This window comes from Amphiura filiformis, chromosome 12, assembly GCF_039555335.1.
Source record: "Amphiura filiformis chromosome 12, Afil_fr2py, whole genome shotgun sequence".
Lineage (NCBI taxonomy): Eukaryota > Metazoa > Echinodermata > Ophiuroidea > Amphilepidida > Amphiuridae > Amphiura > Amphiura filiformis.
In genome coordinates, this window is record NC_092639.1 from 19,487,980 (window position 1) to 19,632,158 (window position 144,179).

General features: G+C 37.0%; 3 protein-coding genes and 1 long non-coding RNA gene across 5 annotated transcripts; all 4 read right to left on the reverse strand.

Annotated features, from left to right (window-relative positions):
• Positions 1-16,638: 16,638 nt before the first annotated feature.
• LOC140165906 (alcohol dehydrogenase [acceptor]-like) lies at positions 16,639-42,764 on the reverse strand. 2 transcript variants are annotated; one of them, XM_072189251.1, is made up of 15 exons: positions 42,369-42,762; positions 41,557-41,622; positions 37,644-37,789; positions 37,136-37,230; positions 33,077-33,123; positions 32,451-32,579; positions 27,388-27,504; positions 26,773-26,865; positions 25,830-25,895; positions 24,724-24,780; positions 24,352-24,449; positions 22,125-22,317; positions 21,140-21,192; positions 19,886-20,053; positions 16,639-19,259 (listed from the first exon to the last, which is right to left on the reverse strand). In XM_072189251.1, the coding sequence occupies exons 1-15, from the start codon at positions 42,573-42,575 to the stop codon at positions 19,127-19,129; spliced, it is 1,668 nt and encodes a 555-aa protein (XP_072045352.1). In that variant the 5' UTR covers positions 42,576-42,762; the 3' UTR covers positions 16,639-19,126. The 2 variants fall into 2 exon arrangements, with proteins under 2 accessions (XP_072045352.1, XP_072045353.1); XM_072189252.1 differs by lacking the exons at positions 22,125-22,317; positions 24,352-24,449 and having other exon boundaries at positions 42,369-42,764.
• Positions 42,765-49,069: 6,305 nt separating this feature from the next.
• On the reverse strand, positions 49,070-94,314 carry LOC140166690 (uncharacterized). The gene is made up of 24 exons (XM_072190188.1): positions 93,933-94,314; positions 90,822-90,887; positions 89,024-89,169; positions 88,194-88,288; positions 85,989-86,035; positions 85,038-85,166; positions 83,940-84,056; positions 81,568-81,660; positions 80,729-80,794; positions 80,415-80,471; positions 78,674-78,771; positions 75,085-75,277; positions 63,349-63,535; positions 62,700-62,746; positions 62,387-62,515; positions 56,640-56,756; positions 55,310-55,402; positions 54,053-54,118; positions 53,763-53,819; positions 53,006-53,103; positions 51,815-52,007; positions 51,266-51,318; positions 50,841-51,008; positions 49,070-50,112 (listed from the first exon to the last, which is right to left on the reverse strand). The coding sequence occupies exons 1-24, from the start codon at positions 94,137-94,139 to the stop codon at positions 49,962-49,964; spliced, it is 2,673 nt and encodes an 890-aa protein (XP_072046289.1). The 5' UTR covers positions 94,140-94,314; the 3' UTR covers positions 49,070-49,961.
• On the reverse strand, positions 63,347-66,848 carry LOC140165907 (glucose dehydrogenase [FAD, quinone]-like). The gene is made up of 4 exons (XM_072189253.1): positions 66,479-66,848; positions 65,540-65,605; positions 64,822-64,966; positions 63,347-63,443 (listed from the first exon to the last, which is right to left on the reverse strand). The coding sequence occupies exons 1-3, from the start codon at positions 66,683-66,685 to the stop codon at positions 64,865-64,867; spliced, it is 375 nt and encodes a 124-aa protein (XP_072045354.1). The 5' UTR covers positions 66,686-66,848; the 3' UTR covers positions 63,347-63,443; positions 64,822-64,864.
• Positions 72,627-74,198, reverse strand: LOC140165908 (uncharacterized). The gene is made up of 3 exons (XR_011860783.1): positions 74,146-74,198; positions 73,452-73,619; positions 72,627-73,120 (listed from the first exon to the last, which is right to left on the reverse strand). It is a non-coding gene; the product is annotated as an uncharacterized lncRNA (long non-coding RNA).
• Positions 94,315-144,179: the final 49,865 nt, after the last annotated feature.

Sequence of the window (144,179 nt, forward strand, 5' to 3'; positions counted from 1 at the left end):
GTATGCATTGACGGTAGTTTCGCTACCATGTAAACGAACGTAGAATTGCCGATGAATCCAACAATAAATGTGACAAATACGACGCTGGCATAGATGATAATATCTAATTGGTTGTGGTACCAATTCGATGCTATATCATGGCTCGAGAAAATTAAAGTATTATACGTTGTGCAAATGAAATCTTCGCTTGATTCGCCAAAACTGCTGTTACCCGCCATTTATGGTTAGTGAGCTGCGAGCACACTAACAATGTCCTGAATCTATATTGTATGAACCGAACTTTTAATATGGAGTCTCCTTTAGCCAATATAAAGTATCTATTTACGCTAAAATAAGAGTATTGTATGGCGAGCATATGAAATCCGTTCCCGCTTCGTTAAAACTGCTGTTCCTTGCGATGGTTTCACAAACGACTTTTTACAGTCAACCTGTATTTTGTCACAAGATGAACCACACTAAACACTGCCACACTAAACACTGCAGGCTACGACTCGGACTTATATGTATCTTCAGTAGGCAAATAATAATTGCCCAAATCACTTCCAATAAGGTTTTCGTGCAAGAATTGTTGATTAACTTATCGATAATGAAATTGATAACAGCAAATTGCAGAATTCAATCATCCACTGTTGAGCTTTTCAAAAGCAATGCGCATGCATTTGATTGGCTTAATCAGATTAACAATTAAATTATACAGAACGGTATTCCGGCCGGTGGTACAAAACAAAACAACTATCAAATATTTTCTGTGACTGGTATTGTTGTATCCCTTAGTAAGATGTAGTGTTATTAACCTTTATCAAAAATTATACTAAATTTAAAAAAAATCATTTTCCCCCTTTAAAATGAAGAAGCAAGAACCAATTAAGGATAAATGAAATATTGACGATTGTTGACATTGCCCTCCATCTTCCCTGTAGTCAACGTTCCCGGTTATGCGCAGAAATCAGACAAAACGTCCGCGTTCATTGGTCCAGTGCAGAGTTCCCGGATGTCGGCGAATACATGTTAGGGTTAGGAGAGAGGTGGGGATGAGGGTGTGCGTTTGTAAATGCCTCCAAACGAGGACCTACATATGGATACACACCATAAAACGAGGACACACCTCCAAACGAGGACGTCCTCGGTTTGAAACTATGACCAGGATGACGTAAATGATGCAAATATGCATATAAGATAGGTCGGCCTTCGATTACATGGAGGGTACAGGACGTACAGAAGGTACAAGCCGGGTCACAGTTGGATAGTAATTTGTCTGGTGTGTTTGTGTGAGGTCCACGGTGTGTCGATTAAAAACGGGTGTGTAATTCCTCCTAAAGTCGAGGTCCTCGTTTGAACGTATTTACAAACAGGTGAGGGTGTGTGGGGTGGGCGTGGGGGGTGGGGGAGTGGTGGGGTGGGGGTGTGTGTGTGTTGATTAAGTTACGTCAAGCAACACCTAAAATGTTTGGGTTTTTTTATCCATTGTGCAATACACATTTAGATATCAATTTTGCATAAACGTGGAAATAGTACACAACTACTCATGCTTTTGTTCCCGCTGTATGGATACGCGTAATTGACCATTAGCAATAATAACAATGTTCTCGTCAGTTAAAACATACATGAACAATAAGACGCTTTGCTTCCCGTGCTTCTCGTGTAGCACATCAATGAAAACATGGTTGTACTTCTAGCTCTAACGTAAGCTCTCCATTTTCTTTTTAAAACTTTTTGGTCCACTCTCTTTTAATATTATTATGTATCAAATTCTTAGTGCACGGCATATACTTTAAAAGAAAAGAAATCCACCCAGAAAAGGGAAGCGATATTCCGTCAAAAGCTTATATTTATTAATTTAACTGTTATTTGTTATGCAAAAATTTGGCTTTGCCAACTCTCACTCACAAAATCCTGGGTACGCTACTGTCTAATACCATGATAACGCGTATTATTACATTATCCTTTATCCATGCTTTACCTTTACCTATATATTTTCCTTGGCGTAATTATGAAGATATTTCGTTTTTCACATTATTGAGATGCTTTACACATCAGAGGGCGCTGTATGCATACATTATTTTGAGATGACTGCTACATCAAAATGCAGCAAAGGTTCCGCTAAATTTGTAATTAAATATGGTCATATCAAGAGAATCAAATGTTGCTTTTGGAAGAAGCAGCTAGGGGTTTCAATAGCCATACAAACTGATGAGTACCAAACATTTTGATATAGCTTGTATCTACCAAAACACGTTTCAAAACGTAAAAAGGGGCCAAGTTTAAAAAATCTTTCCTATGTGGCTTTTCACCCTTTTTTAAACTTGGTCCCATTCAGTAAAGTGGTACCGTAATAACATGAAGAATGAGTCCTAATTTCTACATGCAACAATTAGGTTTAAGACTGTTCGAAAGCGGTGCAATATGACGTAGGCTACGTATTATCAAAAACATTTGAAGGTTTATGTTTCATTATATTGCGTGTTCATAAAGAGTAGTAGAGTATTATATATACTTAGCAAATTGACTGTCTGTCAACCTGTTACATATTATAGGCCCTACATCTGTACATAAGGCGCAGGATCGCACAAGACGATGAAGAATTTAACAAAGTGAGTATTTGCTACTTTTGCTTAAATCAAAATACATATAACGTCTTTACGGAAAAACTTCAATCAAGCACGAACATTAATTAATTTACTGTACAAAATGAACACTGACAACTAAGAAAACAAACAAGTAGCCTAAAGATGACTTCGTATGGGTCTTTAGAAACTTTCATAAATGGGACCAAGTTTAAAAAAGGGTGAAAAGCCACACAGGAAAGATTTTGGCCCCTTTTGGCCCCTTTTTACGTTTTGAAAACGTGTTTTGGTAGATATTAATTCTTTTTTTGAGGTAAAAATATATTGCGCGGTTAGTGGTTCTTTGTAGCCATGCGAGGCGAAGTAGTTGGATATTCATATTTCGCGGTTAATGGTCCTTTGTAGCCCTGCGGGGCAAAGTAGTTGGATATCCATATTTCGCGATGAGTGGTTTTTTGAAGCTTCGAGGGGCAAACTAGTTGGATATCCATATTTCGCGGTTAGCAGTTCTTTGTAGCCCTGCGGGGCAAACTTGTTGGATATCCATATTTCGCGGTTTGTGGTTCTTTGTAGCCCTGCGGGGCAAACTAGTTGGATATCCATATTTCGCGATAAGTGGTTTTTTGACAGCTTCGAGGGGCACACTAGTTGGATATCCATATTTCGCGGTTAGCAGTTTTTTAGCCCTGCGGGGGCCTATGTTCGATATCCTCATTTCGCGGTTAGTGGTTTTTAAACGACCCGTAACCACCCCAATCAGCTGCATGGGGTAAAAGAATTATTTAAAAAAATACTAGCTGAACCCTATAGTTCAGCCAGGGGCTGGAAACGACATGACATATTGATGACTATATATAGAGTGTATTCAATAAACCCAAGCGGATCGAGAGCTGCTAAGTACCCGCTATCCGAACCATAAACACATGCATTATCAGACAACGAGTGTTCCATTTCCTCATAGCTTCTCACGTTGTACACACGTCAGTCGAATTTGGCGGTGTTGGTTTGTTAGCCCTCCAAGTTATAACATCGTTCACTTTGAGCCTGTTTATAGTGAGCCAGATTATCCGGTATTTAGGGTATAAGCAAGGGGGTGACACTAAATTCACGGTTGTTCTATTAGCAACGCAAAATCTATGACAAATTCAGCTGGTTTACTAGCTAGAAAGTGAGGCCAGTTATCGATCCGTTATAGCTCGTTATGAATAATTCATGTTCGACCCCTTGGATCATGTTAATTGAGTTTGGCAAATAACAACGTTGTTAGTTTTGCGAACTTTGCCTGTTCAATGAGAGTATAGCACGCCCCAATACATCTGGGCACAAACCAGGCGAAAACGATCCAGTTTAATGAAATGGCGGACGGGTATTCCCATCAGGCACCAGTGATATGTTTTTTCAAAGAAAGTCTACTAATTTGATATGAAATGACATTTTGCAGTAGCAAAGTCAAAATTAGGACTTGCTGTCAATAATATGAAGGAAATATGTGACAGAGGCAAGGTGGGAAATACAAGTAGTATTTAAGTTATAATAACCTTTGATACCCGACCTGACCTTCCATCTTGGCGCCATGATTCGTTTTATGTATTTCTATTATGCTCTCAAGTAAAATAAAATACCAATCTGCGCTGAGCAGACAATGTTACTTGGCTCCCAGCATGAATTATTGATTTTATACGGAGGTAAAGAAATACACAGTTGCCTGCAAGCCGTGCACCATACTCCAAATACTTCGGTAAATCTGAATAATGGTCACATGTAGACATATCATGTGTTCGGGAAATCACGTGGCAACATTTTAAAGATTTTAGACTTGTTTACTAGTTAAATTGTCATTTGTACTGTTGATTATTTATCTTTGTTAATTAATATATCTTTTAAATGCTGATAAATCGTGGTTGGCTGCCCATATTATATGTTAAATTCAATGTTTTATGAATATAATTCTACCACGCAGATGGGGTCACACAGCATAATTTCACACTACACGATTTAGCTAGATTTGGAGCTCTGCACTTCAAATTCACGTCAATTTCAAAGTTTATACACTTAATATATTTAATATAATACTTATTTTTTTGTTATAACAAACTGGAACACGAAATGTACTAGCTTATTACCTAGTATGCCTACAGAAAGGGGATTTATACACATTCACTCAGCAATTTGACATGCCTGGCGCATCAAGACATTCTCTGTCTGGATAACATGACTGTCGCCCTCAATACGTCTGGGCGCAAATTTAAATAACAATACGCTATTTACATATGAATGCGGCTTCATGCTAATTTCTAGTGCCGCTTCCAGGCCTATTCCGTGGTATAAGTACATCTCCATCACCATATACGGTATTGGTCGCCACTATAAACAGACCAATAGCGCTATTTGCCGCACATATTATACGGAATTTATATCCTTCGATATCGATGGATATTGCAGTATATTCATTCCGTATACAGCCACTATAAACAGGCAGGGATTAACGATACCGTTATTCAAGGAAGTGGAGCAGGGTAATATAACTCTCCGAGCTCAAATTTGTCACTGCAATAACACATCACCTAAAAATATAGTACGGTACTGTCGCAATAATGTTTTAAAAATGGCCGGTATGGTTTCGACGGTAAACTATTTGAAACTGGCTCCATATTTGTGTCTCCCACATTGCATTGCGGTGACCTCGAACACGCTGAGTTCAATCACCTCGGATTCAGAATAGCGCTATTGATTGCCACTATAAACAGCCGAGATAACGGATAAGTCACATTCTATCCTAATCCCATATGCGTATAAGGATACCGTATAAATACCGTACACCACTATAAACACGCTCCAAGTGTTGAACATTTTATGTGGGCCGCACTGTAATAACATAACGATCATTCTGATCAGTGTGATGATATCATTTCAAGAGGTCACTTCCCGATTAACATGATTAAGCTAAACAGCCTATGTGGAAGAATTTTATGCATGAGCAACCACATCAATGATGTAGTAATGAATACCCTCTATTGTTATCGGATTAATTTTTACGACCTTCGATTACATGGGAGTAGCAACTAGGACACGGTGTTTGATTTCACTCACATAATAGATCAATATTGACCTTCATCCAGCAAGGATCAGCCAAGCACTACAGTGGCCAAGCAAGAAAGGTTTCTTGTTATCTCTTCAAGTATTTTTACCTTAGGTCTATAATCATAATGCAGGCCTAAATCCCGGCCCGGGCCTAAATTAAGTGTACTGTTCGAGTAGGAGGATTTGTTTGATATTATTCTTAATTTTGAATAATATTATAGTACCTGTTTGTTTCCATATATCGGTTATTAAAATTACAATTCACCACAAACACATTCCAGTTTGCGAGAGGTTTATAATGAATAAATGAATAGGTGTTATTATTTCGAATTATAATTATTTAGGGAGAGTGTTTTAGGATTTTGTTAGAAAAGGGATGATTGTTGATCATGTTTATTTTATTGTTGTATGTATTTTCCTGTCATTTCCTGCAAACCTAATAAAGATATTTTGATAATTGAAAATAGTCTGTATCATAAATCGTAGAGGTTGAAAGAGTCAACAAGCGTCAGAAATTACAATTTGCCATGGAACTTCGGTCATATTTTATTTGAAATATAACTGGATGTTAGGGTCTGCATGCATGGTATGCATAGTATGATGATATACAGACACTGACCTTTCCCTAAAACTATTAAGCAGCAAGTTGTGTATCACACCCATCATGGGTTCGAACCCCTTTATTGTATTTTATTGTTAAACCTGAATAGCGTGATTACTTTTGAATGAGCGGCAGCACACATATTTTGTTTGAGAATAGCTGGATGTATCTCCTTTTCCTCATATCTTCTCTATAGTACAAAGCTGTCTTTTTATCTAGTGTTTAGACAATGTTTACTCAACCATTGCTATCAATGGATGTTGCCATTTTTGACGACTTCTAACTTTTGAAATGCCCAAAATGAATCAATAAAACCGTGTATAAGATATTTGCGGGGATATTTGGGCGCGATTACAAAAAATTAGAAAATAAATGGGCACTTCTGGGTTGAGTATCTATTCGCTACTTGCACGGTTCCGCCATTATGCACTATGTGCGGGAGAGCCTCGAACTGGCAGCATACATGAATGGGAATTGAACTAGTCATAACGTTCTGTGTAAGGTTACATAATTCTTCCTTTCATGTATGCTGCCAGTTCGAGGCTCTCCCCGCACATAGTGCATAATGGCGGAACCGTGCAAGTAGCGAATAGAGGCCCTGCATGAAATTATTGATGGGCTCCAAACAAAGAATTTGAACCGGTGTCCTTCACCGTAGAGCGTGTTTATAGTGAGACAATCTTTCCGTTATTTAGCTAAACTACCGCGTAGTCTAGATTTGCAATGGTTAGTAAAACATAAACAAATATAGACTGCTAAATACCGCATAATCTGGCTCACTATAAACACGCTCATAGTTATGGCGGAGTACAGTCCATTCAATCAAATGTTGTCATCAACCTATTTGATCGTAGTGCAGGGTTATGTGTGTGAGACGAACTGTCACGGTAGATTGCAATCATGCTTTTGTTGAATGCATTTGAGTAGTCTGCCATATTTACGGGATGATACGTCACATGCAATGCCTCTATAGATTCTATAGAATTTAAGTATGATATATTTTCGATGGTAATATATTTTCACTTTCAAAGTTTGTTGTTTTAATAATTGCAATTTCTGAATATTATATAAAAAGCGGGAATAAGTCTATAAATGTAAGAGTATCGGATCATTTTGAATGTTAATAAATACGAAACGCCGGCGGTAGACACCAGCGATATCAGGGATTGCCGCGATTCTTGCAGTAGCTTTTATGAATAGAATAGAATACAATACAATAGTGGATACAATAGCGGATACAATAGCGGAACAATAGAGCTCTCTTACGGGTAAATAAACCTCGTCGCGTTTTGCTAAATTTCACTTCTTCTTTTTCATGAACTAACCGTTATTTCATTAAGTAACCGTTATTTTTAAAACTTGGCAAAACCTCGACGCGAGGTTTTTAATAACAATAAAAAGAACGTTTAATCTGCACATCTAAGTGTTTTCACTTACGTTTCAAGGTCGTACTTAAATGATATGGATACAGCCGGTATACATGCTTCTACATAAATGATTCCTATCTGTTCATCATATTTTGTGAAATCTCGTTCAAGGTTGATAAAGGTTTCAATATAATACTCAAATGAAATTGCAAATAATAGTATCCGTAGTATAAGTCACATTTGGAAACTAATCAGTTTCAGATATTGTGCTACGTTGCCATATTGTGTACATAGTTTCCGATTGATCCCAATTAGTTTCATTTGATCACATCAGTATTATATGCTGAATATTCACTCTTAATAGAATTTTTTGGAATCTCTACTTCATTGGTTATCTAACATACTAGTATTCAGATGTGAATCTAGGAACGCCCTTGCATTTTCGCCTTTTATTTACCACGAAAAATAGCTACACAAAACATACACAACCCACCCACTGGATCAATGCTGACGTGACACATCCTCCTTGGCACTAACCAATAATTGACAACCGAGATGATAAATTTACGGGTCTGCGACAGACCCGGGTCTATTATACAGTCCGGGTACATTTACAGGTTAGGAAATGTGTCAAATCTTGCAACACATTACCTAATCAGGAAAAAGTATCTCACAATGTATTGCTCATAGGCTTACTCAATTCTACCATAAATTTGACCTTTTAAGGATTTTTTTTTATTATTATGATATTTTTTACAGAAAATAACCAGGAATGATGAAACAATAATTTGATAGCAAAAGCAATGAATGGTGAATTTTTTTAATTAAACTTTAGAAAACTAATGAACTAATTAATTAGTTAATTGTTATTATTAATATACAAACCTCTCAGCAATTAATTAAAAACCCACAGCAGAGCCCCAAACAAATATCCAAAACAAGGTTCATGATCAAAGATTTTAAAAAAATGTGTTCATCAAAGAAAAATGCCACACCCAGGAACCCATATTCTGATCACTTTATGTATCATCAGAAAATTTGCCCTACTGTTCTAGCAGACCTGATTCTATCACGTACCCGCATATTTCTCGTGACAATATGCATAAAGGATACACATATTTTAGCCCAGATCTGTTTAAGGCTTGCAAAATCTATAATTGCAAAAGTACTCACTGTGTTTGATATTTATTTCATTGAGCTTATAAACTTGACTTGCTTCAGGAATAAAGAAAATAGACAACACTAGGTGCGCGAAAGTGAAAGCGTGATGCCACGGGACCCAATCGCCGGTACTGAATGTCGTCATATTGCTTTTATTGAATTTCATATTTCATACCACCTTTGTAATAAAGCATTTTTACCCCTATCACTACCAGGTACCACAAAATACTATATACTTGATATATGCACTGTTATTGCGTGCATCCCACGTGGTGTGATGCCACAATCGCAAGTGATATATAGGCACGCTTTCGTTGGCCATACCTGCAGAATATCCTAGTGCTTGGCATGCGAGGGGTTTCGGGCTCGAATCCCACCCAGAGCAAACAACTTCTTTCTGTGGAGCATGAACAAGATCGTCGCATTGCCATGTTGGACACTTTGATCCACAGGAACGAGGACGGTAGTTTATCGTTTAGTGTCTATCGCAAGAGTACCCACACTGATCAATACCTCCATTTTGACAGTAATCAACCTCTTCAACATAAGCTTGGGGTCATACGCACCTTAAAACATCGCGCCCACACCATCTCTTCTGACAACGAGATTCTGGAGAAAGAACTTAGTCACATTCAACAGTCCCTCTCTGTGTGTGGATATACTAAGCAGGTATGGGACTCGCTCGCGAGTAACAAGATTACTCCCAAACCGAGGAGACCTGACTACACCGCCCCGGTAGGCAGTATAACCCTCCCCTACATACAGGGTGTCACTGAAGGCCTCAGTCGCAAAATACGCAAAGCGGGTGTGCAAGTACATGTTAAGCCCACCAACACTATCAGAAGCATGTTGGTAGCTCCGAAGGACAAACCCAAGAAATGCGACCGTTCTTGTGTTATCTACGGCATCTCATGTAACAACTGTTCTTCCCAGTATGTGGGTGAAACCGAAAGACCCTTGCGAAAGCGACTCACAGAACACAAAAGGCCGTCTTCCCCTGTGGGGGCGCACTTGAACTCAGGGCATGAATTCAGTTCGGATAATGTCAAAGTTTTGGACTCAGACTCGCGATGGCTTCAATGAGGCATCAAGGAAGCCTACTATATAGCCGCTTTGGACCCCGATCTCAACCAGGACATAGGGAGACACGTGCTACCCAGCGTCATGTGACCCCGGGTTACCCCGTGGGTCACATGACTAGGTGTTTACCGCTCCACCTCATTTCTGATGAAATCCCATGGATGTGGGATGAAATATCAAGTAAGTCAAAATATTTGTTGAGAGAACTGTTTAAAATCTGTTTATCAACTTCATGTTTTCTCTCTTTATTCCTTTCTTCTTTCCCTTCCTGTCGCCAAAAGCCCCTGGTGCATTAGTGTTAGCTGGATTCCAGGACGGAACGTGTCAACTACTCTCCTATTATATTTACAGACTTACAGTTGTTAAGGAGCAGGTCTTGTAAATCTAATGTTATAAGCGATTTAAAAAAAAATAGCATATGTATATGATTTATATATCTTTCTAAGATTATTACTTGTGGTATCTTAGCTTGGCCATGATTTTAGACAGTCCGTACGTGACCACGTGATGTCAATTTTGGATAGATGTCTCACCATATGCTAATTAGGGTTATTGGTTAGAGGTTAGGTTTAGGGTGATGTTGGGGTTAGGGGATAGGAGTTAAGTTTAGGGGTCACTTGTCTTAAATGCTTTATTACAAAGGTGGTATGAAATATGAAATTCAATCAAAGCAATATGCTCAATCAGGACGTATGTGTGGTCTAGTGGCTAACGTAGGTCTTTTATGGTTCCGAGTTCATATTTATCAATTTCTCTGTTTATGATATACTACATTTGCGAAACTATGATTTTAGTTATTAAACAATTTTTAACGTTTCTTGCAAATATAGTGTCAGTTGTATCCGAGTCCAGTTGCATTCATTGTAAATATTAAAAATAAAATGTATATTTTTCAAGGGTTATGTTTCCTTGGAAAGCTAACAATTTTAATTTATTATCACTTATATCATATTCCAATGGGACCTGGGCTTATTTTTAAACATTATAATTATGTACACTGTACACAAATGCTGACACACTATATTGTCAACTACTTAGTCATATAAAGTCATATAATGCTGTAAGTTCATTACTATATCACAAATAAGTGACTCTTTAATTTGCTTCAGTATCGTCAATTACATTGTCAAGAATGCTCCGTTTCATCTAAATGCGCCCGCATTGTAGATGATCGTTTCTTGATATTTGGGTGAAGATGTTTCAACATTTCATAGCAAATAGCCGCGGAATGAAAGCGATAAAGCGACAACATCGGATATATGATGAGGATAATTGTACTACCAATAGTCGCACTTTGACCTCGTCGAGACCCACAGTCAAAGTAGTCAAATCCAAGAGATACGATTGAGACAAAGTCATTGTCCACTGCCCATTCATGAATTAAACTTGTCACCAGCCAATTACCTGCATTAGCTAACGTCAGAAAAATTAAGCTCGCCCGAATGTAGTCTTGTGCTTCAGCGTTATCGACGCACTTTCTATGTATCGTAATGAGAAACTTTGTCTGGAGACAAGTCTGTGCTGAGAAAATGCACGACACACCTATCCCAGCTATTGCGATCTTGATGTAAGTTCCACACCGCAACATCTCGATAATTGCAACAATTTGGAGTAAGTCGTAGAGCAGTCCCCATGCTGAGGCAAACATGAGCAAATAATCGTTGCCATTCAATGGTAGAAACTCCGGAGAGACATGAGTGAGGCGACGAAGACAGAAGATGATGAGCAATGTCGCCGGGACAAATATGCTAGCCAATATAATCATTTTGATAATTTGTGCCAATTCGTCCTTATCGTCACTCCAGACGTCAAAATGACTGCAGATTACCATGGAAAGGTACGTAATAACTAAAGTTATAGATATCAAAAATACGCACGGGTGTTTCTTGACGGTTTCCACAAGGTGCTTCCTGCAATTGTTGGAACGCTGAGCTGCATTACCTGATAATAATTCTACTGATTCATTATCATTCTCGCAATGTCCATCACCTGGATTGTCGCAATCATGCCATGCGTTTTGTGCTATCAGCAAGTCAGGCGTCACATAATGTCGACTTGCTCCGAAATAAACCATGGTTGTCCAATGACAGTACAAGACGCTTATCGCCATGATGGCGTATTCTGGAAATAATATGCTGAGATAACGCTGAATTTTGTAAAGAATCCACATTGATTGTGTTTCGTTTCCATTACATGACAGCGGATCATTTTGAAGTTGCTCTCCTACAATGTGTTGCCACAGTGGCGATGTGAACGTCATCCCCAACCATCCCCATGTGTTACTGGCAATTCCTAACGCCATTACAAAGTGAAATATACGCCTGCTTTGGCTCGAGAACACTGCTCCGTCGTAGGTGTAAAAGAACATAAGTTGCGCAACTGATAGCAAAAAGAAAATAACGAAATTCAAGTCACTCAGTACCAAGCTCGCCGTTACATTTTCTCCCTGGCTATGTTTGTACACCATACATTGCAATGTTGTGACAAAAGAGAGAAACAGGAATATTACACAGCCGATACCAAGAAATAGGACTGCACCGGTAAGTGAGCTGTCATGATATTGTTGCGTGTTTACATACATTCTTCCACTTCGACTCTCTTCAGGGTTATTTATCATACTACCAGATGGCCACCAGACAGAGCCTTCCTGAACAAACTTTGTCTTATTCTTTACGGACCAGAAAAACATCCCAGCAACAAAACAGCTAAATATGCTTCGCATGACTTTGATTATCACGTATCTATACTCTAGGTCCAATGGATCAAAAGAATTCGAGGAATTAGATATAGAAGATGGGTCAATCTCTTCAGCAGCATACACCGTCAGCAATGGTACTACCGCAAGTGCAATGCCGACGCTGATCAGAAAGTACAGTAAAATAACTGCAGAGTATAAACTGTCTCGCGTCTCCAGTGGTAGTTTGTCTCGAGAAGCTGTATGGTTTTCCGTTTCTTCACCCTCCGATAAGATGCTGGCGTACCCCGATATAGCCTGTATCCCTGCCATTGTTTTCTTTATATTTCACCAGACAATTTCTTATAGGTTTAAAACGACTCTTTCTTACCAAACGCGTCGTCGCTTCAAACCATTAAAATGTATGCACATTTTAGCTAGTGCCTATGACAATGTTTGGAAACTTAAGAAATAGTCTGAATGATAAAACTGCAGTTTGAACTTTTATATAGGCAGAATGTGCGTGACTAATTTGAAACCAAAAGAAAATAATATTTTCAGTTTTGCGAATCCAATGTCCAATAATAATAGTGATAATGAAACCAACACAAGTCTACTTCCTTTCATTTTCTATCTTTTCATATCATTATATCTGCCTTTATCTGATCTTCTTGCCTTAAAACCTTTCATAAACGTCATTGAAATATATAAAAAATCTGTTTTCAGTTTGGCAAATCCAACTGAAATGTAGGTCCAAATAATTAGCAATTAGTCTTTTCTTGCTAAGCAAAGGGGGCTATGAACGAAAGCTGATTACAAGGCGACATGATATGTAGATGCTTTTATTCCATATTAGGAAAGTTTTAATTCTTATTTTATGCTTTATGTTGTCTAAAAGACATATGATAAATGGTAAGGTTACCTTCAACAGTAACCGGTTTTCGCCTGCGCGATAAAGCCAAGCTCATCAGCCTTAAAGTTATACTGTATAATGTGATGAATTATATTAAAAGAATATACAATTCACAACCCTCCCCGACGACACAGAGATAAAACAAAGGTCATAATCATAGTTAGACAAAATAAGGCAATAATAATAAAAAGAATACCAGCCGCTTTTGATGCCTGAAAGAAAACAAAATTATGAAAATTCATTCATCAGAGTAATATCTGTGATTCACCAAATTATATTTATTTGTATGTAAAGGTTAGGTAAACCACCAACGTCCGAATTGGGTAGATGATCAGTCAGCAAACATTGAACTACCACCCGCTGATGACGGGAGAAGGGTTTCTACGAAATATACGGAACACAAAATTGAGTGTTGAAGTCTCGTTTTAAACCTTTACATGTCTATCACCGACACATAGAATCATAATGGTTCATGCTATAGTTTTTTGCCTGAGGTTTTGCAAATCCCAAATGATAATATCTTATACCGCAGAATTACAAATTCTTAAAGAAGCTAACTTAGCCAAAAGTAATTGTTGTGCCCCGTTGTTGTTGGTGGTGGTGGTCAGGAGGTTGTCTTAGACAGTGTCGATGTCTAACCCTTTGCCACTTTGTCTAACCCTTAGTTCACGCCACAACATATTCTTGTTTGACGCCATCTATATCTGTGACGTCATGGGGGGTATCTTAACAACATCACTAGCAACAAATCTTCGGAGCAATAACATCCACTGAAGACATAAGTTGACCTGGAAGCGTTCCAGTGAGTGTAACAAAATTGAGTAGCGTAGTTTAATTTTGCTTTCATTTACGTTTAGCGCTACGTATGAATATGCATCATTATGCTTAAATATATATGGTTTCCAACTATTTTAACATCGCTTTTTGACCTCGTGCACGGCTTTAAGTATATTTCATTTTATGCGTTGCATCATAAAACGACCCATGAATTTAAACAGTTAGAAAAGTACTATCTTATCAATATCAAGCCACATTAATATCTATCTACAGGGAAAGAAGAATTACGCATCGCACACTAGCACAATTAAACGTGAATTTACAAATGGAAACATAACATGCATAGGCAGATATACCAGAGAAAAACTCCGGGAATACCTGCCTGTGCGGGGACTTGAACCCCAGACCTCTCGCTTGTCGGGCGAACGCTCTACCACTGAGCTATACATACTGTCCCTGATAAACAGGACTCAAGTCTGGTGCTTATGGATATGAGCAGTCATGCGCGTAAACAATACAAACAACACATTACATACCAGTGTACGAGATCAATTAATGATGCTTACCCACCAGCCTAATATAATCATACAAACAAGGGAAGAGGCTTACGCATCATGCACTGGACATTTTTGGAATTTCAAATTGTATTCAATTCTACATGAACATTCACCATTTAAACCTAATTTGTATAATATATTTAATAAGCTTTACTTCATTCGCGTCAGAAAAGGGAGTACTTGTAACCCCTTCAGATTTTCAATAACAGATGTCCGATACCTATGATTTCTTTTGGAACTAACTACCTTTACACAAGACTGTACCAATTGATGTGAAAACTTATAATGCATTTTGCCCTCACATCCTCATTATATTGGCATTTTAATGTTTTAATTGCTTGCTTGCTTGCTTGCTTGCTTGCTTGCTTGATTGATTGATTGATTGATTGGTTGATTGATAGATCGATCGATCGATCGATCGATCGATTGATTGATTGATTGATTGATTGATTGATTGATTGATTGATTGACATAATATAACGTATGTATGTAATCGTTATCGTTTATATACTATACCGACGTTATCATGGCATTCAGTATGACGTACACAAATATTCATCTCAGATCAAGTTTCTGAAAAAGCTGGTAGACAAAAAGATGGCAGACAATATCGTAGAATACGCGCGCATAATAATTCCTTTACATTTTGCTCTCATCAAAACTACCCGGGTTTGTAGAACGACTAGTGCCCTTTCCTTGTTTAGTTTTCCAGAAACCGAACACCTGCACAAATCCTTTCCTATAGAGTGCGCTACTCGCTACATACACTATACTATTCGTAGCAGAATTCACCAAAATCAAAAGTCGCCCTATGAACAAAAATGTTTGATAAAGTGTTCCAGACTTCTTATCGCTTCCTGTCAAGTTTCTAATAAATGTCGCGACAGACACAGATCTTAGAGGGAGTTGTAGAACGAAAAATAACGTACCAAGAATGACTAAGGTGCGAGTAACCTGATTCCGGACTTGTGTTTGGTTAGATGTGACGTTGCTATTAGAACCAGTAACACCCCGATTCTTGACGCTTAATGCCGCAATTATTTTTGCGTACATAAAAAATATAGCTATCATCGGCAAGAAAAATGCAGTAATGAATAGGATTGGTGTAAATAAATCGAAAACTGGTTTCTTGATGTAGGGCATGCAAAAGTTAACTGTACGTGGCATTGTTTTGTAAATATCTTCATCTGGCCAAGTGATGCACAGTTTAGTATTGCTGCTATATTGTATCGTTGTACATGCCGCCGGTCCGATAGCAAGAAGCCAAACAGCAGTAAGTATCTTGACAGTGCGCTTCTTACCCTTAAGATATCGATGTCGTAAAGGGTAACAAACAGCAAGAAACCGATCAAGCGACATAACGGTGACTACCCCTAAAGAAGCATAGTAGCAAACATTTACTAGGCCAAAAATAAAAAGACAGCTTAATGATCCTTTAAAGGGGATGTTTTCTTTCACAGGAGAATGTAGAAATACGGCAATGTAGTAAAGTGTCCCGAGAGTCAGAAACACAAGATCTGAAATCGCTAAATTGACCAGATAATAGTTCACAGAAGTATGCATTGACGGTAGTTTCGCTACCATGTAAACGAACGTAGAATTGCCGACGAATCCGACAATAAATGTGACAAAAACGACGCTGACGTAGACGATAATATCTAATTGGTTGTGGTACCACTTCGAAGCTATTTCATGGCTCGAGAAAATTAAAGTATTATACGTTGTGCATATGAAATCCCCGCCTGATTCGCTAAAACTGTTGTTACCCGCCACTGATTCCTAGCTAGTGAGTAGTGAACACACTAATGATGAATAATCACACTATATGCTGAAATCTACATTGTATGAACCGAACTTTTAATATTGCATCTTCTTTAGCCAAAGGATATTCCTTATAAAGCATCCATTTGCTTGTTAAATATGAGAGCAATATCCTCTTGGTATCATAGGTTACTATTGGTTGTCGCTCTATCATTAATTTGAATAAGTTAATTAAAGAGGTATACACTAGGATCCACAACATGCTCATCTATCAGGGCACAGTTCCTTAACCCCAATACATTTGTACATTAATTGAATGACCTTTAAAAAATTGGGTATCAAAACTCATACTCTGCAACTTAAGGTCAAATTTTGCCCTATGATTGTTTAATTGAGGTTAATGAACTATGCCATTGGGATGAGGCAATTGTGGTCCATAATTTTAGCAAATAACAGTTTGATAGCCACCTCTAGAATTTTAGATCCTGCAAGCGTAAAATACGCTTTTCTTTAATAAAGATTAAAACTATTCAGTATTCATATTTAGATGTGTACGTAAAAGAGACAGCAAAAGTATAATTGCTGTTGTAATTAAATTTAAGAAAAAACTTCAGCTTTGTACCTAAATCTCATTTGACAAGTTCAATTAGTTAGCAAGAAAATATACATAAAAAAAAGGTTTTATTTCAAACTGTAATGGTGACCCGCAGGTCAAATTGCTAGAATTTACATCAATCACACCTAAACATCCAATTTAACACATAAAAAACATTAAGGAAAAAAGTGCCCATTACTTCCTTTCGTCATGGTAGGGCAGAATACAGTAAGCCAAAAAATTAAGGTACCAGTTACGTTCACCCCTGTATATCCTAAACAAAGGCAGATATGTCATAATTGGAACCAACAGCCAATAGCTGCATCTTTTAGCTCAAATTTAAGACCTCATTCGTTGACATTGTTCAAGAAATAAAGACACGACGATCCAAACCCCCAAGGAAGATGTAAGTGAAAAAGTTGCAGTTTGCCACATTGCATGCCCTATTGATTTGTACACAAAGCGTTCGCGAACAAGATAACTAGCGCTGTGCTTTCATTGATTAGCACGAAAAACTAGCGTCGTGCTTTCATTGATTAGAACACAAAAGTGCAACGTTTTATTTCGTATCTTCATCAGGTTTTGGACTACCATTTCCTTAATTCTCAACCAATGTCAACAGATAAGGTCTTAAATTAGAGCTAAAGAGTACAGGCATCGGCTGCTTGTTTTAATTTTGACACATTTGTCTTTATTTAGGATATACAGCGGTGAACACAACTGCTGCCTTAATTCCTTTGCTTACTGTATTTTGCGTTGTTGTATATGACAATTGAGGCAAATTGAATCAAAATCCAGTTTGATATCCTGCACATTAAGTAATGTATTGAGTGTGTCGTGTTTATGATTGAACCACTTTGAGAAACTTCATCGTCACCAGCCATTTGAGTAATTGAGGCTATTTGCTATTCTGATAGTAAAACTGCATTTCAGTTGCTTTGATACCAGAAACATCCATACAACTATTCATTGTCAATATTCTATTCAACTTCATTTGAGATTAAGTTTAAAATGGAAAAAGTTCGATTTCCTAAATTTGAATCTAAATAAAATTTGTTTAGCATAAACTACATATTATACGAACTAAGCATAGTCAAATTAACACTGTTTTTAACCCCGAATAATTCTGTTCACCTCCTTTTCCTTGCATCTTTTCTGGTCTGTAGAACTAAGTATGGATTTGTATATGGTTCATCAAATGGCAGTATTCACCTACGCAAATTTGCTTTGAAAATTGGATCTTATAATGGTAATTGAAGATCTATGCATCACATGAAAGGCATAATGACAATGCAAAGAACAACTGCAACAATTTTCAATGTCAATCAACATGATAGGTTTTAAATTACTAGGCGAGCACGTTTTCCATTTCGTGGACAAACTTGATGTTGACTCATTTTGCCTTAAAGTGCCATGTCTCGTCAACGCAAGATCATAAAGGGATTAGAAGTCCATCGCTCTAACCACTGCGCCACCGGGACGCGATAGATCAGCGTGTGAAAGCGGAAGTATATATTATTATGAATGTATACTGTGGTCAGATAGAAAAATAAGAGAATTGTAAAAACGTTGATTTTTTTTTGGCGAATGGGCTATGAAATACCGTATGAAATGAAATAAGAGTGTTTGTTTGTTATCAAACATAACAATGATTGACTGTAGGATTGGTGTCACGTTGGTGAATTGATGAGTTGTTAAAATATTACATTTGGGACAGTAAATAAGATTTAACATGGTTTTAGATATAGTCTGTACCTAGCGAATAATAGCATAGAACAATATACCTTTAGTGTTAGTCTCGCGAAGCATCTGTTTAGTCTTCTTTATCGGTCGTTTAAAAAACTTCTGTCACTATTTACTAGATTGAAATGAGACTTGCAAGTCTGGAAAGCAGTCATACGAGTCCAACAACTAAAACAGAAACACTACTTTAGGCTACCGTATGTAGCTCATATTTTGGAGGTTGACGACTAACAAGTTAGAGTTTGGATGAGTTTACATATAAATCCTTTTAATCATATCAGCACCTTTCTCTCCTATCATAATGGTTGGTGCAACGGTGTTCCCTGAAGTCAAATGTGGCATAATTGACGCGTCAACAACTCTCAGGTTACGAAGTCCACGTACCCTGGAAGAGAGGAAACAAAAACCTTAAAGCAATCGTATTTAGAATTGACGATATTTTGTATGATGAAACTTTTATGAATTTTGTTACTTTCTCGACATGTCACATGTGATTATACCCTTCCATTATAATTAATGAGATTAAAATAACAACATTTTCCAGGAAGTTGTTGGGTAATATAGGCGAGCGATAGCAGTAAAGGAAGTCCTCATGAGAAAGTCTTATGAGAAATAACAGAGCGTTCGCCATTCCATAAGAAAAGAATACTAGTTTGTATCCTTGCCGATCACCATCAACGGACCAAGCCGCCATACGTCATGTTTCTGCGTAGTCCGATATAGGTCACCATGGTCATTCGGGTAAGTTTTTAACATCCGGGTTATATGCCGTTGACAACAAACAAAACGTAAATGCCGATGTTGTGCTGTTGTTTGGGTTTGGTGCCGCGCTGTGCTTTGTTTTCAACGGCTCCTGACCGGAAGTGACGTAGCTCCGGGGCCACCTATAGACTTAGTGAAAGGGTTGCAACGTAACCATGGTAACTGACAATCATTGGCGAGTCCAGAACATTGACAACATTTTAATTTTGATGGATGAACATTCATAGGGTTAATTACTGAGATCGTTACCTGAGATCTGGGCTAACAACGGCTGTTCTATCATTGCAACCTCCCATTTTACATGTACCAATAGGGTGAAAGATTGTCCAGGCAAAATGACGAACGACGTCAGCCAGGTTTTCGTCAGACCATTCACTATGGATATTGCCAGGCATGTTTAAGTCGACAAATTTCATTCTGAAAAGGAAGTCGTATAAATAGTATATATTTTCTTTATGAGCACAACATGTATGAATATTTAATATATTTGTGATCCAACAAGGGAAAATGAGACTAACATTTAAGTAGGTATTGTGGGGCTCTATAGGACCCATAATATTTTTTTGATTGTGCGGGGTTTTTTTTTTTTAGCTCATCCATTACGTTTCACTACCTGGAGAGAAATTATCAAAAATTGAATTCCCTCCTGAGGTTGGTATCTGTCAATGAGTTGACCAGATCACAAGGATGTCATTATAGCTAGAGGCAGTATAACACGAATGGTCAATGAGTTACATAAAATGACCTTGTGTGGTATTTGGTTCCCAGGAAGTGAGTTTTGCCTGAGGCAATTTGTGGTTAAGTGTTGATCCCTCACTACAAGAGTTATTACCGTCGATTTGGTTGAAAAAGGAGGTGAGACATGATCAAATCTCTCCAGGTAACAAAGCGTAATCTAAAATGTACGAATCGCTTTTTCGCAGAGTACACGTCGATTGAAAATAATATTAATAATTTTGATCCAAATGTCAAATGTAATTTATCCAATTTATTTGTATTATTGAAATATTGTCTCTATGACCCTTCATACTGAATGTGGTGTCAATTTCGTTAACACAAGCCTATACTGCAGGAAGGTGGTTCAGAAACTCTAGGTCACATAGGGTGCAAAACCCCTCTCCTCTCTAAGGTATACTAACGAGTAGTACTCGGGTATCCAAACACATATTTATGTAAATTACGAATATACTTTTATCGCCATTACTAAGGCTCCTAGCCAGTATGTTTAGCGAAGCAGGCTGAATTTCCAAAATAAATTTCTTTACATGCAAAAAGAGGACATATCCCCCTAAAAATTGACTTTTTTCGGATACTTTGAACAGTTTACATGAAAATGTGTTGTTTTGTTTATATTTCTTTCTACATTTTTGTATACATTTTTTAATTTTGGATTTGGGAAGGTGCGGCGATGCCCCGGCACCAAACGGGGCCACGGGCATGCATTTACTCTTCATAAACATAGAACTACATACACACGTTGAATTACAAAAAGAAGATTCTTACTCAAAGGGCCTCATTGCTTCCGTCTCTGCAATCTTCCTCGCAAGTCGAATACCCTGCAGATGAAATATTAGGCCTTAATGATATAACACGATAATCAACATCAATGAATATTTGCATTAGGGAACGTTCAAAAATTCAAGGATGTGCGCGTGTAGCGCGCAAACATTTTGTATTTTACTCTATTTATGCATATGATCGAGATGAAAAGGGCTTTATCGTGACGTAGCGCGCACACATTTTGTATTTAACTTTTTAGACCACCCCTTTATGGGTGTCAAAACTTTCTGGACCCCCCCTTTTGCATGTCAAAAACTTTTTTGACCCCCTACAAATTTTCCAGCCCCCACCAAGGTATTTATGAACGTTCCCTTACCTTTTCAGGTGATACAAAGCCTACAAGTAGATTGTATGATTGCTGAGTATTTTGCACATCGATTTCCAATAATAGTTTACTACTTCTAATGGGGCATATCCCCTTTCAGATACCCCCATTTGACACAATACGCTCATCTTACTATAATTTGCCTTATGTTGTGGGTATGTGGGTATGTGTAAAAAGGCTCCGTCAGTTTTGATCCGAGCCTCGCCAAATTCGCACAGGGGATGCAGAAAAATACGGGAAGTGTCGTAAGCTACCTTCGGTCGAAATCGGAGGTCGAAGGTCAAAGGTCAAATTTTAAACTTGGTCCGATTGGGCTGTAACTCGGTGGGTGGAATCATCGATGCGAGGGGAATGCGGAGGTCACATTCGGTTGAGATCGGTAAAGAATTGGAAATAAATAAATAAATAAATATTCCCGACGAGTGGACAAGCATTTTTCAAGACATTCTGATTTCCCTCGGTTGGATAGCCCAATTTCTAAATAAATTTATATATGGTTGGCAAATCATTCTTTACTCCGTAAATAAATTTCACATTGTTTACGGTATTTATAATTATGAGTTATATATTATGGTCGTACACATCCCGGGTTCATACACTTACTTCAACCATTACATCAACGTCTCTTTTGTCCTCTAAGTACCTAGGATCGATAATCGGGTAAGACATTGGATCAGCATCCTTCAATAGAATTTCACCAGTACTTCTTGGATGAAGTCCAATAACTTGATAAGTGTAGCCCTCACGACCAACAACATCGCCAATTGCCCGATCAAATCCCATGAAGGGGCGAAATCTGCAATACATGTTTTGTGAGATTAACGTTCACAAACGGTAGCAAAGTATCCATCATGTTCTTTCATGCGTTTGTATTCTTATTTCCCTTATCTAAGCACACAATATCAATAAATTCAAAGAGTAGTGGATGCATCACGATATGATTTTAGTTAGGTCTATTTTTGGGTGATACAAATTTAACATCCAAAACAATGCAAACTATTCTTATTATGATATAGTTTTGCCAAAGGAATAATGTGACACCACTTTGCTAAAATCAGAGCATTTTCTATTGTAGACACCGTGGAGCACAGAGTTTAACCTTTGACCTTTTTGCTAAGAATTGTGCTTTTTTCTGGATGTGAATATGTTGTTTTTAAATCTAGATTTGACCAACTTTGAAGATTCCTCTTGCATAAGCGGCTATTTTGAATTTATCTATACTAGGCGGTTACCCGTATTTCGCGGTTTTCGGCTATCATGGTTATTGGCTTTTACAGATCTCAAAATCAGGGTGTTTCCTTTTTGCTGGGATCACTTTCCTCACAGCTGAGTTCAATTACAGCTTTTTGCAATTTGACCTCACTTGCGCCATAAATTTGAAATTTGACCTGACCTTTGACCACGGATGACCTAACAAATGCAAACATGAGCTTCCTTGGCCAAAGTTACACCCACCCACAAAGTTTGAGCTCCATTATATGAGCAGTTTGATATTTTTATGTTTTTGACCTTTGACCTTTTAACCGTAGGTCTGACAAAAGGTCACCATGTAAACCTTTGTTTGTTAGTCCAAGGTCCACTCACCCACCAAGTTTGAGCTCCATAGAGGCAATGTGAAATTTCTACCTTTTTTGACCTATGACCTCTTAACCGTAGGTCTGACAAAAAGGTCACTGTGGAAACTTTTGTTTGTGAGTCCAAGATCCACCCACTCACCAAGTTTGAGCTCCATAGGGGCATTTTGAAATTTCTACCTTTTTTGACCTATGACCTCTTAACCGTAGGTGTGACAAAAGGTCACCGTGGAAACTTTTGTTTGTTAGTCCAAGATCCACCCACCCACCACATTTGAGCTCCATAGAGGCAATTTGAAATTTCTACCTTTTTGACCTATGACCTCTTAACCGTAGGTCTGACAAAAAGGTCACCGTGGAAACTTTTATTTGTTAGTCCAAGGTCCACTCACCCACCAAGTTTGAGCTCCATAGTGGCAATTTGAAATATCTACCTTTTTTTCTATGACCTCTTAACCGTAGGTCTGACAAAAAGGTCACCGTGGAATCTTTTGTTTGTTAGTCCAAGATCCACCCACCCACCACGTTTGAGCTCCATAGAGGCAATTTGAAATTTCTACCTTTTTTGACCTATGACCTCTTAACCATTGGTCTGACAAAAAGGTCACCGTGGAAACTTTTATTTATTAGTCCAAGGTCAACACACCCACCAAGTTTGAGCTCCATAGAAACAATTTGAAATTAGAATTCAATTGGGCTTGACCCGGTCGTTGACCTTTGACCTTAAAACATATAAACTGGTTCTTTCTCATATCAAACTGCACCCACCCACCAAGTTTGAGGAATGTGCGACCCTATTCTCCGAGAAAAGCTGCGGACAAACACAGACAGACAGACAGACAGACAGAGATCCGGTGAATCTTTTATAGTAAGATTAGGGCAGATTGGATGTATGTGAAACGGTTTCTGTTGCATATACATTAGAGAATGAATTTGGAGAAAACCTTCTGATAATTACAAACACTCGCTGAGCAGCAAGACCTTCCCTCTAAGCTTTTAATCCGATAAGCTGATTATCTATTTGTTTTCATGAATTGGAAGACATTCTTTGATGTATTACTGAGTTCAATCATCTGAAATTACTGGAGCGTGAGCCACCCAGGCTGGTGGCTCAGCATAGTATTTTATTAACAGAAGGTTTTCTCCAAATTCGTTTCCTAATGATTAGTGGTTCATTGCTAGGTTGACCTGAATCAGCAAATGTGTCTGATGCATAATAACTTTCTGTAGTTGACTTTAGATTGTTTTCAACATACCTTGGATCCCTTATTGGAAATAACTTTGGTGCCATTAAACCGAATAGATAAAACATTGGCCTGGCAGTAATTTGATAATCTGGCCATTCATTCGTTATCTGTAAGATAGTTAAAGATAATTTTACGATTGCCTGTTGGTGGGTGTGTGTGTGTGTGGATGTCAGGGGTGAGTGGGGATGCGTATTTTGGACGGATTTTGGTTGGTGTGTGGAGGGGGGGGGTTGTGTGGGATTATGCAAGTGGATAGGGCATTTGTGTGTGGTGTTTCGATAGTACCTTGTCTCACATGCTTAATAATTACCAGTACTGGTATTAACTTTTGTTTAGTGTTTCAATTCCTTATTTGTGCAATTTATTTTTCGATTAACTTACCTCAAGCGGTGATCTTATGAATGCTGTAACCTCGGACGTATTGGTGTCTGTCTTTATCTGAAGAGCGATGAAAACATTTCATGTTTTAATATAACCAGATTTCATGGCTTGAATTAAACAACATGCAGACTCACCCGATTTTAGTAAAATTATTATAACCATTCATTAATGCATTGAGATTAAATATGTAATGTAATTACCAATGTTTTTGATTTTTTTTAAATACAGTGATTAGAGAAATAATCTTATTTAGTATTATATTAACTTAACATTGTCAGGGGCAAATGTTTTCACGTAATAGGGTTTATTTTATTTATCCAAAGTCCCTCTTTCTATAAGATCAAAACTTTTTGGTTTAAAAACCCTTTATATATAATCGTTAATTGTATACTAGTAACGTTCATTATCCTGTGTTATTAATAAGTAAATTTGAACATTGATGGCGCTATTTGTTTTAAATATTGCTTGCACATTAACAAGAGGTAGGAACTTGTATACAACAACAATCCCTCATTTCAAAGTTTTGGTTTCTCTTTTGTTCAGAAATCAAAAATCAAATATTTAAAAAGTGGAGATGAACTGGTCTGCAATCATAACACTATTGTGCTGAGAGGACACGGTAGGGTATATAACTATATGTAAATAATGGCCTATTGTGCTAAGCATAATTATTATCAGATATCTATCACCGCGGGCGGTAGTTGATGCTTAGATCTTTTGTATGCTTAGATCAGGTAATTTTAAACCAAGTGATTATCTTCTTCACACGATTATATAACAAAGTAAAATGAAAAAACGAATATCCTTGCTACAAATGTTACGTTTCTAACAAAGGGTAGAAGCAAAGATATCGATAATCATGTCAGTCAAGAGCTCAGGCAGGATAATAGGAAACTACGTGACCAAAGCCGAAACTAAAACTCACTATTTGAAATGAGGGATCGTATAACAAGAAGCATGGACAAAAACTTTAGATTATGAAATATTATGTGGGTGGATTAAATTAACTATCATTTTTTGGAAAAGAACTGTAAATCTATATATTTCTTATGGAAATGTTACAATATGGATTTAGATGAAAGCCTCCATCAAAGCTTGTCCTGTACCTTTTCACAAGTGTATACGTCACTTCCGGGCTTCACGTCAGCTTTGAGCTGTAACTGTAAATGATCCTGCAAGGAAATATTTTCACAATCATAAACTTTACCAATTGAAAACACAAATCGTACAAAATGAAAATCAACACTAGTTTTAGTAGCCATATTTTCTAAAGTGATTAATTGATTAAGGTACATAATGGAGATGATAAAAGGAGAATAAATTCTCGTTTGTTAGCTGAAGTTATTTTCATACCTCCCTGTTAGGCGACGAAAAAATAAAACCCTTTGCTACGGGCCCGACCAACCCAGATTTTGAACAATTTGAGGAAACAATTTCCTGTACAAATGAATCTCGAAAATTTCAGCAACAAAATTTTTTTTGGTATTTTCCCAAATCGCAAAATATTTACAGATTTTGGTGTTTTTTGGGGTCATTTCTAAAAAACTTGAAAGGTCCATCCACCCGTAGAACAGGGTGTTTTTTTCATCCAGTTATAAATAAATTTCCCAAAATATCTTACAGTAAAATTTCAGATTTGGTTTCCGTCAGAATTTGACAACAATACTTTGTGTGGGGAGGGTGCTTTACTGCTTTAAGCTAAAAAGGTGTGATACCACCTATGGTTTCAGAATTCTGCCCGCACATTCCCACCCTAACCAAAATCAAGATACGCTTGTCCACCTTTCCTTGGGGAAATGGAATACCATGATCCGGCTATGATCCTACATTTATAACTTCATGTTTCAAAGTCCATCACAGCCTCCGGGTGTTTAAGTATATAGGTGTTAGATGAAAATGAATATAAAATAATATTGAAATAAAATTTTCCCCACCAAAGTGGTCCATCAAAAAAGGAAATTAATATAATTATGATACCCCAAAACACACACCCTCACACATCCACCCCCACACCATTCCGACTCACTCCACGGTGGTAACCATCTTTACCTGCAAGTTTTTACCAACAGGTAGGTCCGCGATACATTCTATGCCGATATCCTCTAAGTGTTCTTTTGGTCCTACACCAGATAACATCAAAAGCTGAAAAGAAACAGTTGGTGGAAAATTCTGCATGACATGCATATTGATAACGTTGATTTCGTTCGTTAGTTTGGCTAATTATTTGTATTATTTTAATTAAAAAGTGTGTAACAAACAAACTTATTAATTCATAAATCAATTCAAATCAAATTAATAAATAACCTGTAATGATCCTAAAAGATACCCTAGCAAACACATTGACTTTAGTTAAAATTGACGTTTTATCCTAAATGGGCAGCTTTACCCTTGTCTTACACTTTTGTATGTTTGGTTACACGCGCGCTTTAATACCAAATAAGTTGTACCAACTCTCCCCTTGGATTTCTATACTAATGAAGTAAAGTAATGGGTCTATCCAGTGATACCGTAATAAGTACTAAGAATCTCAACATGACGTCATCATGTAAGTGTGCCTTGGCAAAATTGGGAAACTGTGGGATTTTCAAAACATACGCCAACATTGATAGTTGGCTAAAATATATCGGCATATATTTGTTATGACTGTGATGTATCGCCGTATACCTGTGGGGTGTTGACGGCACCTCCACAAAGAATGACTTCTTTCCTTGCAGTGTAAACCCTTTGTTCACCACTTTGCCGAACAACTACACCTGTAGCTGCATTACTTTCAAATGTTATCTACATGGATATAAAAATATATGTTTAAAAATTGTTTATAAACTAAAGCCATATTATAACATTTTCATACAAAATAGCATTTCTTTGCCATAAAATGTTAGTTTTACTATTAGATATATCCCCTTTTTATTTTTGAGCCAAACAACTAAGGCAAAGCAAAGAAAATTGGAATTTACTACTAGCGCCGATGTCGCCAATACCTTCGGTGGTGTTATGGTACGATGCTTTGTTGTGTAGATCACCGTCCCGTACGCCATGTACGTACTGTGTTATGAACAATTAATAATTTCATCGTAATAATAAATCGACGGTTCCTGCATTTTACTCAAAATCTCGGATTTTGACAAAACTACAGCACCTAGAGTCTTGATTTTTGCAGGGTATTTTGGCTTGATAAAGTACAATATAATCGTGTACATGTTTTTAAAATATTGAGGGCGTCCTCTTCAGCAAATGTTATAATATGGATTTAAAGTTAGCTAGTTTTATATTCACCAAGATTAAAATATAATTTTAATAATTTGGGAAGATATACAGTAGCTGGCAGATATAACGGCACTCCTTTGCACTGGTCGATGCAGTCCCTGTTAATCAGCAACACAGACAGGACTTTTGGGATATTTTCAGCACATGTTTTTAATTCTCATTGCACAGATTCCTTTCTCACTGCACGAACGTAACAGGAAGCACGTTAAAATAGCTCCTGGTAGACAATGGTAGAAGTAGGGTAAACATTTGACAACCCGAGTAGGAAGTATATGGAGTTTTAGAGGTTCCCTTCCGATTATTCCGTATTGAACAAAAGGGGCGTTATTCCGAACTTTACCCCCATACCAATACCTTAACCGACCTTTACGCATCCCCTTCGAGCGCCGAACGAGACATTGATCTGCTTTGCCCTGTATTCAGCCAATCAGATTATACGTTGTTATTTGTCTGTTATTATGATTGTGGAACAAATTTGATTAAAAAGTAGGGACCCGACTTCGGTGTTTAAGTCATGTATACCAGGCGGATATGAGTTCATAAGGGCAATGTCGGGGATTATAGGTCACAATCGATGGGGAGAGATAAGGTCCGACCGAGTCTCCTACACAGGTTACGCTCCCTGTGGAGGGGCGGAACCAAACTGGCTGATGTGGAGACTAAGGCAGTTTGCGTCGGTCTGATACTCGTCTATCCTCGTCTTTGACCATGCGCAGATCTGGCTGGTCAGGAAGATATTTAATATCCCGATTTATAATATGCCTACCAGTTCCATCGTATAACCGATTTGCTAGAGAATATTTGTTACCATGTTTAATAAATTCGTATTTATCGTATGATAAAATGTGGTCAAATGTATATTTGTGTATATAGTGTGTGGATCCACTCTTCTACGGACTTGGCTACTAAGCATGTCGGGAAGGATATGGCGGTATGCTGACCTGGGTCAATATGTTCTGGGCAGATGAGGTCCGACCGATTGCCTACGACCTTGTGTGCGATCATGTGTGACAGGCAATTCCCGATAATAATAGAAGTTCCCTGTGTATACGCACCATGGGCAAAATAGTGCCATTATTCTCTACTAGATATTATAATTAGGACCCAGTGCAGAATCTGGCTGACAAAATCAACGTCGTCTCGGAGCATTTCGATGGCACTGCTGCGGCTTGCATTTTTAAGACGCAGCGCGCCGATCACTGGTTGCGTCGTCGCGAGCAATTATGGGCATCGAGTTCGCCACATCTTTCCATCACCTTGCTCTGTTGTTTGTCATTCGTTGTCCGAAACCTTTATACTAATGTTTATTGTAGTACTTACTTGAATTTAACTACCATGACGTCACCCTCATAACAAAACTGCCTAAGTCATCATTACATGTTTCTTATTTGCAATTCTGATTTTCTGAGTAATAAACCCATAATTAATCAATGGGTTTATTACTCAGAAAATCAAAATTGCAAATGAGAAACATGTTTGAATGACTTAGGCAGTTTTGTTATGAGGGTCACGATGAGTAATTTGTGGATCTGTCGATATAATCCTGCAAAGAATGTTAGAGACCGTTCACAAACACTTGTTAGGGGTGGCTGATGCAAAATGGGGGAGGGGGCTGAAAAGTTTTGACCCTCCTGGGGGGCCTGAAAAAATTGACCAAAAATTTCCCCGGTAAAATTGAATTTATATTTATTATATTTATATAAAAAATGCGAAAAATGTTCGTGATGATTTTTTTTTTTTTTTTTCCCCCCAACGAGTGTTTGTGAACGGTCCCTTATCAAGTGTTATAAGCTGGTTGCTTAACTCACACATAGTGCACTTACGTCCACGGCGAATTCACCGTGACCTTTCCAGCCGTAAACCCGCTTATTGAAGATTAAACCGATACCGTATATGCAGTACTAAACCATTATATAGTAATCTATTGTCCAATGCAAATTTATTACCACCTGATAATATTGATCCAATGAGCGACCGAATTGTCCGCTACGGACGACTAATCCAATCGATAATGACTCTATTGACATGTACGAACGGAGCCCCACTGACCGAATTTTGGGATATTTTTCACTGGTTTGCAGCTGTTTGCTGTCATTTACTCATCAAGGCGGACCACCGTTATTATAAGGACTATGCCAATTATTTAAAGATTGACATGTAGAGAATAAGCCATAATTGATTGACAGAAAGTACTAAATTTGTACATATGACGGTTTTATGACACCAATCTTCAAAATACGATAAAAAAATGGCTGCCCGGTGAAGTAAAATGTGCATTGGAATAACACGGCGAGTTTGGATAGATGGTAGGATTTCTTTTTAATAAAAATGTATGTTTCCCCGTTATTAAAGCTTGTACCGGGTTGAAGATTCAGATATTTGGAAAAGAATAAGTAATTGAAACATAGAGAAAGTACTAAAATCATAGCTTTTATACTTTTTGATATATGATACTAATTCATCCCCAATAGCTACGATACAGCGCTACCAGTAGGGTTCAATTGCCTATTGTGAGTGCCCCTGTGTTGTGTGCATACATAACTGTATGATGAAAGGATTCCACGATTTATTTTTCAGCATAGTTACATCGTCTTGAATTCCAGGCACGCCGACGACTTTAGTCGGCGACATTTTGCACCGGGTCCTTAGTAAATAAAAAAAAAGGGGTAGGTGTTCAGGGCAACGCATTGCACTAACTATGCCTATCGTTTTAAAAACAAGGTGAGTTCCTCTTGCGGTTTTCTATCTGTCACCGTGGGGACCACAAAATAGGTTGTAATATATAGTCAAGAGGCTGTAAAGGGTGGGTCCATGAGCTACATACGATAATATGTGTAATCATGCACGTATTTCGAAATGACCTCGCCTGAGGCATGTGGGTGTCAAATTTTTACGCTATTGGTACCAGGAGCCATTTTAACGTGTCTCGTACAGTGAGAATAAAATCCGTGCAATGAGAATTATAAACCCGTCCTTCGAAGTTTAAACCCGATAAATGACCAGGAAATTAAAGAACTCTTTTACAAAGTAAGACTGATCGAATATGCCTATGCTAAAATGGTTATAGTTTGTGGCAATCAGCGAAACGTGCATTTCGCGACTTCAAGCAAATATCGCCTTACGACAATGTATAGTTAAACACTTTGATCACTGAGCGTCCTTGGGTACAGAAACTCATACTCCACACTTTGAGTTTGCATTTTAAGCACTTACTGTTTTATGATGCCAGTGAACTATGCCGTTGGAAATGAGGCTGGTTTGCTTCCAAAGACTTGAAACAAGTCTAACACTTATCGAAGAAAACAAGTCTACCACCATGATTTTGGAAGTATAGGCATAAAAATGTAATGCAACTCCTCAATCTTGGGAGCTCTCATAATTTTTACTCTTTTAGCCTGAGAATCTTTGGCATTTTGGTATGCATGATTATGCAGTTTTATGCACATTTTTGTTATGCGAAATAAACTTGCCGCCCTTGACAACGCCTTTTCTCCCCAATTTTTCGGTCACTCGTGAGGATAAGCCTCGGGACGAGCAGATCAGTAATTTTAATGATTTGTGCACCATTATATTGTAAGGAAGACACTTCGTGGTTTTTGAATCTTTAAGAACATTTTAATCTTTACTGCCGATATTTCAAGTTAAGCCCCCAATCCACATGATTTTTATTTAGACATCTTGCTGATAAACACTAAATGATAAACTCATCAAATAATTTGGGTATTAAACATTTGTTTGTATTGCATAGGAACCTAACACCATGTTTATGAACTGGACGTCTTAGTGTTTTAAAGTTAAGCACTATTTGGACATTTAGTTAACAAATAGTGTTTTTTATATTTTGTAATAATACGTGTATGCAGCTAAGACAAATTTTATACCATTTTCAGATATTTTGTAGGCACCTTTGCGTCACTAAAGTGTCAAAAATTACGGAAACCGTTTTTTTAGTTTTTAACATTTTTTAAACATAATATCGTTAACTTGACATTAGTGAGCCAGGTGTGTACTTTCATCGAGCTGTAGCTAAGTCAAATAAATGGATTTATATTTAATTTAAATGAAAACCTACCCTTCAAATAACTCCAACTAATATCTTTTCTGATTAATCGTGTGACCAGGCCCGTGCGCAGGATATCATTTGGGGGTGCTGATTTTGAAAAAGGGGCATTTTTTTTTAAGGGGGGGCGATTTTGTGAAAAGTGGACTTTCTTCCCAACATTTGGACCTTTTTTGTCCAAAAAAGCGTAAAAAACCTGATTTTTTTGATCGCTACGCTCGCAAATTCTGAAATTTTGGGACTTTTTGTATACTTTTCCAAATTTGGGTGGGGGCGTCGCTTTTCCCTAAAATAGCCCCACTGGCACTGTTTAACTTCATGAGTTATTAGTTTACTACCCGTCAATTGGTTGAAAAAGATGTAAAATATGTAAAAGCACAATTACTAAATTATTCCATACCTTTGTGACATGGACTTCGGTGAGTACCTTTAGATTGTGCCTACCAATTACTTTATGCAGGTAACCAGTTGCCGTACTGCTGCGTTCACCGTTAAAATCAATGGCTGCTGGAAACGCCCCAAATCCAATCTGTAAGACAAATCATTCAAGTATTGTCATAGAATTTCTGCGGTATTGGGCTATTCCAGAAAATAGATGCGAAAAAGCAATCAAGGGTTTTGTACGAAACTATAGATTTTGGGTTTTACTACCCGTCAATTGGTTGAAATAGCCTACCAGATGGAGTAAACTATAGATTTTGGGTTTTGTACAAAACCCAGGTAACAGAGCAAAACGTTTGTTCAATAATATATAAACTCGAAGGTTTTAGATGTCACAAAACCTTGTGTTTTGTACGTAAGATTCGAAACCCAAAATTCTGCCGTTATTTAAACAATTCTCAAAACCCAGGATTTTGTCACAAAACCCTGAGTTTTGCAAGTACAACCTTGCCAGTGGGTTTTGCGGGTAAACTCGGGGTTTCGTAAGGTTTTGTGATTGAATACCATGGATTTTGGGAATTCTCTCAATTAATTCGTTCAAGTGTGAATGAGGTTTGCAATACACTAATAATGTATTATACTTGCATTTTGTCCACTATTAATGTCTACTTCGGCATGTCCAAGTTCAACACCTATTAATTGAAACACATCAATTAATTGAAATATTAGTAATTATCATTTCACGTAGTAGATGAACGTTATCATTTACCACTTATTTTATAACCAAAATAATGATTTTTAAAAAAAGCGCAGTGATTTATAGTGCGCTTCGCACAGGCACAACGCCAAGACGTTGATCCATATTTACAGGTTGTCGCTGCCCACTATGGCCCCACATCATTCCATAAACCATTTAACGACAATTCAGGGACTTTGCTGCTTCAAGAGCGCACACCCTAGACATTCCACAAATAACCTTCGTAACCAGGATCAGCTCCCCGAGTTTCGTACGGGTTACAACGAGACAATTAGCAGAAAGTTCCTTGTCCAGGAGAATTTCAAGCTAACTCAATTTTTCAACGAGAGCGTACTAGGGTTCGAACCCGCAACCTCTCTCGCACCAAAGTCGAACGCCTTATCGATTGAGCTAACTTGACTTCCTGTGGAAGTTACATGTATATTGTTAAATATCCACCACCAGTTTGTTGTTAAAATAATCGAAGAACAATAATTCTCGCTATTCGCAATAAGGGCGCCGCCAGCGGTTTGCGATGTAATCGTGATGTATCATGGGAAAAGGTCGACATCCAAGTCCGCGCAATACGAATATTACCATGCTATTACATAGGAACACGTGACAATATTTTTTAAGTTTGTCAAAATAAAGGTGTTACACGCGAATCGATACTCAATAATACTTAATAATGTGATTTGAAATGTGCACAATTAATTTTTTCTCTATCGATTTGCGTGTAATACCGTTATATTGACAAACTAAAAATATTGTCACGTGTTCCTATGTAATAGCATGGTACTTTTCGGATTGCGCGGACTTTGTCGACCTATTCCCCTGATACATCACGATTTTCCCAGGATACATCACGATTACATCGCAAACCGCTGGCGGCGCCCTTATTGCGAATAGCGAGAATTAGTTGTGGCTTCAAGAATGGGGTATGTCTTCATTACTCGTTGAATGCCGATAAAACGCCCAATAAAGACTTAGTCACCGGACCGCGCCGGCCAGTTAAAGTACATGCCCTATCACACCACTCCACACCATACATAAATTCTCCCAGTCACATTTCCCAAATATGAAATTAAAAAATTCAAATTTTAATTTACTTCTTTTAAAGTTTGGCAGAGGCGGGGTTCGAACTCACGGCGCAACGCTTAGTACTCTATGAGCCTAGCGCCTTAGACCACTAGGCCACTTGTCTTCTTGTTATTCAGCTGAAACTTATTTTAAAATATAATCGCAACTTCAACATAGGCCTACCACGTGACAAGCAAAGGCAGAAAACGTATTATATTTTGGAATTTTATCTGCTTAAAACATTAATGTGTATTATAATAGAGCTACCATTATTTATATTGTTGAATTCTCAAGCGCATAGAGACAATTAATACGAGCGTCCTATGATACATACACAATACATAAAATCGATTTTGATCTTCGGCATTACTCGGTGACCTCCGATAAAACGCCCAATAACGCCGGTCAGTTAAAAAAAATGCTTAAGTACATGCCCTATTGAGATAAGCAATCCTTTTGTGATATGTCCATTCATCCATATAATAATAGCAATCAGATTTTTGGATGGATGTTTTACACAGTGATTGGAGAAGAAGCTATGTAAATAATCAAAAGTACATGTCTACAAATTGACAAGGACAACTCCTTTTGTCAAAATTGTTTTCACCTATTGCTCAGTATGTTAATTAATCCGATTAATTACGTAATTTCGCCAGCGTATGATATCAGTACTAATATGTAGGCCCAAGGAGGTTAGATATAGAAAGAAGAGGAAATAGATTACGTATCGCATATTGGTCCTTTGTGCCTATTAGAGTTTCCGCCAAGGGAGGAAGAAAAAGGAAGGGGGGGGGGGAGAGAGGAGAGGAGGGAGACCGATGGAGTCACAGGGCTCTAAATTACATAGGCGTAGATCGGGGGGGGATAAATACCACAATATTTTGCCAGGGGATGGTCAATATAATCACCCCCAATATTGACGCCTGTGTATTGGTTTGTGTCGAAATTAACCTCATATTTGGCCATTTTATAGCCACAAAATGCCATTTTAGCGCTTTGCGCGAATTTATTCCACTTTTGTCCCATATTTCACCAGTTTAGTTTCAATAGGCCTATGCTAAAAACTTTAACCCTTAGATTGGAGCTCTACTAGAAGTAAAAATATAGATAGTGAACGAATTTAGTATTTCTATATCTATGTGAGAATGATACAATAGAGGCCCTGCATGAAATTATTGATTGGCTCCAAACAAAGGTTTTCAACCGGTGTCCTTCACCGTAGTTATGGCGGAGTGCAGTCCATTCAATCAAATGTTGTCATCAACCTATTTGATCGTAGTGCAGGATTATGTGTGTGAGACGAACTGTCACGGTAGATTGCAATCATGCTTTTGTTGAATGCATTTGAGTAGTCCGCCATATTTACGGGATGATACGTCGCATGCAAGGCCTCTATATGACATGATGAACATAGTCATTGATGCATCAGTTTTAAAATAGACTAGGCGGTTACCCATATTTGGCGGTTCTCGGCTGGGCGCGATTACCAGGCTGATGGTGACATGCCCATATGACAATTTTTACTAATTTGACCTCAGATGACCCCAGGGTGACATTGGATGACCCCAAAATGACCTAAACTTATAACTCTAAATGTTGACTGTACCTACCAAGTTTCATGCCCATATATGAGCTTTTACTAATTTGACCTCAGATGACCTGTGGTGACCTTGGATGACCCCAAAATGACCTTCAAAAATGCTGCTTTAAATGTTGACTGTACCTACCAAGTTTCATGCCCATACGACACTTTTTAGTAATTTGACCTTAGATGACCCCTGGGAGGGGACCCCGTGGTCAGATGACTTAACGAACATAAACATCTTCTTGCCAGCACAGAACTATACCCACCCACCGAGTTTGAGCCCCGTACGACCTAGTTTCATGCCCATATGACAGTTTTTAGTCATTTGACCTCAAATGACCCCTGGGAGGGGGGGCCCCGTGGTCGGATGACTTAACGAACATAGACATCTTCTTGCCAGGACAGAACTACACCCACCCACCGAGTTTGAGCCCCGTAGGACCTAGTTTCATGCCCATATGACAGTTTTTAGTCATTTGACCTCAAATGACCCCTGGGAGGGAGCCCCGGGGTCGGACGACTTAACGAACATAAACATCTTCTTGCCAGGACAGAACTACACCCACCCACCGAGTTTGAGTCCCGTACGACCTAGTTTCATGCCCATATGACAGTTTTTAGTCATTTGACCTCAAATGACCCCTGGGAGGGGGCCCTGGGGTCGGATGACTTAACGAACATAAACATCTTCTTGCCAGGACAGAACGTCACCCACCCACCGAGTTTGAGTCCCGTACGACCTAGTTTCATGCCCATATGACAGTTTTTAGTCATTTGACCTCAAATGACCCCTGGGAGGGGGCCCCGGGGTCGGATGACTTAACGAACATAAACTTCTTCTTGCCAGGACAGAACTACACCCACCCACCGAGTTTGAGCCTCGTACGACCTAGTTTCATGCCCATATGACAGTCTTTAGTCATTTGACCTCAAATGACCCCTGGGAGGGGGGCCGGGGTCGGATGACTTAACGAACATAAACTTCTTCTTGCCAGGACAGAGCTACACCCACCCACCGAGTTTGAGCCCCGTACGACCTACGACGGCCTCACATTAGCAGTCACAGACAAAACCTAAATCTACAGAATATATCCATTACTCGTCGATACTCGAAAGAGCTCAAAATAAATAACTTAGAAAATTTTCTTGATGTCCTTTAACATGTTTTCATAGTTAACCATCGTTAGCCATGGAAATCTATCATGAGAACTGACCGGTGACTAAGTCCGATTTATTGGGACGTTTATCGGCAGTCAACGAGTAATGAATAAAATCTTGCAAAACTTTCGGTCATTAAAGTTACCAGCTTTGACGAACGCTTGTGACGATTCTGTCCTATGAAACGGATGTGTGGTGATGTCAATTGCACATCTGGTTGACGCCTTTATCGGTTTCTCACTGTAATAAGTAACATAAAACTTGTATAGCTTTTTATCAAATTTCGAAAAAGGATAATTGTTACAAGTTTTCTACTTTATTTGTCAGTAATAACAGCTTTCATATCAGTGTCATATACTTTTTACATTTTCAAAATTTAAATTTTCGTTATTGAAAGTAAAAAAAAAGAAAGAATTTGACAAAAATACGTCCTTTTCAACCCGTCCCACGAATTCGATTCAATTCAAATATCAATCTACGATCTGTATCTGGAACAACAGGAACTGAACATGAGGCGTCTTGTCATGAATGTTTAATATGTTTTTCGTTCTTTACATATACATGTGTATGTATTCCATTTACTTGATGCTATAAAATGGAAGACAATTTGTAATTGAGTTATACTGCTTCGCTACATTATGCATATTACTTACATCATGAAATTTTCAGACTTTTGAAAATAACCCTCCACACTTTCCCAATCCCAGCCGGTACAGCCTTGTTTCGCCCATGAGTCATAATCTGTGTAATGTCCTCGGACCCAAGACATTCCATTGATAGAACTGGATCCACCTAAAACCTAGACACCAAAGGTCATGTAAATTGCAGGATTAATTAGGTTATGCTCCCTCTTCAAGAATTTTCGACTATCATTTTCGACGCTCCGATTTATAACTGTACCATCAGAAACATTAATATTTGGCTATTTTAATTATCGAATCAAACATGACCGCATGTTAATATTTGCACAGTGGTACAGCTTTCATTTACTTTTTACATTTTACAGTTTCCTACTTAAAATAAGAATTTACGAACATCACCTCATTTTCAATCCGTTCAACGGATTCAAATATCAAATAATGATCTGTATCTGCGGCACCAAGTACCAAGCAATGAGGTGTCTTGTCATGAGTGTTCAATAATTAATATGTTTGACTCTTGGAATGGATTAAAAATTAAAAGTGATTGTCAAATTATTAGGTTTATAACGGTAATTATTAAAACATGTCAAAGGATGTCTCCGGCAATCACAACATAGAAAAATAGTTTAGAAACATTATTATCAAGCACAGTCACATGCTATTATTTAAAACAAACTCATACTAATCATAAAAACGAATAAAAACAGTCAGCTCTCAACACGCGATATTCAGAATTCCCGCGCCGAAATTGTCGAGTGCAAGGACGTCATGGTTATCTGTGCTCAATTGTTGTCGGCCTTCATTGTATTAAAGTAGGGGGGACAGTATTTTACAAACTTACACTTTTTATTTTTTTACCCTCCTCAAAATATGTACCAACCCTAATAGATAATTAATCAAGAAAAAAGAAAAAAAATTGAAACTGCTAACCCCCCTGTACATACCCTCTGAAAGTTTCAAATTAAGGTTGCCGAATTCGGCAGACTTGCATTGCTTTTAACACAGGGAATTACTTACTTACATACATGTATTGCTATAACATAGGTTATCACTGATAAAATGATAATTTTAGTGTCCACAATAATGTTAGTTCACATTTTAAGCAGTTTAGGTAATACAATATGTATTTTTTGTAGTGGGTGGGGCAATGGTTCAAGTTCCCCTGGAAATACGTAAATTCAACAATATATTGTTTTTCATGCAATCCAACCTATTTGTCGAGTAAGATATCTACTGCTACATTGAAATCATCAATGCTTACATGATGTAATGTTGTTCAAATAAAGTTGTTCAATTAATGTTGTTGGGGTGATTGTTGGCAGTTTTTGTTTCATAATCCTTCAGCAGTCTAAAAATATCACTTGTTTTTAGCATAATGCGGTATTAATGCAGTAGCATACCTTGGGTGTCATCTTCAATTTCAATGTTTTTAGGTACACTTGTTCAGGGTCCACCTATAGTTTTGAGTGCCAGTTGTAAATCCCTAATCCTCCTAATATCAACAGCAATATTTGAGATCTCTTCGGCGTCCATGCCATCCTTTTAAAGTCCTCGATCCTGTTTCATGTTCCAACTCCATTTTGTGGAATATCATGTTGTGCAATTATGCTGTACTCTTTAGAGCCATGATGGTCTGTTTTATATTAAGTCTGCTGACATTTTGTACATTTTAAACGTGAGCATGAAGCAGATTTGAGTTGATTAGCCCCTCTACACCCTAGTTCATAGTTTTAAATGATCCCAGCGCCTCTGCTGCTATATTTTATGGACTGGTGCACTAGGCCTATTCACACTTGAAGCGCATGATGACCACTATCTTATCCCTTGGTAAGCAAGTAGCATCAGGATCTCACATGACCATCTGAACAAAAACTAAATATTCTCATCAAATCAAGTATATAAGTACATGGTGTACAAATGTGCTGAATCCGCAGACCCAAAGAGAACAGCGAATTGCATAATGTAATAGGCCTATAAGATTTGGAACATGAAACAGCTACATTTTTTTGTAGGAGGACAAGGCATTTAGGAGAATTGAGGACTTGCAATCACTCAAAACTATGAATCTATAGACCCTTTACAAGTGTAGGTGGTGTAGACAAGTATCAAGAGAATAGAGAACAGTTAAATTGAAGATACTGAAAACAAGTGATATTTTTCCCTGGACTGATGAAGCATTTAAAAAAAACTGTCAGCAATCACTTATTCACCTTGAAACTTTATTTGAACAATGTCACATCAAAGGCTGATGATGAAACATGATGATTTCAATGCTGCTGTACATGTAGATCCTACTCGCCAAATAGGTTAGTTTAGAAAACAAATTTGAAACAAATTATTTTGCTGATAAACATGTTTCAAGCGCCACTGCCCCGGGCCACTGCCCCCCCCCCCCCAAGATTGACACCTCCCTATGCCACTGAAAAGTACATATTTTATTACCCATGAACTGCTCAAATATGTGAACTAACAATTGTGGACACTAAAATTATCATTTCTTCAGAGATGTTATAGCAATACAAGTCTGTAGGTCATAAGTTCCCTGTATTAAAAGCAGTGCAAGTCTGCCGAATTCCGCAACCTTAATTTCAAACTTTCAGAGGGTATGTACAGGGGGTTAGAACTTTAAAAAAAATTTGATTGTTGTTTTGATGTTTAGATAGGTCATCTACATATTTTAAGATGGGTAATAAAAAAAAAGTTGGTGCTAATGTCCCCCCCCCCCCCTAATTAAAGGGGGATAACCCTATTGGTTTTGGATATGGATTGTCTTTAAAATTACATAATAATATCAAATATCGCCCCCTTTATGCTGCTTTGTGAAAAAACGAGAGCATTTTCAGCGTAAATGTGAATAAATAGCCAAATTTGCAATCTAATACCTTGGTATACGTGAATTGCATTCTGGGCAGGCAAGCAACAACAACAAATCCCGTTCGTATGACGAATGCTGACATGCTGTACAATGCCCGGCCCGTATTGAACGGAAAATATTTGGGGGTTTTTTCGTACTGTTTCAGAAAAAAAGGAAACAAAATATATTTCCCCTTGCAATATGTACATTTCAAATGAATATAAAAAAGTTTGGGTTAAAATGGAGAGGAAAAAAAATCTTCCGATACCGGGTTTTGAACCGGGTATTTCATGGGTAAAGCATGATGCGCTAACCAATTGAGCTATTCGGCCCACTACGTCCGTCGTGGAAGTTTTATAAATAAATACGGCGCACCGTCTCCTCAGCAGTTAGTGTGGTTCGCTTTTTTCACAGAATGTGTATGACGCGAAACCAAAGTAACTGTTGAGGAGACTGGTGATTCGCAATTAATTCCCTGCCCAGAAATCCGAAGTAATGTTTAGTGTTTACAAACTGGTAGCCTGTAAAAACCGCGGTGTTTCATGATTTCTCCGGAAATACATCGACTTGGAGCGTCAAATTTCAGGATAGTAATGAGAAAAATAGTATCTATCACGTGATACCAAAACCTCATCAACAATGAAAAAAAAAATCGGGGGGATGATGCTGTCGATCGGGTTACGGACCTTTAATGGGACGTTATTGTACTGGACAATCTCGGCGCCCGGGTGTTTTGTATATCGTGTGTAGAGAGAAGGCTGTATTAATTCGTTTTCATGGTCAATATGAGTTCAAATAAAACCACGTAATTCGTGCGTCATAATTGATTTTCTAACATATAAGGCATAATGTTGTGGTTGCCGGAGATATCCTTTAAAGAGGAGGTGAACCAAACTTTCAGGGAGTGAAATGTCCTTGATCATGGTTAGAAAATGTTGCCAAACAAATGACCCTGGCGTGGTATAAACATAGGCATTAGCTAAGTCACTTGTCAAATATCACTGATTAATTTGATAACCAGGCAGGTTTGGTTCACCCCAGAAGAACTGCTTCGTGTTTAAACATACTTACCTTGCCGCGTGGCCACACACAGACGTTGTCTTTGTACCCTTTCAATGCATATTTCTGAGGCACAGTCTTGAAAAAGAAACAAAGGGATTTCAGACCGCTTCATTTATTAGCTTTGTTTTAAGCGGTGAACTCGAATACTAATTTCCGCATTCGTGGAAGCAATAAATCTTTTAACCGCGAAGGTGTTTACTTTCTGGGTCACTTGTATGACCCACTCCTAACAACAAGGGTGCTTCGGCTGTCAAGTTTCATTTTTTTGATTAAAATGGTTTGAAATTGTTATTTCTGTGATAGCAACTGCAATAAAGAATAGTTTGGACTACCTAGGTTACACAGCGATATAGGTCATCGCTATTGAGATCTTTTGATGACAAATCCCTGGACGGGTACCTACGTAACAAGTCTTAACAGATAGTTATAAAAAACAGGTGGTTAATTTTGAAAATGATAACATAATATTCACAAGGGTGACTTTGGCATGCAAGAGTGAATTCTATAAATAAATCTACCAGGAATTGATTTTCTTTTTAGGCTGCATGAACATTCTTTCTTTAAAAAATAACCCCCAGTTCTTACGGTATAATACAAGTAAAGATTTAATGATATTGACAGAAAAATGTATAAATTTAAACAAGAATTTTATATTTTGTGAATAATCTTAATTTTAAAAGAAATTTTACAAGTACGTGTTGCGTTCCTTTTTAAAGGGACTTTTTTTTATTTGTAAGCTGCCAATATCCTTGTTCCTTCACGTCAGCAAAGCTTCCATTAGAAGCACTTGAATTCATCTTCTTTCTTTACTCTTATTTTACCTTATAACTCCAGTCAATTTCAGACCCACGAGTATTTATAACATGACCAGGACTCCTCACTCTATAATCATTCACATTGTTTGAACCAGCTTCTAATAACAATACACTTATACTGGCATCTTCTGTAAGACGAGTAGCTACAATACAACCTGCAGTACCAGCTCCGACAACGATATAATCGTAGAATGTCTTTTCTTTGGAAGCCATTTTATATTAAATTTATCCTGCGGATTAAACAATGTTCCTATGAATGTTGATAACAAATAAACAACAGATAAAGGACAAGTTCATAAAGGTCAAGTTTGCTGAGTAACGACCCGCAATATCAAGGTTGAATTGAGTGCATGTATATACACTTAACGGTGAGTTGGTTCACTATATCTATCCACGTGAAAATTTATCTATGGGTAGATACCAGAGAAAATCTACCTAGTGGAGTTTATTACCCAGTTGTGACGACATTTGTCACGATTTCGTTTCCCGCCGTTTATTTGCTTCTGTCAACACTATCAGTGTTGTAGTCGAGTCATTCCCATTAGAGTCCGAGTCAGTGTTCAGAGTCCTCAATGTCCCCATCGACTCCGAGTCTTTGATTAAAATGTCATACATTCGTTTGCTCGGGAGTTTGCTACAGTACAAACCAACATGTATCGATGCAAATATTTGACTCGCGGGATTTGACTATAAAATAATATACAATTATCTAGCCCTAAATATTTTGTCCTACTAAATCACTTGCCACTGGTATTGCCAACAAGAGACCAAGAAACTTTCAAATTTCTCAAACCTAATTCCGATAGCAAGCCGTTTCGTTCTTCAATGTTTCGCTGCGCATGGAAATGTAAACATACGTACCCGGCTGATTGTGTGCTGCAGTACCTGATGCATCATGCATGCACTATTAACTTTCACCTCCGACCTTCTTCACCTGACCTCATCTAGACCATGGAAGAAAGAGATAAGAAGGAACCACAACGAACGCATTCACTTTGTACACTCCCTTTACCGACATTTAATTGACATTGTTATTCATGAGGATTTACTTTGATCAATACCCCGCGTTAAATAGGTGATTGGTATTGTACTCCATGTATTTGCATGTCTTCTGGAGCGTGTCTGAAGGATGATTTGAACTAATGACCTTCCGTGCAAGCACTCTATAGGATTTTCTCTGGTGACGTGATCATCGGTCATTGATGGCCTACATCTTTTTCTTCCATTTCGCCCAATTTTCCCGAACTTTGATGACTTTTTTCTCAGAGTTGGCAGTCTTTGGCACTGAAACGAGTTAGCTTGTTACGATTATACACATATAAACTATTAAATTAAACAGGTTTCATGTACCGGACTCAACCGGAACATTGTACATTATTTAAGAACATTTTGCATCTATTTTTCATCGAAAAAGTCACCAAAATCTTACCTTATTTGCTAAAGATGAAACTCAGCAAAAAAACGGCCGATTTTGATGACCTTTTCGATGTTTTAAAGGACATTTTCTACATAACACGATCAAGAAAACAGTTTGACTGTAGATCCCAAAACAAAGCTACTATTCAAGTTCAGAGCATCAGTGAAATTCCATAATCTTACTTCTGGGTAGCGTTTGTTTGTTCTTGGATGGGTTTGTTATAGTTTTTTTTTTTTAATTATTTCGCCAAGCATCGATCGCGGTAAATGGATCATACATGAAAGTAAGTACCATTGATAGCTTTTCTTTTCATGCGTCAATAGATATGCGGATTAAAACTTGGCCGATCGAAGTCGTTGTGGTTCCTTCTCATCTCTTTCTTCCATGTCTAGACTACTGCATTTGTCGATATAGGGATGGCAACATTGCGGCTGTTTTCTTGTTGATTTCGACTTATTTCATTACCACTATTGAAAATTATGTGAAAATAATTTTTTTAATATTTTGCTACATTTCTCTTTCGGAAACTGCACTTCTTGCTGTTATAGTCTGTATGCCTTCCTAGAGGCTGTAGGCCTAAAGTAGAATCAACTTGAATTGTGTGATTTTCTCACTGCTAATTCAAGGAATCAATGAAGCAATGAGACCCTTTGAGTGGGATAAGGGATTCAACTAGTAATGAGGATTCTTTCAAAGCGATGATAATTGGACAAAAGTAGGAGAAATGAAACATTCTCATTCAAATGAATGAATACTATAACATGTCAACCACCTGCCACATTTTTAAAATGAAAAAAATTAAAACTTAAAATCTAGATTAATGTAATAACATGCAAAATATCCAAATAAGCATAATTATACCTGATATCATTTGAAGTTAAGTCAGTCATATAGTTGGTCGAATCCAACCAAAAGTGTCCACGGGCCAAAAATAAAAGTCCGAAATACTGAAAATGTCTCCACAATTTTTCCTTTTGCCCATTGATTGATGACATATTGGCCTTATAGGAACCAAAAGTGCCATTACTAATCTTGAAAAATAAATCCAGGACGTGTGATAGTAAATGTGATATCAAAACCCAATGTTACCTACGAATACCACTAGGATGCTTTCACTATCGCAATACTAATCAACCTAAAACAAATGGAATATTCCCATTAACGCTTTTTTTCGTGTAATGTAGACCACAGGGTGTCAGGAAAATGCTAGCTCAACCAGAAAATATTTTTTTAATTTTTATAACGCGATCAATATGATCTTAGTCAATTTATGCTAGTATATTTTTGAAAATGAAGTTTAGGTCAGTTTCTGTATTTTATTTATCAAATGAGTATGAATCAATTTACACATTGTATAAGAACGAGTAGGATATATGTTTTCAAGAATATTAGGAATTATACGCATACACCTAACGCTTTATACAATGAAAAGGTGAAGAAACCCGGGTATTCGTAGGTAACATGAGCGATGTAACAATATCTATATTGAGTTTAGAGGTTTAAATTTGGCTATTATGGTAATGAATTAATAAAATGGTAGTTTTAGATCTCTTTCAGATGGTACGTCCAAATGAATAAATGCTATTACCTTAGATCAAAATTTTTTGATGCTTTTAGCAAGATTTTGACCACTTCATTTTGACATACAAGTAGTTAATCAGCAATTTTACATAATAAATAATTGTTTCATGAATCCGTATATGGGTAATAATAGTGTCCTGGGGTACCGCTTAAAGTTTTTGACAATTAATTTCCATTGGTAGGGACACTTCATTACACATGTCATGTATTATGCTGTATTCGTAAGTAACATTTCAGTATTTGTAGGTAAGAATTAGACGTTTGGTGGATATCGCAATCAAAACTTCATTTTATAAAGCACTTTGAATGTATTATTTTCTTTATGTGCGTTTATTGATACTTTAGACCCTATCATGTATTAATAATGTCGGTTCACAGCGGTTGAAAGAGGATTGAAGTAAGAAACAAAGGCACTAAAGTGACTTTAATTTGCTTAATTGCACACAAATCGCTTAAAACCGTTATTGCAGACTTGTGAAGTCCATCTTGGAGTCAGTTACGTCTTGTGGCCTTTCGTTTGAGGGCAACTACAATTAGCTTTATACCAGGGTCCATCACTGTGTTGTCTAGATCATGAGACAATGAGAACAGTCGTTTTTTCCATGGTATTCGTAGGTAACCTTAGCGAAAACGTCAAAAGTTACCTTCGAATAATGATCAATTTGGACACAAATTACTCAGAAACCAGAAGGTCGGTAAACATTTAAAATGAAGCACACATGACAGTTGAAAAATCCAAGTATTTATCCCCTTCTAATCTTCTTTGAACCTGATTTTTAGTAAATGAGCAGACCGTCGTCTATTTCAGTACATATTTTTCAACAATTAAGCCGTATTCACTTTTGCATGGTGGGCATGTATGTGAATTCGCAACTTTCATTGAGATATGATTTGATAGCAAACATACAGGCCTTCGTTATGTACTAATATGGGCATTGGCATGAATGGCGGTGTTTCACAATACTGTCATGATGTCAAATTGTATTCGTAGGTAACATTCGGTTACCGAAATTTACCTACGAATACTTGCTTTTATTGTTGACATCTCAGAAATGTTTAAACGCAGGCTATTGAAACTTAATAGAAATAAAGAGTGTATTACCCTGCACCTATTGCTTAACTATATTGTTTACTATTCTCTCACTTTGTGGAAATGACACAGCTTTTAACATGTATTCGGAGGTAATGCATATTTTTACCAAACCTACCTTTGTGCCATTTAGAATTTCTGGCAGCTAAACACAATAATAAAGATGTCCGAATACAATGCATGTCAGTATTGGACATATCAAAGCTTGTATCAATTGCGCATTTATTAGTGATTTCCATTTTTTGAAGATATATCTAGTGCTATGAAAAATTGTATTCGTAGGTAATGTAAAAAAATACCACTCAAAAAATTATCACCAAAAATTCATAATTATGTACAAATATGAGAAAAATTGAACAGGCAATCTTTGAATACACACCTTTCAGGAAATCAATTTAGATTCAATCCAATGACTTCTTTTCATAACTGATTTAGATGTTTTTAAAAATACTTTAAGAAATATTTTGAAATAATGGGTAAAAATAGCATGTTTTGGGGTCTCTGTGTCTAAGTTTTTCACAGAAGGGGGTCTTATTATATATGGCGCGAAGCGTATGATCAAGGCGAATAAACACAATACAAAAACGAATGCCAATTGATTAATACTTTTAAGTTATGGCCCTGAACATGCCGTGTACACTTTTCGTTGGATTCGACCAGTTACATGTAGTCATCGTGTGTAGGTTGTAGCAGAGTGGATGAATGATTTTGCTTAGTGTGGACTCAATTTCGATCTAAGAAACCATCGGAATTTGTTATAGGTTTGCGTTGCTAACAGAACAACCATGAAATTAGTAGCTATTAGGGGCTGTGCAATAATTATGAGCCCTGGGGGAGGGTAAAATTGGGCCCCCCCCCCCCCAATTTTACCCTCCCCCAGGGCTCAAGAAATTTTTGGCTAGCCAAAAGGGGCAAGCTATTTTTGGCAAGCCAAGAGGGGGGAGGGCAAGCGATTTTTGGCACACATTCATGGGGCGCCTTTTAAATAAATTAATAAATAATAGATTTATAGTACGCTACGCACAGGCACAACACCTAGACGTTGATCCACAAGCCTCAGTACACTTGACAGGTTGTCGCTGACGTCATTCCATAAACCATTTAACAACAAATCAGGGACTTTGCTGCTACAAGAGCGCACACCATAGACATTCCACAAATAACCATCGCAACCAGGATCAGCTCCCAGAGTTTCGTACGGGTTACAACGAGAAAATTAGCAGTAAATTCCTTGTCCATGGGAATTTCAAGCTAACTAAATTTTTCCACAAGAGCATACTAGGCACCGTCAGGTTCGAACCCGCAACCTCTCGCACCATTGTCGAACGTCTTAACCATTGAGCTAAGGGGCTGTGCAATAATTATGAGCCCTGGGGAGGATAAAATTGGAGAAATTTTTGGCGAGCCGGAAGGGAGGGGGTGGGGGCAAGCAATTTTTGGCAAGCCGAGAGGGGGGCAAGCGATTTTTGGCACACATTCATGGGGCGCCTTTTAATTAAATAAAACGCTCTAAAAAGGTTTAGGAAGTACGCACATCTTCCTGCTCGCTGCACTCGCAACATGTATTTAGACCATTTAAGGTTTGTAAATTGGGATCCCCAAAAATTGGCATGCGCAAGGGGGAGGGGCAAAGAACTTTTGGCAGGCCGAGAGGGGGGAAAGCGATTTTTGGCGGGCCGATGAGGGTGGGCAAGCGATTTTGGGCGAGCCGTTTGGAAATTTTACCTCCCCCGGGTCATAATTATTGCACAGCCTCTAACTTGACTGCCAAAGACAACAACATAGTGACAACTGACAAGACAACAACACAGTGACAAGTTTTTCTTCTTTATTATCAGTTACATTTTACACATCATCATTTGTAACAAATGTACATTCAATAATTTACCTTTTCATAGTTAAGCCGTAGCTAACACTGAATTACATTGCAAAATTGGATGAGATATTATTGTAATGAAATGAATATAATAAAATATAGTAACGAACGGTAGAAAATTTACTATGACAGAAAATTGCTATACAAATTTGCAACTCAGTTCATATCCGGTAGCATCGGCAGCAATTAACGTAGCATAAGGTTACAGTATGTATTTTCAATTAATTCAGTATTTCGTAACATTCTCTTTTTGTACCATGTATGGTATGTTTCAGTAGATATTCTCAAAAAATGTTATTTCCAAAACCTCAGTTGATTCCGATTTTGCGTTAGCGAGTTATACATAATTATGTGAATTACATACGCCTCCACAGCCCACTGTATTGTAAGTGTAATTAATATAAGTTCGTTCTGCTAACAGAAAATGAATACAAATTTGCCAAACGAATGAATCTGCAAGAAATATTTGGCACACAAACATTATGATATGCCAGAGGTTTCCGATGGTATACAAATCTCAACCTTTTCTTAGACAAAAAGTGAGCTATTAAAGGCTGTGAATCACAAAATGCCCCTTTAACCTGGGATTCAATTGTGTTACATGTGCATTCTCAATTACTTACATGTATAATTTCACAATGTATATATCTCAATAAAAATTCCTTAAAAAAGAATAGGCGAGCAACTGAGAAATATGCAAGAGACATGTTTGAACGGGAATGATCCTATAGGCTCTTACAACATACTAAATAGGTAAGAATGAACATCCATTAAGTGACATAATTGAGACAATAGGGAGTTTTCGATTTCCACGCCGGATGGCGTAAAATACTAAACGTTGTCGTCGTCGCCACGACGGTTGTCAAACTCTTCGCGTGTTGTAGAATGAGGAAAACGACGCATTACAAAATCGACGACGACAACGTTTGGTGTTTTACCGTCGCAGAACCATCCGTCGTGTAAATCGGAAACTCCCTAATGAGATCAAGTGGAATACATGTTGGTTTAATACCAGGTATATTAAGAAATTGTATAAGAAAAATATTAAATGAACAGCATACAGTTTAGGTTCTAATGAAAAATAGACAAAGTTAGAACAATACCGGTAGTATGTTTACTGCTAATGTTTGTGGTAAAATCAAGAAAACCTCATTTAACTGGTGCAATGCTGTTGCATAATAAAGGTGGATGATTGAGATTATGTGTATCCAAAGTACCATTTGTAGCCGAGGCTTTTTGATTGTGATCTCTTCAACTTTGCTAGATTTTGTCGTATAGACACTTCGTAAGTTTGCATTTCCATCAATCATAACTCTCAAAAGGTCCAAAGGTCCGAACTTCTCCGGGGTGTGCATCTAATTTCTGGAATAGCCAAACACTCACATATGACCAAATCAACTACCAATCAATAGTTTTATCGATAGATAATGACCGATCAATAGACAGAATGTGCAAAATATCATTCAAAAGTAAAAGAAAAACTCCAAAAGGTCATAATCTATATTTAAAGTCAGAAACAGTCACCATGATCATAGGGGACTATAAACAGGCAAAACAGAAACGCTCACACACACCGTCTCACAAGTAACTCATAATTATAATACTACTTTTTGAGGTCGATGCATGATTATCAACTTAGAGTTTTGATGAGTTTGCATATAAATCCCTTTTAATCATATCAGCACTTTTCTCTGCTATCATACCGACTGGTGCTACGGTGTTCCCTGAAGTCAAATGTGGCATAATCGACGCATCAACAACTCTGAGTTTACCAAGTCCACGTACCCTGAAAGAGAAACATAACATGACATGACGTTTAATTATGTTCTTGTAATTGTTTCTCTCTTTTCTCCTTTACTTAAAATGCATCGTGGTGTTAATGTTTCGGAATTAAACATCGTTTAAAGTTGGTATTAACCCTGGAATTATGGAAACTTTTGGAACTTACGGAACCTGCTAAATTGTTGGTCTAAAGTATATAAAATTATACATGTTTAGAATGGCAAACTTGATGAATCCATCTGTGAGGTAAAATTTGGGCGAAATGCTCAGTTTTAAAGAAAATCCCCCCTCCCCAAAACAAAGTTTTTTTCTTAACCCATTCAAAAATTTCGGAAAAACGTGACAAAAAATTTACTTTTATTTTCAACTATTTCTTGTGAAATTATCACAATTCAAAAAATTGAAAAAACGAGTCCTAGATATCTATATCTAGTTTTTTTTTTTAATTAATAAAAAAGAATTTCTACTCAAGAATTTTTTGTTACGTTTTCCGAAAAAATTTGGGTTAAAAAAACCGTTTTGGGGGATTTTCTCCAATACTTACCAAAACTGCCCAAATTTGATCTCACAGATGGATTTACCAAATCGTTGACATTCTAAATATGTATGCTTTTATATACTTTAGACCAACAGTTTATGAGGCCCAAAAGTTTCCTTTCCCGGGTTTAGACCTACCTTAATCATGTGATTATTATTATTCAAGTTTCCATTCTATTATTGTGAGATTATTACCTTAGTTCTGGGTCAACAACGGCTGTTCTATCTTTGCTACTTCCCATTTTACATGTACCAATGGGGTGATAGATTGTCCAGGCGAAATGACGAACGAAGTCTGCCAAGTTTTCGTCAGACCATTCATCATGGACATTGCCATGCATGTTTAGGTTGACGAATCTCATTCTAAAAAGGAAGCGTTAAAAACAGCATTTATAATGTAATATATAGATGTGAAGTAAACTGCATAATATTATTATATAACAACGAGAGTAAATAAGACTGGTAGCAGAATTAGAAACGTTGCACGTGAAACAAAATTCATCTAAAAACACTCTTTATCGGCAGTTTAATCAGCCGACATCTGTTATTTTGCACCGTTTTCTTAAATATAGAGCTACATGGAATTTTTTTTGACACTATATAGAAAGGAAGACTCTTACTCAAAGGGTCTCATTGCTTCAGTCTCTGCAATCTTCCTCGAAAGTCGAATACCCTGTAGATCAAACATTGTTTCAAATATAATTTGGTGGTATAAAATAATGACTGCTATTGTTGTCATCATCATTATGATATAAATTTCAATTTCATGTTGCTTCTTTTCTGCTAGTTACGCTTCCTCCACGTGTGGAGGGAGCATAACTAAACTGGTTTCGTTGAAGACTACGATTTGCGAGTCGTTCTGACATATTATCATAATCTGAAAAAAATATGAAAATAATTATGTCGGACTAGCAGAAAATCATCGCCTTTTTACTACAAATAGGGCAAATTTGACAGTTTGCTCATAGATTTAAGTTGGAACATGTGTAAGTATTACAATTATGCCAAAAAATCAGTTTTGAAAAAAAATAAAGGTATATTCTGAAAAAAGATCGTACATTAAGGCTTTAACATGTTATGTCCGATTCATAAAAAATGGCATCACGTGACATCGCGCGTTTTACGTGCCCAGTTCACGTTGGTTCTAGTGCTATCTTTTGCGTACTTACTTCAACCATGACGTCCACGTCTCTCTTGTCCTCTAGGTATCTAGGATCGATAATTGGGTGGGACAATGGATCGGCATCCTTCAATCGAATCTCACCAGTACTTCTTGGATGAAGTGAGATAACCTGGAATGTGAAGCCCTCACGACGAGTAACATCGCCAAGTGCCCGATCATATCCCACTTGAGGGAAAAATCTGCAATGTAGGTATGGTCAATTTAACGTTTTATGCGTTTCTATTCAAGTCATGTTCTAAATGTGTTCCGCTTATTTTATTAATCACGCTTTTCAAGTTCAACTGCCAAAATCGGTGTAAAAACAAACAAAGACTTACACTTCATTATACCTTTCTTTCCTAGTTTCCAAGATAAAACAAGAACTAGAACAACAATTATCGTTTGTCAAAATAACAATTTTCTTCAATAATGAACGCAACGAATGGTGTACCAGTGGCAAGTAAATAGTTATATTAGTATTGTAACGATATTGTAATTGAATACATGAATTCAAAACCCATCCAAGTCCATGGGAAGTGATTTTGAGAAAAAAACCTGTGTATCATTTCAATTCCTTCATTTAGATTTACCTGGTCAATATGGTAAGTTTTACGTGCAAATGAGTGGGTTAAACTGTATTAGGTATGGCGATTAGCATTTCAGGGACTTCGTGGGGGTTCATTTTAAATGGACTTGGGGTGTTTTTTTAACAAAGACAACAATGTTGGAATGAGATTACCACTAGTAAGATAATACAAAATAAAGCAAACAGGTATGTATAATGTTGCTAAGCATTCTGCCATGTAATATAAACCACACACTTTCCTTGATTAAACCCTTTTTTTTCACAAGTCAATCTCCAGCAATGAATGTGTTACAAGTGGACTTTTTATACATGCTGATTTCAATCAATGTGTTACAAGACTCAAATCCTGGACCTGGGTGGTTCTTTCATACATGCTATTTTTCACATGCTCAATAGAAACAGAGGATGAATTTGAGTTGTTCTTTCATACATATGACAGGCCTATGTATAGCAACAATTTGCCATGCTTAACTCAATTTGGCCAAAGTTGGACTTCGGTGGGCTTTGTATTCATGTATTCAATTCTTAGAGTAACCAACTACACTAACGCTGTCATTGTAAATATTTAATCAATAAATCAGAATGATTTGAATCTTGATAAACTGATAATACCTTGAATCTGTCACTGGAAATAACTTGGGTACCAATAGACCGAACTGATAAAACATAGGCTTCATCATTAATTGATAATCTGGCCATTCATGTGTTCTCTGTAAGATCAATTAATACGGTATCTAAAAGATAGTTAAGTATGTGGGTGTCGTAGTGAGGGGGGGTATAGGGGGTGTATAAGCAGCCTCCTCACTTCTAATACGAAATGCATATTTCCTCGGTCTTTATGCATGATTCTTTTTTATCCTCGCTTTGCAGTGTGTATAAGTACAGTGTATGTAAATCTCGCTTTGTAGGGGGGGGGGTAGGGGTGTGTGTGGATGGTATGTGTTGGGAGAGTAAATTAATGTCGGTGTCGGGTGAATGTGTACCTGGTTGCGCATGTTTTAGCAGCAGTTTCCTATTTTTGTTTATGTCAAGCATACCTAGGCATTAACATCTGAAATCTAGGAGTAGGAGATAACGCTGACGAAACTTCGGCTAGGCACAATTGGCTTGGTGACGGGGTCACCTCGATAGCTGGTTGGAGCATTTTTACAGGACAGATAAGTGTAGCCAACAAACGGGTTTATTAGCCTGATCGGAACCGACTGTAACGATGTCTTTTATTATAGGTCATCTGCCCCGCCTTTACCAGATGAACCACAGGGAGAGCGGATAATATTTTTGTTTGGTCCTGTGAGGAATTGAACCGGGACCTCGTGCACCTTTGTCGATCACTTCATTTCTTCACTGGTGCATCTTTCGATTAACTTACCTCAAGCGGTGATCTTATAAATGCTGTAACTTCTGATGTATTGGTCTTTGTTATTCTCTGAGGAGCAATAGGAAATGTATCACTTTTCAATATACAATGATTTTTTTTTACCTTAATTAAATAACATACTCTCGGTTTTATTCAAACAATTGTCATTATACACTAAATAATTATGGAATGAGGTATTCCTGTAAATGAATCAGAAAACCACACCAAGACCAGTTTCTATTTTAGTTGATCTTATTTTTAATATCGTGATTATAGAATGGGCTTAAAATCGCACCCTTTACCTTCTCAGCTGTATAGACGTCACTTCCGGGTTTCACGTCAGCCCTGAGATGTAGCTGTAAATGATCCTGTATGTAAGGAAAAGTTGTCAAACTTTCAAATCATTATCAAATGTTTCAGCAAGCCTTTTTATAAAAGCGAAACTTAATTACATTACAACGAGTGATTTTGCGTGTTTCGTATACGGCTCTCGCAGAAGACGGGACAACCGGGCATGATCATTCATTAAATGATTTAATTCATTATTTGAAATGTTAAAGTGCTCTGCAAAGTAGACGAGTGTTTGCTAAGAAAAGTGAGGGAAGCCATAAAAATCAAACAAAGAAACCAGCCCCAACCTAGGACGAAGGCCAAGACTTTCTCTTTCTAGAAACACCATCACAAAGGATTGAAGGACATTGTAAACATCTAGAAACACTAGAGAATCATTAGTCAGTGTACCAATAGCATTACACCCCGATTACACCGCTGATAACGGAGAATGGCTTCTCTGAAATATTCGGTGTCAAAAAGTGAGCGCTGCCCAGCAAACACAACAGCAAAAGGTTATAAAAGGTTGTCAGAAAACGTTTAAATGTCGGGTTATATAAAGGGTACATTAATGGTATAAAACGTTTTCATAACATTAAATAACATTTGTTGGTAATTTACTGCACAGCAAACACAAATGTTTTACAGAAAACATTTAAATGTCGGGTTATATAAAGGGTATAAAAACGTTTTAATAACATTCCAAAAACATTTTTGAAAACTTGGTACAAATCATTCTAAACAGAATGTTATTTTGGGGTTGAAAAATATTTTGCAAAAATGTTTGCCCAAAATATTTAAAATAACGTTTTTAAAATGTTTTCACGACCTTTATATAACCCGACATTTTTAAATGTTATTAAAACGTTTTGTAAAAAACATTTTAAGAACATTTCTGTGTTTGCTGGGTGCAAATATTTTAACATAATGTTATTTAAGTGTTGACAAAATATTTGGCCAAAAATGTTTGCAAAAATAGTTTACAATGACATTTCGAAAACATTTTTAAAATATTGTTGTATTGTGTTTTCATACAAAACGTTTTAAACGATTTCATGACCTTTATATAACCCGACATTTTAATGTTATTAAAACGTTTTTACCTAAACCAAAACCCAAAATATAACTTATTTAAAACGTTTTAAAAACGTTTTTGTGTTTGCTGGGTGTTGGCCAGTTTTAAAATCTGTGACCTTTGATTAAATTTTATGTTTTCTATCCATCTTTACCTGCAAGTTTTTACCAACAGGTAGGTCCGCAATACATTGTATGCCCATATCCGCTAAGTGTTCTTTAGGTCCTACACCAGATAACATCAAAAGCTGCAAATAGATAGTGTGGTAATTAATTTGTATTCTATATAGTTCATTTCTGCATACTGGCGAATAGCCAATTACCTTAACTTGTCCCTAATATATAACCCATAAAGAGCCTTACGCGAGTCGTCAAGCATTCAGTGGGTTTTTGACATATTATGCAATACTCTTATAAAACTTTTTTTCATTCTAGATCCGTTGGAGTCGTAGAGTTGACTGCACTCTAAAGTTCATGGACTGCTTTGTCCATTGTTTGTATGATTAAGTTCGTAACATTACACGGTATAACGAATAGGTAGGTATTGCCGCATTGAACAAGGACGTGAGGTAACGGGTCTTATGCCGTCGGGCGACAATGGTAAAATCAATGACGTCGCCCTCTATGGTTATTATAATACAAAGGGACGGGATTTATAATATTGAGATTCGTCAGTACGCAGTCATTACGACGAGTTTATGTTAATATTAACAATGATTTTCTTCTTTTGACTGCTTTAATTTTAATGAAAAAATATTGAAGAAATATTCCAAAAAAATACAGAATAGCTGATAAAATTAGCAAATATGAATTAATTCTATTGAGATTGATCATACAGGCTCAAAATAGTCACAATATAATTGCACTCGATTGTTTCATGCTGGATATAATCGCAATTAATCCAGCGACACTCTGTAAAGGTAAATAAACATCTCAAAAAAAGTAACTAACCCCCCTTAAATAATGGCCATTATTCAAAAGGGGCTATTGTATTACAAATCTGTAAAATGCGTTGGAAGCAGAATTTACTTCTGCGCATTTTGACACCTCATTTGATACGATAGCTCAGAAAACAATAAAACACCGGTCAATTTAGGTAGTGAGGTCCAGATTTGAAAGTTGCACTTACATACAAATGTTTACAATACAAAAACACTCAGATTTCATTACACAGATTTCTTTCCATTACACTGAATGCAAAATCAATAGAATTTACTGCAACTTTCAAATATTGGGCTACATTGATTTAAATGTACGCTGTGACGTCAATATTTAGTCAATTGCTACAAATGAGGTGTCACAATGTGCAGAAATAAATTCTGCTTCCAACACATTTTACAGGTTTGTAATATCACCCGTTAAGGGGGTTAGTTACTTTTTTTTGAGATGTTTATTAGGTAGATTCAGTATTGGTCTATTACTGTAGACTGATATTTTAGTAACGGAACCATGTATTTTCTCATGTTTTATCACATCGTCGCATACCTGTGGGGTGTTGATGGCACCTCCGCAAAGAATGACCTCTTTACTTGCAGTGTAAACTTTCTGTCCATCATCTTGCTGCACGACTACACCGGTTGCTATATTGCCTTCAAAAGTTATCTGCATGAATATGAAAAAATAGTCTGCCGATATTTGTATTTATATCTATAAGGTAATTTAAAGAAAGTAGGAAAGATAGATTAACTAGTTCTGTCTTGATGATAAAACTGAACTGGACCAAACTGAACTTCATGATGAGAGCGAGAGGCATGGCAGTAGAACGAACGGGACGCGTTATTTCTTTCTGCAACCATAATGGGCCGCAATGCGATAACACATACATACATACATACATACATACATACATACATAAAGGTGATTTAAGGCGCTTATGCAAAAAATTGATCTAAACGCACAAAACTACATTACCAACAACAAACAATAACCAGCCAGTGGAAAACAAGAAAAGTCAATGTAAAGACAAAATGAAAAATACTAAAAATTGTACAAGTGAGTTTTCAGCAGCTTTTTGAATTGTGTGAGAGAAGAAGCTTCCCGTACGTTCCGTGGCAGGCTGTTCCAGATGGACGGTCCAGCAGCTGTAAATGACTTATCACCACATGTTAACTTGCACATGGGAATGTTTAGGAGAGTTCTGTCCAGGGCAGATCTTGTAACAGGGCCACTGGACGGTGTTGGCTTAAGACTAATTGAATCGATGAGGTATCGCGGAGCAGAGTCAGTCAGGCACTTATAAATCAGAAGACAGAGTTTGAATTGGATGCGGTTGCTAATCGGAAGCCAATGAAGATTGTTCATGAGAGGTTTTGGATCAGTACGTCTAGGGACGGAGAAAATTAGCTTGGATGCTTTGTGTTGAAGGGATTGAAGGCGGCGAAGATCTTGAGACTTGAGTCCATAGAGAAGGCTGTTACCATAGTCCAAACGCGAAAGTATAAGGGCCCGGACAACATGATGTTTAGTGTCCGTATCCAAATGATGCTCTATTCTTCTGATGTTGCGAAGCTGGAGGTTGACAGAGGAAACGATGGAGTTCACCTGTTTTGTCATAGACATATGACTGTCAAAAATCACCCCGAGGTTACGCACATTTAGAGATGGTTTTATAATGCTTTGGCCAACTTTAAGTTCAAGATTCGGAAGCTTTTGAAGGCGATAATGGGATCCAGCAATGAAAAATTCTGTTTTGTCACTGTTCAGTTTGAGTTTATTTATATTCATCCAGTTTTGCAGTTCGTGGATACAGGCTTCAAGAGTTTGTAACGCCTTCTCAGCAGCGCCCGGGATGTTAGGACAAAAGGAAACATACAATTGAGTATCGTCTGCATATATATGAAATGAGACATTATGTTTACGAATTATGTCCCCCACAGGCAAGGTATAAATAACAAACATCATTGGCCCAATCACAGAACCCTGTGGAACACCAAATACAAGAGGGCTTGAATTGGAAACACAACCATCAATAAATACACGACTACTTCTACAATTAAGATATGTACGAACCCATTGCAATGCATTACCAGACAAACCAATTCTATCCTGTAAACGTTTGAGCATGATACCATGGTCGATGGTATCGAATGCCGCAGACAGATCTAAAAGTGCAAGAAGGACAACTTCCCCTCTGTCTACGGCATTCAACACATCACTTTTCACCTTTAAGAGAGCGGTTTCAGTACTTGTGTTGGCTTTGTAAGCCGATTGATAGATTTCACCTAAATTACAGTCATAGATATGATTTGTTATTTGCTGAGTTACAACCTTTTCAATGAGTTTGGATATAAAAGACACATTTGCTACCGGCCTGTAATTTTTAAGTTCATCATGATCAAGAGAAGATTTCTTAATGATAGGAGATATAACAGCTTTGCCAAGAGGTTCCGGGAAAATACCAGATGAGAGAGACACATTAATGATATGAGTAATTGATGGAATAAAACGCTCAATGTGGTCTTTCATCAACCAAGTAGGGATTGGATCAAGGATACAAGTACTGGTGGAGGAAGCATTGACAAGTTTGCAAACATCTTCCTCAGAGACCAACATGAAATCACTGAACACATGTTCAGTGCGGTAGTCAACAAATTGAGATTGGGTACCAGGATGCAAATCAAGACATTCTCTGATCGTGGTGACCTTATCATTGAAGAAAGTGGCAAACTGGTTGCACAAACTCACAGTGGAGTCTGAGGAAGGGAGGATACGCGTATTTTGGTTCAGAAGGGTTTTTACATTCTGAAACATACCCTTGACATCGCTATTGGCAAATTTGTTTTGATAGAATTTAGCTTTCTCAGAATCAATAAGATTATTAACAGCATTCTTTTGATCAAGATAAGCTCGCTTATCCTCATCAGATCCGGTCTTGCGCCATTTACGTTCTAACTTTCTACGCACTTGCCTTTCTTCTTTGATAGTACTATTATACCATGGAAAGCGGGTTCTTACCGTGCGCATTTTAACAACCTCTGGGGCGTGGTGATCAAGAATATCCCGGACCTTGCTATCAAATAAGATAATCAAGTTGTCAATAGGATCATTAAGTTCAGTAAAGTATTCCAGTTCAGTAATAAGATCACTTCTAAATTGCTCATTATCAATGAGTTTATAATTCCTTACTCTACTGGGTTTCTTGGTTTGAGATGGCCTTTTCCGATTCAGGTAACAATGAACCATGCTATGGTCCGGCAGGAAAATGCCCTGAGAAAGACAATTGTGAACAAGATTATCTTCAGGTCTTGAAATAATCAAATCTAAAATGTTACCAGACCTGTGAGTGGGTTGGTTAACGTGTTGGTGAAACCCAGAGACCTCAAGGCATGTCAAAAATCGTCTGACATCAGATTTCCATGGTTTATTAACATGCACATTGAAATCCCCGAGTAACACAACCTTATTAGGGAACAAGGCTATCTCACCCATGAAATCCTCAAACTCATTAAGAAAGGTAGATGTTAATAATCCATTCTTTTTTTTGGAATGAGGGGTCTGTAGATGACAATATATTGAATGCCATAAGCCGGGTCAATTACAGAAGCAGATTCAAAGGTGGTAACACTATGTTGAAGCTGAACAGTGTGCAGTTTTAAAGAACTTTTTGAGATAATTGCAATGCCACCATGACCACTTGTACCTCTGGGTACATTAACAAACGAATACCCTGGAGGGCTACATTCACCAATTACAACATTATCATTCTGATTTAACCACGTTTCTGTTATAAACATAATGTCAACATTATCACCAATAAGGCAGTCAGATACAGATGTAGTTTTATGTCTAACTGATGTGGGGTTCCATAAACGAATATTAAGACAGTCTCTTGTGTTGATGGATGTTGTAGGTCTACTTATTCTGGAATCAATATGTGCTGATGTAGGCCTTGATTTGGGTTTTTTGCCACCTCTACTTCCACGGTGACGCCATCGTTTTCTCTTGTTAGTCTTTCGGGGTGGTGTAGATTCATGATGATGAGTTAAACATGGTTGCTTTAAGAGATTAAGTGAGTCCAGTTTTGACAGGTTTCAGTTGTTAGCGGGCAGTTGGTATAATTGGTAGTAGACAATCCACATAAGAAGAAAGCTGTGTATTGAAAACTTAATGTCATATTTGACTGAGATGATTTGGATGAGGGCTGATCACACTCCATATTGAAAATACATTGATTAGTCACTGGTAGTGGAGGATAATCACTTCCACTTGGTAGGATGATAAGTTAGTACATACATAGTACATACATGTAATTATAGGCCTATGAGGCTAGATATAACACGAGTTTATTACCATTATTATTTCCTCTTACTTAATAAAATAAAAAGCAATCGATAGAATTAAAATTCTACAACGGTTTACCTGGGGGTTCGAACCCACAATCTATGTATCCATAGTCTAATGCCTACACATACTGCAGTTACTGTCCGTTTTCCTATACACAATACACAGTGCTCTTTCCCATTGACGCGTGACCTCTACAAATAGCCCTACGTTAAAAGTATGGTGATATGACTAGTTAACGTCGCTGTGTGAAAAATAACCGGCCAATATTAAAAGTACTCTTCTAAAGTTCTAGAAAATATAGTTTTTTAACATGTCCTACATTTTTAGCTAATTTAGATGTTTGGAAATATTCGTACTTTGGTGTTTTAGTTAATGTTATAGGTAATAGTACATTGCCTAGTTAACGTCGCTGTGTGAAAAATAACCGGCCAATATTAAAAGTACTCTTCTAAAATTCTAGACAATATAGTTTTGTAACATGTCCTAAATTTTTAGCTAATTTAGGTGTTTGGAGAGGTCGTACTTTTGTGTTTTAGGAAGGATATGTAAACGACAGATAACACCAAAAATATGAAGAAATTATTTCCAAACCGTGTTAAGTCAACAATCATTATGTTGCTCATTTTCAAGAATGCTGGTTTACAAAAAGCACGCCATTGTCTCATTTCGTGAACAAAAGTACACGTACCATTGTTTCCTTTCGTTTCCTTTATAATCGGTTACCCAACTGAAGCTATAATACAAACTTTATTGCCTTATCGCACATGAAAACAGTCACATGTGCACAGCCAGAGAAGATCCGATTTAATCAGTTGAGCTGTTTCAATGAGTGTTATCTTGGTTTAATAGCTTTTAATGGGGTTAAGTCCTGCAAAGGTCGAGATGAATTCTACTGTAGACATGACTGCATCATGACGACTGTGCTATGATTCGTTGTGCCAGAAAGGTGTTTGTTTATGATACTTATTGATTACGGAATAAAGTGCATACACACAATATACTATTACTAGTACTAGTATATTAGTACTAATAAATACGTATATAATCCTAACCCTAACCCTAACCCTAATCCTAAGCCTAACCCTAACCCTAACCCTAACCCTAACCCTAACCCTAACCCTAACCCTAACCCCCTAACCCTAACCCTAACCCTAACCTTAACCCTAACCCTAACCCCTAACCCGTACCCTAACCCTAACCATAAGACCCTAACCCTGACAATAATGAACCTTGCCTCGGGCTATGCGGTTAGTGATATATTGCGGCCCATTATGGTTGCAGAAAGAAATTAAGCGAACGGGACAGGCTTGCTTTTGGCACCAGTTCCATGGGCTCTGGAACCTTACGGTATTTAGATGATGTTTTAATTGCAGGATAGAATTTTAGAGAATTATAAACGTATTCCAATGCAGTGTACTGTCATCATTACGTTACATCTGTCTGAAACACAATGTGCGTTTTCACCTCACAACCTTAAAAAAACACACCGAGGTTTTCTATCTGCCTTTAAAGTAACCACAAACATAAGTGGTCATAGTTATAACCGGAGACTGTTACAGTACATGTCGACACAGATGGTCAACGAGTTACAAGATAATCTTGTGCTCTAATTTTTAAAATTATTAAAATAAAATAATTATTAAAATTAAAAAATTAATTATTAAAATTAATTATAAAAAATTAATTAATTAATTAAATTAATTTTAAATTAATTAATAAATTAATTTAATTAATTAATTAATTAATTAATTAATTAATTAATTTAATTAATTAATTAAAATTAATTATAAAATTAATTATAAAATTAATTATTAAAATACGAAGAAGGGACTTTTGTCTGAAGGAATTTGGTTGACAAAGGGTGACGCTACAGGAGCTATTTATTGACTTATTTACCAGTGTTACATGGTCTTTCGGCACCTGTATACCTAGTTGTAATTTATCCATACCTTTGTGACATGTGCTTTGGTGAGTACTTTCAGATTGGCTCTACCAATTACGGTATGAAGGTAGCCCGTTGAAGAGCTGCTGCGTTCCCCATTAAAATCAATGGCCGCTGGAAAAGGTCCAAATCCAATCTGAATGAAAATGTATTCAGGTGTAAGTCAATTGTGATACTATTATATTACAATCAACATCAAATTATAAGAAAAATGCAATTTGTATTAACAGAATTTCAAGTCGAGCGTTCATAAAAAAGGTGGTACTTTTCCACTGTGTGCGGTTGGTACAATAATTACAATAATTGTAATTTATACTTGCATTTTGTCCACTATTAATGTCTACTTTGGTATGTCCCAGTTTAACACCTGTTAATTTAAAAACAGAAAATTAAAAATATTGGTTACCATCATTTCAACATGTTGAGGTAGAAGATGGAACATATTTTAATAGATATGTCACATACCATGCATACGGGCACATTTGCCCATGTTATTATAATATTTTGCTGTAAACCTTTGACCATGTTGACAACATTTTGAAAGTGCCGACAATATAATCACAAAGTTGAACGAAATATAGATAATTTTGCTGTCCAGTAGTCTCGTGTTGTTTACTGCCTTTGCATTCAACTGCACCCGCTATGTAGGAGGTCACTTCGAAACTTACTGCCTACAAGCTGTTATGGCAGCGGGGAGGTGGTCACAAGCTTATTTATAAATACGTATTTATAAACATAGTCGAAGCATACTGAAGAAAATCATTATATCTTCACATGTCCACCAACGTTCCAATATTTTGTGGCAACTATTTGTGCATAGGAGCGTTTGCGATTTCTAACGCTTAATCCCCTCAACGCATACGCCAGCTAAATCAATTCACAATCACTTTTCTGATGTAAGTGGCGAAGACAAAGAAGTAGGCGTTGGCGTCAGAAATCGCAAACTCTCAAATGTCTCATTGTACTTACCAGCTTTAACGAACGCTCCTGCCACTTCTGTCCTATGAAAGGGATGTGTGGTGATGTCAATTGCACATCTGCTTGATGCATGTACAGGTTTCTCTCTGTAGCAAAATATTATCAAATTTGTCAGAAATATTCCGTAATATTGTAAACCAAAGTTGTGAGCTTCATTCTTGTATTTGCATTTTGTCTGCTATAATTGAAGACCGAATTAAAAAGACTAGTTTGCGTCTGACGTCAGGGCAAACAAAGACCCGACGTGATTGGTTGCTGACCTGCGCAGTACAGAATTTCTGGTTTGGTTGACAGGACGTCATACGCAACTAGTCTTTTTAATTCGGTGTTCACTTATACTGACGTCCACTTGGGCACATTCAACACTTAACTTCAAAATTATAATAATAAGATAAAGACTTGACAAACCATCGCCCGTCTGAATAGCTTAAAGGCGGCACATTATTCACTTCAAGGGTTGTTGCGAAATAGTAAGACTTCATCCTCTTAGTTTATCCAGTTTAGGTAATTAAACCAAGTTAGTAGGTTGTCAAATCTATTTTATTTGTGGTTTTCCCTTTTAAGGTGATGACTTCTTTTTATCCATTTATGGTCTGTAACCCGATCGACAGACTCAACCTTGTCGGTTGAGTTTTTGACATTACACAATAGATCATATTTTTCTTATTACAGTCCTGAAATTTGACCCTCCAAATCGATGTATTTCCAACGAAATCGTGAAAAAACAGTCAATGGTTATGAATTTGAACACGCCCGGAAATTGTGGGTAGCCACGGAATGAAATGGAGACGGATCAAGCATGATACGAGGAACATGGCAAAAATATAAGAGAGCATACACCCCACTAAATAATTAGCTCGAAATAAAATAGGAGAAATCATGAAAAAATAAATCATAAAAATGTGAAATGTGCATGATATACAAAAAAATAAAGAAATACTTAGGGGTCGAATTAAATAAAAAGCATGAGCTACCTGGGCATGAATGATAATGGGCGTAGTGGTATGTAATAGTATAAATGCATACTGGGGCGAACTGGTTGTCAGTGGTGTGGCGAAACGTCCTGTTTCCATCGGGACATCACCAGTTTCAGGATACCAGAATACAAAACTGTTCTCGTTTTGTCACATAGATGCATAAGGGGGACGATATTTGACATGTAAGTTTGAAGACAAGGTATAGCCACTTTAATAACACATAATAGCATGTATAGACCACTTGACATCATTGTTTATCAACAAAGGGACTAGTCTATCGATATGCTTGAACGAACCGCTACACTGTTCAATGGCTATGGAATATGGTGGGCGATTTAAAATGCAAGTGCCCTGAGCAAACTAAGATGCGTACGCACACTGCAGGGCAAAGAACAATGTGAATTTCCATAATTCGCGCTTATACTGCCGGGCAATGACGTCACATGATATGTCAAGTGGTCTATAGAAAGAGGCTTTCAGCTCTTACGTCATGAAATTTTCAGATTTCTGAAAGTATTTCTCTACATTATTCAACCCCATCCAGTACAGCCTTGTTTCGCCCATGAGTCATAATCTGCGTAATGGCCACGGACCCATGCCATACCATTAATGGAGCTTGATCCTCCCAAAACCTGTACATGTAAATAAAATAAATAATATTTGGAATTTGGAATACTAAAACCGTTGGAATACTAAATTAATCACTAATGTGTTCCTTAAAACAGGAATAAAATGTAATGATCAGCAAAGAGATTCATTTGGTAGGATTGATGAGATCATTAAACCGGCATTTTGTTAGCGAAATCTAAGTTTATTACTCATGGAACTGAGCTTTCGCCATCTTGTCTGATGACTTGATCACGGATGAATTGGTCTGCTGCTTTTCCCGCGAAACGTGGTTGCTACCGACGCATCGGCGCGGCGTTACCCGGAAGTGATGTTCCGGGAAGTGGATGACCCACTGCTAAGATCAACGTGGGTGCGTCGTAATAGCAACCAAGTTTCGCGTGAAAAGCAGTGGACCAGTCCATCTGTGATCAAGCCATCAGACAAGATGGCAAAAGCTCAGGTCCGTGAGTAATAAATTTGGCTAACAACCAGTTTAAAATGAAATGGTGTTTTAATATAATAAAATATTTATTTTGTCATCAAAGCCCATCTTATTTGAGTACAGACCAATCACCATGGTAATTATGTATACTTGCCTTCCCGCGTGGCCAATCACAGACGTTGTTTTTGTACCCTTTCAGTGCATTTTTCTGAGGCACGGTCTTAAAAATAAAATCACAATAAGTCATGTCAATGTTGTATAATACGCATTAAGTATATTGGGAAAATACATAATTGTTCGCTTTCCGACAGGAATTGTATGATTGCTGATGATAATTATTCCTTGTACATGTACTTCGTGAGCAGATATCAACATGATCAATATGCTTTAATTCCGGGCTGTATTTATGTAATTTACGCGCAGCACTATATAGAACTAAAATACTTTTTACACGACTTTTTTGTCAACTTAATTGTACATATTTATAATGCAAAGATTTGATCCTAGTAGGTCAAATAGCAAGTGCTTAATTAATTTCAGTTTGCATTATAATTTAAAGCTTACATACACTTAGGAAATTAAGATATTTGTTAAACTGGTAACAGAAACTTTTTACAGGGAAGTGTGAGCGCATCGAGAAGGAAATTTTACATATTTGAATATGTTCCTAACGTTTTACACCTTTTGGGGCGTAAAAAACGATTGCCCCCCCTTTCAAACTGCCAAAAATACTTACCCCCCCACTTTGGCCTGCCACAAATATCTTTGCGCCCCCAATATAAATTGACCACACCGGGGTACACCTGATCATAGCACCAGGATTATCTTCCTAGTTAAAAACACTCTGAACATGTTTAACGAGTGGGTGCGTACTTGTGCAAAGCGCCCTCATACTTTGTTGACATAAAACGTTAACATGAAAACAACACAAATAACAATAAGAATAAGGTATATGAAAATAATAATAATGTTTTTATGCTTATGAACATTTCAGGCCCCTCACACACGTACCCCCCGTCAACTATATTAGTTGTGTCAAAATACGCTGGAGCCTCGACATCACCACTGTATAACCCACCCCTACTTCTTTTACCTTATATTTCCAGTCAATTTCAGACCCTATGCAACTTAGAATTTGAGTGGGATTCTTCACTCTAAAATCATTGACATCGCTCGAACCAGCTTCCAATAACAACACGCTTATTCTAGGATCTTCTGTAAGACGTGAAGCTACAATACAACCGGCAGTACCAGCTCCGACAACGATGTAATCATAGTATGCCCTTCCTTGGGAAGCCATTTGGTGTGAATTTATATTCTGCAGATTAGACGATGGATGTCGATAAAAAATAAATGGCGAGAGGCTAACAAGCGATGTACTAGATCACACTGAATCCCCGGGGTTGAATATGTGCATTTGTCAGTACATACATGTGTACGTGAGGTTAAGGTCCACACCGTCTATTTTTAAAATAGTACTATTCTGTAGCCTTGAGTTTGTTACAGTTTTGTGTTCGACTTCGATCCTGGTGTTTATTTATGTTTATTTACATTGATAATGAATGCACAGTAAGCAGAAGGACCAGCATGCACATGTTTTCATGTTTAAGGGCTGTGCAATAATTATCAGCCCCCGGGGGTAAAATTCCGAACGGCTCGCCAAAATCGCTTCCCCCCCTCTCGGCCCGCCAAAAATCGCTTGCCCCCCCCCTCTCGGCCCGCCAAAATTCTTTGCCCCCCCTTGGGATCCCAAATTCCAAACTTTAAATGGTCTAGATGTATGTTGCGAGTGCAGCGAGCAGGAAAATTTGCATATTTAAGCGTTTCCGTACCGTTTTCCTAAGCCTTTTTAAAGCATTTTATTAAAAAGGTGCCCCGTGAATGCGTGCCAAAAATCGCTTGCCCCCCCCTCTCGGCTTGCCAAAATTGCTTGCCCCCCCTTTCGTCTCGCCAAAATTTCTTGCCCCCCCAATTTTACCCTCCCCCAGGGCTCATAATTATTGCACAGCCCCTAATATAGTCTTTTTCAATATTTCAATGCAATGTTTTAAATGAAATAATATTCCTTTTAGCTTTTAGAGAAAATCATGTTTAGTCTTTTTCAATATCCCTATATTGAATGGAATAATCCGGGGGAATAATACTTTATATAAAATCACCTTTATATTGTTAATAAAAATCAGTCAAGTAATAATCACTCAGAAAGCTACTCACTATCCTGTATATTGTTATACATAGACCAGTCGTGGTAAAAGTCGATTGATACATTTTGAAATCAACACAATTCAGAGATACACCTTTTTGCTTTGAAATTATATTTCTCGGTCAAATAAAAAACAATAATTTTATTTTTTTCAGTAATGTCGGATAAAAACATAGTGCTTGGATATAGGCCTACCTTTAAAAAATAGGCATGGAGTTAAGCTTTATTGATTTTGTGTAAGCTTTTTGATTTTTATAGGCCTCAACTTCGCCCGTGAGCCTTTTTTTTTTTTGGAATTAACAGTACCAAGCATTTATATTTTTTGTGACATTTTACCTAAGGAAATGATTGCTTTTCATTTGACCGAGGAAAGTAATTATGAAGTGAAAAGGTGTAACTAAAAAATTTGCTATTAAATTTCAACACCGAATTCGATCGTTTCCAGTGCCGGTTCCGTTTCATAGTGAGTCTTGTATAACAATTAGTCATCGACTGACTAACGTTCTGAGTGTTAGCTAATACAGGCAATACGCAAATGACCAGCGCCTTTTGTTAAAGGAAATCGTTCACTTAAGGTTATTCATTATTTTAAACTGTTGTGATTTGGTAGTTCACAGTATCTTACGAATGGTTGTGAGCTTTTGCTAAAACTGCATTGCTCAATTCATAGCGAGCGTGTAGGAGAGTTAAAATATCACAGATACACTTTTATTCTGCTGCGGTTCTTGAGTTACGTTGTGAAGAGGGCTGAAACAACAACACTTTTGTAAAACGTACATAACTCATTAACAACAATAAATTAAGCAAGTTTGCAAAGTATACGATTTGTAGACTGAACTTTTGCAAAACATCAAGGTGTTAATTTTCAATAATATATTGATCTATATAATAAAAATCAATTTTTAGATTGCTTCGACCAACAATACCTCGTCAACCCTTAATATCGAAGACGTCACGCAACTTTTCCAAGATACACTCGTGCGGTTACCGCTATAGTTTAGTAAACTAATCTATAACGATTTCAAAAAATGAAGCTCAAATGAAACATTAATTTATAGCTATTGCATTTATAGCAAAAATAAGTGGAAAATATTGTCACGCGGGGTAGAAATGGCCATCTGAAGATTAGTTCATTTCATGCCGTTCAATGGAAAATTCATTGGTATGGATAAAGATATGCAAGTATTAAATGGGGATCAATGTGTCTCCTTCAGAGGACTCCTGTGATTCATGCAAAGAGTACTGCTTAAATGTGACTCCGTAAGGAATACATTAAAAATTGGTGTCTTGATTAGATCCGAAATACCTGAGTACTAAACAGAATCCTGATGCAGCCATTAAAGAGTCGGTTCGACTCTTGGTAGCTTCTTCTGCTACTACTACATAGTTAATGGGCAGTCACTATAGTTACTTTTAGGTTTTACCAACAGGGAACACTTTATTCATGTTCATTGATAAAACCTTCAAATTGGTGTATGTTCGTCCATCAGTAAGAACAATATCCAAAACCGGGCTCTTTAAATAAGTCTTAAATAGTCATATATATAACCATGGTAAACGATCTTATGTTATACCAAGGGGGTGACACTAAATTCACGGTTGTTCTATTAGCAACGCAAAACCTATGAAAAATTCCGCTGGTTTACTAGCTAGTAAGTGAGGCCAGTTATCGATCCGTTATGAATAATTCATGTTCGACCCCTTGGATCATGTTAATTGATATTGGCAAATAACAACGTTGTTAGTTTTGCGAACTTTGCCTGTTCAATGAGAGTATAGCGCGCCCCCAATACATCTGGGCACAAACCAGGCGAAAACGATCCAGTTTAATGAAATGGCGGACGGGTATTCCCATCAGGCACCAGTGATATGTTTTTTCAAAGAAAGTCTACTAATTTGATGTGAAATGACATTTTGCAATAGCAAAGTCAAAATTAGGACTTGCTGTCAATAATATGAAGGAAATATGTGACAGAGGCAAGGTGTGAAATACAAGTAGTATTTGAAGTTACGATAACCTTTGATACCCGAACTGACCTTCCATCATGGCACCTTATTCGTCTTATGTATTTCTATTATGCTCTCAAGTAAAATAAAATACCAATCTGCACTAAGCAGACAGAATGTTACTTGACTCCCAGCATGAATTATTGATTTTATACGGAGGTAAAGAAAAGCACAGTGTATGTGCAAGCCGTGCAACAACACTTAGTGTTCACATGTTGACATATCATGTGTTCGGGAAATCACGTGGCAACATTTTAAGATTTCAGGCTTGTTTACTAGTTAATTGCCATTATTATTTATCTTTGTTAATTCGTGGTTGGCTGCCCATGATATCTGTTAAATTCAATGTTTTATGAATATAATTCTACCACGCAGAGGGGGTCACGCAGTAGAATTTCACACCACCTGACTTAGCTAGATTTCGAAGCTCTGCTCTTCAAATTGATGTAAATTTCAAAGTTTATACACTTAATATATTTAATATGATACTAATTTTTTGTTATAACTGGCACACGAAATATACTAGCTTATTACCTATACAGAAAGGTGATTATCAGCCTTCACTCAGCAATTTGACATGCCCGGCATATGCAGCCATTCTCCGTCTGGATAACATGACTGTCGCCCTCAATACGTCTGGGCACAAATTTAACAAACAATACGCTATTTACATATCAATGCGGCCTCATGCTAAAGCTGCCCCATCCAGGAGTTCATCTATGGTTATACACTCCTCATTTCAAATCTTTAGTTTTGGTTTCTCTTTTGTTCAGAAACCAAACATCAAGGGATTAAAAGTAGAGCAGATCTGGTCTGCAATCAACGCTCTGCAGGGTCTATTGTTCTATTGTTTCCGATTAGAGCGCTGACATATTGGAAAATGTTGCCAATCAATATTCATGAGAGTGTACATTCAACGTCCAGTTTTCGAAATTGGGTGACTTGTGTTTGGTAGGTGTGAAATACATCTGACTGGGCGTTTTTAAAATTACGTAACGAATAAAGGCATTGACATCATCGAATGGCTGCCCAGTGCTGTTATGTGTTTAGTTATTACAGGCCTAATAGTTATTAAATGTATTCACCATTCCTTTCTTTTCCCTTTTCTGTACTTATTCTTTCCTATGCCTACACTTTATCACTCCCTTCCTCTCATTGTCCCCTCTCACCCTCCCTCTCTCATTCCCATAATTTTCCTTATATTTCTATTTATCTACTTGTCTTTATTATATCTTTTATTTCTCCTTCCTCCAGCCCTCTCTCATTCTCCATATCCCTCCTCCCTCTTCCTCCTCCTCCCCTCCCAAGACTTCTCACAGAGGTGAATCTGTCCCTCCCCAACCCTCCCCTCTTTGGGTACGCCACTATTTCTATACCAATCTCCTTCTTAAAATAAAATTAAATGGAAATTTCTTAAAAACAACCTTTATAGGCCTATACTTCTCCTTACACATGTATACGTATAGCGATTACCATTATAATGTAATATAGATATATGGACTGGACATGGCAGCCTTCATACATTCGATCAGCAAGAGCATTCAATTTATTTAAATGAAACGCCTAACGTCAGGTGGGTGGTAAAGATGATTGCATCGACAGCTAAAGCCTCCTTTATAGAACCTTTCAGACCCACGCAAGCACACATTTGGGATACGTGAGTACAATGGTACCACTTTACACATGACTGCCCTTACACATGACTGTAGTGTGGTCACTTATTGATACTCGCCTGTTGTGTAGAGCGTTAATATGATGCCGGATCAGTGACCAATTTAATGGCGGAACCCTTTGTTTGAAACAATGGTACCACTTTTATGAATAGCCTGTCGCAACTTCTAATCGGCATCAAACGAACAAAAGATTATATAATCTATTGCGACTCTATTTCTATTGAAAGCTCTTTGTCTGCAATCATAACACTATTATGCTGGGAGGACACAGTATAGGGTATATAACTAGAAGTATACAATAACCTATTGTGCTAACATAATTATTATCATGATTGATATCGGAAATCTATCCCGCGGACGACAGTTGATGCTGTGGCATATTACACTCACGAGTTCTAGGCCTAGAAATCATAGAGCGTGTTTATAGTGAGCCAGATTATGCGGTATTTAGCTGGACTGCCACGCAGTCTATATTTGTTTATGTTTTACTAACCATTGCAAATCTAGACTACGCTGTAGTTTAGCTAAATAACGGAAAGATTGTCTCACTATAAACACGCTCATATACATGCGCGTATATTGAAGGATGGGGTGGGGTGGGGGCTTTGTTTGTTTGTTTGAAACATAAACGATGCATGGAGATGATTCGATTATGAATTAGTTTATTATCCCCGGAAGCACAACCCATACCTCTTTAAGAGGGGCTCCCTCCCTATAACCACCTCTTCCCTAAGTGACTCTCCCCCCCCCTCCTCCCCTACGTTCGATATCTTCATCTCGAGCTCTCCTCTCCCTTCTCTTTCATTTCCAATGCTCTCTCCCATCTGTTTCTCTTTCTCCCGGCCCATACCCCTTGCCCTCCCACACAACCCCCCCCCCACCCCAACCCCACACTCACCCACACACCACACACAATCTCTTCTCCCCTCTATCTTCTACTTTTTTGCAGTAAAAATTGCTTGAGTAAAAGTCATTAGGTTATTAGAGGTCATGGCCTTCCATCGATTCTGGTACATGGGATTAAGGACATGAATCGATTTTGTTTATAGCACCTATACAATTACAATAGTGGCCCCTTTTGTCAACGCACTGAATGGTCTATAATTGTTCTATTGTGTCCGATTTGAGCGCTGACATATTGGAAAATGTTGCCAATCAATATTCATGAGAGAGGACATTCAACGTCCAATTTTCGAAATTGGGTGACTTGTGCTTGGCAGGTGTAAAATACATCTGACTGGGCGTTTTAAATACGTAACGCATAAAGGCATTGACATCATCGAATGACTGCCTATAGTGCTGTTAGTGGTAGGCCTATGTGTGTGTGGGGGGGCTCATTCAAATTCATTGTCCTTAAATCCACCATTTTAGGCTAAATCACTACATTATGAGCACCATGGTGTAAACTCATATCATTGAAAGCACATTTTCTATCAACAATTATTTGACACCATCACACCCAGTACCCCAACAAATATTTAACTCGTGCGGTTTATGCACCAAAGATTTCTTTCATATTAGTTTTGGCACTTCGTGAAGAAATATTCCATACTTAATGTCAAGTCTGTATAATTATATATTCGACATAGCGAACTTGGTTTCATATTCGAGATAGAAAACTTATGTCATATTCGAGAGAGCAAACCTTCAACATAGGGAACCCATTTCATATTCGACATAGCGAGCTTTTAGATTGACGACTATCAAGTTAGAGTTTGGATGAGTTTAGTTCCGCTTAATCATATCAGCGCCTTTCTCTCCTATCATAATGGTTGGTGCAACGGTGTTCCCTGAAGTCAAATGTGGCATAATTGACGCGTCAACAACTCTTAGCCTACGAAGTCCATGTACCCTGGAAGAAAAAAGGAACGTGACTATTAGTAGTAGTAAGTTTTGTATTTATAGATAAGAGGGTTGATTATGTAAATGCTGTGGAATTTTGATAGAGTTTCGTCTCTCTCGCCACTCCCTCTCTCCACTGTCTCACAGTAGCGTAGCCAGGTTTTAGTGTGAAGGGGCTAGGAGCAAAGCCAAATTGTCTTCCCCATTTGTCAATTTTTAGTCATTTCAAGGACATTTTTTCTCTTTTACTTAAATGCATTATGTATGTTTCGTTGCGGATTTAAGTAATTGTATCGTTTTAGATATTAAGTTTCCATTATTATAATCAGTAAAACTATTACCTTAGTTCGGAGTCAACTACGGCTGTTCTATCATTGCTACATCCCATTTTACATGTACCAATGGGGTGATAGATTGTCCAGGCAAAATGACGAACGAAGTCAGCCAAGTTTTCGTCAGACCATTCACTATGGACATTGTCAGGCATGTTTAAGTTGACGAATTTCATTCTAAAAAAAAAGGAAAATGTTGAACAACAGTTGTAATGTTATATTATTCATGTTGAGTAAATAGTATAAATAGCAACGAGATTAAAACAATACGACTTAGCTTTAGATTTAGAAAATTCAGGTGACGCGTACTACGTTTACAAAAAACACTCTTTATCAGCAAATTAATCAGACCACAAATATTGGACATGAAAGAGCAGAAATCAAGGTTTGCATTTTTAAAACAAAAGAAGTTTCAAGATTTTACGTGTATTGTGGCCTCTACCACAAAGTTGTATTTCCGACAACAGTAATTTAGTACTTTATTGATCAGTGTTTTGAGCTGAATTTACACTCGATCGCGACAAGCGACATCGTTCGGAAATTGAATATTTTTCAACTTGAAAAACCGATACTATCGATCGATCGGTTCAACGCTCTGAACACGGAGTAAAATAGAATGCGGGGGATTCGCTTTTCTACAAAAACGATCGAGTATAATTATTTTCAGCAGAATTTATTGTGAAAAGCATACTCTTAATCTTACTCAAAGGGTCTCATTGTTTCCGTTTCTGCGATCTTCCCCGAAAGTCGAATACCCTGTAGTACGAAATAATAACTTTTATTATTGTCATAAGGCCTAAAAAATTGTTTGATTGGCTTAACCCGACCGACCCTAAAAATAGGCCCGACCCTAGACTTTTTCTTATATTTTCTAAAAAAATGTAAAACAATTTAAAAAAATTAAATTAAAAAAAATTTAAAAAATTTCCAATTAACACAATTTACAGCTTAAAATGTGTGTAATTTTTTTTTAATTGCCGACCGACCTATCCCAATTTTTTTTTTATGTTACGCCAATCAAACAATTTTTTAGGTCTAATCATGAAATTAAGATAATTGAGATTTGCTTTAACTTGCGTGCTTCTAATGGTTGGTACTAGTTTCGTACATCGACCGAACATTGCATTGATGCTTCTTGTTTCAACATTTACTAGCCCTTATCTGTTACTTCAAACTATTTGCGCCATTTTTCTAATACCATTATTTATCATATTTTAATACAGGAGGAGATCAATATACCCAGGGAAGAAATTAGCCCAATTTTAGATGTAGGAGGAAACCGGAGAACCCGAAACAAATTTGCGAGAACGAGTATGGACTGAAAAAACCAAGTGCCCGTAAAAGGTCATATAGGAATGGCTGGAGCTTGAACGCGGGACCTCAGTGATGCAGAGAGAGAACAGAACCGCTACGCCAACCCACACCATGATAATTCAAGAAATAAGCGTCAAGTCCTTGTTTGTTTAAGGTATGAATACTGAGGACGTGATTTTTTAAACACACAAACAATTGGTTTATAATCAATGTAAGTCAATGCTACTTGGAAGAGTCACTGTTTGAAAAACATCATGTAAGGAGACGGGAAAGTGCAAATTGTGAATAATATCGTTAGGTTGGCACAGTACATTATGCTAAAACTTACTTCGACCATGACATCCACATCTCTTATGTCCTCTAGGTACCTAGGATCGATAATCGGGTGAGACAATGGATCGGCATCCTTCAATCGAATCTCACCCGTACTTTTGGGATGAAGTAAGATAATCCGGAAAGTGAAGCCCTCACGACGAGCAGCATCGCCAATTGCCCGATCCAATCCCATTTGAGGGAAATATCTGTAATGTAGGGTTTGCCAGTTATGCGTTCAAATTCCAAATCAATTCAATATTGGTTTTCGCTTATTTGTCTAATCACAACTTTTCCTTTTCGAATCAAATGTGACCCCTCGGCACAACTGAGCCCTGATGTCGCCAATCATCATTTTTGAGATATTCAACCAAAATATTCTGCTTGAAATTAGCTTTAAAATGATGTATATCATGTCTATAGTACTTGACATTTAAGTAGTGAAAAATCAATAAAACAGTCAATAAATCCTTTGTTTCCTATTGTTTATTGTTAAGTTCGATGGAGCATATCTCAATAGTGGCACTGGCGACATCAGGGCTCAGTTGTGCCGAGGGGTCACAAATGAAGATGACTACACCCCTGATTATACATATCCTTTATATCTATAAGCAGGGGCGGACTGGCCACTGTGGCGTTGTGGCGATCGCCACATGGGCCGCTTGGTTCTGGGCCGCTCAGGGCCGGTTGCTCAAAAAGAAGAGAAAAAGAAAGAAAAAGGAAAAGAAAGGAGAAGGGGAGAAAAAAGAGAAAGAGAGAAAAGGAAAAAGAGGAGAAAGAAAGGGAAAATAGAAGAAAAGGAGAGAGAATGAGGAAGGAGTATCTTAAGACATAGGCCCTACGGCATAGGTCTGAGAGCCGAAGGCGTAAGGCCCAAGACATAGGCCCTATGGCTTAAGGTATAGGCCCTAACACTAAGCTATAATAGGCCGGCCATTAGTACCCCGTCGCGGCATCACCTATGCAAATGGCCTTTTGAATCAATTCCTTAGACCGTAAACACAGCAAAAGGCCAATACTCTAGATGCGATACAGTAAAATTTGTAAATTTTAAGCCAACAGTAAAATATTGGGCTGGCTGTCAATGGAATATTGGTATTTCATTGCGGCTGCGGAATGAGGCTAGGGCCGGTATGGGCATTTGGTATTAGGCGGACATAGGAGAAAGAAAGGAAAAGAGAAGAAAGGAGGGGGATCATTGAGGGGATGAGTAATATAAGGGCCTACACAGTGTGCCCGCTGTTTGTCTGCATAGTGATAGGGCCTAAGGCCTGTAGAAATAGGGGCTGATAGGCCTACAGGCACTCGACTTTCGAAGTGACAGGGATGTGCGGAGATGGGACACCAGTTTGAAACTATATATGCTATAGGGGTCTTTTGGTGAGAGCTTCGATGCCATATAACCAAGGGGGTCATTCAGTAAGGAGGCCTCAAAAGGGGGTTCTTTCAGTGAGACTGGGACAAAACTTTTTTTGATAATTGTTTTTCAAAAGTCATCAAAATGGGATTTTTTTTGAGAAACAACGGTGAAAGACTACCAGAAATTTGTCAAAAATTCTTTACAAAGGGATGTCTTATTGTGACAGGAAAAGAAAAAGGGGTCATTGAGTGAGGAGTTCAGTAATTCAGTAAAATGGAAAATAAAAAGTGGTCATTGAGTGAGAGGGAGTTGAAAAATGGGGGTTAATGTGGGTTGTGGCCGCACTGCACGCACATCGCTTCACTCATTTTTAGTGAGTGCCCCCCTCCCGGCCTTTGGACCACCATCAGCTGTCAAAACTAGCACGGCTACCTAGTTCACCACGTAAACTTGTATGGCTCAAAATTTGGACCGCTCGCCATTAAGTTTACTGCTTTCTGTGTTTTGAAATTTGTTGACGTTTTAACGATCCCCGATTCCCGGTCGATTATTTTAGCTGTGTCATGTCACATGCATGACGCTGGTGGGTACCAACCAAACTTCAGAAGAAAAAAACCTCGATCGCCGATAAACGATGTGATATGGGACTTACATAGGATTACATAGAGATATTTCTTGCCAAAATTTGACCATTTCTAGGCAAGTTGGCCCTAGGCCTACTTTGTCTGCATTAAGTGAAAAAGGACAGTCGTAAGTAAGTATAAGTGCAACGCTTTTGATGTTTTGATGTTTCGGGAGACTGGGAGGGATCATAATCAAAAGATGATGGAGCCTATTCTTGACTGTGTAATATTCCTTCACCACATTGCCGTACGGTAACAGTCTTATACGATGGACAGATAGTATCAGTTTGTGAATGAGGACATCGTATATATAAGTTCCTGCTTGTACTAACGGCTACCATCATTCGAAAACCTCTGGGATGGGGTGCTCCTTGTAATGCAGGGATGACATTACATAATACTTACAGCCACATTACTCAGTTCAATCAATACTCAACTCAAACCAATTTCTTTCCCTTTTGATGTTTCAACTCATAGGCGTAGATTCCGGGGGATCCCCCCCCCCCAATATTTTAAAAGGGATGGTCCATACAAGCCCCCCATGATGACACCTGTAGGCCTATGTGAGTTTCTGACCAAATCAATCTCATATTTGGCCATTTTAGCCTAAAAAGTGTCAATTTTTTTCGCGCTTCGCGCGAATTTATTCCACTGCATTATCACCAGTTTAGCTTCAATATGCCAAAATGTCTGTGCGCTTCGCGCGCATTTGTACAATAAACTTAATGTCGCCAAAAGGTGCCATTTCAAGAATATTTTTCCAACCCCAATGTCAAAAACAAATCTACGCCACTGTGGAGTTTTATCACGAGCTCGCTATGAAATGATCAATGCAATTTTTGCCAAAGCTCACTACCATTCGCTAGATGCTGTGAACTACCAAATCGCAATAGTTTAAAAATGTTGCTATTAACCTTTACCCAGTAGGCCTAAACAATTTTTAGCATTTGTCTTTTAATGATTGAATATAATACTCACGATATGATAACACAGTTCTGCAAAGATGTAATTCTATATGTGTGCAAATGAGTCAAAACATAAAACATGCACACTACTTATAAATTGAATAACTGTTGGTTTGATCTTGATTATTGCAAGTGAGTGACAATGGATAAAGAATATTCCAAGTCTGTACAAATGGAATTTGGCTTCAGAAATCGTTGTCAAATCCGGGCTTCCTGACCCCCTAGAATAGCTAAAACCCTCAGTTGTCAGGGGGCTTCGCCCCCTGGACCCCCACCAGGGGCTTTGCCCCTGGACCCTACCAGGGGCCCTTACGCGGGCCCCTGGACCCCATGCGCTAGTCGCTACGCTCGCTTCGCTCGCTGCGCTCTATTTGAGTCATAGGGCCGGTCTTAATAAATTTGCCACGGCCGCCTAAAACCACCAGTCCGCCCCTGTCTATAAGAAAGTTTCTAAGTATTTCCAAGATGAAACAAACAAGAACTAGAAAAAAAGTCTGCCAAAATAACAATTTTCGTCAATAATGAATGTTACGAACAGTGTTAGTGACAAGAATGTCAATTAAGTTATACGGATGTTGTATTTAATTCTTCATGTACGTGTATTGCACTACCGATATCATGGTAATATTTAACCAACAAATCGGAATGACAACGTACCTTGAATCCTTAACTGGTTGTAACTTATGTGCCAATAGTCCGAACCGATAAAACATAGGCGATATCATTAATTGACAATCTGGCCATTCATTTGTTCTCTGTAATAAATATAAATTATCACAAGATAGCTTTAAAAATGTATGTGTTTGTGGCATCTGGTTATATACCAGACCTGCGCGATGCATGGAAATACGACGAGGAACTATCTGAAAAGACTGCTTTAAAGTCACTGAAATTGACGAAGTTATATATCCAAAAAAGTACATTTTGGGTTTTGATGTTTCGAAATGGTATATTTTCTCTCATTATATGACATTTTTTGTTGTAATTTACGAAACTTCATCCGCACGGCATCGGTTATTTAGTAATATTCGCCCTACCTAATTTTAACTTTCGGTTTCGAGGGCGCACTGCCTTTTTAAGGTCAACCTATGTTGAGGTTTTTAAATCATCTACTTTTCCCTGATATTGGTGGCGTTTAACTGTGAGAATTCTGATCATTATGAGAAAATTCTGCCCGAAATTAGCCGATTTCCAATTGCAAACCGTGTAGTAGATAATTAGTGGTATTGAAACCTATACAGCCTGTCTCAAAAAAAATTGTGCAAGTGAAAAGCGCCCTCTATGGCAATTAGAAAATACCGTTGTGACATGATGCTTATATCAACGTCAAGGGTGTATTCTTCTCAAATGCCGTTTGTTCTGTTCAATTTACTTGTTTTAATCTCGAGATATGTTTAGTTAACAACAAAAGGGTAAAATCACATTGTGCCACTTTTACTAGGGAAGAGGGCTGGTACATGTAAATCAATGACAGCATCAAGTTTATCAAGAGTTCCTTCATGAAATCAAAAGAACGCATCAATTATACAACAATAAAAATAGTTTTTACTGTTTTATCATGATACATGTATTATATGATTCTCTTTTTCCACTTAAAACAGGTTAGAAGAGAAATATATATTTCACATTCTGCTGTAAAAGTAAATACATGTGCATTTTATCATGGTTAATACTGTTTTCTTTATCACTCAAGACATGTTAAAAGACAAACAAATATTGCAAACTTATAGGTTAATGAACGCGTTTTATTTGTTGGAAGAGAAATTAGACAAAATAATGCATGCGCGCTGAGGTTGATGCGTCTTATGCACGAGCCCCGAAGGGGGTGTGCATTAGACACATCAACATCAGCTATCATCACGTGTGTAGCCCTCTTCACTAGTAAAAGTGGCACAATTGTGATTTTACCTTATCGTGGTTAACTAAACATATCTCGAGATTAAAACAAGCAAATTGAACAGAACAAACGGCATCTGAGAGCTAAGACTGCGCCCTTGACGTTGATGTAAGCATTATGTCACAACGATATTTTCTAATTGCCATAGAGGGCGCTTTTCACTTGCACAATTTTTTTTGAGATAGGCTGTATAATATGTTCGTGTGTGGGATGTGGCGGTGGGGTGGGATGAGCTGAGTGTGATGGGGTAGGGTGGTTTTGTGATTCTGGGGTGGATTGTGTGGGGGTAATTGTGTAGGTGAATAAGGTGGGATGTCTACGTGGGGTTTGCGGTATGTTTTGGGGTGTGGGGTAATTGAGGTGTGTGTTGCTGTATATAAAGTATATTTGTAGCTGTGGGGGTTGGTGTGGAGTTTATCCTAGCGTTTTCTAATTATGGTACCTGGATACGAATGTTAATTAAACGTTGTTCTTTATTGGTTCATCTGTCAATTAACTTACCTCAAGCTTTGATCTTACAAATGCTGTAACTTCCGAGGCATTGGTCTTTGTTTTTCTCTGAAGAACAATGGAATTGTGTCTTTTTGTCAATATATAACTTATTTTATGAATTGAAATCAAATTAAAATTCTTAAATATTTAAGTTTTTATATCAATGATTGTCAGTATCACAACATCTATCAGTATAGAGTGGAATAAATATTTTCTTTAAATGTAGTTTTAATTTTATCTGATAAATTAAATACATGTAGAGTGATTGCAGACAGTCTATTTTAATTTCTATGACCTCATCTTGCTCATGCGCTGTAATGTACCTTTTCACCTGTATAAACGTCACTTCCTGGTTTTACATCGGCTCTGAGCGGAATCTGTAAATGATCCTGCAGTGAAAACGTTGTATCATTATAACATTAATATTATGTCCGATCTTATAATATGAAATTGGTAATTTTTTTCAAACCTGATTTTTGGCATATTCGCCATCTCTATATGTCCCAACTTGCATCTAAATGGAATTGGCCAAATTTGTTGTTTTTGTAGGTCAATAGAGCAAAGCTCGACATAAAGTCATAATTTTTTATTGTGACTTTATGTCGTCCCATAGAACTGCATGGCAAATGGCCAAAATAACCAGCGGGATTTCTTTCACTTTACCTTGTTATTTCAGCTTTAAATGGACAGCAATCCTTCCTGGCAGTTATTACTAATATTATTTCAGCATTTTGAATAAAGAATAACAAAATATTAAAATTTGACTGAAATCGTACATATGGCTTTAAAAAGTAGCACTTTTTAAGCAAACAGTCTTTTGAAATGCTTTATGCCTCTCGGAAAACACATGTCAAGGTGACAGAAAAAAATATATAATATTATTTCAGCATTTTGAATAAAGAATATCAAAATATTAAAATTTGACTGAAATCGTACAATATGGCTTTACAGTCTTTCGAAATGCTTGTATGGCTCTCGGACAAAACATGCCAAGGTGACAGGAAAAAATAAATCACATTTAAAGCAAAACACGTTTCAGAATCCTACCAGTATATTCCCACACAAACTAATAATGGAGACACTCAGTTAATCTTTCATTTGGAGAATCCTATACCACGACCCGGTCATTATCATTCGATTACATGTTATTATCAATCTTTACCTGTAAGTTTTTACCAACAGGTAGGTCCACAATACATTGTATCCCCATATCCGCTAAGTGTTCTTTAGGTCCTACACCAGATAACATCAAAAGCTGAAAAGAAACAGTTTACTCAGTTTAGTGAATACATCTAGCTACACGACGCACAGTCTTCATGGAGGCCCTATGTCACATGATCGATAACGCAAAATAACGAAACATTTTAAGAAAACCTAAGAAAAGACAAGAATATTGTAAATAAAATACAAAAATGCACAACATTCTCTAAAATAACGGAAAATATCAGTAGATATTCTAAGGTAACACTGAATTTCAGGAGATATTCTAAAATAATTTGCTTTTTAAGGATACTTAATCGATACGTTATCGATCAAGTGACATAGGGCCTTCATGGCAGAAATCGCCATGGTAGGTCGCCATGGTAGGTTGAATCCACAGCCTGTTGTTCCGACCTGTTTAATAGTTTTGAGACGCATAATGGGCCGAGGGACATCCGACTGACCTCTGTAGATGCACAGTGTCAACACCCTATATTATAAATATTTTTTCCATACAGCTCCATACTCCGTTGGTGAGCGACGGGCGATTGGTATTTCACCGAACGCAAGAAAAGGAGTCCTATCTGATTGGCTAGAAATCGATAGCTAGATCGCTCATTGGTAAAGTAAAAACTCAAAATGTATTCAATTCTATTGGAATCAATACTCTATTATTGACACAGATAAAGAAAGTTTACATATGCATTGTGTTATAGACACGGTGTTTGATTGAATATTCTAAACAAGCACCTGGATCTTAGGTGAATGGGCTAAATATGTTCCTTTATATAATTGTAAATTCTCAAAATTAAATATCACAAGTTTAATTTACGATTTAAAATCGTTACTTATAAAATGCAGTAAAACATATCCACATCAAACAGCAATGGCCGCTAATTAGTGTATTTCATTTCAAGGTAGTGTATTAAAAAACAAAATCTGGGTTTTACCTGAAAACAAATCGAATTTTCTTGTAATAGCAACATCATATGGGGTACTAGAGCATGCACAAATCGTAATAATGTGTAGAATAGAAACTTGGTGGTATCTCATATGATAGTCGTATGGTGTAAATGGTATGCTTAGCCTGAGTCGCTCGGCCTATCTCGAACAAAATCGCCATGCGTAGCTATTGAAAAACGAAAGGATTCGCCGTACTATCACGGCAATTTTTGACACGAAGATATAGGGATGATGACGCTGTGAGATGTCTGTGAGCATTGTATACGCCATGAGGTCATCTGCTTGTAGACTGCCGCCACCAGTGGCCTACGCTGCGCTATAGTTCGGCACATATAAAATCAGAATTTTTGTCAGTTTTTGAGCTCAATACGCACGGTTCTTTCTCAATACGCAAGCTAACGACTATCATATCCATTCAACACATATATTCAAGAGCAAGCATCGAAATATGGCTTCTTTAGAATAAAAAAAATTACGGGAAATATTCATCATTTTCTACCCCGGTATCCAAAGATTTATCGTCTGAATATCAAATCGTGCATAGCACATTCACGTGTATCGATCCAGGGTATTGATTTTAGTGTCTCTGCTGTACAATGTAATTATTAACGATGTCGGTGTGCGACGTCGTCGACATTTGCTGCCTTACTATGCTTTTTTCGTTTGATTGTTGTTTGTATGTTATAATATTTTTGCTCAGGTGAGATAGAAAATAGTTATGTCAGTATTACTATTACGACAAAACAAAGTGGTATAATTTACAGTTATCAGGTGATTCTTTAAAACTTTTATGGTTCAATATAATTAAAGACAGAGATAAAAAGAATTTATCGCGTCTGATGTCACTGTCAATTACGATCCTTGATTGGTTTACACAGGTTAATAGCGCGTAAAAAGAAGACCGTGCTGATCGGAGAAAAGGAATAGCAGCAAATGGCGAAAACTTGAGTGCTTTTAGGCATTGTTGACATGGTGCCTTCGCGAAAGAAGGTTTCCTACTATAAAGACCTAACTTTTTAGATGGTTTGCATGTTTGGTGCAAAATTAACAATAAGGCGCCCGGTTATACCGCTGCGTTCAGCAAGTCATCATCACGACACTTGCAAACAAATCGTGCTCGAATTTGATTGACAGATGACGTCAGACGCGATAAATTCTTTTTATCTCTGTCTTTAATTATAAGTGCCTCGAAATCCTACAACAGAATTGTTGTGTATTGTTTTATACCGAATGTAACATCCGATTGTGGACAGAGAATCTGGTGCATATTTGAAGACAGTACATACAATATTTTATGTCGTACCCATACTTTTTATTTAACGCATACACCCTCTCACCCCCTCGCATACACTTTCGTGTGTCGCCAAATACCTGTGGACTGTTGATAGCACCTCCGCAAAGAATGATCTCTTTACTAGCAGAATAAAATGTTTGTCCACCACCTTGCTGCACGACTACACCGGTTGCTACATTACCTTCAAAGGTAACCTGTATGAACATGAGATGAATATAAAATGTATCCTTCAGATCTTTGTCTAAAATGTATATGAAATGATCCTTTACATTTTCCTAAATTTAGAATAAAATCAGATAAAGGGAATGTATAGAAAATAGGAATGGAAATTTAAACAGGTTGGAAGTACAGCTGGTGTCCAGGGCATCGCATTACGTTACCTCCGCCTTGGACAAACATTCAATTTTACCTCACAACTTGAGTAAGCCCTGTGCTTTTTTTATATGTCACTGAGGTAATCGCATAAACAGGTTATTATAAAAGCAAGAAGCAGTGCATGGCCTAGATTGGTCAATGTGTTACATAACATAACCGGTCACGTAGTTCCAAGAAACAAATATACCTGAACCATTTGGATTGTCAAATGCTATCGCTACATGCACCGGGGGGCACTCCAACTTTGGAGGTGACGCGTATGTAGGGCTGTTAAGACCCCTTTTTCAGCATCGCTGTCACCCAAAGACCCCATATTTTTTAACGAACACTTGCTCTGTCACCCGAAGACACCATATTTTTCCATTTGATCTGTCACCCAAAGACCCTTACAAGTTCAATTTGAACAGTAACTTTCATTTATCACTTATTTTGTTACTTATTTTGAAAAAACTAAGAAATTTGAAGCCATTTAGACCTAGAAATTCAATTTTCGAGGTTTCTGTGCCGCTGTTTTGGCTCTCACCCAAAGATTCCATTTTCATGTTCTCACCCAATGACCCCATATTTTTCACATTTTGCTCTCACCGAATGCCAAAAATCATGCCCGCACCCAATGACCCCATATTTTTTACATTTTGCTCTCACCGAATGCCCCTTAGTGCGAAAGCGCCAGCCCTACACCTATATCCATTTCATATTGAAGTGCCCCCCCCTGGGGTACATGCTCTCTTCGACTTAATCGATTTGCAGTGAATGACATTTTTAAGGCACTTATTGCGTAATGATACGTTATTCCATACCTTTCTGACTTGGGCTTTGGTGAGTACTTTCAGGTTATCTCTACCAATGACAGTATGCAGGTAGCCTGTTGCCGTACTGCTGCGTTCCCCATTAAAATCGATGGTCGCTGGAAAAGGCCCGAACCCAATCTGAGTGAAAATAATCATAATCAAGTATAAGTCAATTGACATATCGATAGTTCGACAGTATTCAGGGTAAAACATTTCAGGAAGTATCACCAATTACCATTTCAGGGTATTCCTAATGATTACAAAATACATTATAGGAGATTAAGTAGCAAATCTCTAGTGGGCCTATATATTCAAACCTAAAAAGTCTAATCAGTGATCCCAGCGCAAATACAATACTTAAAAGCGAACGTAAGTCATTACATTAGAGAATGAATTTGGAGAAAACCTTCTGATAATTACAAACACTCGCTGAGCAGCAAGACCTTCCCTCTAAGCTTTTAATCCGATAAGCTGATTATCTATTTGTTTTCATGAATTGGAAGACATTCTTTGATGTCTCAATCATCTGAAATTACTGGAGCGTGAGCCACCCAGGCTGGTGGCTCAGCATAGTATTGTATTAACTGAAGGTTTTCTCCAAATTCGTTTCCTAATGAAAATTAGGTATTTTTGAAATTTTGATGATTTTTATTTTTCGAATGAGCCAATCGCTGAATTTAAAAGCTGGTCTGTTGTTTTAATTGATTTGTCAAACACAAAAAGGCTAAAAGAATCAACATCAAATGACAAGAACAGCGTGTTTTGAAATTTGAATACTCATCTATAATCATCGTAAGTCCAGAATAGAGCGTTTTAACACGTTCAGGCGTTCAACAACGTAATTGCGGTAATAATAAATAATAATGATAATAATAATTAATTATTTTTATTTGTTAGTATTATATTTATTAATTGTGGTGCCTTTTCCCAGTGTGCAAATTTCAATAATTATATACTTGCATTTTGTCCACTATTAATGTCTACTTCGGCATATCCCAGTTTAACACCTGTTAATTTAAACAGAACCAACATTTTATTTAAAAAATATTGGTTATTATCATTTCAAGCGTTCTAAAAACAGTTATTCCAGTATGGTTGACGATATACACTACATTTGAATTTTATTTAAGAAATAAAGGGTAATGCATTATCCTGTACACGCAAATAATATGTGACCCGGCAGCACAAACGAGCCGTAAATTCCCTAAATTGTATTCTGTGTTACGGTGTAAAATGTGTACGAAGGTCGAATTCATCGATAACTTAAGCTGGCCCGACATCCGTCTTATTTTGATAGTCAAAACTAATCAATAATCCTATTGTTGAAGTGGATAATAAGCTTCTACCTTAGATGGCCGGCTATAGAACTTTTAATAGCTCTGGTCTTTGTTTGCTTTTGCTAAATCCTGTTCAAGTGGTGGGTTACCAGGCATTGTATTTTGTACAGGTATGCATAACCAACTATTAACAATGAGCGAACTTTCTTAAACCTCGTTGACTTGGGGATGATTTGAAATGACCGCCAATTATGACTGTTTGATATATATTGCCAGCAATGTGGAAAAAGAGACACATGTAAAAACGTAAAAAGTTATAATTGTGTTGAAGGAGCAAAGTTTAACAAACCATAACCCCGCTTCTGGATATCGTTTGAAGTCAAATGATATACCATTTTTAAGTTTATGATGTTTATTTTTTAAACACGAAATAAAACAAAATTGACCAGGGGAGGAATTTACGGCTCATTCGCCGTGGACGGTCACATATGTCCGAGGCAGTAAAAACGTAAATAATGGGCGAGGCGCAGCCGAACCCATTATTTAAACGTTTTTACTGCCGAGGACACATTATTTGCGTGTAAAGGATAATGCAGCACCCTTTATTTCTATTCTATTACCCAAAATAGTGCGATTTAGAGAAAATATCACATTTTTAGAGCTTTTTAGCACAAATATTTCAAGTTGTTTACCTCAAGGTGGAGCGCCTACGAACGCGTAACCAAGAGTAATGCTTTGCGTCGAATGCGTAACGACGCTAATATTCTGCATCGCGCTTTGCTTTGCGCTGTGATGCGAAAGGAACATAAAGTTCGTTGCCCTGGCCACTTTATTGCTAATTAATGGTCTTTCACGTGACGCGTTTCAACAAATCACAGTGCGCGATTTTCAATAATGGGTCGTGGGACTTAGAGAATGAATTTGGAGACAACCTTCTGATAATTACAAACACTCGCTGAGCAGCAAGACCTTCCCTCTAAGCTTTTAATCCGATAAGCTGATTATCTATTTGATTTCATGAATTGGGAGGCATTTTTTGATGTATTACTGAGCTCAATCATCTGAAATTACTGGTGCGTGAGCCACCCAGGCTGATGGCTCAGCATAGTATTTTATTGTCAGAAGGTTTTCTCCAAATTCATTTTCTAATGAATATTTAAGAATACAGAAATGAATAACGATAAGGAAATGTTTTCTGCCAGCCTTTGAACTCTTTGAGTGCCCTTTTCAAAATGTTAAGAAAACGTCATTGGAGATAACACAGATGACAAAAACAAACTAAGGAAAAACTTCTCATCATAAATCTCATCATTTTAGAGATTGTGATTTCTCCTTTTCATGCTTGCACCAACGCCAACATTTACTCCTACGCGTACGCCATTTAAATCAATTTAAGGGGGTACTACACCCATGTGGTAGGTAGATTTGTGACTATTTTTGCATTTTTCTCAAAAACTAATAACACGCTGGTAACAAAAGTTATGTATATTATTGGGGCAAGGAATCCAATTACTACACTGAAATTTCAGTGACTCAAGACAAGCGGTTCAGTATATATGACAGGAAATGAGGTACATCCTAGCGGTACCTCTTTTCTTATCATAAATAACGAACCGCTTGTCTTGGGTCACTGGAATTCCAGTGTTGTAATTGGATTCCTTGCCCTATAATATACATAACTTTTGTTACCAGTGTGTTATTAGTTTTGAGAAATATGCAAAATAGACACAAATTTATCGAGGGGTGTAGTACCCCTTAAAATCATTCCTATTATACATATTGATTCTCAACATGTATGCGGATATGGTGTAAACGAGAAATAAGCCTTGGTGCCAGAAATCGCACATAATATCCCATTATACATGTAAATTTAAGCTAATTTATTTACCAGCTTTAACGAATGATTGCGCCACTTCTGTCCTGTGAAATGGGTGTGTTGTGATATCTATTGCACACCTGCGTGATGCCTGTGTAGGTTTCTCACTGTAACAAGTCAAACAAAGAATTTTGTCAAATTTTGATAAAAAATAATATATTTCAAGATTTTATGGTATTTTGACTTTCATTTGGGTGATAATCGTTCTCGATTTATATCCGCTGCAGATGGTCACTGCGGCTTTACTTCAAAATTACAACAGTAAGATCACAATATTAAGCTTGTTATTTTTTTATTTATGTTTATACATACATGTATAGAGCTGTACCAAAGGCACATTCCGTGCCTAGTCTCCACGGCAGCCAGTTTGGTTCCGCTCCCTCCACACAAACAGTCTGCCAAAGGTCACTTATAACGCCGTTTCTGATTGGCTACACGTAGAGCTGTACATACGGGAACTTGATTGACCTCAGTCAGCTGGCGAGATGGCGGGTCAAAATTGCTCATGAATAATTAAGTAACCGTCTAGCCGATCGACCAATTGAAAGCTTTGTTTGACGTCAAGCTGGATGACGTCGTCAAAAACCAATTAAAAGGACCAGTTCGTCATCATTGGCAGACTGTTTGTGTGGAGGGAGCGTAACCAAACTGGCTGCGAAGGAGACCGATTTCGTGCCCAGTCTCATTTGGAACTCAATGCGAAAAGTGTAATAAGAATGTTCAGCAATGCTTTTAATTGATAATCCATTTTTAGCTTTATAGTATATTATGAAAGAGAAGGAGAGTTTATGCTTTGAATAACACGTTTAGACATAAGTCATAGCATTAATTGAGTTACTTACGTCATGAAATTTTCAGATTTTTGGAAGTATTTCTCTACATCTTTCCAACCCCATCCAGTACAGCCTTGTTTCGCCCATGAGTCATAATCTGCGTAATGGCCACGGACCCAACACATACCATTAATAGAGCTTGAGCCACCTAAAACCTGTGCAACATGTAAATAAGTTCTATATTGAAGGACGCTCTAAGATGAGAGTTTGTAACTCTCCTTAAAATAAATGGCGGACTAATCAACGGGAATTGACATATAGTTCTTGAAGCTTTATATTATTAAATCATATGAGCACATATGTTTGGAGCATATTTGGAATGTTTGGAGCGACTAATGGTCTTTATATATACCAGTGTAATCGAACGATGATTTCTTAAGGGGGTACTACACCCACTGGGTTTTTTTTTTCTTCTTCTTCATTTTTTTGCATTTGGTGACGAAATTACAAAAAAAATTGGACAAGGTGGTATGCAAAATGAAGGGGCAAATCTTCTCGTTTTATTGGTGGCATCGGTATCAATGTAGCTTACATGCTTTTAAAGGTAGAAGCCAAAAGGTGGTACATCATTGATGTTTTATATTCACTTCATTTTGGAAAGCTTACTATCAACGGATTTCGTTAAAATGTTGGATATGTGTTGCTATCACATTAGGGAAATAAAGTTGATATGTAAAATGGGAATAAGTGGTTCCTGATTTCTTTTATGACTTCATGAACTTGGTGCTCCACACCTATCAAAAATGGAACTGGTTAAAATGCTTCTATTTTCAATGTTGAGCTATATTTTGTATTTTTAACTTGCGATATTATTTCACTGAAACTTAATTAAGCCATAGGTAACAGGTTACCACAACCATACAGCAATGTTGAAAAAAATTGTATTTCTTGTCACCTATACCACCATATTGGGTAGTTTTCCGTAAGCTTAACTTTTGTGATTTTGGTAACTATTTTATATTTATTTGTGAAATCCATCTCAACTAGGCATTCTAAATTATACTCACCATTTACATCCCAAGGTATATCCACCTTGCACTTCTCGATATTTTTATCCAGTTAAAGACAGAATATAAAAATTATGCCTCATTATGATATCACAGACTCTCACATGTAGATACGGCACGATTTAGGGTGTAAAAAAAATCGGATCTTTTTTTTCTTCTACAGCCTCACATTTCTATAGAACTAAAAGACAGAAATTACACCCTAAATCGTGCCATAGCTGCTCACATGTGTATTTAAAATGGATGCTTAAATTTGACCTGAACCAATTGACCTATAACCTGACATACGGTGACCTAATAGCCTTTTCTTCTAACAACACATTATAGTATTAAATTGACTAATGACTATGCATCCATTGTGTAAGTGTTTATTTAATTTATTCAGTGTTAATATTAACTGTTATTTTGCATGCACCGCTAGATTTTCTATAGAGAGTATAACAAAGGATTTAATGTATTCTATTCATGTACTCTACTTGAACATGTTGAATAGGATAAATTATGGTTTGTTATCTGAGTTACTAGAATACAGTAAACAAAAAATATATAGGGCTAAAATGACTTACTAAAATGGTTTAAAAGCACTTTGTATGTAGAGATATTTTATAAGTTCAGGACATGAGGTGATGAACATATTTATGTACTTCATAAATTTGCAAGAAAAAAAAGAAGAGAGGTACTGATGAAAATCAGGGTATTATTAGTCCCCCTTAATCGAAAAATACTACTTTTTTTCTTCATCCATGACAATACTAACAGAACAATACGTATAACAATACGCGTGGTAATGAGGTACTTACCTTACCACGGGGCCATACACAGATGTTGTCTTTGTACCCTTTCAATGCATATTTTTGTGGCACTGTCTTGAGAAAGAAAATCAACATTTTGACATGTAAATAATCAGGGGGTGTGCGTGACCTCTATTTGTTCAAAAAAAGAGAGAGAAAAAAGAGGAAAAGCTCTGAAATATGCTTAAATTGGGCTGAAAATGAAAGAAAAGGCTAAAATTGTGCCTCAAAGAAATTTCCAAAAACGAGGAATTCAGTTTGAAAGAGGAGATATCACACCCCTGAATAATGTAAGTGTTTTTGGAAAATACATGTTTTGTGTACATCCCTACAGAATACAGACCTGTATAAATTTGGTAATAATGTTATGTTATTTTTATTCAAATTTGTACTTCGTGAGCATATTATAGCAATTAATATTTATGATTGTCAGCTGTATTTTTAAGTGCAGACAACTAAACATATACGACCCTTTGTCAACTGATTTGATCTGGTAACAGCTTCAACCACTAATCAACAGAGTAATTTTGATATTTGCCGCTAAAAGTGCGCATTTTTACAATTTGAGGGTTTTGCCTTAAAGTAGGGGCAAACTGGGGCGTCAAGAAAAATATGGGGTAATGAATGCCCCTTGCCCCACCACTTCCCCATAGAACTCCATGTTAATTTCGGTTTAAAATGGACAGAAAGCTTTCCTGACAGTTATTACTAATCATATTTCACTGCAGGGGCTATTTTAACGTGCCTCCTGGCATGTTCGTGTAGTGAGAATAAAAATTCGTGCAGTGAGAATTAAAATTCCATGCCATTTGGCAGTACATTAGGAGTAACACATGATTGGATAGTCAAATCAGTCTACAAAAAGAGTTAGAGTCAAACCTATCAGCAATCACATATCAATACCATACAGACCAACTGCCAACCCCCACGAACCTGGGGCAGGATCAAACATTTTGACATTTGTTTGTTTATATTTGGCCCCCTCCCCATAGGGGTCACGTGAGGGGTCAAGATGGGTCAAAAATGAAAAATTGTCCAATGTCGTCAAGAGACATGCCAAATTACTCGTCTCATCACAACGATTATGAAAATATATAATTTATCATACATTTTGAGCTCGGTTAATGAGTCAAAGTCAGTTAAAGGTCAACTGAGGTCAAATTTTGACCAATCTTGAGAAATTTGCACCAAAAAATGGTCAAAATATAGCTAAATTTTCAAAAAAATCATAAAAACCGGATTTTTTTTATTTTGGGTGAAGTTGGTCAAAATCAAAAAAAATATATATATAAAGATATTTTTATCTTGTTTTAAGAATCAAAAAATTGGCCCAATAATTTTTTGTTACGTTGAACGAAAACAAATTTGCGCCAAAAAACCCGTTTTGGAGATTTTCTCCAAAAATGAGCATTTGGCCCAAATTTGAAGTCATTGCCATTCTAAAAATGTATACTTGTATAATCTTTAGACCAATAATTTAGCAGTTATGAGGCTCGAAATTTTTCATAATTCCACGGTTAAGACCACAAAGTTGCAAAATGTACAGAAATCTTATCACATTTTTGAGAATTTATACCACTGTGTGACATTTAAAAAAAATTGTAGCCACTTGTCTGCATTTTATGCAAATTTGTATGCGTTTGTATTTTAATGCTCTGCGCGCTAGCCATGCGCTTCAATGGAAAAAGTTCAAGTTTTGAAATATTTTCTCAAAATATCAAGAGCTACTGAACCAATACTAGGCTTGTTTGTACTCATTTTAATGCATTTTTCATGCTGATTCCAAATATGGTCATGAAAATTTATAATTCTGAATTTTTTGAATTTTAAAAATATTTTTGAAATATGTCGTCTGCAGTCGACACCGCGTGAAGAGAATTAAAGATACCAGATGTGTACTTTCATCGAGCTGCAGCTATATAAAAACGTCAATTTAATGGGAAACCTGTACCCTTCTGAATAAATCCATTTTAAAAGATTGTAATTAAAATGAAATGTGTATATTTTATGCAATTTTGCAGTAAAAATAATGACAAGTCAGTTAAATGAATTTATATTCTAAATGAAACCTACCCTTCCAATTTATTTTCTGATTAACATTAAAAAAAACATAATACCGTTAATTTGACATATATAAATATTTGTAAACCAACTGTGTACTTTCAAAAACTGACAATAAAAATCGATTCAAATGCACTTTTAAAATCTATTCTTATATTTAGCTACATACAGACTTGACATTTAGTATGGGAATGGGTTTTTTCGCAAAATTCCAAGACTGGTTTGGAAGGGGTCTGCATAAACCGCTAAATATTAATGGAGCTGTCGGATGATGGTTTAAATAATATTTTTGACAGCAAATGTAATTGCATTAGTTTACATTATGGCGCTCATAATGTAGTGAATTAGCTTAAAATGATTTTGAGGAGACTGAATTGCATTTTTTGTGGGGGGAAAATTTCTGAATTTGAGCAACATTATTCTGATATTATCAAATGTATTCAGGTTTAAGGTGATATTTACTGAACCTATAAAACACCCGGGCGTCACTCACTACTTGACTTGCTACGCATCCGTGTCCAAGAAAAGCGTCTAAAAGGATATGTTTTTCACCACACAGCGGCGTCGACGTCTTTTTGAAAAAGGGTACTTTTTTAGAAGGCATCGCCATTTAGGGTCCTTTTTCAGCCAAATCCTTAGACGTTTAGGGTTAGTAATATTATTGTTTGAGTGAGTTTGCACTAATTTAATCAAAATCACCACTTTTAGTTGATTCTTGTTACTTTTGTGCATGTTTGCTTCAGTATCTATATGTCTGCAACATCAAAAAGACACCTTGGGTATCAAATTAGCTCATTTCCCTGTATACGCCACTTAGGGTATCAATATAGATATTTCCAAGTTGACGCCATTTAGGGTATGGTTTTTGCATGTGCTACGCCATTTAGGGTAGGATTTTGCATGTGTTTTGCCATTAAAGGGTGCAATTTGGTTATGTGAAAATTCGCCATTAAGGGTGCATTTCAGAGGTGTTCGGACGCGGGTGGGAGGCACTTTTGTGTGAGAGTGACCCCCCGGGATAAAACACCAATAACCTTTAATACTTCTATACTCTTTTACCTTATAATTCCAGTCAATTTCAGACTCAAAGGCACTTATAAGGTAACTAGGACTCCTCACTCTAATATCGTTCACATCACTCGAACCTGCTTCCAATAACAATACGTTTATTCTGGCATCTTCTGTAAGACGAGTAGCTACAATACAACCTGCAGTACCAGCTCCGACAACGATGTAATCGTAGGATGGCCTTCCTGTTGAACTCATTTTGTGTGAATCTGTATACTGCAGATTCGATGAATGCCGATTACAAATAAAAGACACAGTTAAGCAAGCCGAGTATTATGTGTACTAGGTCGAGTTTGCAAGATGAAAGACTGAGATCAAGAGACCATCTGGTCAATAAGATTTAATTATGGATTCATAATAATTGTTCAGCGCATGCACAGGAGTAACTTGTCTCGGTCCCAGCCGGTTTGTGTTCCTCTGTCACTGAACAAACCGTCTGGCGACAACCCGTGAAAATACGATCGCTGATTGGTTAATGGATTTCCAAATAAAACTGTTTTCAATTGGCTATAGGACGTAACTTGTGTAAATGACACTAAACATCATAGGCCCCCACTATTTGTAGATACCGCAAACGCAAAAAATACGCTAGCTTAGCAGCCACTCAGGTGCCAGTCGTCTGATATATCGCCTTTATGTCAGCGACTCGCAGCGCGTACTCACGAACGTTGTGTGGATTTATGTAACCGCGTAGCTGTCCATCAACCGCTGCATGCGCTGAAGCCCAGCGTTGATTGACAGTCAATATTCCTCTTAACATTTTATGATGATGATGATTGGCCAATTAGAGAAGACGTACTATGAAGTTGTCGCCAGACGGTTTATTTTGTGACGGAGGATCACAAACCGGCTGGGACCGAGACTAAGGAGTAACGGTCCCGGGGTCACTCATTATGGAAGTGATGGATATGTGCGGACTGGACCATAAAGTTAGGGGTCCATCGGAAAAAGGGGGTCTTTCAGTGAGACTAATGTGTATGTATGCACTTAAAACTAGGGGGTCATTCAGTGAGGACTATAAGGGATCAAATCCAAATTCGACCACCGGTTCCTGACGGTTCCGTTCGGTTGTCAGAGGTCATTGATATGTGAATATTCAAGAATGCAAGAGTATACAACGCCCGGTTGGTAAAGGTACACAACTGGAGAGATTTACCACATTTATAAATTTCGATATGTTTATTTCGCGGTCACAATAGCGATATACTTGAAACTGATTTTTCTCAGTTATGTGTTAATTGGCTTGCCACCAAAGTAAGTCAATGTTGGATATGATGTTTTGTTAATGGTTGAAATTGCTTGAATATGTATCATTATTTTGCAGTTCAGAATAGTGTTTCAATGATTTAAGTTATGAATGTATTATTTGGTGAATAACATTTCAGCACAAATTGTACTACTATATATTTTTATTTGTCATTTTCTTTTGGTATTTAATTGTGTATTTGAATACATATAAGTTACTACTTAACAATTTTTAATACTAAATAAATAACTGAATAACTAACTTTAAGTAATTATACATCATAATTGACCATTTTAACTGCATATTATGTGCTTTTCATAAACTTTTGGTGGCCATTTTGAAAGGCGCCCTCAGCTGTGACCATCTGGTACCTTCCTAATGATACTGTAAATCATTAATACTTACTGCCAACAATACTAATTCAAAATCTGGTAAATTATACCTCATAGGTGATCATATTAAGCGTATGTATTATGCTCTTCATTGGATTCTGGTGGCCATTTTGAAAAGCGCCCTCAACTGTGACCTCTTGGCCCCTTCCAATTTAATCCTTGACATAGTTATACACTACTGCTATCAATACTAATCCAAATTTTGGTCAATTATATCTAACTATTTTAACCGTATAATTGCTTTAATACATTGGATTTTGACGGCCATTTTGAAAAAAAGCGCCCTCATATTAAAAGTTAGAAGTCAAGGTTGCTACGTCGGCACGCAAAATAGTTGATAAAAATGGTTTTCCAAATAAAGTGTTGGATGCGAGCCGTTAGACCAATAGGCCTATAAAATAACGCCGTGTCAGACAAAAGTCTTTAAACATGGCAAAAAGTCCCTGAATGATATTCGAAAAGTGTGTTTCTGATGTCGCACAGAATTCATACAGTCGATCTGTCTCCACCTTCATTTCTGGTTCCAAGTCCATATGTTTGCCTACAATGTCTGACAATGATATTGTTTTGTTCTACTGTTCTGTCAATATCATAATACCAACTAGTAATGATAACGTATCGTCGCACATCGTCATCATCCCTATATCTTCGTGTCAAAAATTGCCGTGATATAGTACAGCGAATCCTCTCGTTTTTCAACAGCTACGCATGGCGATTTTGTTCGAGATAGGCCGAGCGACTCAGGCTAAGCATACCATGTACCATGACTATCATATGAGATACCACAGAGTTTCTATATTCTACACCAGGCCTTCTCAACTAGTTTATTTGAAGTGCCAACTGGGAAATTTTAGTGATAATGAAGTGCCAACATGTTTAGGGAGCATTTTGTGAGGGAGCGTGTGCGCGATCGAACGCATATAGCGGATGGGGTCCAGGAGGCCCGCGCCTTATGGCCCCTGTAGTGTTCCAGTGTGAAAGCCCCAGCCGCGGGGGTCCAGGGGGCAGCGCCCCCGGAAGCTCTGAGATTTTAAGGCTATCTAAAGGCTCAGATGTGGTATTTTCACCCCTTTTTGTAAACAATCTATGAGGAAAAAAGTAGTAAATTTACCGTGCGTCACTTCATGCGCCACTTCGACTAACTCCAAGCGCCACAAGTGGCGCGCGCGCCGCCAGTTGAGAAGGCCTGTTCTACACATTATTACGATTTGTGCATGCTCTAGTACCCCATATGTTTCTATTACAAGAAAAATCGATTTGTTTTCAGGTAAAACGAGGGTTTTGTTTCCAGTACACTAACTCGAAAAGCAATACACTAATTAGCGGGGCCTTGCAGCTTGCTGTGGATATCTTTACTGCATTTTATAAGTAAAGATTTTGAAATCCAAAGTAAAAATTGTGATATATTTAATTTTGAGAATTACATTATACTTTATAGGTATAAAGGAACACGTTTAGTCCATTCAGTTAAGTTTCAGGTGCAAGTCCTATAACACAATGCATATGTAAACTTTCTTTATCTGTGTCAATAATAGAATATCGATTTCAACGGAGTATAGAGCTGTATGGAAAAAATATTTATAATACAGGGTGTTGACACTGTGCGTCGTCGTCATCGATCTACTCATATCTGAGTATTCGTCACCTTTCTGATGAAGTTTCTCCACTCGTGTCGATCTTCTGCTTTGAAGTAACAGCTGTAAATTGACATTTTGGTTAACGAAATAATAATCCCATCTGTCCACCTGAGTCTCTCTCTTCCTCTGCTTCTTTTCCCCTCAACTTTTCCGAACATTATCACTTTCTCTAGATTGATTCCTTCTCGCCTGACAACAATCCAAAACATTGTAGCTTCTGTTTCATCACTGAGTTGACGAGTGAGACTTTCATACTGCAGTTACTGTCCGTTTTCCTATACACAATACACAGTGCTCTCACCATTGACGCGTGACCCCTACAAATGATGTATGTTGGAAGAATGGGCACTTGACTAGTTAACATCACTGTGTGAAAAATAACCAGCCAATATTTAATTTATTCTCCAAAACTTCTAGCAAATATATTTCTCTAACATGACCTAAAATTACAGCTAGGTTAGATGTTCAGAAATGGTCGCACTTTTGTAAAATATGAGTGAGGGCAAGGCATAGCTAGCCAACTCCCCGTGTTAATTGAATGGAGATTTGACCGAAAATATTGGTATCGGACCGCTCACTTCTGAAGGATGCCACAAAAAAACGGTAAAAGCTACATTTTAATTATTCTCTGGCAAACCTTCATGATGAGTTTCTTATATAGTATGCCGAAATTGGGTACTGTAGGTGATTGACAAAGGGTCGCACTTTTCTGATAAATAAGTGACAGTGAACATGAAATATCAGCGCCCATAAACCCAAGTTAGTAGCTAGTTAGTGGAGGCCGTCACGGGACTGATTATTGATTATTGCAGTGCCTTATTAATAGATACGCACGATTTAGGGCAAGAAAAACAAACCGGGACACTTTTGGAGACATCATCATCATCCTCATCATCATCATCATCATCATCATCATCATCATCATCGACATCATCATCATCATCATCACTTTCTACATTTTTTCTAAACAACATAGGGCCTACCGTTTTAATAAGATTTTTTTCTTGAAATGCATGTAACTATAATTATTGTTTAGAGCGTGATGAAATAAAACATCACGATTTTCATCACAAAACAAATATAATGCATAAGAAATCGTTTGTTTTAGAGCGTGATGATGAAATAAAACATCACGATTTTCATACCGAAACAAAGTAATACATTTATAAGAAATCAATTTTTCGTGAGTGATGAAATAAAACATCAAAATTGTCATCACGAAACAAAGTAATACATGAGAAATCGTTTGTTTTAAAGCGTGATGAAATAAAACATCACGATTTTCATCACAAAACAAAGTAATAGGCCTACAAAAGAAATAAATTTTTCGAGAGTGATTAAATAAAACATCACGATTTTCATCACGGAACAAAGTAATACATAAGACATCGTTTGTTTGATTGCAATCAACCGCGACAGTTCGTCTCACACACATAACAATGCACTGCGATCAAATAGGTTGATGACAACATTTGATTGAATGGACTGCACTGCGCCATGATTACGTGCACCGGTTCAAATCCTTTGTTTGGAGCCAATCAATAATTTCACGTACAGCCTCTATGCAAATTAGAGTTTACACGCTGCAGCTGGGGTAATCGACCGAAGCTGGTTGCCGTTAGTGATCGAATGCATGAGCTTATTTGCTTTACTGAATCGATTTACTGGATTAATTTCCTGTTAACTGGGTTTAATGCCACAAAGGTCGAATCGCCTTTGCCATGGACCATGACTGCATCATGTCTCTCCTATTTAGCTCTATTTCTTGCCTAACACTCTCATTTGTCCTTTTGGCGGTCCATGGGATGCATAGAAATTTTCTCCAGCACCACTGTGGTGCCACCACATCTCAAACGCTTCAACCCTTCTCTGATATGCCGCATTGATCATTTCGTTTTCACATGCATGTGTTGGATCTTTGTTGACTTTGTTGATCTTTGTTGTGCATTGTGCACATTGATGTTTTTGCCATTGCTATGCGACGGACGTTTGATCTAGAGCATCTGCCTTGATTTGAAATCATTTGATTTCGTTTTACCTTGAAAAGTAGGCAGCAGTTCCGCCAGACCCCACTTAACTAGAACTCAGCAATTTTGTAGTGATTTGCAGCTTTTTCTATCGTACCACGTGATCAGAAGTTGGACAAAATTATTTTTCACTCATCCGGGCGCGGCGGTTAAAATATTTAATGTTTTTACCAATTTTGTGCTTTAATTTCACCCAATCTGTATTTTACCCAACCTGAAAATATGGTATTAAAGCTAATTTGCCCAAGATATTAAGATTTGCATTTTCATTACAACAAGTTACAATAGACCGAGTGACAAACTCTAAGGAGCTGTGACATCATCACCCAATTTACATCTCGCCGTAATTAAATAGTGTATTTACTATGCAAATAATCTCTTTCCTTGCTCCATCGGGAACTAACCCTTTGTTATGCTAAATAGCCTTCCCAATTTTACGTGTTGAAGGCCACCCTCTCCATACCTTAGTAAACATCAAAAGAGAAGCTAGCTGTTTTCTGTGTCGAAAAAATGACACGGAATTTCTAGCGCACTTGTGTATCATACGTAATTGTAAGCGCTCTCTAGCAAAGTCATAGTTCATTGAATTTACAACCGTATAACAAATCAGGCGAAAATAGTAACTTTTTGCTTAAGATTTGCAATTTAAAGAGAATTTGCCATACAATATAAGTGTGCTCTTTCATTTAATGACATAAAGTTTGGAAAATATTGTAAGGAACACTTGAGGTTTTGACTCTTCAAACCTAAATTTTGGTCAAAAATTGTGCTGGGATAGGTCATTTTCAACAGATTTACCACATTCGCCTTGCTATAAACATTGAATTGCGTTATCTGTTGACCTAATGAAAAAAAAAGGGTTAGTGGAAAGTGTTACTTTTCGCTCGATATAAAAAATGCTGATTGGATGATTAGAACACTTGAGGTTTTGACAAAAACCAATCCCAGATGTCTATTTTCCACTAGATCTCACACAGCTCTTATGATGCTATGCACTCAACCGTGTAGTATAAACATAGACTCGCTAGGCTAGACTCACTGTGCTTGGAAAGTTGTGTGTGCTCGGGTGTATCGAGGTGGAAACTGTGCAAGCCCAGCAAACGCAAAACGTTTTCGACATTATTCGCAAAAGGTTGTCAGAAAACCTATAAAAGTCGGGTTATATAAATGGTATAAAGGGAATAAATCATTTTCATAACATTGAAAAACATTTTTTGATAATCTACTGCCCAGTAAACACAAAATGTTTTAAAGAAAACGGGATACAAAACATTCTAAACAGAATGAATGTTATTTGAGGGTTGAAAAAATATTTTGCGATAAATATTTGCCCAAAATATTTGCAATAACGATTTAAATTTAAATGTTATTAAAACGTTTTGAAAGAAAAAACATCAAGAACATAAATCTGTGTTTGCTGGGTGCAAATATTTTAACATAATGTTATTTATTAAAAAGTGTTGACAAAATATTTGGCAAAAAGTGTTTGCAAAAATAATTACAATAATATTATGAACATATGTTAAAAACATTGTTGTAGTGTGTTTTCATACAAAGTGTTTTAAAACGTTTTCATGACCTTTATATAACCAGACATTTTAATGTTATTAAAACGTTTTTACCTAAACCAAAAGCCAAAACTGATTTAAAACGTTTTTGTGTTCGCTGGGCAGCTCCCGGGGGCAGCTCTCATTCTGTAGAGAAGCTATATTTTTGGCTCTGTGGGTTTGATATTTTGCTTGCTACTTGGTGTAATTATTTGCTATGACTTGATTAAAAAATAATTTTTTATGCTTGCTATACCCACTTGTAACTAGAATCAATTCTTTGCTTTAGGCCTATGTATATTTTTGTTGTTTGTCCCTGAGGAGGGGCAGTTTATCTGCTCGAAACTTCGGTTGTATTTAACTCATTAACAACAATAAATCAATCAAGTTTTCAACATATATATGATTTATAGAATGAACCATACTGCAGTTACTGTCCGTTTTCCTATACACAATACACAGTGCTCTTACCATTGACGCGTGACCTCTACAAATAGCCTACGTTAAAAGTATGGGGATTTGCCTAGTTAACGTCGCTGTGTGAAAAATAACCGGCCAATATTAAAAGTACTCTTCTAAAGTTCTAGAAAATATAGTTTTGTAACATGTCCTAAATTTTTAGCTAATTTAGATGTTTGGAAATATGCGTACTTTGGTGTTTTAGGAAGGATATGTAAACGACAGATAACACCAAAAATATGAAGAAATTATTTCCAAACCGTGTTAAGTCTGCAAACCACCATGCTTCTCATTTTCAAGAACGCTGGTTAACAATAAGCACGTATTGTCTCATTTCGTAAACAAAGACCACACAGAATTGTTCTCTAGCGCTCGCTATAATCCCAGCGCATTGCTCCATTGTACGTGTAAAGCAGAAACATATATTGTGTGTATTTAACCAGAGAAGATATGATTTAATCAGTTGAACTGTTTTCAATGAGTGTTATCTTGGTTTAATAGCTTTTAATGGGGTTTAAGTCCTGCAAAGGTCGAGGTGAATTCTACTGTAGACATGACTGCATCATGCTATTGCAAAACACCAAAGTGTTATTTTTTCAATAATATAGCCTATTGATTAAGATAATGAAAATCGATTTTTGTTTTTGGCTGCTTCGACCAACAATACATTGTGTACCCTATAAGTAAGACAGGACGTCATGCCTTATCACCCCTTAGTGCGTAAAAAGTGTACAATTTGAAACTAAAATTTCTACAACGTTGACCTGATATGTCTGCGTTTTATTCTGCACAGAGCTATATGAGGAATAGCGACCTCATTGTTATTTTGAGGTAACTCATTTGACTAGCATACTGACCTCAACTTGGTAAATTCCAAAATTAATATGTGTTTAGCATCCTGCTCATTCAAAAGAGGGCAGTGTGCAGATCACTACACGCTACATACTTTTTTAAAGTGGAAATTGGTATTACACGATGGTTAGATTCCCTTCTCAAACATCTGACATGTCAGAGAAAAATTCAAGAAAGACAAATTATATTCAATTATAATTTAAATACGTTTGCTTTTTTTTTTCAATATAGGAATTTCATTCCTAAATATTATGATCGTACTTTCCTCTTCTAATCGGTAGACTGTCAGTCGCCCCATGACGACAACGATGGTGTAGATAACGATGATGATGACGAATGCGATGATGATGATGTTGATGCAAATGATTTTTAACACATGTCAAGCCAAAGGGTATTTATTGCGCAATCATAGGCTTTAATAGTCGCTAAAGTTCTTTCATAATAAATAATATTGTGATGAATTGAGCCCGGGAATTGAGCAACGCTTGTTTTGAAGTTTTATAGTGGTTCTAATATAATGATGCGCGGGACGAATAATTTCTGAAAGAGTCATGCAAATGATAAACAGAACCTTCGACGGTTTCGACTGCCATATTGATCACTCATCATTAGGCTCCTATTGGGCAAATCTTTAGACACTCTGATCTTTTCATTTTAGCCTGCTCTCACTTCTGAAAAATTACGTGAGTTCAGGAAACTGCATTTTTTTTGTGATTTTTGCACCATTCTTTACTTACTGCATTAACATTCACACAACATAAACATGAAGGTTAAACATGAAGATTAAGAACATAAACATGAAGATTAAGAACATAAATTAAGAACAAAAAAGCATAAAACAAAAAACATTTCTACAGCGGTGACCTGATATGTCTGCGGTATAGTCTGCCCAGAATTATAAGAAGAATAGCGACCTCATTATTGTTATGGGGCAACTCATTTGACTAGTATACTGACCTCAACTTTGTCAATTCCGAAAATAATAGTATCCTCAACTAATTCACAAGAGGGCAGTGTATTATGCATACCGCTATCGCTACAATGCCGTGATTATGGAAGTGACATGCATATTTAATTATTGATTAACCAAATTTCCCCTTTTTTTTCAAAGTAGCAATTGTATATGCCATATATCGTCCCAAACATCCGAAAATTTCAATGTCTTAAACAAAGACAAATTCATTTACATTAAAATTTTTATACATTTGTTTTTCAGTATGAACAAATTTACCTTCATAGGAACTCAAAAACTTGTGTCGTTTATAAATTGAGTGATATCTTTAACTTAATTCCTGGTACAAATAATTTCTGAAACTGTTCATGATAATCTTCACGGATCTTCAGTTCAAGTTTGGCCGAAATAAATTAAAGGATGGTGACCTGATATATTGGGAAATTCAGTTAATTAATTCTTTAAAACTTACGTATAACATAAAAATGTTGTCCCTTTCAAACATTCATGCAAAAATAACAAATAAATAATCCTTGTAAATGTGACTAATTCCTAATAACATTTATACAATGTGATACTGGTAGACTACCGTATTAGTATTAATGATAATCAGCATGATCATGTAATAAATTGAAATCAAATGAGAGATCCTATTTTTCTCATTAACATATTGAAATTAAGAGATCCAAATCAGTGTATTTCTGAAGCGCAAAGACATATGAATTTGTGAACCGAAATTTTGCTCTTGTACCAAAATCCCGGATAAAAAAGAGCATATAGTCGTGCAATTAAAATTGTTCAACAACCAAGGTGGTCCTGGCGTTTAGAACAGAATGGTGAAACCACTTTATTTAAGAAGTACAGTCAAGTTCAAGATGGTTTTCGCATATTTTTCAAGTTACCTTTCGTTCCCAATTTGCCAATAATATGTCTAGGGGGAGCGGTTATAAAAGCGCCGATCACACGTGCGTTGTCATCCATTTTAAGCATAGTGCAGAAAGGGTTAACTAGGTTTTAATCATTGCAATTTTTCACTTTAAAAGTACAGAAAGCAAACCGCGGCCGCACCCCAATATGGAAAAGGTATCAGGAAATTAGAACCTATTCCAGGGGCGGTATATCACTGCAACCCACAAAAAGTGGTAACCTACGCTTAGGGCCTATTAACTGGATTTGAAATCACTTTGTATTGTCTGAATCAGTTAGTTAAGTAAAGAAAAACAACAAATCGGGCAACAAATGCATACCGTCCCCGCCCACTTCTTTTTTGAGGCCGCGTCGCTTATTTTCAGGTCAGAACATTAATGATACTTATTTCATCAAATTGATGACTTTCCATGGTTTTTCCTACCCTTGCATTAACGTTAATTGTTTATGCCCGTCTCGAGACAAATCAAGTACGCTTTTATATAACGAGTGTTGTTTAATAAAAATAATGTTCAGCTTAAAAGGGCATTTCGCGATCCACAGCCTCATCCCCCCCTTTTGCCAAAAAAGTTGAGATTTTATACCACTGGAAACCTCTGGTTACATAATGTTTATGTACCAAAATATTTCTTGCAGATTAATTCGTTTAGCAAAGATATCGTGAAATTTGAATATCATTCTTGTATATCAGAACGAAATTATATACAACACATTGTCTATGGAGTAGTGTAATACACATAATCATGCATAACTCGCAAACGCAAAATCGAAATCAACTGAAATTTTGGGAATAAACTTTTTTCATTGTTTTTCGTGGATATTGAAAAATCACGGTCATAAAAAGAGGATGCTAGGATCACGAAATACTCCTTTAAGATATGTTAATGGTATGAATACTTGAACTTGATTCCTCAGATTTTGTATGTATTTATACACAGTTAGGTGGGGAAAGAAACTTTTAACCTCCCCCCATGCGCGTATGTTGGGGGTGTATTTATACACAGTTAGGTGGGGAAAGAACTTTTAACCCCCCCATGCGCGTGTGTTGGGGATGTCTTTGGGGAAGAGGCGGCAAAAAAGAAGGGGCGGCGGATGAAGGGCGGCAAGAAGAATAATTAAAGAAAAAAGGCGGGCAGAAAGGGCGGTAAGAAGAATTATTAATGGAAAAAGGGCGGAATATTATGGAAAATAATACCTTTTGTGCAGGGGTGGCAATATTTACATGTTCTGATATACCCCCCGAACGGCTTCGATACGCCACTGCCCCCCCCTTGAAGTCTAATGGTGTGTCCCTATAAAGGATAACTTTTGGTGGACGTTGTATTTTTTTTTACGGTGAACTTTGAAAGAATGAAAAGTTTCGGCGTCCAAAAAGATAAAGATCTCTATTAAACGAGGCTGTCAATCACCTGAAACTTATACTTTCGATGGACATGATGAACATCATATGTGGCTTACAAAGTATTGTAAGTGAAATTATGATATGTATAATTGTGATTGAAAATGATATGTATTTACTAAATGCGGTATGGCCACCCAAGTTGAGGCCCACCTAAGTTGTTAAAACTCGTTGAAGAAAATATCTTCATAATGAAGAAACCGAGCAGCTCTTGTTTCCTCCTCGAGATGAAGTCTTGTTTTTTCCATCCAAATCGTCTATGTCAACATAGCCCTATGGGTACAACAGAAACTGATATCTTTTGACGTCTTTATTTAGCTCTCTTCTTATACATTTGGCGCCGATTTGTTTTTCACATCACCATTATGTAATTGATTATTTGACAGCCCTGTCTCTCTCTCTCTCTCTATCTCTATTGCTATCTAACCCCCCCCCCACCGTTCTCTTTCTGCATGAGAGGGAGAGAGGAGAGAGAAGAAAGCGGGGGAGAGAGAGGAGATAGCTCCGGGTGTTTTAGCGATTTGGGTAAGGGTTGCATAATTTTGGGTAGTAAAGTGCCCTTAAACAAAAGCGCTCAATTGGGTTAATGTGGGTGCTTTTTGTGACAAAATTGTTTTCTGATGGGTTGCATAAATAAACTGTAAAAACAGGTATAGTGAAAGTCTACATGGCACATCACCGTACAAGCTGTTGCGAAGAACTCCCTACCATGTATGCTAGCCCGAGAGAGAGCAGAAAGCTAGGAAATGGGGGGGGGGCGAACAGCGAAAGTTGGGTTCTGAATCTTGTCTATTGATTGTTGAAAGATACTATAAACGTTTTCAATATTTCAATTATTCAGCTACTATAGTAGGCTATTAGTTCAATTATTCAGCTACTATTGTAGGCTATATTCTAGCCTGTTAATAGCAATGAATCCAGTACCGCGTACCGGTCCCAACATTTTCGGGGGTATATCAAAATATGCAGATAATCATCAATTTCAAAAAGGCGTAAGGACATTTTGCACTTTTTCATTTCCAAAATTATTTAAAACTTTCAGATAAAAAATATGACCGAATGCAGGACTGCTCTCTCTAGGTGTCAAAAAGGTTCCAGCATGCCTAATATAAAGCCTCCCTCACCCGATTCCCTGCCCCTTTGCTTTAATGTGTCATTTACATCTAAACCACTCATCATTACAAGTTTGTCTGGAACGCTCACAAAGTGACGGCAGACGACAGCAAAGGTGATGATGTCATTAGATAAGAGCTGTTACCTTTCTCGCAATTTACATACCTAGCCAACACTTGGTGAATGTATAGATTGAAGAAGGTAGGCGACTTTAGCCAGGCTGCGATGTGTCGCCGCGATTCTTGCCGCCACATCAGCAAATCCGATGCACGATTGCCACTTTGATGCCACTCAAATAGCCGCTTCACCACGCTCAATATACCTGAGTTATTCCGATTTGTCCCAACTCGGTGACGACAGGCTACTACTTGGATTTACTTCAAGTCGCCAATACTTCTACTTTGTTAAAATGTTTTGGATAGGTTATGGTTTGTGTTTCAAGCATAGTGTAAAACAATACAACAAACAACAACTGAAATCCTTTAATGGTCGTTTTTTAGCAGTCACATTTACAATGAATATAAAAAGAAATTTAAACAAAACTGACTCATCAGACAAAGTGACAACTACACATGCATAATTGACCCGGTTTACATCTGTAGTCCGAAACGTTTGCCTGTACCCAAACCCTGCATCATAAACCTCACCCTAACCCTAAACCTTACACACCCTACCCTAACTAGCAGCTACTAACATGACTATAACGAACATGTTTTTCGGCGTGGCAAACCTTAATTTTGGACTATACCAACTATTTTAAGCTGTTGCGATTTGGTAGTTCACTGGTGAGCTTTGGCAAAAATTGCATTGAACATTTCATAGCGAGGGTGTAGATGAATTCAAATATCACAGATATACTTTTGTAGGTCCTGTGGTTCTTGTGTTATGTTGTAAAGAGGGCTGAAACAACAACACTTTTGTAACACGTACATAACTTATTAACAACAATAAATCAAGCAAGTTTTCAATAATTTATTGATTTAGATAATGAAAATTGATTTTTTTTTTTGGCTGCTTCGACCAACAATATCTCTTCTACCCTTATTCAAACTTTAACATGTGGTTGGTTGCAACTTTTAACCATTTGATGCTTAATTCTGCTTTATTCACATGGGGTTCAGTAAAAAATAAACATGTGTGCAAATTATTTTAGGCACAACGTACAGTTTGGTCCTATAGCGCTATCAAGGTCCCTATTATGTACCGATAGCTCTTTTATCGTACCCTGAACATTTACACTAATGTCACGTATAATGCTTGCTACAATTTATTATATTTCCATGCAGGGTATGATATAAAGAGTCCTAAAAACCGACTTAACATTGCCTAATCGAGCACCATATATAGCTATCATTACACGCTATAGGACCAAATAAGATGGTACCGGGTGTCCGATGCCAAGAATTGGGAATAGGACCAACATTCATGCATGTATGCCTGCATCAACCTCTGGCATGTCTAAGCATCAACAAGAAACAATAATTTTTAATCTGGTGGTCTTGTGCAAACATGGCATAAACTCTTCCTGATGTTTTTGCCTTTTTAAATTCTAATATATTTCGCTATACATAAAGGGAATGTGATCTTTGTTTGACTCTTTATTCTTTTTTTTATTTTATATAGATACATGTAGTATAAGTAGTTTATAGTAGTTAGAAAGCCAAAGCTCAATTTGAACACTTAGATATGTTAAAATGCACGATTTAGCTGATATTTAAAACGTGACTCAAAATCAAATGCACACAGTGACATTAATATTACTCAATTGCTGTTTGCTTCTCGAATATTCTTGCCTATAATGATTCCTCGAAACCTTTTCAAGCAATGGCAAGTGATTTTATGAAATTTGATGGTTTTATTCAAATGTGACAAGATTGATTTATATTATTAGATGGTATCTCTTAAATCATGTCAAGTTAACAGAGGAAGAGGCTTACGCATCATACACTGGAATATGGAAACATTCAAACATTACAACTAGCGCACGAGATCAAATTAATGATGCTTAATCGTTATTCTTAATATATCAATATACAGGGGAAAGAAGAATTACGCATCGCACACTAGCACATTTAAACATGAATTTACAAATGGAAACATAACATGCATAGGCAGATATACCAGAGAAAAAACTCCGGACATATCTGCCTGTGCGGGGACTTGAACCCCAGACCTCTCGCTTGTCGGGCGAGCGCTCTACCACTGAGCTACACAGACTGTCCCTGATAAACAGGACTCAAGTCTGGTACTTATGGATATGAGCAGTCAAGGGTGAACAGTACAAACAACACATTACATATCAGTGTACGAGATCAATTAATGATGCTTACCCGCCAGCCTAATATAATCATACAAACAGAGGAAGAGGCTTTAACGCATCATACACTGGAACATGGAAACATTCAAACACTACAACTAGCGCACGAGATCAAATTAATGATGCTTAATCGTTATTCTTAATATATCAATATACAGGGGAAAGAAGAATTACGCATCGCACACTAGCACATTTAAACATGAATTTACAAGTGGAAACATAACATGCATAGGCAGATATACCGGTACCACCAGAGAAAAAACTCCGGACATACCTGCCTGTGCGGGGACTTGTCAAGTTGTTAACTTAACTGCATGGTAAATCGAGATCAGTTCAGGAGAGCATCAAATATGGAACATAATGACCTGCTACCATGAAATGAGCGTAAAGTCGCATGTTGGTAGTTTCGAGACATCCTGGCTGTTAAGTATACGTTCTTTGTTTGCCGCGCACCTATACAAGTCAGTGGTATGTCCACTATTTAATCGCCTATTATGCTCTCATTCACAAAGGACATACAGGCATACTTTTGGCTTGAGCAGGTGCGTGTGAAACAAAGAACACCAACTCAGCAGCCAGGGCGTCTCGAAACTACTAACTTGCGACTTTACGCTCATTTCATGGTATATAGCAGGTCGCATAGTATTACATAATAACAATAATAATAACAATAATAGTATACCCTCCATGTCCTCGAGCAATATTGCTACCCCGGGGGGTACTCAAGTTTGGTTTTGGTAGGGACGTGCCGCTGAGATTTTGGAAGTGGACCCATAAATATACCAATTTGTCAAGAAATTTGGACCCATTGATATACCAAAAATCAAAATTTTCGGCCGAATTTAACCAAAATTTTGGCTATTTTAAGGAAAAATCGGGCTGTTTTCCCAAAAAATTGAGAAAATTTTGAAAAAAGGACCCATTAATATACCAAAATAGGCTTTGAAAAAGGGGTCATTGATATACCAGAAGGCCGAAAATGCTACCCATGTTTGCGGCACGTCCCCGTATGGTCATTTGTACTGAGTACCCCCCCCGGGATTGCTACACTGAGTTATTTCTTTCCCAAGTCAGTTTGGCTGCACCAGGAAATGCCCAAGGTCAGTGTTGCATAATACTCTCCATGTCCAAGGACAATTACTGCTGCGCTGGATTAAATAATCTCCTCCTCAGTTTGGATACACCAGCAAATCTACAAGGTCAGCCAAGGGGCGCCCTATCTTTACTGCGGGAGATGATTTTATGGTTTACATAATTTCAAATGGATAAGGTTAAAATTCTTAAGCTTTCCGAATTCTAAGAGAAGAACCAACTCGAGTCATTTATGTGGATCCTAATTACTAGTATTGGCCGTTGTATTTTTATTTTTCCCATTTTTATAAGCCATAGATCACCGCATGCTGTCACAGTGATGTGATGCTGTACAACGTACATACAGCGAGGGTTAAAAGGTCTTACTTGCCAAAAACCTTCAACGAACCACCAAAAGCTACATAATATTCATACATGCCAAATCTACATTTTTTATGCATATTAGAAATGTCCGTAATTTGATTTAGCGCATTTTCGTGCACCCATCGACGAACATGACAACACAGAGAATTGAACAGGCACCAATTAAATTATTTTGTACGATACAACAACAAACAAACAAGGTTATTCCAACAGTTTTTATACAGAATATTTTAGAAAAAAAAAATAAAAAAGATTTAAAATGGCAACATGAAAAATAAATTTTAATTATAATACGAATATGTCTGGCTTGGAGTCTGTGATTCTTGAGAGGGTTTGAAATCTGACAAAAAATAAATAATGTGATATTTGGAGATGCAAACCGTGACTTATACAGTCCGGTGAAGCGTTACAAAACGTCGTAAAGCATTGCAAAGTACCGGAGAATGGTTAAACGTGATAATTTTACAAACGAGATGTGTAAAACAAAGTCATTTATTAAACACGTCGTACCTTTGGTAATTTCAACTTTGATGATATCACTATGGACCATAATGGCCTCATCCCAATGGCATAGTTCAATAACCTCAATTAAACAATCTATAGTGCAAAATTTGACCTTGAGTTGCAGAGTATGAGTTTTAATACCCAATTTTTCAAAGGTCATTCAATGAATGTACAAATGTGTTGGGGTTAAAGAACTATGCCCCTGGTAGATGAGCATGTTGTGGATCCTATAGTAGTGTATAGCAGCATTTATCACTATCAACCATCATCTCATACGTAATTTTGTTATTTATTGAGAACTCTGAGCGCGCGAAAGGTAAATGACTTGGTGGTCGGTGTCGTTGCCGACATGCTTCAGAGCTATAGTGGTCGTCCATTCGTCGATCGTCGCTACTATCCTCGGAGCTTTACGGTGGTAGTCTTCAGGTCTAGCTGTTGACATGGCTTTCATAGTTTAGCTTAGGGGTAAATAGAGCTTTAGAGGTTCACGCAATATGCATTGATATTACGGGCTTAATACGAGCCTTGTTTAGTCTCTGTCAATCCTGCGCTGAGATTGAGTTAGCATGTCTAATGCAAAATCAAATTTGGAAAGCGTAAGGAAGATTATGGGGGAATCCTGAGCAACGATATTATTACTTATAGTTGTACAGATTCACTCTCGATTGCATTTCCTGTACCGCGAAATTAAATAAATCAAATAATTGCATATTATCTTTTACTTTAGCGGTACGAGATGTGTGTTTAGTTTTTAAAGCCTCAATTTTCGATTACCCCGGTCGATTGAGTAGTTCTGAGCTGAAACATGTATTGAATGTGTACCGTGTTTGTTTGGTTGCTTGTTTGTTTTCATTTGTTTGTTTGTTTGTTTGTCTGTTTGTTTGTTTATTTGTTTTCTCTGTATACTTTTCCCTCTTTCATTCCTTCTTTTTCTTTCTATCTCGATCTCTTCTTCTTTTCAACAACAAGAATAACATCAACACACAATTCAACATTTAGCAACAACAACAGCAACAACGGTGATGCATGACCTTGACGTCACTGAATGTGTGTCGCTAACATGAGCAAGCTGAGTACCTAATGTTGTCTTACCAATTCCCGGGTTACCGCTTAATTACCATTGTTCATTGCATGGTGTAGCAGTGCAAAGCATCTACTGCTATTTTATTCAACATAAATCGTGCTCAACTTTTGGAAGATATTAATGCTGAAAATATCAAGAGCTATCTTAAGAACCACTGAACCAATACTAAGCTTGTTTGTACTCATTTTGATGCATTTTTCATGCTGATTCCAATTTTGAATTAAAAAAAAAATTGAAACTTGTCGTCTGCAGTCGACGCCCGCGTGGATAGAGTTAAAGTTAGAATAATTGTTGACTTGTGTGTAAAGGATGATAGACCCTATCTATTGCATAACTGAAAGCAAGACGTGTGATTGTCAAGTTCAACCAATGTGATCATTATCAAAGAATACTCGTACTAGATTGATGTCGGCTTGAGTATCGGAGGGTGGAGGCATCTCTCGACACTTCTTGAGTACCTTTCCGTAATTTAATATTTTGATCACATAAGAGTTATGAAAGCACTTCTCTCACTAAACCGGCCCCTGATTGATGCTACTGATTTCCCGTCCTGCCTCTCTGGCTTATAGTATGAAGATGTGGCCACTGTCTCATTGGTTGTTGACATCACTTGAAACATTAGAGTTCAAAAAGACATTAATTGCCATCTATATGTATGTTCATGTTTTACTGTATGTTTTTCTACCCTGAGATGAAAACAAATAAACTTGCAAGGGGCATATTTAAAGTAGCCTAATCAAATTGTACGATTTATCATAGCTCAAAAGATCTCTCGAAAACACTCTAATAATCATGGAATACCAAGATTTGTATACCACACGGAAGTAGACACACATTTATAAAAACGTGATCAAAAATCATGACTGAAAATCCAAAATTGGATTGTTTAAGGCTACACGATCTATTGTTGGTCGAAGCAGCAAAAAAAATCTAGATTTTAGTCACCAAAATCAATATATTATTGAAAAATTACACTTTGATGTTTTGCAAAAGTTCATTGTACAAATCATATACGAAAACTTGATTGATTTATTGATGTGAGTAAGTTATGTACTTTTACAAAAGTGTTGTTGTTTCAGCCCTCTTTACAACATAACTCAAGAACCTTAGGACCTACAAGAGTATATCTGTGATATTTGAATTCTTCTATACACTCTCTATGTGAAATGATCAATGCAATTTTTGCCAAAGCCCTCTACCATTCGCACGATGCTGTGAACTATACCAAACCGCAACAGTTTAAACCTTAAGAGCTTTGTTGTTAAAATTATTGTTATCTGTTTTCTACACAAAATGGTCACATCGTCATGGATAGAAGCTCGCGGTTAGTGGTTCCTCATATAGAGGAATCCAAATTCACGCCTTCCTACACCTGACTAGCAGCCTTTAGTTGGGTCCCCGCCGGCTACAATGCATCCAAAATGTGTAATGATTCGGCCTTGGCGGAAATTTTAAACTGCATTCCATCACCCGTTTTACACCTTCCGCGATATAGACAAAAGAATGTTTACAACACAATACAGTTCCAACAGTTGTGCAAATACTTACACCTAGAGAAGGTCGAGGAGGGTTAATAGAATAATACAATAGAGATAATTCCGCAGGTAATCCCGTCGCATCTATTCATAGATGTACAAAATTAATGGATGAACAAAAGGACTATGTATGCATAGATGCGACATGATTACCTCTATTGTATATATTATTCTATTAACCCTCCTCGTCTTTGCATCTTCTCCAGGTGTTAGGTGGCTTTTATTTGCACAATCGGGCGCTCAAAACCCCAAGTTGGTGCTAGCGGGAAACCAAAGATGGCCGACCAAATCCTAACCATGACTTGGCTCGTTGGATTCGTCTATACAATACAATGTCCTCACATACATGACATATCATGATATACAATATATTATAGAGGGCGCCAGCTTGGCTTGCCACGGGAGAAAAGTGCTCTCCCAAAAACCTGCAAAATCACCCTATTATCGTACGCTGATTGGGCTAATTTTCGCTAAGGACATTTTGTAAGTAGTTCAACATTGCCGATGTTTTGTCAATCTGAACTGGAACGAAGTAAATGTTCGTAATTTTCGGTAAATATTACTTCATTCGTCGTTTACCATAGTTGTTATTTGACTCGTATGTACTGTGTATATTCGCCTACCAAATTACATCGATTTGTGTATCAATTGGTTCATCGATTCGTTTCCATCATGATCGGAATTGGAAAACAATTTCTCACTTACAGCCGAAACATTCTGCTTAGAATCAATAAAGGTGTAATAAACAACCCTGGACTTTCACGTCTAGACAGTAGCACTTGGAATAAACTGAAAGATCTTGATATAAATAAGAAGTTTCGTGGTTGTCGAGCTGGAAAAAATCATTTGCGCCCAATCGACAAAATTGCAACAAGAATTGGTCCTACTTCAAGTTTCAGAACACAGCGTTTTCGAGGCATAAACAGAGACAATCTTATTCCTGTGAAGTTTTCCTCATCGTACAATCAACGTGTGACCCGTGCCCGCTTTTCCCACTGGAATGCACGTTCTATGGTGAAGAAAACGGTCTCCATATGCGATTTTGTAATTTCTGAAAAACTTGATGTTTTAGCGATTACGGAAAGCTGGACGAATGGCGACGCACGAGACGATCACGCGTTCGCTGATCTTACCAACACTCTGCCAGACTTTTCGTACTACAGTATACCACGGGTCGGTCGCACTGGTGGAGGAGTTTTCCTTCTTCTTCGTAAGGGGTTTAAAGTCACCCAAAACCCTTCCCCTGGTTTCAAATCTTTTGAAGTTGGAGATTTTACAGTTTCATCAAGTTCAGCGGCACTTAGACTCATTGTTATGTACAGAATCCGCCCGACCAAGAGAAATGGTCTTTCTGTTCCAATGTTCTTCAATGAATTCTCAACATTTCTTGAATCAGTCTCCATCATTCAAGGAAATTTTCTCCTTGCTGGTGATCTCAATTTTCATGTTGATGTCCCAACAGACCGTGAAGCAACTAGGTTCATGGACCTATTGAACTCCGCAAATCTCCAGCAGCACGTCACAGAACCAACTCACATTTCGGGTCATACTTTGGACTTAATCATTACACACAATGATTCGGCTCTTGTCGGTGATATATCCATCAATCATGACCTTCCTTCAGATCACTTTGCCACTACTTGCTTGATCGATATTGCTCGCCCGGTAGCTACAAAGGAGAAGGTCAAAGTCCGTCGTTTTCGCGATGTCAATATTTCCCAGCTGAAGCGAGATATTGTAGCGTCACCTTTGCTCACTAATCCTGAAGATGATGTTGCTTCGCTGGTTACTCAATATGACGACGTGTTACGCGGTCTTATGGACAAGCATGCTCCCGAAAAATCTCGTACACGTGTTCTGCGTCCTCACTGCCCGTGGTATACCGATGAACTTCGTGCTGAAAAGCAGGAATTACGGCGTTGCGAGAGGAGGTGGAAAACCTCTAAGCTGGAGGTTCACAAGCAGATATTTAACGACAAGGCTAAAGACTACAGAGTGATGCTTGATCGTTCCAAGACTACCTTTCACAAGACTCAGATCTCAGAATCTGATCAAAGAGATCTCTTTAAGGTGGTTAACACTATGTGCGTCGCTAAGACATCTAGAGTATTACCTACGCATACTTCTCCACAAGTTTTAGCGAATGAGTTTGCAGAGTTTTTCAGTAACAAAGTCCAGAAGCTCCGCCAGAATCTTGATGATTGTACACCCTGTGATCCAGAATGCTTTGACAAATCGGAGTCATCTGCTTGTACTTTCAACACTTTTCGTCCTCTTACCGACGAAGCACTTCGCAAAGTGATCATGAGCATGTCTACAAAGTCATGCCCCTTGACCCTCTACCCACGTGGATGCTAAAACTCTGTCTTGATGAACTGCTGCCTGTTATCAAGCGGATCGTCAATTCTTCGTTGTGCTCGGGTATTTTTCCTGACAGGTTCAAAATTGCTCAGGTTATACCGCTCATCAAAAAGCCTAATCTTGATGCGGACAGTCTTCAGAGCTATCGTAGTATCTCCAATCTCAGTTTTATTTCAAAAATTGTTGAGAAATCGGCTTCTGAGCAAATTCAGCACCACCTGCAGGACAACGGTTTGTTTGCAAATCTTCAAAGTGCCTACAGGAAGCACCATAGCACAGAGTCCGCCCTCGTCAAGGTTGTGAATGATCTTCTGCTCGCTACGGACAGGAAGGAGGACGCGGTACTGGTTTTACTAGACCTCAGTGCCGCGTTCGATACTATCGACCACAAGATTCTCGTCGATCGTCTTCAGACCTTGTATGGTATCACCGGTACGGCACTCAAGTGGTTTGACTCATACATCAGTGGACGCTATCAATCTGTGAAAATCGGTGATTCTGAGTCTGCGTTGAAAGAGCTTACGTGTGGAGTACCACAGGGCTCGGTTTTCGGCCCCCAGATCTTTACCATGTACACAGCTCCAGTCGAGGGAATTCTGCGTGCGCATCAAACTGACGGCATGTTTTACGCTGACGATAGTCAAGTTTATGTGACTTTCAAGGCTGACAGTAAACGCGACAGTATTAGGAGACTTGAAGAATGTGTTCGCGATATAAAGAACTGGACACTCGCAAATAAGCTGTCATTGAATGACTCAAAAACCGAAGTCATCCAGATTTCCTCTCGGTACTCTACTTCTGACCAGATAGAATCTATCACAATTGGTGATACCTGTGTGCAAGTGGTTCCAGAAGCCAAGAACCTTGGTGTCATTGTCGATAAAACGCTCTCAATGACTTCGCAAGTGAATAAGGTTTGCAAACAAGCGTGTTTTGCCATCAAAAACATTGGCCGTATCAGAAAGTATTTGGACAGAGAAAGTGCTGAAAAGTTGGTTCACGCCTTTGTGTCATCACAACTAGATTCCGCGAACTGTCTGTTGTTTGGACTCCCAGATTATCAATTGGCTAAGATACAACGTATCCAAAACACCGCTGCCCGCTTGGTGACGCTGACAAAAAGGCACGAACATATCACACCTGTCTTAAACGACCTCCATTGGTTGCCAGTTAAACAAAGGATAGTGTACAAATTGTTGCTGATCACCTACAAAGCCGTTATTGGACTCGCACCAACTTACATCCAAGATCTTATCACTATCAAGAACCCTGCACGCACTCTGAGATCTAGCTCTGCCACTCAACTTTGCCACTACTCCGTGAATACTGTCACATACGGCCAACGTTCTTTTACTTACGCTGCGCCTATGCTGTGGAACGATCTCCCACCTCACATCAGGAATGCTTCGTCACTGGACCAATTTAAGAAACAGCTCAAGACTCATTTATTTCTGAAGTCGTTTGTTTGATTATAATGCATATTTTGTAGGGCGCCTGTGATGAGGAACCGGTGATTAGTCTGTGTTTCTCTGCATTTTGGCTTTTGTCATCACGCCATGCCGGTTCTGATTATCACGGGCGTCCTGAACCATTGTCTTTTCGCCATGTGTAATTTAAGTATGTTGTAGTGTAAGACCTTTTTATATCTTTTAAACATTAATTCATTTTGTATATATTGTTGTAGTGTACTTAAGATTACTGTTCAGCGCATTGGGATATGTTCTTGTATGTAATGCGCTTTATAAAAGTGTTTTATTATTATTATTATTATTACAATGTTTAACTTTAATCAAATCTTTGCTTTAATTTATAATTGGTGTCAACTACAGTAGATGTTGCGCTACTCAAAAAATTTGACACGCTCTAAGTTACGTAACTTGAGTACTTTCAAGAGATTGGACGATGAAGAATGAAGAAGAAATGAAGAAAGAAAGAAGAAAAAAAAAAAAAAATATCGAAGTTTACTTTGTGTAAAGTTCATGCGACATTATGTCATGTCACTAGCATTTTTTTAAACAATCTGGCACTAATATTTGCCCATTTTACTAATTAAGATATTTGGGCGTCAACGCCCTAAAATTTCTAAGAAATAACTAAAGCCATCACCGTCATGGAAATAGTCTCACATCATGTGGTCTATGTCCAACATGTTTTGGGAGGAAGAAATAGGTATCAAAAGTTGACACTGATAAATATAGTCATCTAAGCGTCTACGGTTACCATGGTGACAACGCCAATCACGGATGTCAAAGGTGTGTTGAACTGCTTTAAGAATGTATCCAAATCCGGATCCAAAGTGTATTGCAGAAGCACCCAGTGGCTTACGGATACCGCAGAATCAGCAAGCCAAGCGACCAGTAAGGAAAACTTATTGCCAATTAATAATCGGGTCAATGTTCCTGGGTTAAGTGATGTATATTAAAATTCCATTAACAAATGACCATGATGACCGATTGCTATATTTTATTTTAGATTATTAGTCCTCAATGATATGATAATATCCGTGTTAATGACAATCTCGCCAAATCTCGGATAAATTCGAACTCATCACGACCTCGCTGTTTTTCTTGCAGATCGGCACGCGACTTAGTGAAGGTGTGTTTTCTTTTATGGCAACTAAAATGTGCATGAGCGCCAAACTATCTAAAGCAAAATATAACTAAAGTTAAAACGGATTTATCTTAACTCACGGACCTTCAATACAATTCTAACCAAAATAATGCGATTTTCCCAGTACCGTTGATATCACGTAGCCCTACACGATATTCTTCCGATACTAAAGTATCTGTATATTGCAACAACAATAAAAAAACAAATAATTTTAGATTCTGTAACATATAGTAATAAGGAGGCATGCATTATCTATATTTATATATATATATGTTCACTAAACATAAAAACATATATTTGCGATATTAGGGCACCCACTTGAAAATTATATTTTAATAAAATACATAGATATGTGAAATTTTATCATCGCAATGATACTTATAAGAAGGAAAACCTGAAGAAACTTATAATAAGTTGCGTGTGTTGGGGTGATCAGTGGAATGTGTGTGACGGCATTTACAACGGAAATAATTAAGGTTAAACATGTTTCTGGAACACTACTTAGTCTGGTCAGTAGAAGGTTGAGAGTTTGATATTTCGTTGACCCCTATGTTATGATTAGGCCATGTTTGCTATATTTTATGATTTTATACATTTATCATGCTTTAATTTTATCTATAGACACCAGAAACAAAGTTTTAAAAAAATGTCACCATCATTAATTTTTTGCTTGCAAGATGAGGAAATTCCAAAAGAACGATTAAGTAAGATAATGGTAACCTTGATTTTTGGAATGCACAAACATGAATGTAGACATAGTCAAGACTAGAAATAAGCAAATAAATAAATAAATGAGTAAATATATAAGTAAATAAATGAATGAATAAATAAATATATATATAAATATATTCAAAGTTTAGACCTTCCAGAATAGAAGACGACTTCTATTCTGGAAAAAAAACTTTGATTTTTTTTATACGATTTCCCTTCTTGGGATTGAGCACTCTATTCAAAAGGCAGTATACTGTAACTATGAATATATGTTGTAGATAAATAAATAAATATATAAATATATAAATATATAAATAAATAAATAAATAAATAAATATGACAAATAAATAAATAGGAATAAATAAAAAAATTAATAAGAAAATAAATAAATTAATTAATTAATTAATTAATTAATAAACAATGAAATAATGAAAAAAATAATGAATAAATAATGAAAATAAGTAATGAAATAAATATAATAAATAAGAAAATTACACCCCAACCTGCTAAGATGCGATATCCCTCATGAATATTCATTTAACACGTCATACTTGGTCACTACACGTCAATCAATTTGATAGACATTTTATCTATCATCATAATCATATCTATATTAAGAATAAAGTGGTTTTACAGTTTATTCTTTTAGCTTCGTTTTACAGTAAAGAATAAGTTCAAACAAAGTTCAATCATTATTTTCCATATCAGGCTCATCATATCATCGCGTAATCAACAAAGCATCCTGATCGACGGCATAAATCGGATGTTGGGTTTTGTGTTCCACAGGACCAGACGGGCTAGACGATTTCAAGAGGATGATGCGGTTAAAACAATAACGTATAATTATAATAGACAACCTTGGTGTCCTGTAGTTGTCTTCTAGCACAGAATTTAAAGACTTAATTTACATTGATAAGTGGTTCTTAACAACTAATTAAGCTTTTAAGTTTGCATTTTTCAGATCAGAAAAGTATCAAAAATTTACACTATTACGATTAGCATGCAGCACTGGGCTATTCCAGAAAATAGATGCACAACCCCATAGAGGAGTTTGGATTTTCGATTTTTTTATGTCCAGTTGTAATTGTTTGAAATCCAGACTTTTAAAGTGTCCAAAAGGTAAAAAAATCCAGAAGAAAAATAGTTTAAAATCAGAAATCCGCAAAAGGCAAACAAATCCAGAAGAGAAATAGTTTAAAATCAGCAATCCGCAATTTGAGACCTCATTTTGGACATTTCCGTGCATTTCATTCATTTAATTGCATTTTCAAGCTTTTTCACGTAACATTGATTGACAACTGGAATTCCAGACGTTGATGTTTTCACAAAGCAAACTTGGAAATCCAGACATTTCTTTTATTGAAAAGTTACCCCTCTATAAATATGCACTTATTTTCGGGAATAACCCATTTACAGTATTCTTGAATGGTATAAAATTGTATTTGGTTAAAAACAGTCAAATGCACTTAATTGGCGTCCGACAACTATATCAGCAAAGAGTAACCCCGGTCCTGACTTGTTTGGGATGGGTATATGATATCCGAATAAACTTTGGATTTATTGATGTTAAAAGTTTAACGAAATACTTAGGCGAATGGCAGGTGCCATTACAAAAACACTTCAATGATGTTGCAGCATCGGTATCTAAATGAAACAGGTCGTGATGAGTTCAAGAGATATATGAGCCATGTAAAGCAATCAAAATATGTAAAGCGATATTTTATTTATTTATATATTTGTTTATTTATTTATTTATTTATTTATTTATTTATTTATTTATTTACGAGTAGAACTTTTGGAACGAATGTTGTAACTCTGAGTTTCACGCTAATGCGATCATCAGACAACTTATTTATTTATTTATCTTTTTATGTATTTATTTATTTGTTTATTTATTTATTTATTTATTTATTTATATATTATTTATTTATATATTATTTATTTATTTATTTATTTATTTATTTATTTATTTATTTATTTATTTATTTATTTATTTATTTATTTATTTATTTATTTATTTATTTATTTATTTATTTATTTATTCTCTTCTTTTTTCTTTATAGGTGGGACTTTCCCTTCACTGAACTGAGGATCATAATTATGTAAGCATGCAAAGTACTGGCACGATTTAGCATTTTCACCTGAATGCCAAACATGCAAAACAAACACCCTTCTCTCTCCCACACAAACACCCCCACACCCATCAAGCATGATTCTTGCATGCTTAGCATTTATCAAAAGGGCACGGGAGTCAAGTTTTGTGTTCATCAGTACATTCCATATAAATCTCGCATTGTCATATACTCATATTTTCATAATTTGACATTTAGGTATATTGTTTTCTCCAAACTTGAATTATAAACCGAAATTTGAAGATAAATTAGTTCTTATATCATCGTTATTTCTTGATTAATATTTTTCTAACAATATCAAGAGTGGTTAAGGCACAGGTCTCGTAAACATGAGGTCCTGGGTTCGATTCCCATCAGGCGGGATCACTTTTTCTGCTTGTCTCCTTTATTATTTGCGACGCGTCGGCGAACTTGGCAAAAAATGTTTAGTTATATAATTCCCGTCGATCATGCCACTGTTTTCCGTGTAATATCAAGAATATCTCGTAGCTTTCCATCTTGCTTTCACAATCTTCTTTTTTAACCAAGGATCTTCAACGATACAATTTCAGCATCAAACTTGGGTTCAATATGCATGGGTCTTCCTTTTTTCCGGTTTTTTTTAAAAATCTAATAAGAAATAAGTCTACCGTAAAATAATACTTTAAGTCTTTAAAAATAAGGGGACGTTCCACTTAGTCTCGGTCATTTATTTATCCATCTGTTTTACCCCCTTCAACGTTAAATATATCACGTGACTGAACTTGCACTTTTCTAAATATAATCTTTGTCAACACCAACAGCGTCTAATCGGAAACCGATCGATGGCTGGCCGAAGACCATGACCGCTAAATGCCCCTGGCCAGGTAAAAGGAAAGTACGCCCGGTCGGTTGGTGGGTTGGTGCAGGCGGACAGACTGTATTTTCATAGATACAATAATATCCGATATGCGCCAGTCATCTCGTCTTCTTAAGCGTTGAAAGCACTTTCATATTATAGGATACAGGAAAATGATATTGTGATACTGAGAAGGGGATGTTTTTCATTAAACTCTTGAACCTTGGAGGTTTTCTTGAATTTCCTCTTTCCAAAACTGATTTAACCAAATAGATTCAAAATCAATAATTTATATTTATATTATTTTAGTAGAGCATAAGGGCACAATATACCGTGCAACCGATTCCATTTAAACGCCAGCTAATTTTTTTTTTTTTTAATCGGCCCTATGCTTGGATTCAGAACGTCTTTCCTATTCTTGGATTATTAGAACTTCCTTTCTCTTAACATGCTTAAAGAAGGAAGCCCTGCCAGAGCAGTTCTTCTGGGGTGATCCAAACCTGCCTAATTATCAAATTAATCAGTGACAAGGTTATCTCTGAATTTGACAGGTGCTAATTGATGTTTCAATGTTATTGTATCAATCAGCACCTGTAAAATTCAGAGATAACCTTGTCACTGATTAATTTGATAACCATGCAGGTTTGGTTCACCCCAGAAGAACTGCTCTGGCGGGGCTTCCTCTTTAACCTAAGGTTGAGGGTTGGTCGTTGACTTGTATGATAATTTGGTTTCTTCTCCTTGATCTCTTTAATTTTAATTTTATTTCACTGCGTTCTTAACTTGCTCAATATTTCCATTTTAAACCTGACTCGAACGCGAACGATTTAGAAATTGGTTACACTGTAAAATTTTGACCGTAACTAAGTTACTTTAAAAACGGCATACTTTAAAAACGGCGATTTTACAAGTATTTCACCTTATAATTAGCATATATACGGTATGTTGCCGTAAAAGTACGGTAGACTGCCCATAATCATGTATAAAATACAATACAGGACAATACAGCTATTTTTATTTATTTATTTATTTATTTATTTATTTATTTATTTATTTATTTATTTATTTATTTATTTATTTATTTATTTATTTATTTATATTAAGAAATTATAATGAAACCATCACTAGATACAGTGCTCAACTAGTATAATAATAATAATATATTTATTTATTTATTTATTTATTTATTTATTTATTTATTTATTTATTGTTTGTTTGTTTGTTTTTGTTTGTTTGTTTGTTTGTTTGTTTGTTTATTTATTTATTTATTTATTTATTTATTTATTTATTTATTTATTTATTTATTTATTTATTTATTTATTTATTTATTTATTTATTTATTTATTTATTTATTATTTCTGGGGTGACCAATCGAGATGCACTGGCACTGTTCTCCCTTGGTTCCTATAATTATTTATATTTAAACAATTGGAAGATGCAATACTTTACATACAAATAAAAAATATACAAATACAGTTTAACGGTACTAATGCATATTTTCAGTGAAATAGAATCAAATTTACGGTATATAATAACCGTAAAGTTTACGGGAAAGTGCCGTAAAATAACTTCAAACCATATGCAAGGTCAATATCAGATTTGAAGGAAATTCACGAAACAGGATTAACAATTTTACTGAATATTAGATAATTTGGCCGAGAACATCGTATTTATGATAATTCCCTGGTGAACCTTGTATGACCCCAACATTACCAGATTACCTCATGACCGTGCATCACCGCGAATTACAAATCATCATCTCATCTTTGTTTATCCATGCAGCAAACTGACGCTATTGATTGAACCAGGGTTTTTATTTCATAAAAGAGCGTTTCTTTGGAGCTTCAGGTATTTCTTCAAGCCATGAAAAAAATTGCATAATGCATACGGAACGTCATTCCGAAACACCGTCAGTCCGAACCACCGTCAGTCCCAATTTTTAGGGTTAGGGTTAGGTCCTAACCCTAATGCTAACGCGAACGCTAACCCTAACGCTAACCCTAACCCTAAACTTTAAGCCTAATCCTAACCCTAAATATTCGGACTGACAGTGGTTCGGACTGACGGTGTTTCGGACTGACGGCGAGACCCCCATATAACACGAATAATGTTCTTCTGAAGAGAAATGAACAGTGAATATCTAAAATCGTTCCAATATAATTTTTCAGCAGTTCTTGGCTTTAAATGTGTCAAAGGAAACGTCCGCACAAAATGTCCTGCTGTATAAGCCTGTATAAGGTTCCATATTTTAAGTGATCACTGCCGAGGAATGTGCTCTGCCAATAAAAAAAAAAAAGGGCCGTGCAATTTTACAAATTCATCCCAAATAACCAAGACTGATATTAGGAATATTTGCACAGTATTCTGTGTCACATTAATATTCCTAAACCGTAGCTAGTGCTTCAGTCTCTTTGGATGGGATAAAATGGGATCAATAATTCAGAACTAGGAGCATGACTTTTAGCAGTTGGACCATCAAGAGTATGCCTTTCATAGCCAAGGATGCTTTTCGAACATTATGGATTCTGTCCATATGAAGATAGCAGTTTGACCTTGTGCAAAAATACATAAATATATCTATTTCATTGTAATGTAATGTTTAATACTGAAGTATATAAAACTGCTTCTGCCGTCTGAAAACGAAATTGAAAATTCCATTTCCTTTTAAAGGGGCATTTCGTGATCCACAGCCTCATCCCCCCATTTTTCCCAAAAAAAGTTGAGATTTTTACACCACTGGATACCTCTGGCTACATAATGTTTATGTACCAAATATTTCTTGCAGATTAATTCGTTTAGCAAAAATATCGTTAAATTTGAATTTCGTTCTGGTGCACCAGAACGAAATTACAACACATTGTCTATGGAGCAGTGTAATACACATAATCATGCATAACTCGCAAACGCAAAATCGGAATCAACTGAAATTTTGGAAATAAGCTTTTTCGTGGATATCTACTGAAAAATGTCATAAAAAGAAGATGTTAGGATCACGAAATCCTCCTTTAATAAACGTGATAAATTCGGAATATATACGTTTTCGTTTCCAAAAAAGTCTTCAAGGTTTCTAAAAAAATACACGTGCCTTTAAAAATAATCATATAAATGGAGTCAAGGAGTACTAATTATTTGATGGATCTATAATTAGTCCAATACCTTTAGAATTTAGCCGCAGTGGTTTTTACATTTGTAACCACATTTGAAATAAACCAACAAATTGCAACACACTCGTAGTCGGTATGCAAAATACACAAGGAAATAAATGTGGAAAAAAGGCAACTGTTCCTTAATTTAACCGCAATGGAAACAGTTCTCGAGGAATTACAACTGAAATTCATCAAATGCCAAGGATGTTTTTCTTTCTCTGTTGTAAAACCACTTCAGTAATTAGGGAATAATTATTGTCTACCGAGTCATACTATATTAGACCTTTCTATGCCGTCACTCTTCATGCTCTTTTACTAATAATTTCACAAATAAATATTCACAAAATATCAGATTATTGCAATTTCATTACTGAAATTGAAAGCTCTATAAAGACAGATGCATCAAGCGAGTACAAACAGGCCTAGTATTATTTCAATGATTCTAAATATAAAGCAGCGTCTTCAAGATTTGAAGAATCAGTGTCGTAATGCATGGAGAACCCGGCAGTGGAAAGCATACGCTACCACTCAAAAGTACAAGTAGGATGAACGGGCGGTGAAGGTCAGTGATCACTCAAGAGCCATAAACTCTAGATGACCTATCGATTTATGAATGATTTATGATTGGCAGGCAAGTGCGTGTATAATTTCTATGACACTTTTAAGTGTTTGAAGGATTATTAGACAATTTAAAATAGATTGTTGAAGTTCAGGGTTTATTAATAATGAATTGTAAAATACGTGTTGGGAAACAAAATGTTTTCTTATGTCATGAATGTTCACTCAACATATTTTAATAATGATAAGTGAATTGTTGTTGAAATTAAATTGAGCGTGTTTTTGTTAACTCATATGAACGAACATTTTGATACATTGTATGAGATCACAGGCCATCGTATATTCGATGGTCTATGAAATGTGTAAAATAAATAAATGTTGGTATTTATACAGCGCCTTTCGCATGTGCACATGTACCAAACCGCTTTAATAATGTCAGCTGCCATACAATGCCCAAGGCATGCTCATACCTTTGGGCGGCGCTCAATGGACAATATTCATAACAGCTCCCCATTTCACCCCTGGGTAGAGAGAGGCAAGTAAGGTAAAGCGCCTTGCCCAAGAGCACAACACGATGGCACCGCTGGGGCTCGAACTAGCCCGTACCGCTGCGCCAACGTGCCCCGGCCCCGTGTATACTTCATGGCTGAGATTTTCCTGTTAATATATTACTTCTAGGTTTTAATCAAAGACATAAAGGTGCATGCATCTGTAAACCATTGTGGCAATGGCAATTACATTTTGCACGTGGATAAATAAAATGATTGGGCATTAATATGGAAAAAAAATCATTCGAAATCATGAAATGCTGCACTGTATAGATAGAATTCTGCTGCAACCATCTTTACCTCAATTTCCCTATACGCAATTCAACGATCTCTCCGTGTCATCAAAATCAAACGGAAACATTAAAGCATGTTCTCAGAAACTAAATTAACGTCAAACTTTCGGTGCAATTGAACACATCATGTTGCGTGTAAGAATAGTTCATCGAACCTATCTCATGTCTTCAACCTTTTCATTGAATATCAATACGTTTTAGTATACAGAACCGTGTTCGTATGGTTCAGATATAAATCATGCAAGATAAGGCCTTAGTTAAGTTTGAGAGACACACTTCCTCGTTTTACTTTGAATTTGTGTAAGTTATCATGATAACCTTAAACTTTCCTTCGCACCGTCTGCGGCTCGTCTCGACTGACGTATGATACTATCATAAAATTAGAATGGCAAGATGATATGATGTCTGTAACGTCACCAAAAATATTCTTTTAATAGGCCTAAGCTTAAAGCTAGACGCACTTTTAGTAGAAACTTATTGAGGTTGAAGAACTGATGATCATGACCTTAAAAATGCATGCGGCTATTATGTTTAACCCCTGGACACTACTGGTCATCTAACAGCATTTCTGATTGGTTAATAACTTGAAATGCTCATTTCAATTGCCAATTGTTGCCGATTTTCACAAAAATTGTCAACAGTTCGTTAATATCTGGTATTTTTCCAAATGCACTCAAAGAGTCTATTATCACTCCAGTGATCAAGAAATCAAATCTTGACAACAATATCCTAAAGAACTATAGGCCAGTGGCCAACATGAAATTCATGTGTAAGGTTATTGAAAAGGCTGCGTCATGTCAAGTAGTCACACATGTTGACAACTACAACCTGGGTGAAGTGAACCAATCCTCCTATAAGAGGTCTCACAGTACTGAAACCGCCCTGTTAAAGGTAAAAAACGACATCCTCCAGTACGTGGACCATGGTAAAGTTGTCTTCCTGGTGCTGCTTGACATGTCAGCAGCCTTTGACACGGTGGATCACCATATCCTGTTGAATAGACTCAAATCAGATTTCAATATCGATGGCACAGTCCATTCCTGGTATAGGTCATATTTTAATCAACGTAACGTCAGAGTGGTAATTAACAACGACATGTCTAGTGAGCATACGCTCACTTACTCATTACCCCAGGGTTCCATCATTGGCCCTCAGTGTTTCATCATGTATACCGTTCCTGTTGGTGAAATCATTCGTCGTTACAACATATGCTTTCATTGTTATGCTGACGATATACAGCTTTATGCTGCCTTTGAACCCAAAGTCAGTGGTGACCGTGAGCGTGTGCTCAATAACATGTCTGCTTGTATTTCTGATATTAACTCTTGGATGGTTAATAACAAGCTGCAGCTCAATCAGGACAAAACGGAATTTTTCATCATTGCCACCAATAGAGCTCTCAATAAGCTTCCCGTCATTGAGCTGAGCTTGGGTAACCACTCAATCAAACCATCTGCCAATGTTAAGAACTTAGGTGTTGTTTTTGATGGAGCTCTTAATATGTCTTCTCATATTAGCAATCTTTGTAAAACCCTCAACTTTCACATCCGTAACTTATGGCGGATACGACGTTTTCTCAGTCAGGACGCGTGTCATCATGCCGTCAGAGCACTTGTCTTGTCTCGCATAGACTGCCAACTCCCTCATGTATGGTGCCCGTGAAATGGACCTAAAACGGCTGCAGCGTCTCCAAAATAAGGCAGCCAGGCTGATCTTCGCATGTGGACGAGACAGGTGCTCTGCCGATTTGTTGAATACCCTCCATTGGCTCCCGGTGAAAGAAAGAATTAATTTCAAAATCATGTTGCACATATACAACTGCATATCAGGTACTGCTCCGGCATATCTACAAGATCTTGTCACGTTTTATAATCATCCAGATTCATCTAGAAGCAGTCGCAGGCTTCGCTCATCATCTGACAAAACAAGGCTCTATACAGTTCGCTCCAGTAAAAGAGCCGGGGATTGCTGTTTCACCGTTTTCGGGCCCCAGCACTGGAACAAGCTCCTGTTTATGTCAGAGAAGCGGAATCTGTGGTTGCTTTTAAACGTCTTCTGAAGACGTATCTTTTTCCAAATCAGTAATTTCTTGTTGTTGTTTTTTTATTGTTTTTTTCTTGTGTATTTTGTGTTGGAGCAAAAGCGCTGTGTTATCTGTAGAGCGCTATAGAAATGTCCTGTAATAATAATAATAATAATTATGACTAGGCTTAAAACTATTTATTGTCGAACTTGCTTTCGTCAGAAGTAGCTCTGACTTCTCAGGACAAAGTACCTAAAATGAGACATGTAGGCCGCCCCTTACTGATGGCTCTGAAAAGAGCTGTTCACTGAAGAATGCCCCTTGTCAACAGAGAACAAGTAGCCTCTCGCCTATCTGGTAAATTTGAAGGTTTGGTGGCTCTGAAAAGAGCCGTTCACTGAAGACTGCCCTTTGTCTACAGAAAACAAGCAGACTTTGCCTTTCTGCTAAATTTAAAGGTTTGGTGGCTCTGAAAAGAGCCGTTCACTGAAGACTGCCCCTTGTCAACTGAAAACAAGCAGACCTTGCCTATCTACCGTAAAATGGGGTAACTTCGGTCAGCGGGGTAACTTTGGTCGGTTAAATATATTTTTTAAATGGTCATATTTCCGTACAGCAATATTGTTTTTAGTCATATTTGGTTTCAATTTGTTAAGAAATATATTTGGAAGAAATAATAGTCACTCATGTCCAATGTCCTCGAAATTTAAGAAAAAATCAGGATTGTTGACCAAAAATGAGCATTTTTTTATATTTCTTTCAGAAAAAAATATAAATTGATATTTGTGAGAAGGATGTGTGCTTGATTAATTTTGCAAGGGGTCAAAATGTCACAAAAAACAAGAACTCGCCCATATACAGCGAAGATCAATTTTTTAAATTTTTTTTCCTTCATGAATGGTAATACTCTGACCAAAGTTGCCCCAAATGCGGGGTAACTTTGGTCAGGCTATTTGTAACCCCTAGGGCACCCTTACAAAATTATTTAAAAATCTTTTTTAACTTCAAGGTGTAGAATGGGACCCTAATGTCACAAAAAAGAGTTAATTAGAAATATAATTGGTTTTGTTTGGAAGCGGTGGTTGAAAAACTCTGAAAAGTGCCCAAAGTTACCCCATTTTACGGTACTGATGCAACTGCGGAGAGTTAACAACAAAGTAGGTTACCCCGTACCTCTTTGTGTGATTAAATAAACAGGCTGCCCCTTGCCTATGAGGTCGGTGATCACAGACTGACGTCAGATGATCATCAGTGAGATACGTCCTGAAAACAATATCTGCCACGTACAAATGTAAATTGTACGACTTCTATTCCGGAAGGTCTAAGCTTTGATTTTTTTTTTACAAATATAGGCCTAAATATATACGTTTTATCTACGGTACTTTTAGAAAAAAGAACTGAGGAGAACGATGAGACCCCAGAAAAATGAAAGTTTGAAGTTTTAGACCCCAAAACCATGAAGTTTGTATATAATCAAGTGCACTTTCATTCTCTATACATAATTACTAGTATTATGATATTGAAGTTGTTGTCAACAAAAGCTCCATAATTATATTATTCCAATGCAAAGAAAAGTTTATACTTCCGATTGAGTTCGAGTGGAGTCAAATTTTGATAAAATCCCTTAATATGTTTGGAGTTGATTTTGAGGTTAGAACTTTAAAAAGTGCAATTCATTAAGAGTACATTGACACACTTTATGTTTACATGTTTAGGAAGTATTCTTTCCGCTCAGAACGGATGCATTGCCGTCTCCATAGAGCCTTTGCTGACAGATTAACAGTATAAATCACGGCGAATAGAACTTAAACTTGTATACAAATTATGTTTGTCCGATAACAAAGTCGCTTCGCCAGACAATTCAGTAGTATTCTGGTTTATCGAGTATGTAGGCCAATAATTTCCTGCTTCATTTGGAGCTATCCCGCCGTTAATTGCGGGTAGGTCTGGAGTACGATATTAATCAGATAATAAATTTGTGGGTATTTGTACTTTTTTATGAAGATAAATCATAACCATGATTACGGTGACACGACTAAAGTGCATCAGCAGCTTTAATATACACCCTAAGAAATAAAGGTTCTAAATAGAACCTTTTTTGTCTTCTCAGGAGAATCCTCCCTCTTGAACCTCTCAAAAAGGTTCTTTAATTTTGGAAAACCATTTAAGGTTCTCTAAAGAACCAAAAACGGTTCTGTATCACATTTTTGGGGCCATTTTCGACGGTTTTGGAACCATTTTTGGTTCGTTAGAGAACCTCTTAAGGGTTTTCCTAAGAGGACAACTTTAGAACCTTTATTTTTTAGAGTGTATCGACTATGCAATCGCAGCTATCGCCTCAATTGGAGAGTGTATAAACTATAGCGTTGCTTTCCAAAGAATGCTTTTAGGAAGAATTTATGCAAATATCTTGAGCCAAAATGTACAATATTTAAGTTAAGAACATGACCGTAACTTAATGCGATGGGTGCACATTTCGACATTACCTATTCAAAACAATGCTATAGCTAGAATCATAGATGTTTGTGAACTAATCACTCATTTGATTTTTTCTAAATGAGAAATGTTTTTCTGTCAAAAAGGGATGGCTGTTTTTCTAACATCTCAACACTGCTCTCAAAACAAAAGTAGTAAAATGTCTCTCGTATTGAAGATGTAAATATGGTAACATTATGCAATATAAAAGAATTTTGATGCGTGAATACATAGCAACATAATATTCTCTTTAGTGGGTACACTGACCTTAAATGCATCAATTTTATAATATACGTTATAGTTGAGTTGCTCTATGAAAAAGGACATCAAATCTAAGCTGACGGTACACATGGTACACACAATATTGCCACATTACAAAAATGTCATGTCTACCCCCCCCCCCCCTTACTGACACCAAAGATAGGCTATTTACAGATATCTGCCAACTTATAGCCAGTCATGCATCTCTCAAGAGCCCCATCACAGGTCAACACCCCCATATATAGCGACAAAATGATAAGAACCCTTTATAATTTTCTCTACCACGAAAATATATCCAAGCGATTTTCCTCTCGAGGAAAGTGTCTTAATAGCTTCCCGTCTTTGATTCCCTTCTAAAGGTTACTGGCATAAGATCTTCTCTAATATTATTACTTGAGATGGATGGGTGGTAATATTCAGCGTTCAATGCTCTATCCTGCAACCCGGTGCATTCGACCTACATTATACAAGTATAGATATGAGGTCTTTGAACGCGAGAGCATTGGACTTCCTATTATAGATTCACGTTTTACAGACATCATGTTCAAAATATAGCTGAACGTAATGGTGTGTTATAATGCAAATGTATAAAATTTCATTTAGCAGTTTAGAACATGCGTTGAACATAATTATTTCAATGTTGTATTATCCAAGAGGCAGCAGCTGAAACCATTGGCGAGGGTTGCTGAACTCATCGTTAATGTTGCGTGTTGTGTAACAGATGTACTGTTATATAAATATATAAATTCCAAAATGAAGTTTATATTCTTGTTTATCATACCGACCGTGGAATTCCATCTACAAGCATCCCTCTAAATGAGTGAGGTTTTTTTTACTAAAGAGACGAAATGCAAACCCCCTCACAAAAACATTATAGATTGGTCTTAAAATAATACTTGTTTTGTACTGACGCCTGAATCAGTAATATAAAGTTACTCAAACTTTCGTTAAAAACAACACTCATTTAGAGGCATTGTGGAATTGTACGGTCTGGTATAAAACGGCTCTCGACAGATAAATGCTATTCGAACTTATTTCAATATTATTGCTTGTTTGTTTGTTTGTTTGTTTGTTTGTTTGTTTAAACGGTCACTCCGGATGGAGACACGCTTGGGTTCTGGTGGGACCATACGTATGAATGGCGCTACTGTGAAGAGAAATCTTCCATTGATGATGTGTTATGTACACTAAACAGCACATGCATGAACTCGAACTCAAATATTACAGTTACAATGCAATCAACACCAACGGTATTGTATCATTAATTATCATGATAACAATTAACATATTAACATATATATTAACAATTAACAATTAACATATTAATTTTTGACCAATATTTAAATTATTTAACCATTCTATTAATTTTTCCTTTTCAATATCATGTACGTGTATTATTTGACATTGAACATAACAAAACACAAATTCATTCACACTGTCTAACAACCCTTTTAATTGCCAATAATATTGAAGATGATTGATTGCTCAGATTGAAGACCAAAATAATGTGAATGGCAATTGAAATGCAATGCAATGCAATATCATCTATGTTACCACTGGCAACAAATATCAACATCAATGAAGAAAAACAAACAACAGTAGTTACAAAACCTGCTGATATATCTTAAGTCCACTGATTGAAGAGATCTTTGTCTAACTTTAGCTATTCCAAACGTTGGTATACACCCAGAGTTGGTCATTTCAATTTTATGTTTTAAGTATTCTTCGGATTCTCCCAGTTTTGGGGGGTACCGACAAAGTTTGAAAAAGCCTTTGACCATGTTGATGAAAATGAATGAATTGATGGCTCCGTTTTACTTAATTACTCGTTAAACCACAACACGGAATCGCTTACATAAGGTAATCAAACTATAAACACAATCGACTTGATACCTTGGTAACCAATTTGTTTACTCCTCTCTCTAACTTATATCTAAAATTATTTTTAGAAATTGGTATTATCTCGCTTACTTCACTAAATCGGTACAATAAGGCACCTGTGAAAAGATAAACAATAGCCAACATGTCAAAAATATGACGTATGACTAATGAGCTACCAACCATATCGTGAACAATATGGGTAATTACCAATTGTTAACCGCTATGGCTACCAAAATACAACTTAAATTAGATGGCATTTATTAGTGGCCAATATTGACACAACTTGTTTGCGTGCTTGAAACTACCAAGATCAGAATTTGTGTGTTTACCAACCACACATTTATTTTGATTGTGTTATTCATTTTATGGATGAATTATAACAATTGTAGGTTGGCTTGGCTTATTGAATAAAATTGGTGCCTGGAATAGAAGTCAAGGGCAGGTTGTGATAGAGGTAAATTAACCGTTTAGCCAGGTAACTGATTTTCGCGCCCCTCGATCGTGATGATTTTTGTTTTGGAGAGTTAATATGACTCTCGCTTCAGGTATTTGCAACTGAAGAAGTTCTCACAAGAAATGAGCAAAGATTACACCTTTCTTCTTTTCAGAATCAATGCACCATAAGTGTTATTTGTTTTTCGGAATAGCTGATGAAAAGCTATAGCAAAGGTGATACTTTTAAATACTTTAGTCTCATTGTTCATGCAGGTGGTTCTGTTATGTGTTTACGATGATATTTTCTCATCGAAATGTTGATTTAAATTTCAAATATTTCTTAATCAAACTCGCTGAACAATTGTATAGGTAAATAAGACAAGGTTCACGCTTTTCAGAATTAATGCACCATAGGTGTTTTTCTATCCTATAAATAGTCCAGCAAAGTTGGTCAAAGGTAATTTTACCAAATATTTACTGTAACTTTTGAATTTATGTTTGTTGTCATTTTGTGATATGTATCTATATTGTTACTGGGTCTGTGAACAAGAGGCGTCCACACCACAAATACATATGCGTACAATGTGATATTTGACACCTTTGAAGTTGAGTTTCAAGAGGAAACCCCGTCCAACAGTTTTTGGTGACTCAAACCTGCCTGGTTATCAAATTAATGCTAATAAGTGCTAATTGATGCAACAACATTAAAACAGAGATAACTTTGTCACTGATTAATTTGATAACCAGGCAGGTTTGGTTCACCATATAAGATCTGCTCTGCCTGGGCTTCCTCTTTAAATATCTCACAGATCTGCATACGTATACTGCGACTTTTGATATCAAAATATCTACAAGAACGTAAACATGGTAAAATATGTAGTAAATTCTTCAGTAGATTAATCAGTCAAGGGGAAAAAATCATCTCATAAGTAAACACCTGTACAAAGAACAAAGTGGACCTTGTTCTTTAGATCCACATTGTTGTTTGGAACAATTAATTAGTGCCATTCCAATAGGATTTATAGATGAGTTGAAAAGGAGATATCTGAAAAATCTCAAAAATGTAATTGCGGTCTACATCATGTGCATCATGGTCGATGGTCCGATTTACTTTACCTGTTTATAGGATAGGTATTCAGGACGAAAAATAGCTCATGTCAGGTGAGTGCTGAGGCGCCGGGAAAACAAACAAACAATCTATATTTGTATAATACCACTCGCCAATGCTCGCAATGTTATCAGATTTATGCATTAATATTTTTCAAGAATCACTGGACCATCATTGGGCATGTTAGTACTAAATTGTATTCGTATCGCTCATATAGATTTTGAGCATGTTGATAAATATTTTAATCATATTATTTTAATTTTTTCACTGATCATCCGCTCACCATCCTCAAGGAAGGGTTAATTCAAGTATGAGATCACTCAGTCATTGAGAAAACACGTCGATATCGCTGAATGATGACATCATCATCTAATTATAGCTCACATGACGCACTGTGCACTCATACCCTGGGATAAAATGATGAGGATATTTATTAGTTTATTTGTGAGTACAAAGAGCTTAAGCTTGTTTTTCTACGGATTCTCTGATATTGTAATCATCATAAATACGGGTCAATCACGGTGAAATTAAATTTCTTGCACTCTTTTCCCAAATTTATTACTTGTAAACAACATGAAATGTTGTTATTAACGACATAAAAAGGTATATTAATAACACCGCTTGTTAAATGCCATCGCATATACTCGTATACATTGCTCATTTTCCATTGTCATTGCTTGACGAATTCAAAAGTTATGATTGATTTTCATGATTTAAAAAAGTTCTATTCATGATTCGCCGGGCAAAATTTTTTTAAAAAGAAGAGAATTTAATCGTGCAAACGTAGAATAAGAGTTTGCACGCACGCTCTTCTTGTAGAGTCTTACAACTGCCTTTGCCGAATTGTTTTAAGGCGGAAGTTTGACTCCCCAATATTCTCAAATAAACGGGGAAAATATATCCACCCCTCTCCCTCACAATAAAAGTTCTATTATACAAAATGACACTTTTTGACCTTAAATCTATGACAATGTTCGTCACCCTTGTTACTCTTTGTATTTTCCACCCTGATGTGGCAGTGCCGTCACTGCCACACCAGGGTGAAAAATACTACAAAAACGCAAAAACGTGTGCGTATCTAGAGCGCTCGGTCATGGCGCGACGCCGTATGAGTGGAGTGCACCTATGGGAGTGCACTAACAAGAGGACACATTGAAACGCAGGCCTGCGTCTCTCGTGCAGAGTCATTCATTGGTTGACGTTGGTTATAGTGCCAGTATTGCAATTCGGCACTTTGCATGCGTTTTGTCACTTCGACAAACGTAGTAATGTCAATTTCGTCTCATTCCCTGACAAGACATCATTATAAGTCTATTATATGGGCAAAAATGTGCCGCAGCGAAAACTCGTCCATGCAGAAGAAGACCGACGCACTAAACAACGTTAGTAATTTGAGCGGAAAATTGCTGTGGACAACCAAACACGGAACAGGCGCGTTTGTCATGTTTGTCGAAACGGCAAAACGCATGAAAAACGTCGGATGCCAGCTTGCCCTAGCGCCCTCTAGAAGCTGAGCTGTGGATTTCTGACCCATTTATGCTTGAACCATTCTTCTTTACACTTTTTCGAAATTCAGAGCCTACCCGCAACCCGAAACCTCATCCATAACCATGATAAACATGATAAACATAGGCCCTACGTGAATATGTTGGAAGCTCAAGAAACCCGCGTTCAACATTATGGTTCAACCCGGGTTCTGACAATCCGAGGGTAAAAGTTTAAAAAGTTTGACAAAGGGTTGAGCAAGGTATAACGTTCCTGACACTCTTTTGAACTTGTCAAAATTTCATCTCAAAGAAATTGAAATCATTATGTGATTATTGTAAACATAGAATACAATCGACAAAGACTGAGACACACTGGCCCCATATTTTGTCATATTTTGAACGTCCGGCATCGCTGACATCTGTAGTGTCTACACCCAGGCTCCGTAGTCGTCCCGACGGATTATCAATTTTAAAGAAAATATGATATGATTCTCTTCACAATGTGCATAACAAACTTTTCAAGCTGAGTTACTTGACAGATCTGCGGTTAGCATAAACTGGTAAACAAAATGTCATGAAAACGTTACGACAATTATGGCTCTTTATCCTTTTCAGCTGCGGTGAACTTGAGGCTCAGGAGCCTGGAAGAGCCAACGATCAGTCACACGGTGGCGCTGTAAGAATATGTGTAGCAATCAACATGATCAACATCAACCATACGCAAATTATAATAATTATAACATGTGTCTTTAATGTACATAGGCGTAGATCCTGGGAGGATGGGGTGCCAGGGGATGGTCCATACAATCATCCCCCCCCATGTTGACGCCTAGCCTGTATGTGGGTTTCTGACCAAATTAACCTCATATTTGGCCATTTTAGCCCCAAAAGTGTCAATTTTTGCGCGCTTCGCGTGCATTTATTCCGCGTTTATTTTGCATCATTTTCCTCCAGTTTAGCTTTAATATGGCAAATATTTGTACCGTAAACATTTTCTGTCGCCAAAAGGTACTGGATTCACTACTTCAAGAATTTTTTTTCCCATCCCCATCCCCACCACCCCCCCCACCCCTGGTAATGTATATCTCATGTTCATCTCTTCGTAAGTGTGCTATATTACAAGAACCTAAATCATCAAATCTTTATTGTAACTAATTCAAAAGTAGTAGCTTTTATCACCATGATCACCATTGATCACATTACCTGTAACTGAATAAACCTTTATGACGCATAGTCAAACATTTCGCAGTCAGTTACGAACGGTACGGTGCACAAAGCGCTATTTGGTTCACCTCAAGTTTGGTAGTGACGTCAATACTCTTTCGCGGTTGCGCCGCAAGCGTGCCGACAAATCGCTCCTGTACGCGTGCCTGTACACTCAGGGCGTTTAACTTTACGCGCGCAATTCGATGTTGTGGCGAACAAAATACGCACGTACGTCACTTCCAAACTTGAGATGAACCAAATTATAGACAATGTGTCCTGTCCGAGCATATTTTTTGCTAACATGACTAAAACCATAGAATATGATGAAAAGTGAATAATGGAAAAAGAAATGTTTGTCAAATTAGAATCTATGCTAGGCCTGATTGACAACTTGATGTTTTTCCGGTGCAAGAATACCTTTAATTGCTCGTAATTTCTGATAAATTATGCGTGTCTTCGATGATAACTGGTCAACAAGAATCACTTAGAACACTATAACTCATCGTTTAATGTGCATGTTATTTACACGGTTAATATTATTTAATACAAACAAATAAATCATCCAGGTCCTGCCAATTTGTACTCATCACGTTTTGTTATATGTTTATGTCCATATCTCACCTTGTATGACATTCCCATGTTAAAGGCTCTTTCAGTGATCCTAGCGAAAGTGCAAAAAAAATAAAATTAAAAATTGTCTGTTATCATGGTTATATATTGTCTAGAAGTGTAGGATTAGTCATTAAAATTGTCATTAGGTATTCTTGAAAATTAAAAAATTGCAAAAATGAGGAAAACAGCAGTATTGACAAAGCTGAGGCCCCATTCAAATGTGTAATCAGTATTGGCCTACGTAAATTATGTAAATTATGTAATTCGTGTAAATTGCCTTATTTTGTCTTAAATAAATACACAGCTTTTGGCTGAACCACTATAGCATGCTATGTTATCACATCAATGACAATAGTACCAAAATCCAAATTTGTATGATTTTTTTCAATCGTCAGCATGGTCAGTATGAGCAAATCACAGAATGGGCCTTTAAATACAAATTTATATTATTTGTCTGTATCCTGTATATAAACTATTGTACTCTTGAACTGAATGTGCTAATATAAGTCTTCACTCATAGCCTACATACTTCTGCCAACAAACTATAAATGGCTATAAAGATCCGTGTCAAACTTGTTGATAACCCAGAATCCCAGATAGGTTGATAAACACTTATACACAGTGATGCTTATTATGTTGATATTGCGAGAAATCATCGTTGTCCAAATATGAAAACTTGAAAACAACGGGTGACGTTATGCAGGTAGCGTGTCAGTATTATGAAAGTTATGCAGGCTTCGGTTTTTGCCGGCAAAAACCTGTTTTTGCCGAGAAAGTGGCAATAACTGGCAAAAACCTGTTTTTGCCAGTTTTTGCCTGGTATAAACCGGCAAAAATGGCAAAAACTGGCAAAACTCATATAGAGTCAGTCAAATATTAACAAGTACACAGAAAGTTCATAAACAGGAAATATACAACCTTTAATGAATCATTCAACATATTTTTTGTATCATCAAATCCTTAAAATGAAATGAGGTTTGAATTTGATATGCCACATTTCAGTGTAAAATGCACTAGTGAGCAATGAAAATGCATGCCTTTAATTTTTAAATATGTTACTTTTAATTACAAAATCTGGCCTTACACTCAGGAAATTATTTTTTTAATTAAATAAATCGTTTTGAGATAAAAACTCTGAACTTAAAATCACTTTTTTAGATTTTGCCATTTTTGCCGGCAAAAACTGTTTTGCCAAGCGGTTAAAACCACGTTTTTTTCCACATGCGGCAAAACCTGCAAACCCTGAAGTTATGTGTGTATATCTATCTATTTTTGTTTTCAAATTCTTTAAAATGTTGATATATAGGTGTCAGCCAATGAGTCTCGGGACAACATACCAAAATAATGTCATATTTGCATGATTTTAGTCCGGGTGTAATAATTTCAGTGTCGTTTGAAAGCTGGTCGTTCTGTACCATGCCATACTCCCTTTTGGGGGACACACCACTATCAAACCTCCCATTGAAATTAATGAAATATGTTTTTCTGACAATAGTTTGACTGTGGCATCTTCCGACTGGATTATACCTTAAGGTATAAGCTATGAAATTTAATAAAAATCTATTTTTATACACACATTCAGTTAAACTTTTGCGATACAAGCAGCTGAACAGCGCCACCGTCGTACAAATGCCTCCTCTCATACCATTTCCGCTCGCGGCTTTAGCCCCAACTTTTGATCAGATAAAGATGCACGTACGTGCACCATTTGGTGACATTCTGAACATTGATATGATCAATTGCAAGCAATCATCCGACGAGCACCCACTTGCTTGTGGTAAGGCCATGGACCTATATAAAGTTTACCAGAACTATATGGGGTACACGAAATGCGGAAGGATTTGGCGTTGTGCTCACTTTCTCTTCACTTCGGTATGAGACTTTGCAAACAAAACCTCACCTCCTGTGTGCTGTGTCTATGAACCTCCAACTTTCAAAGTCATTTTCAACTAAAAATATACTGATGCTATGTACAGCGGATACAGCCTGTATTCGTTCCTCACCTGAAGTTAATCATATTGAATGAAAAGCCTATCCCTTACCATTTGAGTGGATTTTATGTTGCATTTTTGATGTGACATGCAGTCTTTTTTTAGAAACTGATGGGTCAAATCATTTCGATACAACCTGTTCATGTGTGGCCCCGTGGTTCGAGTATAATACTTGTGCCTGGTGCAGGAGGTCCCGGGATCAAATCTCCTGGACCAAACAAAATCTGCTCTGTGGCTCATCTGGGAAAAGGCGGGGTAAATGACAAAAGACCTCGTTACAGTCGGTTCCGATCAGGGTAATAAGCCCGGTTGTTGGCATGCTACACTTACCTCTCCTGTAAAAATGCTCCGAACAGCTAATCTACGGCGACCCATTTCACCTTGCCCGAGTTTTCACAGTAAATCTAAAGTATAGGTTTAGTGCCAATTGTAGCAACCACTTCCTTTTTACCGGAACTTTATAGATACTAGTATAAATACATGTGTACATTGATTTGCTACCCCCACTCTTCAATAAGTATAAGGGATGGTTTCTAACAGTTTCAGAATGTTTTTCAGAATGTTGTGTAATAGGCCTGGAAGAGTGTAATATTAATGTGATATTCTTCACAGATTCTATAGCTATTTATTACTTGGCCTATGCATCCGTTATTTATACACCAGTCCTATTTATTTATTTATATTATTTATTCGTTTATTTATTCATTCCTCTGCGTATTGCTTTATTTAGTTAGTATTTAAGTAGATCTAGTATTTATTCATTGGTTGATTGGTTGGTTGGTTGGTTGATTGTAATGTTGATGGATTGATTGATATATTGATTTTAATGATCTATTGCTCGAGTGACATTGATTGATTGATTTATTGATATGTTAATTAATTGATTGATTAATTGATCGATTGATTGATATTTAGACACATGATAAGCAGTAACTTCCTTTAATAGCCGGCAATCACAAATTTAAGTAAAACAAGTGAGTGGGGTGAGTGAGTAAGTGTGGGGGTGGGGGTATTTGCGTGGTACGTGGTTGTTTTTTGGTTGGCAGTGGGTGGGTGTATAGGGTGTGTGGATGGTTGGATAGGTAAGCATGGTAAGTGAGTAGTGTCATACTGAGAGGTATAGGCCTATTGGTTGATTGATTTTAGTCAAGCAGTAATCTAAGTGGATTCAATCGCAACAATGGCAATCACAAATTAAGTAAAAGTTAATTTTGAGTGAGTGAGTGAGTGAGTGAGTGAGTGAGTGAGTGGGGGGGGGTGAGTGAGTGAGTGAGAGAGTGAGTGAGTGAGTGAGTGAGTGAGTGAGTGAGTGAGTGGGAAAGCGAGTGAGTGGGTGTGTGAGTGAGTGAGTGGAGGGGTAATTGGTTGATGATTGGTTGATTGATTGGTTGATTGATTGCTTGATTGAATGATATGTTGATTGATTGATTGATTGATTATTTGATTGATTGATTTATTGATTGATTTTAGTCCCATGATAAACAATAATCTAAGAAGGCAAAATGCATGTAATAGCAGGCAATCACACATGAAGTAAAAGTTTGGTTACCCTGGTATAGCCTCGCAGATATTCTAATTTCATGATATCGTGGGCAGTTTGGAAAAGGAAGAGGTTTTAGGGGTTAAATAAAGGAAATGTAAAGAACAGAATTGTAACATTGAGCTTCTTGTTTAAGGAAACGATTTTGTCAATTAAATATTTCACGTGGTCAGATACGATCTCGATTTACGCGCCTACTATCTCTCCGAATCAGTCCAGAAAAAATATGCAGCACTGCTGATTATAATGTTTTGGGATTAAACAAATATTTTAGGATTAAAATCCTCTTTTGCTAAATGAAACATAGCCCAATCCAAATCCTTTAATTAGAATTAATTGGCAAAAAAGTCAAATTTAGACATTTATGCTTAGTTTATTATTTTAAACGATATGTTTCTTATATATATTCTTATTTTAATTGGCATGTATCTTATCTTAATTGGTAAGTTTCTCATTTCAGTTGATATGTTTCTTACTTTAATTGATATGTTTCTTGTTTAATTGATATGCTGCTTAGTTTCGTACTATAATTGATATATTCAATTGACATGTTTCTTATTTTAATTTATTTAATTTAATTAATATGTTGCTTATATATAGTTTCTTATTTTAATTGACATGCTTCTTATTTTAATTAACATGTTTCAATTTTAATTGATATGTTTCTTAATTAATATGTTGCTTAGTTTCTACTTTTAAATGATATGTTTTTTATTAATTGATATGTTGCCTAGTTTCTTATTTTAATTGACATGTTTCTTATTTTAATTGACGTTTCTTATCTAATTGATGTGTTGCTTAGTTTCTTATTTTAGTTGATATGGTTCTAATTTGTATTGATGTTTCTTATTTAATTGATATGTTGCTTAGTTTCTTATTTTAATTGACATGTTTCTTATTTTAATTGACATGTTTCTTATTTTAATTATTATGTTTCCCATTTTAAGTGATTTGTTTCTGAATTGATAATTTAATTGATATGTTTCTTATTTTAAATTGATATGTTTCTTATTCTAATTGATATGTTTTTTTAATTGATATGTTGCTTAGTTTCGTATTTTAATTGACATGTTTCTTATTTAATTCACATGCTCCTCATTTTCATTGATATGTTTCTTATTTTAATTCAGAATAATGACCTTTTTAATTAATTAAGAAGCATATAGATGAAATAGCTACCGGTATATTTCAGAGTCCCATTCACGCGGCCAACTCTCGGGCTCTCAATATGCTTAAGATTTTGTGTCATCCAGGTTTCGCATTCACCTAAAACAACTAGATATACTTACTTTTGTTTGTATAATGATTTTTACTACAACAAGTACTGTAAGTGAGTCAGTATCAAGATTTAGTCACTCTGTTTTCGCTTAGGGCTCTCAGGTGGTGTAAGTTCTGCTAACAAAGTAGCCGACATTTTTTATTTGTGCATATTTAGCTTCAATGTTAACTGAAATATATTGCAGCATATTGACACGTCACAGTATGTCATCCCCAAAATTTACACCGCAATGTTTAACCCCTCACTCAAATCAAGAGCCCCTTGTCAATATGAATTTCTCACGATAAATCTGATACCCTTTTTCATAAAGAAGATTTTAAAACATCCCTTTGCAATAAAAAAAAATGTATTGGTCTACTTACGGGGTTTTCTGGGAACTTTATTGAAGGTATGATTAATGCCATCCAATAAAAAAAAAATTCAATTTAGAAATTAAAATCTTGGAAAAAGTTAAGTTCAAAGACTTTTTAATTTATTTTATTGAAGGTAGAATTAATGACATGCACTAAAGAAGATATAAACTGCTCAAATAAAGAAAGTCCGCAGTCATGTAACCCGTTCTACATCGAAACCTGATCTTGTTATGACAATTTGATTGATAAAGGCGTGTGCAGAATTTTGTTAGCTCCAATTTGATACCAAATTTGCTACCCAAAATTCTAAATTCACAGAGATGGATACCTGTATATGAAATTTGGTGCATTTTCAAAAGTTGCAAATTAAAAACGGAGCACGCGGATCTGTAGGTGAATAGCAGAGTACGACCATTAACATAGCCCGAAACAACCGCTAGGTCATATCGATCGCATCGTGCGCTAGTATTCATCAGTAAAGCACTGTAACAATCCATGCGTTTTGAATTAACAATTGAATAAAGCGCGCACTTCGGATAGTCGACATGGGTTCATCGTGGGCAAACAAGCTTGACCACATTGCCACGCTAAGCAATTTCGACCGCGTGTATCGTTTTGATTTGCAACTTTTGAAAATGCACCAAATGCCATAAACTGGTATCACTCCTTGTTACTGTTGAGTGTTTGGTAGTAAATTTGGTATCAAATTAGAGCTAACAAGATCCCGCACACGACCGTATCAATCAAATTGCCATAACAAGATCAGGTTTTGAAGTAGGACGAGTTACATGACTGCGGACTTTCTTTATTCGATTTAGAAATTGAAATCTTGGAAAAACTTTTCATATTTGAAAGACTATACCGGTAATTTATTTTATTGAAGGTACAATTAATGACATGCATAGAAAATATATATATATTCGATTTAGAAATTGAAATCTTGGAAAAACTTTTCATATTTGAAA

Bases quoted from the DNA above. Each gene is read 5' to 3' on its own strand.
- LOC140165907 (XM_072189253.1), bottom strand. From the start codon at position 66,685: ATGGCTTCCCAAGGAAGGGCATACTATGATTACATCGTTGTCGGAGCT. The intron at 65,606-66,478 runs GTAAAAGAAGTA...TTTATTTTTAAG, and splicing joins AAATTGACTGGAAATATAAG to ACCGTGCCTCAGAAAAATGC. The intron at 64,967-65,539 runs GCAAGTATACAT...TTACATGTACAG, and splicing joins GTGATTGGCCACGCGGGAAG to GTTTTGGGAGGATCAAGCTC.
- LOC140166690 (XM_072190188.1), bottom strand. From the start codon at position 94,139: ATGAGTTCAACAGGAAGGCCATCCTACGATTACATCGTTGTCGGAGCT. The intron at 81,661-83,939 runs GTATTTGGCGAC...GTTTCTTTTCAG, and splicing joins GTGCTATCAACAGTCCACAG to CTTTTGATGTTATCTGGTGT. The intron at 62,747-63,348 runs GTAAGTACAATG...TTAAATTAACAG, and splicing joins AGGAGCGTTCGTTAAAGCTG to GTGTTAAACTGGGACATACC.
- LOC140165906 (XM_072189251.1), bottom strand. From the start codon at position 42,575: ATGGCTTCCAAAGAAAAGACATTCTACGATTATATCGTTGTCGGAGCT. The intron at 41,623-42,368 runs GTAAAATAAGAG...TTCTTTTTCAAG, and splicing joins AAATTGACTGGAGTTATAAG to ACTGTGCCTCAGAAATATGC. The intron at 24,450-24,723 runs GTAAGTTAATCG...ACTATCTTACAG, and splicing joins TCATAAGATCACCGCTTGAG to ATAACGAATGAATGGCCAGA.